Raw genomic sequence first — 144,179 nt, 5'->3', positions numbered from 1 at the left:
TTATTTTATGCAAAGAATATGGGCATTCTTGTAAATTCAACCTACTGAGATCTTACATTATCTTTATCATCTTGTCTTACATTATCTATGTCATCTTGTGTGTATGTCGAGGGTGCAGCTTCCATCTATTCACAATGAACTACATATTAGTATATGAAAAATCACAATGAAATAACGAGTTCGATACGATCACTAAATACATACTATGTCTATAATTGAAGTGTTTTTTGACAATATTATATCATGCATGAACCACATGACATAATACCCGCATTCAACAATATTGAACTGCTTTGGGCATTATATACACAACAAAGAAGAATATAACTTATGTTTAGAATTATCCAAATGAATTTACTATAAACCCTGAACCCTAAATAAGCTTGAGACTTTTAAAGAGCTTGGAAGGTTAGATTTTGAGTGAAGTTAAGATGGGGAAATTAAAACTCAAGTAGTGTCATTTTAAGTATGTCATGGTAGGTGGGAAGAATGAAAACTAAGGAAAGATGGAGAAGTTGAGGTTGAAGTTATGATGGGATGATGGAAGAAAAGTTGAGGAAAAGATTGTTGTTAGCCAAGTGACAAATTTTGAGTGTCATGGTAGCCAAAGTAAGTGCCTTGGAAAGGGAATCCCGGGGCAACCTTGTGAGATCTCGATCAAGATTTGAGACAGAAAGTCGATTCTAGGACAAAACTATAAACCCCAAACCTTTGAAGAAAACTTAAGTTTTTTAAGTGGCTGGAAAGTTTAGGTGGTAAAGGGAGTTAAGGATAAAAAGTGTCATAAAAAGTGTCATGGTTATTGTAAAAGATAAAAATTTGGTCAAGTCTTGAGATTTAAGAGCAAGGTGTTTAGAGGTTATCTTGGTGTAGTATAAGCGGTCAAAAGTAAGAAAATAACCTCTAAGTGAGTGTCATTAGACATCTTAGAGGTTAGTTGCTTGTGTATTGGGTGGCCAAAAGAAGGAAGAAAACCTCTAAAGAGGTTAGTAAGCGTCTAGGCTTGGCAAAGAGACTAAAGCATGAATGAAAGACATTAGGCGAGAAGAGAACTTCTAAAGGAGTGTCATTCGACGAGGAAGGCTATTGTATAGAGGTTATTTTGTCTCTTGAAAGGTTAGGCGAGAAAGCTTGGCAACTTGGAGTTGAGCGAGAAGCATGTCCCGCGAGAATAGCTTGGAGGTTAGCATTGCAATGACTCTAGGCGTTTGAGCTTGTTAAGGGACATTGGACATTTTGGTTAGGCGAGATGATGAAGAGGTGGAGTCGGTGAAGTGATTTGCAGGTGTGCTTACATGCTTAACCTAGATTTCAGCTAGTAGGAGGTGTCAATAAAGACTCATACAAAGTGCAATATAAATAGGTCACTTTGGATGATAATTTCTCCCATTTCAATCGTGTGTTTTGGCTAAAATTACTTTCAAAAGATCATAAATTGAGCCTAATTTATAGCTTGGGCTGTCGGACGAATTTGAGCAAGGGAAGATCGAGTTTGAGTTGAAGAAAGGAAAAAAGGTCAGATTTCGGGTGAATCTGTGCAAGGTAGATTTCCAAAAGGCTGTAGAGTTCATTCTTTGGAATTTGAAGCTGTAAAATTTGAGGTAAGAAAGTTAAGACATTTTCGAGCAACTTTATTGAAGGAAATATTTATATTTGAGTTCTGGATTTTAAAATATTAAACTCTAAAGTGAAGTTAAGGTTCTGGCAGAAAAATGAGGTTCTGGGCAAGTTGGGGGCTGGCCAAGTGATGGACTATGCTAGGTGAGATGGGTGTGTGGTTTGCTATTCTTAGAGATTAGTGTGTTGAAGGTTGGTGTTGAATGCACGACCTACGTGCGCCCAATGCAGCACGCGAGGAGGGCTGTACGGGACGCCAGGCACGCGGCTAGGGTGAGGCACGGGGAAAACCTCTTGTGAGGTTAGCATGTGAGCAGCTCAGCACGCGTGGCCAAAGCCTGCCGCCCACCTATGTGTGTCAGACAGTGCATGAGGCGTTTTGGGTAATTTTTAGTGGTTTTTGGAGTTTTTAAGTACACTTTTGGTACTTCATCGTTTTAGTGGTTAAAGAAAGTTAAATGGATTATTTTACCTTATTTTCAAGTCAAGAAGAGATCAGAAAAATTTATAAACCAAGGATTTAAGATTGTATCTGAGAGTGATAAATGAATTTATTAAAGTGATTTCTAACATGTTCTTAAAGTTATTTCATGAATGATTTATCTTAAATGTTTGAGCTATTTTATGAACGATTTTCAAGCATATTATTGTTTAAAGTATTTATTCAAGATTATTGTTTACTGAGAAATGAGTTTAAAGGTTATGTAAAAGGATTCTAGAAGGAATTTAAAGTTTAAGGTTATGACTTTATAAATGTTTTATCGGAACCAAGTTGTCTAAAAAATTACTCGTAATGGGGCATACTTAAAATTACCTGTAATGGAACAGGATTAAAATTATCCATTATGGGTTAGGATTATAAAATACCCATTACAGGGCATGATTATAAATTACCCGTTACAGGGCAGGATTGGAGTTGGTATCGAGTAATCTCTACCACCTCCCAGGAATAAATGGAGTTGGTGTCAAGTAATCTTCACCACCTCCCAAGAGTAGATACTTGGATTTTGAGTAGGAAAACAACGATTTATGTTACTGTTTCTAAATGCCTTGAGGTTTAAGCTTTCATGTTATGATTTAACGTTTACTGTTTCAAGGTTTTATGAGTTATTGTTTCTAAAGGTTTATGAAAAGTTATTTAGAAAAGGGTAATTATAATGGGTAGCAATGTTTAGAATAATTATTAAGTATGCAACAATATTTTAAAAAAATTGCAAATATAGCAAAATCTATCAGTGATAGCTTCTATCGTTGATAGACTCTTATGGTTTATCAGTGATAGACCAACATTTGCTACATGGTCTATCAGTGATAGACTCCTATCATTGATAGATTTTGACAGATTTTGCTATATTTGCAATTTTTTTAAAATGTTGTCATGTACTTAATTATTTCAAATATAATTGCTACATTTGCAACTATCCCTTTAGAAAACTGTCACTCACTGGGCTTGTTTAGCTCACACTCTTCAAAATATTTTTTTCACTTTTCAGGTAGAGACCACTTAGAGCCTGAATCGCTGTTACTTGTCTGCTGAAGGGTTTCATTTCGTTATCGTACATGTCTTGTTATCTTGTATTTATGTTCAATGGGTCTTTGTTGTATCAGACTTAAGTCTTAGAAATATCGGTTTTGAGTATGTAAATAATGTTGCGTTCTGTCTGTAAAACTTATATAAAGTTTGTTTTAATGAAAAAGGTTCTACCCAAATGTTGTTAAAAAGTTATGTGTTAAGCTTCCACTGTCATTCACAGTTTAAAGGTTTAAGTTAAGGGTCAGTTGGTGTTGTTCTTGAAGTGGACGTCGGGCCAAGCAAGCAGGTGCTCGAGATGGGGTGTGACAAAAACTCGATCTTGCTTAACTGAGAGGAAAGACATAATGCTTTTTATTTAAGGATCTCGGACGGTCATGTGGAATCCCGATCAAGATTGAACACAAAAGTGTAATCTCGAGGCCATCTCGGTGCTTGTTCGACCGAGATGAAGGATAAAAACTTAAGAAGTTGAGAACTCGGGCAATCTTGGAGTTGTGTCTAGGCAAGATTGAAGCACAGAGTGAAAGTTAAAGAGCATGGGGCCATTTCGGGGTTGTGCTTGGCTGAGACTGAAGACAAGCAGGATTTATTTGAGTTTTTGGGCAGAACTCGAATATTTTTTTAGCCGAGAATTCAAGTTTCTTAATTATGTTTCATGCATTTTACGGCCTTAGCAGGAGGTGGATTATGAATTAGAAGGTGGATTATGAATTAAAAGGTGGATTAAGGAAATTAAGAGGCAAATTAAGGAAGCTAGAGGTTTCATTTTAGTTTCATGCAAGGGTTCAACATAAATAGGCAACTCCAGATAAGGGTTTCTCACAATCACTTGTACCATTTACCTTAATTACTTTCAAAAGATCAAAAGTTAAGTCTAATTTTTGGATAAGGGCTACTGGAGAAAGAGGTAAAGAAGAAGGCCTTTAACCATTGAGGAAAAGACGTGGAGGTCAAATCTTGAGTGACTTTAGGCTGTTTTGGTGATTTTTGTTAATTCTAAGTAAATTTTTTGGGTGTTTTCATGGTGAAAGAAAATTAAATGGATTATTTTACCATTATTTCAGGTCAAGAAGAGATCGAGCAAACGTATAAACCAAGAATCTAAAGCTTGTATCTGTGGGTGAAAAATGAACTTATTAAGTGATTTCAAAACATATTCTTAAGTTATTGTTTTATGTATGATTTAAATTAAATGTTTGAGCTATCTATTAAATGAACGATTTTCAAGCATGAGATTTTGTCACACCCTTTCTCGGATCGTCTACTCTCTATTGGAATTTATGTCCTTAAACTCGTAGTTTATAGTTTAAATTATATTATATTCAATAAAGTAGTTATTAAGACTTATTAGTGAAAATTGAATACTATAATCTTGAATCCAATAAACTAAGGTCCCGAGACTATGTAGTGTAGACTTGAACTCTGTGTAAAACATAAACATGGATCAAGTTCGAGTATACAACCTAAACGGTCTATAGTGTATGAATAAGTTTGGGATCCTTATTTTGGGAACACTATGGATGCGATTTGCTTTGTAGTTACTGAAGGGATAAAAAAACCTTTTACAGCTGAAGACATAAAATAAACCATAACTCAATTTAATTGGAACCTAAAAAATACCAGTACCTTTGCAAATTAAATTACAAAATTCTTTGGCTAAGCATGCTTTCAAGAAAAAATGGAGCAGAAGAACTTACGCTCATTGACGACTCTGAATTTACCAATCGCCAATTTGGGCACCACCACTTGGAAACTTTCCTATTCTATGATTGAGATAGTTTGTGGGAACCAAAATTAGATTGAGGGAATTTTAAAAGAGAGAAAAAAAATTTCTAGAGAGAATGCGATGATGTTTCAAAAATCAAAGAACTTTTTATGTTTTGTTACGCAAAGAATTCCCTCTTCTTCAGACGGAAGAAGTGGGAAGTTAGAGAGAATAAATGGAAACGTGGGAAAACCACCTACGTTCCTTATTAACTTAATAATTATTAAATTAATATATATTAAACTAATTAATTAATTTAATTAAATAATTAATTAGTTTATTAATTAATTAAATCATATTTAATTAATATTTTTATTTAAATCATATTTAAATGAATATCTCTCGCATAACCTATAGTTTTAATTTAATTAATTTAATTTAATCAAATTAAACCAAACTATGAATTAATTCTTCAATTAATTAATTTATAAATTAAATATCTTATATTTAATTTAATCCAAAATTTTAATCATATTCGAATATAAATTTCTCTCATAACCTATAGTTTTAATATGTATCACATACAAATTAAATTTTAACCTATAGTTTTAATATGAATCTAATTCACATTAAATTAATATTTGAACTTATTCAAATATTTTATTCTCTCATAATATAATTTTGAATCATATCCAAAATTAAATTTATATAATAAAGTCTAATTAAAATATACATTATATTAATTTCCGAAGAAAATTTAAACATTTCAAATTACAACCAATATAAATAAATCTCATTACTCTTTATGAGCTAGGAAGGGGACCTAATGGACCTACAGATCAAAAGCTACAAAGATATGAGATTAATTGGCTAAACTCATTAATCAGATTAATCAATATTCGTTAACTGTGTATATAGTCCACTAAAGACTCACAGCTGAACTCTTCTCACTGTAGATATATTTCTGTGTCCACGGATATAGACCAATACCAGTAAGTTAGTCCTTCACAAGTGTTCGTAAAACTAGTTGGGTCAAATTACCATTTTACCCCTGGGTTACTTCTAGTCCTTAAATACCAGTGCTCCTCTAATGAACAACCGATTTATGGTCCAACCACTAAACAGAAATCCCTCTCGTGCCATAGAGAGGGTAGGGCCCTTTGTTCAAGTCCCGGAGATACCATTTAAAGGAACATTTATCTACCTACCCTAAAGGTAGGAATGAGTGAATTCCATCTTGTGTGATTATGTTCCCAGCTTCCCATACAGTCTTGTCCCCAAAATGATAAGCATATTGAGTCAGCAATCTGGCCACTCTCACCCGTACAAATCAAAGGACAATCCCTCGCAAACAGGAGTTCATAATACACTCAAGATTAAGACTAAGTTACCTAGGTCATCCTAATGAATAGAAACCCAACTAGTTAACGGAGCTACATCTAGTGATTACTATTTCGTGGTCTAGTCTTATGCAAACTCATTGAATAGGATACCTTCACTCGCATGTCACATACATGAACGAATTGGATCAATGTGTTTGTATCAAATACAAAGTGAGCCGTATCCATAGTGTTAACAGAATAAGGTACCCAACCTTAACCCTATACTGTAGATCCTTTAAGCTGATATTGAACATTGATCCCCGTATGTCTCTACATATTGTTCAAGACTCATCAAACAACTTAGGATGTTAGTTTATTGGATTTAAGTTATTAAGACAAAACTAATAATATAATCAATAACACTTATTGAAATAATAATAATAAAATACTTTATTAATAACAGTCAATGGATTATATTTACTATCTACGAGTTTTAGAACATAAAACCCAACAGTTACTACAGACGATATGATCCTAAATCGTTCATGTAGAGACATAAAAGGGGTATTCTATGTAAAGAGTTTGTATAAGATTGGAACTATGAAGGATCCTTTACCCAATGGTAAAAAAACGTAAGCGTCACCACCCGTTTACTCTGCTGAAAACCAAGATAGAATGAAATAGGGGAATGACCATAAATACCTCAAGGCAGAACACTAACTCTCGAGTTAGGCAAGAAAATAACCAGTCTTCATTCACTAGAATACGATTAAGACGGTGTAACAAACTAGACCCATGCACCTTACTAGTCCAAGTGAACTAGTTCCCCTTAATCGACAACTCAATTAAATATCAGCCTCACAAATAGCAATATCAAACTTCATATCTCTCGAAATTGGAGTCTTACCAAAAGCTTCAGAATACACTCTAATAACATTAAAATCACCCATAATAACTCTCAAACCTAACCAACTAGAAGTAATCTCAAATAAGTGACACCAAAGCAGACGTCCAACAACATTACTATTGGAGGCATAAACAAAAAAAAACCTCCAGACTGAAACCAGAAAGTAGATCCATTAAAGAACTAGAAATAAACTGCTCATCCATCACACAAGGTTATGAGGCTATCTAGTGTAGACTTAAACTTTATGTAGAGACATAAACGTGGATCAAGTTTGAGTTCATAGCCAAAATGATCTATAGTGTATGAATAAGGTTGGGTGCCTTATTCCGGAAATATTATGCATGTAGCCCACTCTATAGTTAGTATAAACAATGTGATCTTGAATCATTCATGTAGAGATATAGGAGTGGGGTCATCCTATGTACAGAATATGGATAAGATTAGAACCTTGAAATACTCACTTTTAAGTTATAATATCGTTGACTATATAAACTGACTATTTCAATTATGATGACCTAGGTAACTTAATCTCAATCTTGAGCTAACTATGAACTTCTGTTCAAAAGGTATTATCCTTAGATCTGCGTAGGTGAAGGCAGCTCAACGGCGCTGACCCAATAAGCCTTCCATTTCTGGGATAAGATCGGGTGCATGGCTAAGGACATAGGGTGCAAGACAGAATTCGCTCCTACCCGTTTTAAGGTTAGTAGATAGGTTGTTCCCTTAAAGACTGAATCCAAGTCTTGAACAAGGGATCCTGCCCTCTCGTTGGCTTGAGAGGAATTCGATTTATAGGTTGTACCTTAAACCAATTGTTCAATAGTGGATCAAAGGGACTTAAGGAATAAGATGTAGTCTCGGGGGTAAAATAATATGTTGACCCAACTAAGGTTACGAACAACCTATGAAAGATTAACTTACTAATCATGGTTATATCAGGTGGATACAAATATATCTATAGTGACGAGAGTGCAACTACGGAACTTTAATGGAATGACATGTTAGTTAACTAATGTTAATTAGCTCGATCTAAAAGAGTTTAGTAAGTTAATCTTGGCTTGTTGGAGTCCATGATCTATAGGTCCATTAGGTTCCCTTGCTAGCTCATATGGAATTCACTTAGTACGATATGATGGAATAATTCAAATTGTTCGAATTAGATAAAGAGAGAGAAACCGACGAATATATGTGATATAGACGTCAGTTATCAGTTTGCTATAGAGCTTTATGTTTAAATATGATTTAAATATTAAAAATACGAGTACGTATTCATATTTGGAAGCTTGAAATTGATGAAAATGGTCAAAGTTGTGAAAAGTCAAAATGTTGACTTTTGACATTGAAAAGTTAAATTTTGATCAGCTTTATATTCAAATGTGATTTGAATTTCATGCTCGGAAGGTCGGAATTAATCAAGATGGACAAAATGATAAAAAGTCAAAACGTTTGACATTGACTTAATTGGTCAAATGACCATATTGCCCTTGGACTAGTTAGTGGAAAAATCCAACATTTTGTTGGATAATTCCACTAACAATTAGTGAGATAGATGGCTGCATGAGATGTAAACACTTAGCCCACTAAGTTTTACTAATTGTTAGTGGATTATTAGATGTTGAGATTTAATAAACTAATTTACATGTAATTTTACATGTAATTAGTTTATAAAAAGGGTTTTTTCATCTTTAAAATTTTATTTGCCATTTTTTTTAATTTTGAATTACAAGATAAATCTAATTTTCCACTCCTCCAATTTTCCATAATTCTCTCATTATTTTCTTCATTTAACGGGTCCTACAACCCGGTTCTAAGTCCAGAGAATAGTAGGTCAACACTAGTAGTGGTCCCAGTTTGTGTTGGTGAGGAGATATTGAAGATCAGGAAGTCTTCAAATGTATCATTTTCATTAACCCTAATTTAGTGTAATTAGGGTACTTATTGTTTCATGTTAATCTCTAAGTAGTTAGATGCCTTTAGGGTAAATTCTTAATCCTTTTATTCGCTGCGCATGTCTCGTTTTTCCATCATGTGATATCAGAGCATGCTTAATTTTACTCATTTGCATATGGTGGATACAATTTCTTTGATAAATTGTTGTGGTTCGAACTAAATTAGATATATTATGGTTTTGGACCTAAATTAGTTTTAAGTTGTAAATAATTATTGTAATTGGCCCGTTTTGTGGCTTAATTAATTTGATAAAGGTCTATAATTTTTTCTAAGAGTTATTAGAGTTGAGAATAAGGCTGTAATTGTTACACTGGGAGATAGAGAGAAGCTAAAAAGTTGAAGACAGACCTTGAAAAGCTTTACAGACCCACGACCTGATTCGCGACCTGGCACCCATCGTGTACCACCCTTAAGCGATCACGTATGGTCTACACAGTTGCCTCTTCAGCATCCTTCCGACCCGCGTGCCCACGTACCCGACCTGGTTATCGACCTGAGTCCTTCTCCACACTCGTGCACCTACCACATGTCTTGATTTGTTGCTGCTACGGGTCCACTTCTCCTAGCCCGCGCTCCAGTCTGAACCAACCTGGTGACCTGCGAGTCTGGTGAGGATTATTAAGTGGATTTGGGCTGGTTCACTTGTTTCTTAGGTCGGTTTAAGAAGTTTATGGGCCAGTTCAGTGTTACTTTAGTGGTTTTCAAGCCAGTTCGAGTTGTTCGAGAGTATATGTGTACTCTAAATTATTATTGTAATAATTTAGGTCTTAGCTTAATTTAGGAGCTAAAACCAGTCAATTTTAGGGTGTTATTAATTAATTATACATATAATGTATATTTAATTGTATGTGCATATAGTATGCCATATAGATTTAAAATCTCATCATAGGTTAATATGTTAATGCATTGAAAGTATGTTATAATGGTTATAATGTATAGTATGCATGTTAATTAATTAATATGAAAATTAATTAATATGATTAAATAATTGTTTAATTAATTAAATTAATTTTGATTAAATATGATTTAATTAAAAGTTAAATAAATTAAAATTCACATTAATTGATTTGTTTATATAATGGTTATATATTGTTGAATGAATGTTATAGTATAACCTAGTTCTTTTATAAGTGTTATAAAATGAAATAGACTTTTAAAATCTATAGCAAAGATAACTTGCATGCTCACCTAGGTTAAAAACACATCTTCCAAATTTCATATAATTAAGTCGATATCTTGTAAAACTAGTTACAAGAGGCTCACTTGATTCGATCTTGTCAATAAGTCATATAAGATGACTAAGGTTGGAGGTTCTTAAGTTAACGTTTTACGGAACACCTACTACTTGGAGATCGTAATCAGTTCTTGGGCCCAGTTAACCTAGTTTTATGAGCATGCGGTATAATGGTTATGTCGAATGTTTCACCTAGACTTAGGATATGTTTAAGTTAGCCTAAATATAATCCTATTTTTCTGAGTGCCCTTTAAAACCGTCTTAGAACACTTCAGGTCCATGCAGGCCTTTGTGTCGTGCATAGGAGCGAACTCCCTTTAGAGAGTGTTTACATGGTTCAATATCAAGGTGAATAGGGGAAGTAGTTCATAGTAAGTGGGTGAGGGATATGTGACAACACATCTCATGGTCTCTTCCATTGGGTCGCACTGTGAGATTCTTATAAGGCGCCTGCTTGTCTACCCTAGAGCGACGTTCCTTTCGGAGGGCTATATTATAGGATTCAAAACACTGCGAACTCCATACATGCATAGGGTGTCTTAGATCAATTTTCATATTGTCTTTCCACTTTTAGAAGCATAATGATTCTTATCTCTAAGATCTGAAAATAAAGGGTTACACTTACAAGCATTATTAAGTTGTTAGTATATTCTTGACCGAAATAGCGGTAACTAAGTGCTAAGTGAATATGAGATATTAAGGAGTTAGCATTCGGTCAAGATTGTCTTGGTTCAAAGGAGGAGTAATCGACTACCCTTTGGTAGAGGTTATTCTAATCCTTTGAAATATCGTTGTAAAACATAATAATGATAGGTGCAGTATTAATATTTGCTGAATTAATTGGTTCTTAAAGGATTATAGTTTTTCACTAAATAGAATATTTTTTATTTTTCTGCATGAATAGCTCAATAGTACAAATCTTAGCTTCTGGATTCTTAACGGCGATAATTATACGACTTGGAACTCAAACCTAAATACAATACTAGTTGTAGATGATTTAAGATTTATCTTAGTTGAGGAACGTCCTCAAACTCCTGTCTCAATTGCTAACCGAAATGTTCAAAAACCATATGATTGATGGGTTAAGGCCAATGGAAAGACCAGTGTCTATATTCTTGCCAACATATATGATGTTTTGGCAAAAGAAACATGAATCCATAGCCACGACTGAAGAGTTTATGGATATATTTTGGGAAATGTTTGATCAATCTTCATGGTCCCTCAAACCCGAAGCTATTAAGCACATTTACACTAAGCGAATGGAGGAAGGGACTTTTGTTAGAGAACATGTCCTTGACATGATGATGCACTTCAATATCACTGAAGTAAATCTGAAGTTGTTTAGATAGATATTTCATACTTAAAATTGTTTTGTATGCTTCTAAAAAAGTTAAGAAATTTAATTAATATCTATCTCTTGTGTTTCAGAACAAATGTCGTTTTGAGTCAAGTTATTACCAAATTCTTTGATCCTTCTAATTGGAAGAATACAGAATTCACTTTCAAATTCTTCTCAAATTCTTTGATTGTTATCGTTTGGAGTCGAGTTATTTCTAGATATAAGGGCTCCTTTTGAGAACCTTTTCAATTGCTTTGCCCCTCTCCTCTCCTTATCAGTCGAGTTTCTTCGAACCGCCCCGTGGGAGTTGAGTTCTTCCCTATGGATAGACCGTTATTTATTCTTAGTTCTAGGTTGTGGCAGGGAGTTTAGTCAGTGATTTTCTTCTTACTTATTATGATAAATAAAACAATACTGGTCGAGCAATTCCTTTCTCTTCAACTTAGAAACCTTTAGAATATTTTTTGAAATCAATGAAAGGTCCATTATTCTAGAAAAAGTATTTAGTTTTGTTCTGCCATACTTATAAACAACTTATATAATTTAAGACCAATTGGAACAAATACATCTTTAATACTGAAATGTTTAGCATAAAAGACGAAAAGGTTTCTTCTAATACATATAGATGGTACTTACGATTTCATTAAATAAATCTCGATGCGATTGAGAGATTGGTTAAGAGTAGACTTCTAAATTAGTTAGAAGATAACTCTTTACCTTCATGTGAGTCTTATCTTAAAAGGAATCATAACCAAGAGATCTTTTACTGGGAAAGGTCAACACCAAAATACGATTAGAGCTCGTACATTTGAGCTTCTATGGACCAATGAATGTCAACATTCAAGGACAATATGAATATTTCATCAATTTTGTTGATGATTATTTAAGTTTGGTCATATTTACCTATTGCATCACAAGTTTGATTCTCTTAAAAAGGTTAGAGAATATAAGACTAAAGTTTAGATTCAATTAGGTAAAAACTGGAAAAATACACTTTTATTAGATCGAGGTGGAGAGTATGTAGACTTAAGATTCAAAGACTATTTAATAGAGCACGAAATTCAGTCACAACTCTCTGCATCTAGTAAGTCTAAGCAGAACGGTGTATCAAAAGAAGAAACTGAGCCTTGTTGGACATGGTTTGCTCTATGATGAGCTTTGCTCTTTGATCCTCAAGGAATAAGAAATTTGTATAGACAAATACCACATTTTTAGAGGAAAACCTCACCATAAATTAACAAACCAAGTAGTAAATTTGTATTAGGATTTCCAAAGACGTTATAGATGAACCTAGTTCATCCACTAAAATAGTTGATAAAACTAGGAAATCTAGTTAGTCTCATCCTTCTCAAGAGTTGAGAGTGCCTCGAAGTAGTGGGAGGTTGTTCATCAGCCTGACCATTACTTGGTTTTATTGAAAATCAAATCGTCATACTTGATGATGGTTTAAGAGAATCCATTGACTTATGAAAAGACAATGAATGATGTAAATTATCTATCTGACGTCTAGAAATGACTAGCTATGCACTTTCAAATAAGATATTTGGAGATGCACAATGTGCTCTAAGGATCCAAATTGTTCGAAACGACAAGAATAGAATACTAGCCATTCTCAAGCATCTTAATAGACAAAATGTTGTCTAGATATATAATTCTAAAAGAGTTGGATTGTCGTTAAGTATATTCTAAAATAGTTTAGAAATTTAAAAGACTATGTGCTCGTATATAATGTTAATGATCTTATCTTTATTGGATACACTGACTCTAATTTCTAAAAATACTAGAAAGTCTACATTGAAATCAATATTCACTCTAAATAGAGGAGCAGTAGTGTGAAGAAGCGTAAAGTTAAAGTGTACTACATTATCTGGGTAATTGCACATCGTATTGACGCTGTAGTAACCCCGATACTTCTTGAGAAATTCATGGCTATTTGGTTTACAAAGGCCTTCATGGCTAAAGTGTTTGAAGGTTACCTAAATAGTTTAGATCTACAAAGTTTGTGCACTAGGACTTGTGGGATAATGTTTAGGTATATGCCCTAGTTTGTTGTACTCATATGAGTAATTCTTTCACAATTAAATTCAACATTGTTTTCTCTCACTAGAAGTTTTAGTCCAAGTGGGAGTTTGTCAGAATTTATGTCCTACAACTCGTAGTTTGTAGTTAAAACTATATTCTATCCAATAAAGTGGTTATCAAGGACTTATTAGTGAAAATAGCATACTATAATCTTGAATCTAATAAACTAAGGTCCCGAGGCTATCTAGTGTAGACTTCTTCATGTAAAGACATAAATGTGGATCAAGTTTGAATTTGTAGCCCAAACAGTCTATAGCGTATGAATAAGATTGGGTGTCTTATTCTGGAAGCACTATAGATGCAACCCGGTCTTTAGTTAGTACAAACAATGTGATCCTAAATTATTCGTGAAGAGACATGGGAGTGGGGGCATCCTATGTAAAGAGTTTGCATAATACTGGAACCATGAAATAGTCACTTTTAGGTTATAACACCGTTAACTATATAAACTAACTATTTCAATTATGATGACCTAGGTAACTTAATCTTAATCCTGAGCTAATTATGAACTTCTATTCAAACAATATTATCCTTAGATCTGCATAGGTGTAGGCATCTCAGCGGTGCTGGCCCAATAAGCCTCCCATTTTAGGGGTAAGACCAGATGGATGACTTGAGACATTGGGTGTAAGACGAAATTCACTCCTACCCACTTTAGGATTAGTAGATCGGTTGTTCCCTTAAGGACTGAATCCAAGTCTTGAACGAGGGATCCCACCCTCTCATTGGCCTGAGAAGAATTCGGTTTATAGGTTGGACCTTAACCCAATTGTTCAATAGTGGATCAGTGAGACTTAAGGAACAAGATGTAGTCTAGGGGGTAAAACGATATTTTGACCTAACAGAGGTTACGAACAACCTGTGAAGGATTAACTTACTGATCATGGTTATATCAGATGGACACAAATATATCTATAATGAGAGGAGTGCAACTACGAGACTTTAGTGGAATGACCCGTTAGTTAACAAATGTTGATTAGCTCGGTCTAAAAAAGTTTCACTAGTTAATCTCGGATTGTTGGAGCCCATGATCTATAGGGCCATTAGGTTCCCCTTCTAGCTCATATGGAATTAACTTATAATAATATGATGGAATAATTTGAATTGTTCGAATTAGGTAAAAAGATAAAACTGACTAATATATGTGATATAAACATTAGTTATCAGTTTGTTATATAGCTTTATGTTTAAATGTGATTCAAATATTAAAAATATGAATATGGATTCATATTCGGAAGCTCGAAATTAATGAAAATGGTCAAAGTTGTGAATAGTCAAAATGTTGACTTTTGACTTTGAAAAGTCAAACTTTGACCGACTTTATATTCAAATTTGATTTTGAATTTCAGAAAAAGGAATGAAAATTCATGCTTGGTACGTTGAAATTAGTCAAGATGGACGAAATGATAAAAAGTCAAAATGTTGCCTTTTGACTTGAAAAGTCAAAGTTTGACTTTGACTTAATTGGTCAAATGACCATATTGCCCTTGGACTAGTTAGTGGGAAAAACCAATATTTTGTTGGATAATTTCAATAACAGTTTGTGTGATAGGTGGCTACATAAGATGTAAACACCTAACTCACTAAGTTCTACTAATTGTTGGTGGATTATTAGGTGTTAAGATTTAATAAACTAATTACATGCAATTTAGTCTATAAAAAAGGTTTTTTTTTTTCATTTTGAAATTTTTGTTTGCCATTTCTTTTATAATTTTAATTTACAAAATAAACCTAATTTTCTCTTAAATCTCAACCTAATTCCCCTCCTTCAATTTTCCATCATTCTCTCATTATTTTCCTTCACTTAATAGGTCCTACAATTCGGTTCTAAGTCTGGAGAATAGCGGGTCAACACTAGTGGTGGTTCTTGTTCGTGTTCGTGAAGAGATATTGAAGATCAGGAAGTCTTCAAAGGTATGATTTTCATTAACCCTAATTTAGTATAATTAGGGTACTTATTGTTCCATGTTAATCTCTAAGTAGTTAGATGCATTTAGGGTAAATTCTCGATTCTTTTATCAACTGTGCATGTCTCGTTTTTCCATCAGGAATAATCTTGCTCATAACCTCCTTCTGTTGCAACTTTCTTTCCACAGTCGTAGGACACTTTTCAACAGAATGCCCAAGAGCATGACAAGAATTACATTTACGAGGTTTCCACTCGTTAGTAACAAGTGCAATAAAGTCCACTCCCCTCAAACTAACCATAACCTCAGCAGGCATATCGAAATTCACAGCTAATTCAACACACACGCATACGATAGTCTATGTCTTTCCTTTGTGGCCAAGTCTAATGTTAGAGGCTTATCGACAGATTAGCAATTGTAGCCAAAGTCGATTTTGTCCACAACTCCAGAAGAATCCTACTCAATTTAATCCAGACATGAACAAAATGAAAACAAAAGATTCTGTTATAATACCTAGAGTCCATTTCTTGAGAAGCATAGATTGCCACCTAGAAGATACCACAGACCATGGGAGAGAATCCAATTAACAGATTTTGGACGTCTGAATTGAAAACAAATGAGATAATTTTCAAGAATAGTAATAGTGGACATTTCAATTTTTCCCCAGAGTTTCTCTATAATCCGATAAATGACAGTATAAGGCATTTTTTGCCTCAACAAGTTGCGCTACTATGGAATTTTCCCATACTCCAACTTCTTGAGCAATAACCTCATCTGGAGGAACTACAACAATTTTATCCCCTATGGATATTGGGGCAGGGGGTAAAGGAAGGGGATTTCTCGACGACAAGCCAAATATAGAAGTCCATGAAGAATTCGAACCACTAGTAGCACCATTAGAAGCACCATTGGACATTTTCTTATCAGAAGTATCATTGGAAAAGGAAGCTGGAATTGTTTCCATTAAACCAGAGGAAATTGAAAGCCCAGACCCATAACCTCCAATTGTGCCTAGCCCATAATTACTTTTCACCTCCCCAATCGGTCCATCACTAATAGGTCCATCAGCTTTAGAAGTGAAAGGCCTACCCATCAACGACCCATTATTTTTTTAACGCACGAACTTCACTTCTCGGATGGGGCCATGTTGGTTTTCTCGACCCGATCAGTTTTAAGGAATGGATTGAACCGGCATTAGGTCACCACCTTCTACTGCTTTCCTATTCCTCACTACAGTTTCTTGCGCTTTTTACAAACTGGCCAATGCAAGCTTTCTCACCATCGAAGCTTCTCCAACCAGATTAACTCTACCTTCAAACATCAGACCGGGTATCCGAAAAGCTATTCAGTCATCGTCAGAGAAGTCAAGATGAAATCAGAAAAAACTCACAAAAACAGAAACAACTTTGTACCACAGAACCACAGATTTTTAGAACACCCCAAATTGGACAAAGAACATATGATGGGAAGACCCCACGATCACTTGCTCCAAAAAGCCTCAACTATAGCAACCAGAAAACCTCCAAACAACTCACCCGCAAACTTGAAGAAGAATGATGAATGGAACAAATTGAGAGCCACTGGTGTAAAGCACGTGCCCAAGAAATTTAATTTGCCACAAATTGTATTTTTTGGTGTATTAATTACATGCATTTTTTCATGTAATTAGGTTAAATAGGCTCGTTTTCAATTAAATAAAGGCTTTTGGTAGATTTTGACTTACAAAATTATGTAAAATTTAATTTTCTCTTGAAAATCTTAAACCTAAATCTCACCTCCAATTTCCATCTTTCTCTCAAATTCCTTCACTTAATGGATCTCACAACCTAGTTCTAAGTCGAGAGAATAGCGAGTCAACACTAGTGGTGGTCCCTAGTTCGGGTTTGTAAGGAGATTAAGAGGATTGGAAAGCTATGAAGGTACGTTTTCTATTAACCCTAATTTCGTATAATTAGGGTAGTTTTGTAGCTTGTCAATTACTAAATTGTTTAGTTGTAATTAGAGTAGAATAGATCCTTTTTTTTGGTGTCGTGTCTCGTGTTCCATCATAAATCGTGTCGTCTTGGTAAAACGGTCCATAATTACCCGAATTCCATTAAAGCCATTAGCCGTTCTGGAATAACCAAACAAGTCCATAGTGATATGCTCCCAATTCCATTCTGGACTTGGCAAAGGACACAGTAATCCTCTAGCTCTTTGGCATTGCGGGTTGACTTGTTGACAAATCAAACACTTAGCTACAAACTCAGCTATCTCTTGCCGCATACTTGGCCATCAATAATAGGCTTTTAAAGTTCTATACATCTTGGGGCTTTCAGGGTGCATCACGTAAGCTCTACTGTGCGCTTCTTCCAAAATACTTTCCTTTAACACCTTATTATTTGGGAAGCATAGTCTTCTTTGTTTTAACAACACGCCATCACTTCTAAATGTGTAGTATGATCACCTTTCACATCTTACTTCCCCAACTAACTTCGTTAATACAGGGTCCTATTTTAACAATTTATTCTTTGAGTGTGGACTGAACTTGAAACTAAGCTATCAAATTCCTAAGTCATCTTGCGTTCAAGATTGCTTTATAACCTTTTAACTCTCTTAATAAGGTTATCTCTTTACTTTCTTCACTTGAGCTATTTAGGTCCCGAGAGACAAGCAAGTAGGACGAAAGCACCGAGAGGTTGCTCGTCTTAATTCTAAAGTTAATAGATGCTTCGTATCGCCTCAAAATTTTAGAATCTCATGTTTTACACATAATTAATTAAATTTTCCTTCGCTTCCATGCCAAAGCACTAAGTTTATGTTTCATCACATTTCACCGCCACATCCACCTTGCTACTTTTATTCACACCTTAGTGTAAATAATTAGAAAAAACATACTACGCATATTTTATAATGTATACTCACCACATAAGATTGTGACGCGAGATAAGTTCGTTTAGGAAACTAATTCTCTGTGTTCAACCTCGAACTTAATAGAAAACCTCTTTCGTTGCTTGCACTTGGGCGAGAAAGAGGAAAACTTTTACTAACGTTCACAATCATATATTTAGCAACACATAGGTAGGACATGCACCGTTTGCGCATTACTGTAATCTTTTACGAATGAACTTTGCCCATAGTAAAAGAATAGCAAACCAAGTATCAAGTTTTCGGTGTTGTTGCCGGAAAATTAGTAATTCTTCCTTTTTGAATTTAATCGTTGCACTAAATCTTTTGCAGAAGTTTTGTTTCAGTTGAATTGCACGTTTTGGCTGAAAAATGTATAAACAAGTTTATGAGTGACGATGACCAACCGACAATCGTATTTGACCCTGAAATTGATCAAACATTTTAAAGGAATAGAAGAAGACGACGAAGGAGACGACAAGTAGATAGATTGAAGAACTTAAACAACCAAGGTGTCCCAATGAATCAAGCTACCCAAGAGCCTAACAATGCGTACTTGGCCTGTGATATGGACAAACCAATAAGGTCTTATGCTTTACATAATTTATATGACTTTAATCTTGGGATTGCATATGCTGAGTTTGGCAAAAATTCATGGTTTGAAATCAAACCGATTATGCTGCAAAAGATTCATAATGCTAGACAATTTGGTGGAAATCTTGGTGAAGATCCACACGAACATATACACAGCTTCTACTTTATCTGCGTGAAATTCCATATGTGATGAGAATCATGGTGTTCCACTCATTTTAGAAGGACTAATTAAAATATCTAAGATATTAAAGATTAAGAAATCATTCATTCTTCTTGTACAACAATGGATAGGGTCAGTTCATCCTCAATTTCATGTGCCATGTACTAATACAAGAGACGAAGAACCATTTGGAGTATTGAATGTCAATGCTTTCTTGGTTGAAGCGTACTATGTGGTATACATTAAGCTTCCATAAATCCAACACTTTAAAGACCTCATGATTTAGTTAATATCACATTTTTATTGTATTCACTTGTTTTAATTTGACAAGTTAGGGTAACTACCATTAATAGGTTAGTATTAAAAATGGTGGTTGGAAGATAGTTGCTGGAAGATAGAAAGCTTAGTTAATGTTTTATTTTGACTTTTTGTTATTCTCATTAATTGGGATAGAATCTCTATAAGGCTATATAATGCCTTTATCCTTCTATTTTATTTAAAAAAAAAAACTTTTGATGAATGCAATTTCATTAATTGGAGTCGCAAATGGTCAAGAGAATGCTTTGACAAATAAAGTTATTTTATGATATCGAATTTAGAGGGAGCATACCCTAGTGTACATGTGGTAGGTTTATTGTAGAACACTCCAAGGATATAGTATCAATAAACTTGGAACGACTACGTACAACATTATACTATTTTAAGTTGATGTGTATACAGTTGGCAATTATCATGTACTCAAACTATTTCATAAGGCAATAAATGATATCTTTCTATGGGTCTAAGACCCCCATATGTAGATGCTATGTCATCGAATTAGATCATCAATCTTTTGTCTTCCGATTATTATTTTTGATGTCTGTTACTTATATTGTTTCTTCAGTTATTAACCTAATCGTTATCTTAAGCCACCAAGTCAATTGTGCTCTTTTCTTTTCACCATCCTTAATGTTTGAAATCAAATTGATTAAAAAGTTCATACATTCAAAGAGTTTTTAATATCAATTAACTGGATTTTCATATCAGAATCAAATAAATCTAAGAACTTCCCAATAATTTTATAAAACACAAGATAATAGGTCATAAACCATTGACCATTTATGGATATAAATGAATCACTTACGTTGGACAATTCAAAAGAAGAAAATAACTCATTATTTGATATGACTATTACAAAATAATAATAATAATAAATAAATAAATAAATAAAACCTAACTTTGTACTCATGAAATGTCCTTTACAATCTTGGAAGTATATCTCCTAAATATCTCCACTAAACTTAGTGCTCAAAAACCACTACCAATATATCTGATCTTTATTTTGAAGTAATGGAGGATTTATTTTAATAAACAGCATGTTGAAATAGTTCCAATAATTAAAATTTTTAATTTAATTTTGGCCATTTTGGGACCTAATATATGTTATATCTCTTGCAATTATTTATAGACTTCATGTCCTTGCCTTCTGAATTTTTCTACTCATGGTTTGGATTTTATTGATTGGAACATTCTTAGTGATGCTTTATTGCAATGACCTTTCACCAACTTTTCACTTCAAATTCTTAGTTGCAACAATTCAATGATGGGACATATAGAATTGAAAGCCAAAATTACCCAAAATGTTTAATCATAGAATAGAGCAGAAGAAATATCAACAAAAATTAAATAGTATATTGAATTTGTGTACCTCAAATTATCCAACTCAAGATTGTAGATAATATCATAAGCCATTCTAGTTTCTTTGTACAATTACGTGTCTTCATCTCCACTATATTGTTGATTATTTCGTAATCCTAATTATGAATATAATCATACGACCCAATCTAATTTTTCATAAATCTAAATATTCGAGTCCTCCTCAATTTTAATTTGAATGTATTCTTACAATTATATAATTTATAATTATATAAACGAAAGTCATTATACTTGTCAAATTGTCTTTATCTGGCAAAGTGGTAGGATGCTCTAAAATCTAATCCTCCCACTACCCAATTTTGAATTTTTTTTCGCACACAATTCTTTTAAATTTCTTTTGACTAATACTATATTGATGATGACAACACATTTAAATGTGGAGTAAATTAAAAGAACAAAATTTTATGAACTATAATTTAATGGTACATTAAATTAAAATATATTGAAAAAATTTACTTTTAGAATTAAATTACAAGATAAATCTTTGAATTTTTAAATTGGATTTATTTGGTCCATCACATTGTAGATTAATTTTAAACTTTAAATTTTTTGTGTTTTAAGTAAACTTTCAATTTAGTTTTTTCAATTGTGCGTTGAATGAAAATAAAAATTACAGAAAAAAAAAAATAACATTAGCTATTCAAAACTTTTCGAACTTTATAGAAATAGAGAAAAAAAAGTTAAAAAATTAAATTTCGAGAAACTTACATAAATATAACAAAACACCAAACTATTTACGGTCCGTGTAATAAAGTCCAGTAAATTAGCCATTTTTTAAATATTTCAGGTTTGCCCTTCTCTTCCTCGCGATTTCTCTACGATTTCTTTCATCGTCTTCCTCTTTGATTTCTTTCATCGTCTTTCTTTTCTGCGATTTTTTTCCATCATCTTTCTTATTTTTCAATTACTTTTTACGTCGTTAAATCTTTCCATCGTATTTCTTTTTTTTTTTTCACTACGATTTCTTTCCATCGTATTTCTTCTTTTCTGATTTTGTGATTTCTTTCAACCGTCTTTCTTCTTTTTTGATTCATTTTTACATCGTTTAATATTTACATCTTCTTCTTTTCTGATTTTTTTTACGTCGTTTAATCTTTCCATCGTTTTTTTACGCGTTTACATTTGGGTAACCAAATCTAAACGACTATGTATAAGATAAAGAATCTTTAAAAAAAAATCATTTACATTGGAGTAGCCAAATGTAAATGATCGTGTAAAAAAATAAAAGATTGTGTATAAAGAATCTTAAAAAAAAATCATTTAGATTGGAGTAGCCAAATATAAACGATCATTTAAAAAAGTAAACAACCGTGTAAAAAAAATAAAAGATCGTGTATAAAAAATCTTAAAAAAAATCATTTTGATTGGAGTAGCCAAATGTAAACGATCGTGTAAAAAAGTAAACGATCGTGTAAAGAAATCTAAACGATCGTCTACAAAAGAATTAATTTTTTTTTAAAAAAAATCATTTAGATTTGGGAACGATCGTGTAACAAAATTAAACGATCGAATTAAAAAGATAAATTGTAGTCATATCTAAACGATCGCGTTGTAGCCATATCTAAACGATTGCGTATAAATTGTAGTCATATCTAAACGATCGCGTTATAGTCATATCTAAATGATCGCGTATAAATTATAACTATATCTAAACGATTGCCTTGTAGCCATATCTAAACAATCACGTATAAATTATAGTCATATCTAAACTCACATATATATTGAACCATATATAAATTATAACCATATATAAACGATCGCCTTGTAGCCATATCTAAACGATCGCGTATAAATTATAGTCACATCTAAACGATGACGTATATATTGAACCATATCTAAACGATCGCGTATATATTGAACCATATCTCACTATAAGAAATTCCATTTTCAGTGGCGCACAGAAAGCGTCACTGAAGATTGATAACGCGTCGCTAATAGTTTTAGCGACGAAAAGGCCTTCGTCACTAGGACTGTCGCAGATTCCGTGTCGGTTAAAGTTTTAGCGATGCAAGCGTTCGCGCCGCAAAATATGAACTTTTAGTGACGTTTTAGTAACATAATTTGTGTCACTATTTATTTTCTATAATGACATTTTGAACATGTCACTAAAGTCGATGTTTTAGTGACAAATTATATTGTTCCTGAAGGTTACTTTGGGACCGTTACAAATAGCTTTTGCGATGTATTGAAGTGTGCCACTAAAAACTCGTACAATTTTTTTTTATAAAAATCAATGCTTTTGCGACGTTATTGAAAGCGCCAGTAAAAGAATTTTATTACATAAAAAAATAATATTTGATTGATTAATTCGTTCTGGCCGTCGCGTTCTGGTGCAAATTCGTGGCCGTGGCGTGGCTGTAGAAGCGTCGTCGTCGTCGGCCGACCGTTGTCGTGTAGATTCATCGTCGGCCGCTTAGTTCGATTGTGGAGAAGATGAGTGGAGATGGAGCTTTTCGGGTTTAGAATGGGTGGGGGAAGGGTTTTTTTAATTAAAATTGTTTAATAAAAAAAAAGGAGGGAGATGAAGGGGGAAATTTTTTTAGACTTTTAGCAACATCTATTTTTGTTGCTAAAGGTATCACACTTTTAGTGACATTATTATTGTGTTGCTAATTCTTTTAGTGACGCAAATTTAAAATATGTCGCTAATAATAATCTTTTGTGACATATTTTTTTGGTGTCGCTATAAATGACTTTTACTGACAAAAATTTGTTACGTCACTAAAAAATTGTCACTAAATAGCAATTTTCTTGTAGTGTCTAGACGACCCCGTATAGATTGTAGTCATATCTAAACGATCGCAAATATATTACGCGCGCGTTATTGACGGAGCGGTTAACAGGACATTTTCAGTATTTTATATAATGGACCTCTAGACTTTTTTCGTTTTTTGAATTATTCTACATAGTGTAAATATTTTGCGTTTTTTTATATTTTTTAAAAGACTCCTTAAATTTCATTGCAAATAAATTCAATTTTATATTTAGATGAATTGAATTTTAAAAAAGAATCGTATATGTCCAAAAACATTTAGACATGTAATTAAAATTTTAGATATTATTAGATAGTTCTAAAATCAAATAATCTAGAGGCGCAAAATTAAAACTTCCACGACAAAATTGGTAATTTAATTTTTTTTACTTATGTTAAAATAAACTTTAAACTAAGCCACTTGTGAAAAAAATTTCAAATCTACGAGGAACTATTTATCTCACTGTTACAAAACTTGGAATATAGACGTCTTTTAATTTTGAATATGCTCAGGCTAAATTATACTTTCTCAACCTCGTATTGTTGAACTTCCAAAAATCGATATGGTTCAAAGAACCTGATCATATGATCGTAATTTAATATAGTTTTTGGTAGATTAAAAAAAATTATCTTGGCTTATGATCATGGATCATGATAATAGTTGACATTTAAGAATAAGAAAAAGTGTTCATTTACTATGATGATGAAATAAATGGAAACTAAAGCAAAACACTATTGAAGGGAGGAAAATTTTCATAAATATAATAAATTATTAAAATATTTACGACATCCGTAATAAAGCACATGAAATTAGTTATTTTTTAAATATTTCATGTTTGTCTTTTCATTTTCTTTCTATCGTCTTTCTTCTTTTCCTCTTATATTTTGTACGTTGTTTATATTTGGGTAACTAAATCTAATTTTTTCTATCGTCTTTTTTCTTTTTTTTTTTTTTGTTGCGATTTTTTTTCATCGTCTTTCTTATTTTCCTCCTCTTTTTTTATGTCATTTAGATTAAGGTAACCAAATCCAAAAGATCGTGTATAAAGAATCTTGAGAAAAAAATGTTTAGATTGGAGTAGCCAAATCTAAACGATCATATAAAAAAAATAAACGATTGTGTACCAAAAGAATTAAACAAAATTCATTTAGCCAAATCTAAACGATCGTGTACCAAAGAATTTTGAAAAAATAAACAATCGTGCAAACAAATATAAATGATCGTGTACCAAACGAATCTTGAAAAAAGATCCTTTAACCAAATATAAACAATCGTAATCTAAACGATCGAGTAGCTAAATCTAAACGACCAAATCTAAACAATCGTGTAACCAAATTAAACGATAGAATTGAAAAAAATCACTAGAAGAAATATGGAAACCGACATTAAAGGCTTTTAATGCCTGTTGGCAGCCGACATCTTTGCTAGTGTTGTTAAAAGCCTATAATGTCGATTTTCAACCGACATCTTTGATAGTGTTATTGAAGCCCTTTAATGTCGGTTGGGCTTTGATGTCGGTTTAAAACCGACATTAAATAGACTAACAATGTCGGTTTATAACCAACATTATAAATCCCCAATACTGTCACTTGAAAACCGATATTATAGCCTTGTTTTTTTTGTCCATTTTTACAAATTTATTCTTATTTAATTCTTGCATTATTGTCCAACTTTTATAAATCGATATTGGGTTCGTATGGATAAATATTCTTTTCTCATGCCAAAAAATCAATAAAATTAAGGGGTCTTTTCAATAATATAACAAAGCGGCAAGTTATTTACATTCTACAGAGCAATTTCAGAAACGGAAAAAGCTCATAGGCCCACAATGAAAAATACCAAAAATACCCCAATAAATGCGCGATTAATCGTCCGCACGTGTCCGACTAATGTTAATAAACGATTATTAGATGGCATAGTGTAGAATAATATACAATTGATACACGATCTTGTAAATTACCAAATACATAAACAATCAACAATAAATCCTAAACGATAACAAAATACTTTAACGATTATCTTTAACGATCTTGTAAATTATCTTTAACGATTATCTCATATGTGCGTCTGATCACGTTTGAAAATATAAACGATAATCATACATGATTCTGTATATTATATAAACGATAATCATATGTATAAACGATAAGGTAATAAACAGTAAAAGATGATGAAAAAGTTTAAGTATACATGATCATGTAGGGAAATTTCAACGATCGTTTATATAAGTATAAACGAAAATTTACAGAAACTCCAATAACTCGTAATTACAAAAATGCCATCAAAATGAAGGGGCTATAAAAAGTTGAAGGAACTTGCTCAGACTTTTTCATTCATCGTCTTCCTCGTCAATCGTTTATATCTTGGTAACTACTTCAACAAAACTGTCATGATCGACGATCTGACCTGTATATAAAAAGGTCTGAATCTATGTTCATTTCGATCTATCTCCATCATCTACATATATCTACCACAATCTATATCGCATACAAAAAGGTCTAAGTCTATATTCATTTCGATCTATCTCTATCATCTACATATATCTACCACGATCTATATCGCATACAAAGAGGTCTTAATCTATACTCATTTTGATCAATATATATTTATCCTGATCTATCCCCCATACAAAGACGTCTGTTTCTATAATGATTGTATATATTTTTATATTAGTCTTTTTTCCACAAATAGATGGTGAGCAAAAATCAACAAGCATCGTGTAGCAAATTAATAAAGTGTAAAGAAAATATAGAGAAAGAAAAATGAAGAAAGAATGTGAATATCTGCCTGTATAGCGTTGTATATTTGTGTATCTTTTTCTTTATAGCGCTCTGTATTTTGTAAATTTGTTAAAACTTACACTTGTTTGAAACATACTATTTATTATGTCATTCAACAAGTGAAACACTATCCAAAGAACATTATTATGGAAGATGAACAAAAAAAAAAACCTTAGAATTACTGTATACTACAGTTTAGAAACATTGAATCAGATGAAGTCAAAAATAGACAAAAGAATTCTTTCTCGAGTTTTGACAAACAATCCTTTTGGGCAGTTCCTTAACATTAAAATGGCCAAAATAACCAACACAATTCCTGAATTTTCTATTAAGAAAACAATGTCATACGAAAAAAACTAATGTCCTTGCTTTTAACTTCAATGAACATATAGCAGAATTTGGGCTGGAAGACTTTTGTTTTGTGACTAAACTAAAAGGTCACAAATTCCCTGAGTTAAATCTAGGAGAAAGAAAAGAAAATGGTCTGAAAAATGTCATTTTCTGTCATGATAACTTTATAATAAGAAGAGATATAGAAAGAACTTTCAAAGCGTTTTGCAACAAGGAGGACTCATTAAAAGAAAAGCTAGTTAACCTCTATATCTTAGAAGCATTTTTAATTCCCAAGCAACAACACAACCACATAAATCTCCTACATCTAGACATATTGGATAATGAAGAACATGACACTTCTAGACTTATCAGAAGAAGTGTCTTAAACAATCTTGAGATATTTCAAAAACATTGAGAAGCAGGGAAGAAAAGAAAAGGCAGGACAACAGGAAAAAAAGAAGAGAAAAAAAACAATGAAACAAATAAAATCTTAAATGAAATAAGATAAATCAGAAAAAAAATTAAGAAAAAATAGAAACAGAACAAATATTATTAAGACAAGGAATAAAAGAAATAAAAAGCATGTTGACAATGGTTATGACAAGCTTCAATGTTCCACCACCATCAACCAAACTTCAACAACAACAAAATGAGAAAGAAATTGTATATACAAAAGTCGTGGAGAAAAATAGGTCACCTACTTGTAGCCTTGATCTTCTTGATGATGATGAACAAGTTAATACAATGGTGAAGTATGCAACAAAACATTGCCCTACGGTTAGTGCCTTATTCATTTTGTACTCTTTTGTTTGTTTAATGTTCCTCAATTTCCAAATAAAACACAATTATGTTGTTTCTTTTTCTTTATAGGAAACTGTCATTTTGGAAATACAAAGTAGTTTGGAAACAATAGCAACTATAGATTTAGAAACACTCAAAACACAAATATTGTCGTAGGTTTAATTCTTTTCCAAACAATAAATATAACTCGTATAGACAGATATAATTTATCTATTTGGATGTGTTTTCTTCATGATGTCTCTAAACATTCTTACTTTATGTGCTTGCAGATAGATGAAGAAGACGAAAAGAACAACTAGTTTATTCATTTAGGAACACAAAAAAAAACACGTATTTACACAGGTTTTAATTTGTTTAATATACAACTGGTTTCACAATCATTTAATATAACTAAACGATCGTTTATATATTTCACACGACTGTTCGTTTAGTTTGTAATTCTTTAATTTATATATCTTTTAATTCTTTGCTACTCAATTGGTTTTATGATAGTATATACATATTTAAACGATCTTTATTTTGCACGACTGTCTACATTTTCTTACACAATCATTTTGATAGCACATTCTCTTTTTACATTGAGATAATTGAATTTAAAGATGGAGAAAAAGAAGAAGAAGTTGAAAATAGGAGCCAAGAAGACAAAACAAAACGAAGCCAGATTCAATTGGAAAATATTGTAATCGTTGAAGAAAAAATTAGAAAAACATGGGGAAGAAAATACAAAAGATACAACAAAAGGAAAACAAAAGTTGATTGAAGAGAATGAGTTTGATAATAATGAAACTGAAACTGAAACTGAAACTGACACTGATAGCAGTCAAGAGCATGCACCACAAGAAGTTGAAACAAAAGGAAACAAGAGAGAAATTAAAGAAATGCAAAAGGAAAATAATGTTTGTTAGCAAAAAAAGACAAAAGTCTCAATACAAGAAGAAAGCAGCAAGAAAAACGAAAGAAGAATGTCAACTCAAGAATACATTAATACTGCTTCATTCTTCTACCTACAAATTTCTCAATACTTTAGAGATGATTTATAGTGTTTGTAAAGCTTTAAATCTTTAAATTTAACTTTCGAAACTTTTATTTTATACTTGACAAATCTGTAATCCATTTCACTATTTATATCATACACTATCTTGCAAAACGTATAAGGGATCAATTACATTTATTACCCCGATCGTTTATATTCAATAATACCATCGTTTAATCGTATAAATACATAGTTGTTTAAATAATATACTTCTCGATCGTGTAAATTATACAACATCATCGTTTAACAACATCTTATAAATGATATCCTATATGATCGTTTAGTTGTATAACAACATCATCATTTAACATCATATGTTTTTCCCATCATTTAACAATGCGATCAATTACATCTTTTAAAAGATCATTTTGACTTAATTACACGATCGTTTATATATATTAAACAGTATGCAATGGGATTCAACATTTTAAAAAAGATACACGAATTTACAATATTACCCCTTTGATAAAAACAACCAATATATACGTACCACCTTCTTCATTTTCCGTCACTTCGCAATACACAAACGCACTGATCATTCAGCTTTTCATCTCAAATATTTCCTATTCCATTTTTCTCTTTAACTTCAAAAGGTATTTTGCTGAACTTTTCATACTATAATGTTACACTCGTCTTCTTTATATTTCAAACGTTTCAACTTCTGTCTTGAAAACTATCGTTCTATTCTTAAATTCTTATTCTAAAGCATTTAGGTTTTTAAATACGTTTAAACATCTATTCTAGATATTGTTAAATGTTTCGATTTATCATTACTTGCCGATTAATTATATTACGAATGTCTTTCGGTTTGGATTAAACGATCTGTTACATCAAGTAAACGATAATTTAATTTTAGGGTTTAGAGTTTAGGGTTTTATAAACGATCGTGTACATAACGAAAGTATATTATGATCATTATTTTCAGGATGGTTGTACCTAGCGACAAGTACTTCCTTGCCACTGTCTCATGCCAAGTGCACAAGATTGGCAGTCTTATTAAGGATAAACTGACCAAGAAACAATTGTAGATGTTTGATAAAACAATTTTTGGTCCATTGCTGAATGTCAACATGGTCTTCAACACTTAGTTGATCCATCATTTCTTGCTGAGGCAGATACCTGAAGAAGGCAAGGCAAATGGAATATGTTTTTCAGTTTTAGGGAAAAACGTATGTTTCACCCAAAAGGAATTCAATGTTTCACCCAAAAGGAATTCAACATCATAACTGGATTGTGGCCAGCCAATGTAACATTGGAGAAAGATTATGATAATAAGCACCTACAAAGCCTTCTATTCGGATCAGAAAACAAAAAAATAATAACATGCTTGGAAGTTGAGGAAATTTTCAAGAATTTTTAGTTTACAAATGATCATGATGCTGTGAAGGTCGCTTTGGCCGTCTTTATTGAAACTATGATGGTCGGAAAGGATAAGAAAACATAGTTTGATATGGATATTTTGGGAAGAGTTGATGATGAAGAATTTTTTAAGAACTTTGATTGGTCAACTTTCTTCTACATTTGTCTGCTCAATAGTTTGGAGACAAGTCTACAAGGGAAAAAAGAAGCATACGAGTTAAAGAAGACAAAAAGTTCCAAAGCAGGGATACTACAACATCAAAGGCTACGTGCTTGCTTTTCAGGTGATTTTTATTTGTTTACACACTTTAATTAAATACAAACTAAACATCGAAGTTTAACATATTTGTTTAAATATTTTAGATGTGGGCTTATGAAGTACTCTCAACTGCAAGTGAGCATCTAGCCACAAAAAATAGTAAGGGATCAATCCCTAGGATATTAAGATGGAATTGTACACAAGCTCCATCTTAAAAAATGTTGCAGAAGAACATATTCGACAACAAAAATGTAAGTAAAACTTGTTAGCGATTGTTTAATACAATTACACGATCGTTTAATTCAATTACACGATTATTTAATACAATTACACGATTGTTTAATACAACTACACAATTGTTTAATAAAATTACATGATTGTTTAATAAAATTACACGATCGTTTAATAAAATTACACGATCGTTTAATACAATTACACGATCGTTTACATTTTAACATATACGATCGTTTAGCTTAATGCAATATCGATTATATTGAATACCATATGTGGTATCATATTATTTTATAAACAATCGTTTATATTAACAATTCTTTGATTGTAACATTGCAGACTGTTGTTAAATCTAAATTGAAGCTATCAACCCCAGAGGAAGCTTCCATGGAGAGTCGAATTTGAGGGGATGATAACATGCAAATGGAGGACGATGAATCATCCATTCCAGATATTAACAACAATGATACCAATACTCCAAATGAAGAAAAAAAATCAATCATTGGAGCAATCAAACTCATCTCCACAACTATCACCATAAAAGAAACAACAAATGTTGCAGACCAAAGAAGTCCAATGACAAATAACAACAAAGTCATTCGAAATCATACAAAAAATTGAAGAATGAAATAAAATACGTTCATAAGGATTTATCCACACTGACTTCTATAGTCTCTAGGATGGATGACATAATTAGAAGTAGTCATTGGAGCTGTGTGAAATGAAGCAGATGCTGGGAGATTAGTCCAGGTAAACTTACAAGATCGTTTACATAGGATACATCATCATTTATCAAAGTTACAAGATCGTTTACATAGGATACATCATCATTTATCAAAGTTACAAGATCGTTTACATAGGATACATCATCGTTTACTTTTATATACACGATCATTTAACTATCCGTTTTTTTTAATTTTATTTTCGTTTTTATTTGTTTATTAGAATCAAAATAAAAATCAAGAGAATGATCATACTCATCAGAATGACAATGATGATCATCAGAATAAAGAAGATATGATCACCAATGACCAACCATATGTTGAAGAACAATATACTGAAGAACAATACACTGAACATCAAGAGGAAACCCAAAGGTTAACATTGCATTCATTGTTTACTGCTTTATATTATTGAAAATTGCTTACATTCTAAATAAGTAACTGTATTTTTTCTTATTCTTATTCTTTTCTCATTTTGTTTAGGGAACATCAAGAGGAATCAGGTAGTGATATTAGCATAGACGATAGGGATACAGACTTGCTATTGACTATAAGACATTTATCGGATAATATAAATGGTCAAAGTCAGAAAGAAAAAGACCTTCCTGAAATGATTACTACCCTTCCACTTATGAGCCAACCTCTTCCACTTTGTGAGATACTACCATCATCAAACAACTTGCAATGGCTCCATTGGATCAAACTATACAAATTCATGAAGTGTGACCATCAATTTCAATTGTAAATGAAGAATCTCAACTAGTATGTATACACAACAACATGTGTAGTCCTTTGAATTAAGAGTTTGTTTCTTATCTAATATTATGCATTGTAGGAAATACAAAAAAAAAATGATCAAGCTATTACATTGGTTGAGATAGAAAAAGAAAATAAACAAGTAACTGAGGATCAAACAATTGAAAATGTGCAGCAATCTACCTCAACTGAAAAAAGAGAATCTCAATTGGTATGTATACACAACAAAATGTGTAGTCCTTTAAATTAATAGTTTGTTACTTATCTAATTAATATCATATATTACAGGAAAGACTAAAACAATAGGTTGACATTCAAGACTAAAACAATAGGTTGACATTCAAAAAAATGATGAAGCAGTTACTTTGGTTAAAAATGAACCAGTAACGGAGAAAGAAAGTTCTACAATTGATTTAGAATCTATATTGGTATGTATATAAAAGAACTCTGAAGTACTTTGCATCAGTTATTATTGTTTTTTATTTTTCCTTAGTTAACAACATTGTACATTATAGAAAATAAATGAACAACAAAAGCCAATGAAGAGAAGGAAGCTATGTAAAATAGCAAATAAAAAGGTGCCTAATCAAGATCAACAAGTTAATCCACCCACAACATCTACTGAGGTCATATCAGAACCTACAATACCTGTCCCAGATGTCGAAATCAGAAATGTAGATAGATATGATCCCATGTGGCAAGTGGATCCAAAATTATGGAAGGCATACTTCTCTTGGAAAAGATAAAAAAAAATAACTCATGAAGAAAGGAAAGTAGTCTCCACAACCAGAAAGAAAGACTTTTTCAAAAAGCTTGAAGAAAACACATGGATACTAGGAGACGTAAGTACTCTTTTCAAATTTCATTTTATATATAAAACTACATGATAGAGTACAATATACTTTATCTAACCAAACGATCGTTTATATATATTACACGATCTCTTAGTAAGGAAAAGAATGTCGTGAACGATCACTTGTATTTGCTAAACGATCGCTTAAACTATCACTTCTATTCACTAAACGATCGTTTATATATATTACACGATCGCTTACTAAGAAAAAGAATGTTGTAAACGATCTCTAGTATTTGCTAAATGATCACTTAAACTATAGTTTCTATTCACTAAACGATCGTTTAATTTTTTTTGGAGACCATGGATTTGCTATTGTCCCACTTGAGAGAAAAATGTTGCATATCAAGCAACTTTGCAAGTATATTTTTAGAGTAATAGATTCGGCGTTTATAGTAAGTTGTCTTTCTTTAATTTTTTTTCTATAGAAGTTAAATTGCATAATTATATTTTGACTAAATTTCTTTACTTGTTCTTCAAGACTATAATCAACAACAACACTGCATAGTTTGGCAACAACTTTTTGATACTCATGTGCTGACAGCTGACAATAAGAAAGCTGAATGGACAGACACAACAACATACTTAAGTCTATGCACAAAATCATATTTGAAATACTATTTTAATACAACTCTTAGTGATTTCCAAGACAATAAAGAGTGGGGAGATGTCAACTACGTGATTGGCTGCATCAAGATAAGAGAACATTGGTTGGCTATTGCAACTAATATGAGAAAATGCAAGATCTACGTGTTGGACTCAATGCCAAAATATGTTGAGAAAAAACTTGCTGATAAAGCTCTTGAAATGCATGCACGATGCATCCCCTCACTCGCAATTGCAATTGGAATGAATCTCCATTCAAAACACTTCAAATATAGCCCTTGACCAGTAGTCAAATCGAATACCACATTACAAAAAGGGTGTTCAATAGTTTGTAACATTTTTTGTTCAAAATTTATTGAATGCCTTGTAACAAATGCTGATCATGATTGTCTAACTGTGGAAAACATGAAATTGTTTAGACAACAGTATGTACTGAAACTTTGGGCAAATAAATACTTTTGGTAAATAAATGTATATTTCGTTCTTGCACTTTTGACTGAATGTTTGTATTCATTTACATAGATATCACAAAACAATTGTATAAAGATATAATAACATTTGTGTAGAGAATGTTCATCGTGCATATATCTTTAAGTGATTGTTTAGTAAAGTTTAAACGATCTTCTTAATACACATTAGCTATATTAAGCGATTGCTTATATATACCACACTAATATCTAAAGAATATTAAGCGATTTCCTAAACGTACATGTAAAGAATATTAAGCAATCAGTTATATGTATCACACTAATGTAAAAGATTGTACATATATCTTTAAGTAATCGTTTAGTAAAGTCTAAACGATCTTCTTAATACACATAAACTATATTAAGCGATCGTTTATACATACCACACTAATATCTAAAGAATATTAAGTGATTTCCTAAACGTACATGTGAAGAATATTAAGCGATCGTTTATATGTATCACACTAATGTAAAAGATCGTGCATATATCTTTAAGCAATCATTTAGTAAAGTCTAAACGGTCTTCTTAATAAACATAAACAATATTAAGCGATTGTTTATATATCTAATGTCTAAACGATATCAACTCTCCATCAAATTTAATATCAAACGTGTATACATAATAATGAAAGAGAGAGAGTATGCATTTTCATTAATTGTTCAAATCTTTCCTTGCTTACAAGTCCTACTATTATGTCCTTTACAATTACAATTGGAACATCTGATTAAACTATTAAATTCACCAACAGATGGAATTCTTTGTTTTCTTGGTCTTCCAACCTGCCGTTGAAAGACTGGAGGTAATATTTTCATGATAGAATCTACAACTCTCCAATCAAAATGAGATCCAACAGATTGAATACAACCATTGTATGTTGCTGATAATGTTTCTCTATAATAAAACTCATATACATAAGATTAGGTATCTAAATTAAGAATTCGTAGAACAGCAAGAGCACGTGCACAAGGAATTTCTTCAACATCCCATACTCGACAACTACAACATCACACGTTTAACTTCACAATAAACTGTTGATTTTCATCCATTACTTGGTATTTGGTCGTACTTATTGGATCAACTTAATACATAACACCAATAAGGACAATTAATAAAATAAGAAGAAATAGATTTCAATCTTTGTATACATCAAATATATATAGATATCAATCTATCACTGCCTATCTGAGATAGGAACAGATAAATTGCTATATTTATCTATTGGATAGACAAAGATAGCAATCTATCTCTAACTATCCAAGATAAAAAAAAATGCTTACCAATAATCTTCTCGACTTTTTATGTTCTAAACGCAGAACGTTCTTAGCCTAATAAGTCAAATGACTCTTCATTGTAGAAGCAGCTTTACTTCGTTCATAAAACCACTTTTGCAATACAACCCTAATTGAACAAAGCATCGTAGGCACAGGTAGTTTTCTAAGATCTTTAAACACTTAATTTACACTTTTTGCACAACTTGATGTCATCATTCTATACCTTCGTCTACGTTAATATGTCCGAGACCACTTCTCAAAACCAACACTACTAAGATAATCTGTAATATTTGAACAAACAGACTCCATGCATCTCATGTGGTACTTAAATTCTCCAATAATGTAGGCATAAGCACAGCTAAATAAATACTTATCAAGTAGTGGGTCCTTAAAATGGAGTTTCAAGTTACTTAAAAGATGTTTTGTGCACACACAATACTCAACATCAGGAAACACTCTTAAAACTCCTTTGGGGATGCTAAGATGCCTATCAGAAACAATGACTAAATTAGCCTGCTCTGAATAACTACCTCGTATATTCTAAAAAAACCATGTCCATGATACATCATTTTCAGAATCTACAATGGCAAAAGCAAGAGGGAAGATTTGAGTGTTACCATCTTGTGATGAGACTGTTAATAGGATGCCACCAAACTTACACTTCAAAAATGTCCCACCAAAAGAAATAATAGCTCTACAATATTTCCACCCCTCTATTTATGCACCAAAAGCCATAAAGTAAAACTTGAAATGACCACTATCATCCATTTCTAAAGCAGTACATGTACCTATAATAATTAAAAACACATTTCTATCAGCACAATCAAAAAAGAACGAAAAGAATATGAAAGATGCCAATATTGGTTTATCTAGATAGATTGTGATATTAGTCTATCCACATCTATCTGAAAATCAATTTAAATTTGATATACAAAACTGATCATACCTGGGTTAGATTTAACCAATTTATCAAAGAATCTTGGAATCAATGCATACGATTCAACTGTGTCACCATGTAATATCTTTACCATATGTTTTTTCGCCCTCCAAGCTTTTTAGTAACTTATATTAACTCCAAGATTTGTACGAGTCTTATGCATAATCTCTTTAGGAATGAAACGATCAGTAGACATGAATCTAAAATCATCTATCAAACAATTGCCAATTACTGTTAAAGAAGCTTGCATGTGAGAACTTTGGGCAGTACTCAATGAACAATCATGGTCAGAAGTATATTTTCGTAGCATCCACAAATCACTCTTCTTATAATAAGATGTCCTTACATACCATTTACAGCCTTCTTGCAGACATCTAAATTCAAGAGACCTCAAATTTGATACTGTAATTCTAAATTGAAAGTTGTTTTTCACTGCTATTATGCAAAAACACTTTGAAAACACTTCTTTACTTTCAAATAAACTTTTTTCCTTTAAATCAGAATAAGAGATATCTCTTATAACTTCATCATTTGAAACAGAAGAAGAAAAACTTATATTTAATGACATATCAACATTCTCCCATACACTATTAGATGAAGAAGACATTCCCAAACAATTAACACTTACATGGGCAACTAATGGATGTCTACTAGTTGCATCTTTACCAAAAGCTAAATACCAAGCAATATCATTGTCCTTCTTTATTGGCACCACAGTTTGAACATTACTTTTACCAAAATTAAGTAAAATAGATAATTCTACTGATTCATCCAATTCAAGTTGTTCACATGTCAAAGCAACCAAAGAATTAAAGCTGACTCGCATATCTACCAAAATTCAGGACACTGAGTAATTCTCATAAACATTATTGTCATTCCATTGACCTCCATAAAAAACAACAATAGGAATAGACATTCTAATCTAGAAAAGAAGAAAATATAATTAAGTATTTAGATGTAATAAGAGAATACTAAATGATCGTGCAAAGAAGTTAATAAATACTAAACGATCGTTTAATACCAATAGACGATCGTATATAATAAATTAAATCATCGTATAGAATAAGCTTTAGACTATCGTTTAAAGACACTAATCGTTTAAATCATCGTATTGAATTTGATACACTATCGTTTAAAGATACTGATCGTTTAAACCATCGTGTTGAATTTGATACATGATCGTTTAAAGACGTTAATCGTTTAAATAATCGTATTGATTTTGATACACGATCATTTAAAGATGCTAATTATATAAAATATTGAAAATATTTGTGTTCATAAAGATGAAAGATCGTGTTCATATAGCAAATCGATTGTCTGTATATTGTTAAACGATGATGTTGATAGAGGTAAACGATCAAGTAATTCAATGACAATTATCCTGAAAAAATTTAATCTATCGATCTTCATAATGAAATACACAATTCTTATAGTGATTCTTAAAAGTTCAAAACGGAAAAAAAAAACTTTAAATTTTTACAAACAACAAAAAAGAAAAACGACATTCATACTAAAATATAAGTTCTTAAATCGACGTAAACAGTAATCAAAATCTTCAACGATCTTCATAACCAAATACAGGATGTCTTACAGTAATACCTACATATTCTAAACATTTTATCTTCACGCCGAAATATATAATTCTGAACGAAATTTTATAATCAACTAAATAGTTCAAAGAAATAACAATATTTAGAATACTCACCGAAACCAAAATCACTGAGACGATATTAACAAAGTAATATACACGATCTTGATTGTCCAAGATGACAAGAAGAGAAACGATGTTATCGAAGATGATGGATATGAGAGCAAATGTTGTCGAAAATTACGAAAAAGAAAAAGAATGATCAAGATGAAAGATATATAAAAGATGAGATGAATAACTCGAAAACGACAATCGTGAAAAAATAGGGAAGAAGAAGAAAGTCATATTTGAAAGATCGTTATAAAAGATTAAGGGCAAATAAGGAATTCTGAAAAAATAATTTGTCTTAATGGCCTTGTTATACGGGCCGTAAATAGTTTATAGTTTTGTTACACTTATGTAAGTTTTCCTAAAATTAATATTATTTTCGAAATTATAATATTTGTCTTTTACATTTGTATACATAATTATATTATTTTAGTAAAGACGTGTATTCTCACCTAGTCCAAAACGGCTAGCACACTTCTTAAAGGTTTTTCCCATTCTTCTCGGCCACACTCACACGCTTACCGCCTAGCTCATTTCTTCTTTCCCAAATAACCTCTTTAAAGGTCTCATTCTTTGGCTGCCCACGAAGTCCAAAATGCCTAGCTTGTAGTCTTAGCCAAATTTCCCTCATTTTCAACTTAACTTCCTTTAACTTTCTATAAGATGTTTCGCAGCTCTCCTCCTTTGTGCAAACAGAATTCTATTGCCTCATTGTCCCTAGGATAAAACAACCTCGTTCTTCGATCAGAATTTTACTGAGACTGATTGGAATATCAACACTTAAATAGACACTTTTTTTTTACTCGGTAATCTTACAGAAAGATAATTTAAAATAATGTTTTTCTTGTTTTCTCTTATATTCCAAAAATGAAGAAGTAAAAGTGCTTATATAGTGCAGGAAAGGAAAAGAAATGTTGGTAATTAGTAAAGAGATTTAATTATGATAACATTTGTAATTAAGGGAAGTTTGATTCTTAACCATCTTAGTATTTTGTTGGAAATTAATTATAAAACAGTATTAAAACGTTTGATTGTTTTATAACGTGAAACAGTCATAAAGATTTTGTATTAAAGAACAAATATAATATCATTATTACATCTCATCTCGCCTTGCCATCTTGCCTATGATGGCGGAGATCCTAACAAATTGCCTGTCATCTCGCCTAGGATGGCAGTTTGTGTGTGAAGATTAGCAAATCTAATCTTCTAGCCATCTCGCATTAGATGGCAGCACACAACTTATTTACTTATCTTCTCTCCTTTCCAAATTCGCAATTGAATGAGTATTTTGAAATAATGACGTTTTCAAAATTTTTCATCAACAATCCCCCACTTAAAAAACTTTTACGGCCAATCCCCTACTTGAAACTTTTTAAAAACATTTTTGTCGAGCAATGTCTATCTGTATAATATTGTGCTTAAAGTAAAGGTGACGATTGACTTAAAACATCACTACAAGAAAATAAGTATTTTCCAACGCACAACTCGGACGTTGAGATAAGTGATGTCGGATGAAAAAGTTTCTCCCGACACTGCGTAGAAGCTCCATCGAAAAAGGTTGACAATTCCGACGTGACATAAGGCAACATTGGTATCAGGTAATTTAATAAAAAATTACAAACTTTTCCCAACACCATTATGCATGGCGTCAGGAGAAGTTTATAAGTTTTTTAATATATTTAACTTCTCTCGACGCCGTTATGCATAGCGTCGAAAGAAGTTTATAATTTTTTTTAATATATTTAACTTCGTCTGACGCCATTATGCATGGCGTCGGGAGAAGTTTATAATTTTTTAATATATTTAACTTCTCTCGACATCGTTATGCATGGTGTCGAAAGAAGTTTATAACTTTTTTAATATATTTAACTTCTTCCGACACTGTTATGCATGGCGTAGAGAGAAGTTTATAATTTTTAATATATTTAACTTCTCTTGATGCTCTTAGTCATGCATCGGGCGTTCCCCTTCAAATACCATTTTCAGATCTGTAAAATAAATATGTGTTAGTCGAAAATAAGGTAACGGAAAATCAAAAACGAGGGAGATGAATAAATGGTTTGAAGGCCGAAAGAGTAAGAAGAAGGTTCACCATTTGTTGCTTGCCATCGTCGTCAACACTTGTGAGCCTCCGTTCGCTCCTTGTCGGTAAGTGTTTTCTTTTTATTTTTTTTTTCTTTTTTTGGTTTGAGTTAGAGAAAAAATACTAAATAGGTATGTTTTTGTGATTGTAAAGGCCTTCTCTTATGTGTTTTTCCCCTTGTCATCGTCGTTCGCCTCTGCCTTTTCACCGTCGTCACCATCTGCCCCTTGCCAGTAAGTCTTTGTTTTTAATTTTTTTTTTATTTTGGTTTAAGGTTGAGAAAAATATTAAATGTGTGTGTTAGTCTTGGTTTCTTCTGGGTTGCAATTCGTTTTCTTCTAATTTTCAATTCGTTTTCCATTATAGGTTTCTTATGGGTTGCAATATTGTTTTTTAAAAAATAGAGGATTCCCCGACACTAAAGATCATTAACATCTCTCGATGTTAAAATAAGGCATTGGGAGATGTCAAGGATCTGTCGATGGTACATTTGTGCTTCGAGAGATCCTCTCCCGACTTATTTTTTCCGACTTCAATCCCAACGCGAATTTATATGTCCGAAAATCCTTTTCTGACACTTTTTCATATATCTCCCGATGCTTTTGTGCATTAGGACATCTCTATTTTCTTGTAGTGCTTTACGTAGTAATAATAATTTATAGTATTGTAAAGTAACTCATGGTTTTGAACTTTACTTATAACAAGATTTCACACATAGCATTATTCGAGAAAGGTTCTGAAATTTTTCCATGCTTTAAGGCCTTGCAAGTATATCAGTTTAGTTGTAATGGTCTGATCGTGTACCACCAACGTGATAAAGACCTTGTCATAAGGATGCAGAATGAAAAGATTTCTAATAGTAGAACACGTTCCATGAAAGGATTATGTGTGAGGCTTTGATCCGAAGAAAGGAAGTCTTATCGAAGAGGGTCCTTGCTGAGAAGTAATGTCGGATAAGAATAAGTATGGGACATCCTGCGAAAAATGATGCGAAAAGAGAAAATACAACGTGAAGGGAAATGCTTGAGTTTAAGTTCTATGGTGTGAAGGTAAGCGACGCGATAAAAATGGTTGGCAAGGAAGAAGCCTACTTTGGATGCCAAGAGTTAGGCGTTTAACATGGCAAAGCAGGAAGAAGTACCTATGTCCAAGAGAATGAGGCAAGGAAGTAGGTGCCCAATCAAGCTGACTTGACAACTCGTGGGGAAAGTAAATGTCTGTTGTTTCCCAAAAAGGTAAGGGAAGGTCATAAGAGTAAAGAGTTTGGCTTCCCAAAGAGATAAGGTGTGCGTCTCGACGAAATGTCTAATCGCCATTAATGTTTATCCTATGTGTTGAGTTTGAGTTGGCTGCATGACGCAGCGAATCAGGAACACGACACATGTAAAGCGTGGAAGTAACCCTTTGATGTGAAAGGTCATGATAATATCATTATTACATCTCATCTTGCCTAAGATGGCGGAGATTCTAGCAAATTGCCTAGTCATCTCGCCTAGGATGGCAGCTTGCATGTGAAGATTAGCAAATCTAACCTTTTAGCCATCTCGTCTCGGATGGCAGCACGCCAACTTATTTTCTTATAATCTTCTCTCCTCTCCAAATTCACAACTGGATGAGTATTTTGTAATAATGATGTTTTCAAAGAATTTCATCAACACAATCAAACAGTAATCGGACAACAATCAAATAGCAATCAATATCATTGGTAATTAGTGGTAATCAGATGACAATTCGATAACAATTAGATGGTAATATAATACAGTTCCACTTTTTTAACTATGAAGGCATTTGGGTCATTCAATAGTTTCAATTGGGTAGGGTTCGTTAATTTGTCATTCCTGCAAATTTTAAAATGTTAGGTCATTAACTTATTTTTTATTTTATATTTTTCCATGAGGGCAAGTGCTCATAAAATTATGTATTTACTGTTTATAATAAATTTCTAATTGTAAAGAAACATTTAACCTTTTAATTTCTATTAAACTTATTATTGATAACCAATACCTAACAAATTATGTATCAGTGTCATAACTGATCATTTATAATTATCGTGGTCTATCATTTCCCTAGTAGATTGAATTTTCTTTCTACATTATAAATATATTTAATAGTTTTCTTATATTTAAAACAAAATTTCTTAAAATTGTTATTTATAATTAAGGGATTTTTTCAAAACTATAACAAACCGGTAAAACAATTACACTGTATAGAACAATCCTAAAAACAAAAAAACCTACAGACCTATAATGGAAATTATTACAAAAAATACCCCAGTCAACACACGATTAATTGGCCACACGCACGTGCGAGTAATCTTCTTCTAAACAATCGTGTAGTCCAATCTAAACGAATTATCTACAATCGTTCAGATCATGATACACGGTCGTGTAGTTCTTTTTTAACGATGGAAAAAATGATTCAAATTTAAATGATCTTGTTGACCATGCTAAATGATCGTGTTTACCATGGTAAACAATCGTGTTGATCATGAAAACAATTGTATTGATTAGGTAAGAGATTGTATAGTCCAATGTAAATTATCATTTAAAACTTCAAATCTAACAATCATGTTGACCATGCTAAACAATCGTGTTAACTATGGTAAGTGATCGTTTAGATCATGCCAACACGATCATTTCGATCATTTTAAATGATGAAAAAAATATTTCAAATTTAAAAGATCGTGTTGACAATGGTGAACGATCATTTAGATCATATCAAAATTATATTTAGACGATCTTGATATTCTCGAGTATGAGAAAGATGAAGTATGAATTGTTTAAAAATAGAAGAAGGAAATTCTGGAAGGGAAAATGAATAAATCGCAAAGAAGAAAAAGAAAGAGAAGTAATGAATCGTCCGCAATATTCAAGAGCAAATCTAAAATTTATGAAAATATTGTACTGACTTCGTGGATTTTTTTTATTTTTGTTATATTGGAATTATTGTCCTAAAACTCGTAGTTTGTAGTCATATTTTTCAATAAAGTTGTTATAGAGAAATTGAATACTATATTTTTAAATCCAATAAACATAGATTTCAAGGCTATTTGGAGTAAACTTGAACTTTATGTAGAGACATAAACATGGATTAAGTTCGAGTAAATAGTCTAAATAGTCTATAGTATATGATTAAAGTGGGCGCTTTATTAGAGATACTATGGATGCGGTCCACTTTGTAAATAATACAAGCGATGTAATCCTGAATCGTTCATATAGAGACATGAAAGAGGTGGCATCCTATGTAAAAGGTTTACATAAGACAGAACCATGAAATAGTCATTTTTACGTAATAACGTCCTTTACTGTTTAAAACTGACTATCTCGATTATTGATGACCTAGGTAACTTAATCTTAATCCTGAGCTAACTATAAACTCTTGTTCACACGAGATTATTCTTAGATCTGCATAGGTGAAGGCAACTCATTAGCATTGGCCCAATAAGCCTCCCATTTCAGGGATAAGATCAGGTGAATAGTTGGAAACATAGGGTGTAAGGCAGAATTCACTCCTACTCGCTTTAGGGTTAGTAGATAGGATGTCCCCTTAAGAACTGAATCCAAATCTTGAACATAGGGGCCCCAACCTCTCATTGGCTTGAGAGGGATTCGGTTTATAGGTTGGACCTTAAACCAAATGTTCAATATTGGATCAGTGGGACTTAAGGAACAAGATGTAGTCTCAGGGATAAAAACGGTATTTTGACCCAACCGAGGTTACGAAAAACCTGTAAAGGATTAACTTACTAATCATGGTTATATCAAATGGACAGAAATATATCTATAGTGAGGGGAGTGCAGCTACAAGACTTTAGTGGAATGACTCGTTAGTTAACGAATGTTGATTAATGTGGTCTAAAAGGGTTTAGCCAGTTAATCTTGGATTGTTGTAGCCCATGATCTATAGGTCCATTAGGTTCCCTTGCTAGCTCATATGGAATTAACTTAGAACAACATGTTGGAATAATTCGAATTGTTCGAATTATGTAATAGAGAGAAACCGACAACTACATGGAATGTAATAGTCGGTTATAGCTTTGAGCAAGAGGTTTATGTTTAAATATGATTTAAATATTAAAAATATGGAGGTTCATATACGAAAGCTCAAAATAATGGAGATGGTCAAAGTTGTAAAAAGTCAAAATGATGTTTTAAAAAAAAAAACAAATCAAACTTTGACCGACTTTAATATTCAAATGTGATTTGAATTTAGGAAAAATGAACGCAGATTCATGCTCAAAATATTGGAATTAGTCAAGACGGACAAAATGGTAAAAAGTCAAAAAAGTTTACTTTTGACTTTGACTAAAATGATCAAATGACCATTTTGCCCCTTGACAAAATTAATGGGAATATCCAAAGAGAAAATGGAATAGTGAGTAATTCCACTAAATGTTAGTGGAATACAAGGTGTTGAGATCTTGGCTATGTAATTACATGCAATTATGTAATAGTGAGTAATTTCACTAAATGTTAGGCATGTAATTAGGTTATAAATAGTTCTCTTTTTCAAACTAAAATGAGACTTTTTTTTTTTTGGCTAATTTCATTATCAAAACTTAATTTCATATCTCTCTCTAATTCCTTCATTTGACGGGTACCACAACCCGATACTTAGTTCGGAATATAGCGGGTCTTCGCTAATGGTGGTTCCGAGTTTTGTGTTCGTGAAAAGGTTTGGAGCATCAAGGAGCTTCAAAGCTAAATGTTTCTTTTAACCCTAATTTTGTAATTAGAGTCGTGCTTAATGCATGTTAATCACTAAATTTAAGTTTAGTTGCAATTAGAGTAAAATTATCAATCTTGTTTTTCGCGGCGTATGTATAGTATCCAACATGTTACACGGACTATAAATATTTTTGTGTTTATTACATTTACGAAAATTAATCGATAATTAATCTATAATGACGTTTTTTAAAATTAGTAAATTTAGGCAGGGACATGAGTGTCCAAAAAAATGTTTTCCTACATCTCACTTTTTAATATAAAATAAATAAATTATAGTACAATATAAGGTAGATGGTTGAAAGTTAACTATGATAACTTCTCACTATTCTCGCCTACTCAAGTTTTACTCTTTTTTTTCACAATTTTTTTAAAATATGCTTTTAATTCTTCAATGTTAATTTATTATTTGATTTTACACTTTTTTTTTCTACCTTCAATTTCTATGTTTAAAAAACATGTCTCATGGAAAGAAAACAAATAATTTTAATATTATAATTAAAATATTTCTGAAATGTGACCTCACAAATCTGAAATTTACTTATTTTCAATTGAAATTTTTTTATTGTTTTTTCCTTTCACATATTTGACTGTTTTAATTAAAATAAATGTAGGTTTTTTTCCTATATCAATAGTACGATAAATATGATTACTACGTGTGAGTTTTTTCTTTTCTTTTTTTTTTTTTTATAAATAATTGTTACAACCATACTTGATAGTAGCTCTATCTCCTATTTATTTAAGCTACTACTTTCAAGCATGGTTGGGAGATTAAAATATCAAAAACTAATAATAAATGAATGAAAAGAAATAACACCGTAAGTTATTTTATTTTTAACTTGAACTATTAAGAGAAGGGGCAAGCTTATTTTATTTTTAACTTGAAGTATTAAGAGAAGGGGCCAGCTTAAGCCAATACATAGAAGCTAATTAGTCTATTTTTCATTATCGACTTTCATACCACCCAGACACCCATATAAGGGGGATTTAGATCGCTTTTTAAATGCTTAAAAACATCCTCAAGTCCTTGAAAATTCTTTTCATACAAATTCTAAGCTTTATGTTGACCTCTAATAATTAGATGGTTCACCAAATCTTCGTTGAAGATAAGCAACAATATCGGCGTCCAACTGGAAAGCTTTCTCCAGAACATCAACAGGGATAAGAGGTTTGGATCCAAACACAGCATTAGCGATTGTTATAACACCTGGGTTTTGGCTACCAAGTCCAGCAAAAGCAAGCGCTGGAGTACGTCCAACGTTGAACTGGAAGTGAATTAGGCCAACAGGAAACACAAACACATCTCCTTTATACAAAACTTTAGAGAAAAATTTGTTATCAGGATTAGAGGTGACGAAGCCAACGAGGAGGCTACCTTCCACAACCACAAGAATTTCAGTGGCTCGTGGGTGGGTGTGAGGTGGGTTAAGGCCATAAGGAGCATAATCAATGCGAGCCAAGGAGACACCTAGAGTGTTAAGTCCAGGTAGTTTGTCTACGTTAACCAAAGTCACATTTGAGCCATTTGGATTATCAGTATTTCCAGCAATGTTGAGTCCTTGGAATAAGAAATCATTGGCAACTGCATATTTGGGGTCTTTGCAGAACTTGCCATTAAGAAACACTAGAAAGAGAAAGAAGAATGAATATACATACACACATAAATATAAAAAGCATGGGAAACATAACGTATAAGCTGTTTAAAATAATATAGAAACTTTACTTTCAATGTCAAGATCATGTTAAGCAAGTGTTGTTTGATTTTAATCATGAAATTTTAAAAATGTTACAATTTTGATCTTGTATACGTAATAGGTTTTGCTCTAAATATCATTAAAAAAACTCCAATGCATTTCATGAATTAGAAACTTAAGTACTTTGTGAAGTTGATAAAATTGTAGAGAAAAACAACTTATATCTAAATGCTTAGGTTGAAATTTTTTACTGCAAAGTTATTCAAATTGCTAATTAAGTACTTATTATAAGAAACTTTATTGGACACGAATACTGTTTTCTGTCCATTATTGAAACTTAAAATGCCGGTAAAGATTAGATCACTTGATTAAGTTTAGGGTCAAATTTTTTATAAATTGAAATGTTATAGGATGGTTACAAATAAACTTCTATTATTTCATAAGTCATACATAATGAAGGATGAAAACAATTTTTGATATATCAGTTAGTCGAATGGTTCGACATCGATATTAAATATCCATACATATCTCTCATATCTTTTATAAATGCTTGTAAAACATTCTAATATGAACATGGAAAACGTCATCTAGTTAATTAAATATGAATATGAATACTCATAGCAATATTCATAACTTTGATTTTGGAAGTAAAATAAACTAAATTATTAATTTAAATAAATTTTATCAATTTTGTGACTTACATAAATATTCGTCATATTGATATTTTATTGACATATCCATATAAAATTTGTATTTTAAATTTTTGCATGGAGCAAACATGTATACATGCTTAAAAAAAATAATGGTAGTTATTCTTGTTAGCATGCATTTTAATAATATCTAGAAAAAGAAATATCAAGTTCAAAACATAAAGTAGAAAGTTGATAAGATTAGACATCAAAATGGGTTTAACTCAATGACATTTGCATGACTTTCGGATCTAGAAACCGAAGGTTCAATCTTCTACCCACTTTTTTTATCGTTTCTTGCACTGAAAAATAATAATAATAAGAATGGAAGAAATAAACATAAGTATCTAAAAGTTAAAACATATACCAGGAGATCTAGCATCATTAATTGCCACACAAAAATCTTGCAGAGGACTTGGGTCAAAGGAAAAAGCAAGAAAAGATTGCAAAACAAGACCAATAAACACAATTCCAAAACCTTTCATTCTCTTAAATTACTCTTAAAATGTGTTTTATATAGTGATGTGCAAAATATCTTGATTTGCATCTTCTATTTATAGGGAGGAGAGTAACTTGAAATACAAAGAAAAATTCCCATATGTCTAATTTCATTAAATATTAAATTATATATATACATACATATATATATATATATGGATGGATATCTACCCAATATATTCCCACTCCCACAGTGTTTCTCCCACTAATTATGTAATCACTACAAATATCTTTACATAATTTATTCATTTATTAGCTAATTACTTTTTCTTTTCTTTTTTTCTTTTGGACCAACGATTTTCAAAATTATTTATCATTACAAATACTAATAATAACAAGAGAAATTTTGATAAATATAACAAACAGGTAAAATATTTACGGCATGGTGTAATAAAGTCTATGAAATTAGTCATTTTTTAAATATTCCAAATTTGTTCTTCTGTTTTTCTACCCCTCTTCGTTCATCTATTCCATTGTCTTTCTTTTTTTTTCTTTTTTTTCTAAACTGTTATTTGATTTAAGATCGTGTTTCAAATATAAAAGATCTATTTTTTTTCAAACTTTTTTATTTGGTTTTTCAAGATCGTGTACTAAATATAAAAGAGTGGAAAAAAACTTCGTGTACAAAAAAAAAGTCAAATCTAAATGATCGTGTACAAAGAATCTTTAAAAAAATCGTTTAAATTGAGATAGGCAAATCTAAACGATCGTGTACAAAAAAAATAAACGATCGTGTAAACAAATCTAAATGATTATTTACCAAAAGAATCTTAATATAAACGATCGTGTATCAAATCTAAATGATCGTGTAACTAAATCTAAACAATAATTTAAAAATGACCATATTGCCCCTCACTTCAAAATAAACTTACCTTTTTGCCCTTAGTTTCCTTCTTTCAACATTCAAATTTTCAAGTCTTATTCCATACTAAATTTGTTTAAGTTTTCTTACTAAAACAAATCGACCTTAAAGAATTGACAATTAGATTTAAACTTGTTTTTCATAACTTAGGAAATATTGATATAAAAGGAGAATGGAAAGAGTGCTTACAGGTTGGTTTAATATACAAAGAGATTCAATTGGATGGGTTGGTAGAATTATCTGTTTTACTGGATTTTGGTAACGTTCAAACTATGGTATCAATAAAAAAAAGGCAATGATATTTCTTGGTATCTAGCTTTGCTAAAAATGCAACTAATAGACATCCATTAGTTGCTCATGTAAGTGTTAATTTTTTGGAAGGGTCTTCCTCTAGTAGTGTACGGGATAATGTTGAGATATCGTTCATTATAGTTTCTTTTTTTTTGTTTCAAATGATGAAGTTATAAGAGAGATTTCTTATCATGGTGATTTAAAGGAAAAAAATTTATTTGGAAGTAAAGAAGTGCTTTCAAGGTGTTTTTACATAAGAGCAATGAAGAACGACTTTCAATTTAGAACTACAATATCAAATTTGAGGCCTCTTAGATTCAGATGTTTGCAAGAAGGATGCATATGGTATGTTAGGACATCTCGTTATAAGAAGAGTGAGTTGTGGATGCTACAGAAATACATTTTTTTTTACCATGATTGTCCATTGAATACTACCCTAAGTTGTCACATGCAAGTTTCTTCATTAGTAATTGATAGTTACTTGATAGATGATTTAGGCTCATGCCAACTGACTGTTCCACTCCAAAAGCAATTATCCATAAGGCTCATACAAATCTTTGAGTTGATATAAGTTATCAAAAAGCTTGGAGGGTAAAAGAACACATAGTAAAAGTATTAAAAGGTGACACAGTTGAATCGTACACATTAATTCCAAGTTTCTTTGATAAATTAGTTGAATCTAACCCAGGTATGATCAACTTTCTATACTGATTTTACATTCATTTCCAGATAGATGAGGATGAAAAAATATCACAGTCTATCTTAGATAGACAAATATTAACATCTATCACAGTCTATCAATTCACTTTTTCTAGTGTTGATAGAAATGTTTTGTATTTTTTATAGGTACATGCACTGCTTTATAGATTGATGATAGTGGTCATTTCAAGTTTTTCATTATGTCTTTTGATTCATCAATTGAGGGGTGGAAATATTTTAGAGCTATATTTTTTGTTCATTGAGCAACTTTCCCTTAAAGCATCTCGAATCATATCTTCTGCATATATTGAAAGTTCCGTACATTGGAAATTCCATTTGATACGACGTTCGTAAAACTATTTTTTAACCAAACTACGAATTGATTCTAGAATTCCAATTACAAGCAATTCTCGTGATTCTTTCATAGTAGAATTCATACTTTCAGAGATGTGGTGTAACGACCCAACTTTCCGGACTAAGCTGAGGTCACTACCAAATACCAAAACTCGACCATTCGACATAAAATTTAAAACGGACCGGTTACGATTCATTAAAAGCATTAGAACCATTACAAAAAGACAGTTTCGGGCCCTAATTTTAAATCAATCATAAAAGTCTCAAATAAAGACTCAAGTCATCAGTTCAAAATCACAAACCAAAAATCCTAACAAAATACATAGCGGAAGCGATAAGAAAACCAGACGCGTCCATATGGCCTTCACGTGTTCTTCCTGCCTCTCGTCGGTCTGCCCCTCGCTGTGCCCTTACCTGAAAAGTTAAAGAAGAGAAAAGGGTGAGTATAAACATACCCAGTAAGGGACCCACTATTGGGCCCGTTAGGGGACAACAGTTAACTTCCTATTCGGGGGTACCCTACATAACAGTCTAGTGGTTCCGTAGAACGCACATATCAGTCTAGTGCTCCCGAAGGATGCACATATCAGTCTAGTGCTCCCGAAGGATGCACACATCAGTCTAGTGCTCCCGAAGGATGCACACATCAGTCTAGTGCTCCCGAAGGATGCACACATCAGTCTAGTGCTCCCGAAGGATGCACATATCAGTCTAGTGCTCCCGAAGCATGCACATATCCGTAAGGCACACTACCCCATAGATGAAGCTAACCGTTACCCCTCAGTCCATACTAAACCGTCTACATCAGTCACACCCCAACGGCATTCATAATACAGTTCCGCCATAGGCTTTGTCAGTCAAATAGTATAGGTTTAAACAACTACACCCTCAGTTGCTAAACGCATCACCAATTCGCACACCATTAGGGAAGACCCTAGACCCAATCAACTAACCAACCAAAACCGGACTCACTGTCCTTCCCCGTCCAAACTCCATGATCAACATCCAGACCAATGATTACTACATACTGAACCGTGACTTCAAGGTCCATCACATAAAATCCCAATCTACAATTAGCAGTCACAGTACCTTTACATCAGACAAAATATAATAACAGTGCTTAACAGTCAACACACATACAGTTATTCAGTACAGTCACTAACGTGTAATCCCCTGTGGATTACTACGTTTTCAGCCTCGATCCGAGGTCCAGTAGTAGGAAAACCCTTACCTGATACTCGGTTATGCCCCTCGATCGAATCCACGCTCAACGGACCAACCTAAACGAAAACACAAAGGTTTTAGTTGATGACTCTAGTAGAAGTCGTTTTAAAAGGTCCGAAACGACACCCGTTGACTTACCCAAGGAAAGGAAAGCTATCTCCAAACAAGCCTGCCGCGGGACCCGAGAACTTAACCGTCAACTCCTTACTACCTTCAAGGGAGAAAAGTAGGGCCATATCTTATTCCAATATTCAAACTCGAATCGGATGTAGCAACATTAGGGAATTCATCGAAAACAATCCTTACCGAAAACTCACCGTGACCCGGAGTGGAGGAAGGAAGGCTTAGGTGGCTCGGTGAACAGGGAGCTCAGCTCGGCTCGGCTCGGCTCACCCTCGGCTCGGCTCGGCCTGGCCTCGGCTCGACTCACTCTCGGCTCGGCTCAACTCGGCTCGGCTCAACTCGGCTCGGCTCGGCTTGGCCTCGGCTCGGCTCAACTCGGCTCGCGGCTCGGCTCAACTCGGCTCGCGGCTCGGCTCAACTCAACTCGGCTCGGCTTGGTCTTCGGCTTAATTCGGCTCGTGGCTCAACTCGTGGCGCGGCTTGTGGCGCGGCTCGTGGCGCAGCTCAGCTCGGTCTCTGGTTCGGGTCGGCTTGGATTCGCGATTCGGGTCGGGTCCGATTGAAACCGGAGCAACCACGAGCGACGGATTTCGGCGTTCGACGATCGGGATGATTCGCAGCTTGTCCGACGACTGGCCCAACTTCCACGCGGCGGAGGGCGACGGCGGATATGGTCGGACGAAGGACGCACGGCGGCGTTCGGTTGTTTGAACTCGAGAGGAGACCCGAAATGGTAGGAAGCCGCGGCGGTGAGATTCCGACGACGGAGACGAAGGCGGACGACTACCACACGGACGGAGACGGAGAGGAAGAGAGATGGTGGTGGAAACGGTCGGAAGGAGAAGAGAATGAAGAGGAAGAGATGGCGGCGGCGCTTCGTGAAGGCGGTGGAGAAGAAAGCGGAAATGAAGGGGGGGTCTGTGTCGCGCGCGCCCTCTTAGGGTTTTTAAAAAAAAAAATTATTATATATATATATATATATATATATATATATATACTTTTAATAATTATAAAATAATAATAATAATATAAGGTAACAATAATAATATATAGTAATATTAATATTAAATAATAAAAATAAATTTAACATTAGATAATAATATTGTTATTGTTTTAAAATAATAATATTACTATAATATTAAATAATAATAATAATTACAATATTAATATTATAATAAATAAAATAAATAATAATAATAATATAATTAATATTATATTATTATTATATCAATTTACACCAACATTTTAGATTTCCGAAAAATTTACATAAAACGAGAAAATTTTACCTCGAATTTTCGGGGCGTTACATGTGGGTTGTAATAAGTTGGTACCTTTTTCTCCTAAAAACTTCCCTAGCCCACCTATGTCTTTCAACAACTTCCAACTCATGCCTAATTCATGGAGAGAGATAATCAAGTTGTCTCATGTAGTACTCAAACTCCAATGGGGTATAAGCTCTAGCACAACTAATGGAAGGAGTCCTCAATGAGAAGCAATTTATGGTTCTTTTTCAAGTTCTTGTACAAATGGAATGCACATAATCCATATTCAGTTGTTTTGTAAACAACATTAAACCCATTTTCTATACTTTTGTGAGCATGAGACACAATTCCATTTCATTTTGTTCTCCAAAAATAACTTTAAGATTACGAAAAACCATGCAAATGACAAGTTGTTCTCTAAATCAACAACAAAAGCTAATGGCACAATTTGAGAATTGTCATCAATAGTGCAGGCAGAAATGAACATCCCAAGGTATTTGTTCTTCAAGGTTGAACCATCCACTAAAATAACTGGTACACAATAATTACAAGCATTAACTAAAGCAACTAGTGATATGAAATAAAACTTAAACTGACCTTTGTCGTTTGCTTCTTCAGTCGTATACATTCCTAAAAAAACTGTGAAATAAAAAAAATGAGAATTACAGTATATTTTCATATTGACCAAGTGTTATGTTTTAAAACACAATGTTTTTGTAGTTTAGTATGCCTGAGTTGTTTCAGATCAATGCATCAGAAAATGATGACAACATGGCATATGAGGCCTTTAGAGTACTCCTAATGGAATTCAATGCAATTTCACATCCTCTCCAAGCCTTGTCATAGTTTACATTCACTCCATGATGAATCTTCATATAATTAATAACATCAAAAGAATGATATGAAGTCTTGTCATTCATTTTAAAAATGACTTTGTATACTCAGAAACAATTCAAGATGTTGCTTGTCTGTGATCATTTTTAACAATGTCAATAGCACACTGGTGGGTATTCATGAATTTACGAACTATCCATATATCACTTTTTTTAATATAGAAGCGCGTAAATACCAAGGGCAAGACGAATCTATACAACGAATATCAAACGGTGTACGATTAGACATAATGGTAACTAGTTCAAAGCTATTGTTCACAGCAAGCATATAAATAGATTTCTTCAATACTGATTTACTTCTAAAAATTAATCTCACACTAACAGGTATTCCAGCATACGGCAATTCAAATGCATCAATGTCAATAATCCCCGTTTCATGATGTGAATCTTGAGATATAGGTACTTCACTGTTCAAATATGAGGTATTTCCAACAGTATCAGCAGAGAGTCAACAACAACCAGTAAATCATTGTCAAAAAATTTCGACAAGCCAATACACATCCTTATCGTCAACAATCCGAATGAGAAAAGTCTACCTTGAATGCTGTTTACAAATCTTTATAACAACGATGAAAATGGAACATATACATCAACAACACGATAATCAATATATCAAGAAAATTCAATCCATCTACCATCCAACGCAGTCTTTACTCATTGTAAAGCCATCACTAAAAATTGATACTTTCCTACTATGGTCTTCGACAAATAATATTAAAAGTTTGAAATTAATCGACGAGAACCGTTGAACAAATAACGTGAATATTAACGTTAAAAAAACATAATATATAATTTGCGTTTATTTTTTAAAAAATCTATACAACTAGCACAAGAATAAAAGTTTTTTTAAAAAAAAATCAACAAAAATATGTGGATAATCGTAATTGGTATTATTTTAGGGGGAGGATGTAAAATTTAAATTCAAATATGTATTAAGAATATATATTACGCATTATTCAATAAATTATTGATAAATTGTTTGAAATATGAAGAATCCGTATGAAGAATCCAAAAATCTTATAATTATCTTTGGCGTTATTTGAGGGAAAGTACCTACAATTTAAATTCAAATTGTTATTAAACATATATATTATGAATTATCCAAATAAATTGTTTGAATTATAAAGGATCAAAAAACCTGGTAGAAAATATTGGCATTATTTTAAGGGGACGTTGGTGCAATATTATTCAGCAACAAAATAGCCGATTTTGTTAAGGTTTACCAAATTTGAATGTTGTTTACGAAATACACTATATTCGTGAATCCTAAATATTCCACCTCATTTTTTGAGCTATCCAAATACCCTGTATCTGAAATAATGGATTATCATATATCATGGGGTATAATTGGGTTAAAAATAATTAATAAAATGAGAAAGTTGGCGGTTTTGCTATAAATCTTAATAATTTCGTTTTTTTCCATTTTTCAATTTGCAATCTAATAATTTGCCATTTCCACGGTTATCTCTTCTAAATAAAATAGTTAAGGCCCATCGTTTTGTAGATGAAGTGGGTGGTGAGTTCTAAAAATGGGAGAGAAGAATTGAGTTGATTTGTGGACTGAAGGAAGATTATTTTGCGCTATGGCCTGAAGTCAATGGGCCTTATTGGAGCCAAGAGTTTTTTGAAGCTAAGGGGAACATATTTGGTAAACCCAAGATTCTTTTTTGGATTCTTTGTTATTGTCATATAATATAGAAAGTTGAATTTAAGATGTTGAAGAAAATGATAATGTTTTTTTGTTAATCATTTTGTATGTTTTTTTTTTAAAAGAAAAGGAGAAAAAGAGAAAGAAGAAGAAGAGAAAGGAAAAAGAGAAATGGAAATAAGTTTTATATATATTATTTTTATACTTTTTTGTTTTTTTTTTAAAAAAGAATTAAGAAAAGGAAAGAGGAAAAGAAGGAAATGAATAAAGGTCATTCGGTGCAACTATTTTTTCACTCTTCTTCTCCACCGCTAAATATTTCTTCTCCCATTTCTCATCTCTTTTGGATTTTTCAACTTCAGAGTTGTGTTGAGGGAGAATTTGAGAAGATTGGAAGCAAAATTTTATAGTTTGGAGGTTGAATAAGATAGGAAACAACAAGCTCAAGTCATTTTCTAGATAGATTGAATTCATACAGGCATCCTCTGGTTTTTTAGTTGGTTTGCACTGCTCAAGAGGATTTAAAAGGTGAAGTTTGTTTTGTTGGAATGTTTATTCAATTTATAACAAGTTTTGTGAAGAAAGCATGAGCAAATTCTGGTGTTAGATTGGTGTTTTGTGAAAAGGCATTCAGGTTACAAGTTTGGTGTGCAAATTCGTGAAGCTGTGGTTTTTAAAGTTTTCCAGATCGTACAAATGGAGTTAGAAGCTCTATTAGGTATGGTTGAAAAGCTTATGAAATTTCTTACAACTATTATGAAGAAATCGTGAGCCAAAAATGACCGGAATAAGCTTAATTTCAGGAGCAGTTCAGGGGTTAGCAGAAGACTCGATTTTGGACTACCTCAGTTTCGGGCCATTTTTGTAGCAATTTGTTGGAAATCTTATTTTCTTTCCTTCAAGTATTGAGTAATTTGTAGACGATTTCAAAATGAAGAGTTGGATATAAAGTACATTAATTTTGGTGAAGTATTCAAAAAGTTATGAATTTTTGAAATTAAGTTGTTGAATTTGGAAAATTATGGGGAAATAGGTGAAATATTCTTTTATGTCTGAGTTTGGAATTGTTGAATGTCATCTTTTGTGCGTCATCTTAAATAAATATGAATATACAAGACTATATAAGATTTTGACTCCCGGTTTTAGTTTGGTTGACAGGCCAAGAGGAAATAAGCAGAGTCTACACACCAAGGAACTAGCCTAAGGCTATGAGTGACAAACGAATTTCAAAACTGATTTCTAAATTGTTATTTATTATTGTGTTTCTATGTTTGAATCTGATTTTGTGAATACCACATGATTTCTATGAATGGTTTCAAGCATAAGTTTCAAACTTAAGTTTTATGATGAAATTTATATATGAGCACATTATTATTGTTTTTCTGAACAGTAGTTGAAACAATATCATTTTAAGCAAGTATTGTTTTTAGATTTTAAGTTCTCAACGAGCAATCTGAGTAAGCTTGAGTTTTACAAAAGATAAAGATAGCAGACATGTTTTAATGTTTTCATATGACTTCTTGAGATTTCTGTTAACTACATGACTGAAATATTGAGTCTGAGGCTATATGGTACCGTGTGCACATAGATTAGATTTTGTTGTCGACGTTGAGTGTACTCCATAACAATGATATTGTCGTGAGTGTTGGGCAGGCCTCATTACATTGTAGAGCTAGTAAACGTTGGTTGTACTGGTCGTGTCCTACACAATGTCGATTTGTCTTGTTAGTTAAAATGTTTTGATATACTTGATATGTCTTGCTAGATTTCAATGACATACATGCTAAGTATTTGAGAAAGCTGTTATTATTATTATACGTTTATATTTACGACTTGATTAAATAGATTTATATGTGTAAAGTTTTCACGTGCTCTAATCTCTAAATTTACAGTTTTAAACTGAGTCACTCACTGAGCTTTATAGTTTACCCTTAAAAACTGTTTTTCCCACTTTCCAGGTAGAGATCGAGCTCCCAGTGCCTGATAGACTGCCTTAGTTTGCCGAAAGCTCCCATATCGATTGTCAGTATGTGGTTGGAGTTGTACATAGAGCCTGTTTTGTTATATTGTATATGTCTTTGTACGATATAGATACTTTATAGTTTGTGTAAGCTTTAGATGTTGCGGTTGTGTAAACCTTTGTTGGTTATGTTTTTTGTTATAGTGCCTCTATCAGGTTTACTTGCTAAATCGGTTATTTTAGAGCTTCACTTCATGTATGTCTATGATTGGTCTAGGTTCTGCTGTGTTGTGTTACATGTAAAATAGTTTATATACAAGATTAGCAGGTTTATCAGGTTCAAGAGTTCAGTAGAGTTGACAGATATCGTTAGAGAAAAGTGATGTCCATCGGCTTCACAACGTCTTTCGGACTAAGCTAGTAGGTAGTTCAAGAGAGGGTGTGACATTTTTTTCTTAAACTTGAAGGCAGATCATAAGGAATGGTTGATAATTAATAAAAAAAAAAATCAATTTTGTGATCATATTTGTAAGCACATATTGAGGATAATGTGTTTTTGAATGGTCGGATAATGTTAGATACCTAGATTAGTATAGGTAGGGGTATAAAAATAATTAAATATATAAACAATTAGATAGTTATAAATAGGGAAGTTGGTGAAAGAAGAAAGGGGACATCAATTTTGTGTGTAGTTTTTCTGCATTTTTTCTTGAGAGAGAGGATAGGCAGAAATGGTAGCATTTTACTTGTTCTTGGTTAATTTCTACATTTTCATCTCAGAATTGATATTCATCAATTCTTCTCTATAATAGTGAGAGATCTATATTAATTGAATAAGAACACATCTTATTGGTGTTCTATCAGTTTTCTATATCAATTGTCAATATGCTCAGTCATCATCTTTTCAAAGTTACACCATCTTATTCTCCATCTCCATTACAAAGTAACTAACAGCTGTCCTTTTAAAAGTATTGTCGTGCAATTTGCTTCACTTAGTTAACTTGATCTCTACTCTACCACCTCACATTTGAGGGGGGTGTGTGCATATATGCATTAAGCAGCAAATTGGCAAAATCTGAATCTTCAACTTAGGCTAACTAGTCAATAACACATGCAATATATTTAAAGGAGTGTGTTACTATATATTATACACTAATGAAAAAGGTTTAAAAGTTTATAAACAATGAAATACTATCATTTATATTGTTTGATCTAACTAGTTGTGACGATTTAAAGAAAAAAACAAAAATAATGAAATTTTAATAGGTTAGAGATATGATTGTCTCTCCAAACATATCTCTATCTCTAGATTGTGAGGTTGCTAAAGTCACACCAACAAATAAAAGTATACATACCTCGGTCATGTAACCCACTATCAGTTGTAGTGGGGCAAAGGGATCATCTCCACTATTACATAAGGGTGTGATGTTTTATATATATTGTGTAGACTATGCTTGCATACAAGAAAGTATTATAACACATGATCATTTACTCAAATATATCTCCATTGTTAGATCATGACATCAAATTTCTAGTCTTGGTCACACCTATACAAAAAAGAACATCTATGAGGATCTAGATCACACTCGTACAAGAAATAATACATCCTTCACGTGTAACCACTTTTGACCCTCATAGTAATAAAAAAATGATAAAATTATAAAATATAAAAAATGTAAGACTAAGTTGGGGATATATATTAAGAATTATCTTCTTGCATGGGAATGCTTAGAATGGAAGAACTAATTGTAGGGGGAAAAAACACACAAAACAATGTTAGTCATCTTTATTTTCAATAATAGTTTTAAAAAAATGTAAAAAAATATTAATGATAATATTGTACTAAACATTAATTTTTGCGTATTTTTTAATACATCAATCGGGAGGTCGTCTATAGAAATGAAAGTCGTGCCAATACCACTCAGACAAGTTCCGAGCAATAATTATAATTATAATTATAAAAGGTTGATTGAAAAGTACATACGTATATAAACAAATTTAAAAATAAATAAAAAGTAAGAAAGTTGGGATAAAATTGTAAAAGCATTGTATGGAAAGGGTTTGAATTGAAGAGAGTGATTCGGGAAGTGCGGTGTGTTCGATTCGACCTTCATTCCTTTATAACTGTTAAAGAAAAGGGATAAAACAGAAGGAAAAAAAAAACAGAAATGAAAATGCCGCGTTTTTCTGTGGTACCATTGGAAAGAAGAAAAATGGGTAAAGAATTCCATTGAAATCTCCCTAAATTTCTCCATCCTAAAAAACTTCTAAAAAAAATTAAAAAAATTACGATTTCTCTTTCCCCCAAAAAGAATGATAGTATTGTATGTTCCAAAATCCCATGGCCTCCTCTTCATTAATCGCACATAGTTTGTTGTTGGTGTTTCATTCCTCAAATTCATTCCCCATCTCCTCTCGCCGGGTCCTTCAATAACCTTGGAGGACCCAGCGTCCTCTAATTATTGCTCTTCTTTTCCCCCATTTTTTTTTCCCTTTCTATATGAAATTCTTCGTCTTCTTCCATAAATTATCTGCTTCTTGATTTTATTTTATTCTTCTTTTTTTATGGTTGTTGTTTGTTGTATTTTTTAAATTGTTTTTTTTTTCCAGATTGTGGGATCGGATTGAAGGAAAAAGAAAAGAGAGTGGGTGTATGTAAAAAAAGAGAATGATGAGTTGCTTTCCGTGTTTCTCGTCTCAGAAGAGCAAGAAAGGGATCGACAAGAATAATAATAACAATAACAATAACGACAATTCAGGCTCTTCTTCCTCCGGCCACCGTACTCCTCCTCCGCCCCCTAAGTCCCCTGGTTTGTTCTTCTCACTCTACTCCCTTTCCAAATCTTTTTATGCTCTCAATTTTATTTTTTCTTTCATCATCTCAATTTTTTATGATATATTATGTTTCTGCCTATGGTAAGGTTTGTGATGTTGATGCATATTTCTTTATAAAAAAAATTATAAAAACAAAAACCTAAACAAGTAAATACACATTTTAGGGTAAATAAACAAGCTATCGTGATTATTGTTGATATTATTATTTAAATTAATGTTATTTTGTTGTTAATTTTTTTATTTGTAAAAAAAATTACAATATAATGGAAATATTCAACTTTCGTGTTCACAATAAAACCATAGAAGTGAAAAAAAAAATTGATACAAAATTTGTCATTTTTACGAACAAACAAATATAATGTTGCTTTTAGAATGTGACTTGGATATTGAAAAAAAGGATTAGAAAACAAAAAGACAAAGCAAATAGCTTGTATACATAAGTTAAGGCGATCTATTAGCAATTTTTTTAAACCTTTTAAATTAATGATTATCCATATAACCATAAGTGCATTTGTATTTTATGTGATAGTATCTGGTTAATCTAAACAAATATTCAACTTATATAAGGATTAATAAACAAATATTCAACTTATATAAGGATTAATGGTTATGATTTATCTGCCTATATTTAATTTTCTATATTTTCAATTATTGCTTGCCTTGCAAGATTGATCTAAATTACTATTCTCTTTGCTAACTATTTTGTCTTTTATTTTTTCTTTTTTTAAATTAAGTCTATTTCATACTGTCTTATAATGATTTGCAACTTTGTTAGATACAATAGTTGGATTTTAACTAATTTCCAAAAACAAAATACAATATTTTGGAAAAACGTACATAACAAAAGAAATATGTTAGAACAAGCAGTGATTATAATCTTAATTTTCAAACACAAAAGTCAAAAACTAAAGAAACAGTTGTAAACATAGCAATTCGATGCAAGGTACTAGTATCTATATCAACATTTTAAAAAATTACCAATATAACAAAATGTGTCATGATCTATCAATGATAGATCATATTAGATCATATTGCAAATTGGTCTATCCTCATAGACCATAAGTGTTAAACTTTGTTATACTAGCAATTATCTTAATTATAGTTAAACACTTTATTATTATTCATAAAATTGTTATTTATTATAATTATACAAAACAAAATGGTTATTAGAAACTTAAATTATCCAAAACCTACCCCTACCCTTTATTCTATCAAATTACAATATATAACATTTCCAACTCAGTTAACAAAAAAAAAATATTCAGAAAATTACATTGCATTTGGATTTGAAAATATAACCCATTGAAAAGGTAAATTTTAATATACCCAGAAATTAATAGAAATTAGATAAATTGAAACTTTCAAAGTATAAAATTTAGAATATAACCTAAAGGTATAGAATTATATATTTATCCAAATAAAAAAAAAAAAAAACTAAGAAAATGGATAAAAGTGTCATTTCATGGGGAAACCCCGAATTACAAAAATTTGGAAACTTTCAAACGATATCGAATATGAATAATGTACGATCATGAAATTAAAAAATAAATTTTAGCATGAAGGAAGTGAGCATTTATTCAGTTTCGAAGATTCAGGCTTGAGTTGAACAATCTTTTTTTATTTCATTTTAACAGAGGTTACCACCAAATCAAAGCCTGCTGAGGAAATCAAGGACAAACAAGAAGGTGAAAAAATAGATGCCCAGAACTTCACTTTCCGAGAGCTAGCCACCGCTACGAAGAATTTCCGTCAGGAATGTCTTTTGGGTGAAGGTGGGTTTGGGAAGGTCTTTAAGGCTACCCTTCAACCAAGTGGCCAGGTAACTATCCAAATTCTACCTTTTTATCTTTTTTTCTTCGATATTCGTAGCATTCAAGCCAGCTTATATGTATTTAAATTAATCTCACGAAAAAATTTATCCAATCTTTTGTTATTGAGTGTCAAAGAAAACTTCAAAGATATTATATCCTATGTTAGGAATTATCACTCTTATAACCACTAGATTAGATGGGTTATTAGGTTTCAAGGAAATACATCTAACGCCATCATGGATTGAACAAGTTGAACTAAAGTCATTTATTAAATTCATGGCCTTTTTATACTACTAAGGCAATTCATGACGATTAAATTCTGTCTAATTTGATTACTGACATGTTAATCAAACATAACTTAAAAAGGAGTATGTTTTGATAGACATTTTAACTGTTTGTGTATATAAGCAAATAAAAAAAAAAGTGTTTTATCAATTATACACAAACAGATCCTAAATATTCTGTTATTAATGATACTGAACATATTTAAAGTTCATTTCTTATATTTATAATATTCTAAGAAAGGGGGAAAATCTTCATAGAGATTGTTTCCGTTGTGTGTTTGTTAAGGTGGTGGCTGTGAAGCAGCTCGATAGAAATGGGCTACAAGGAAACAAGGAGTTCCTTGGTGAGGTTAAGGCATTGAGCCTTCTGAAGCATCCAAATCTTGTCAAGTTTAATGGATATTGTGCAGATGGAGATCAAAGAATTTTGGTGTATGAATATATGCCAGGAGGTTCTTTGGAAGATTGTCTCTTTGGTATGTACAACACTCCCACTATAAATTCAACTCTCTAAACTCATTATAGTGAATTTGAAATTTTCAAACAGTTGAACGTTATTCACCAAATGATTGAATGGTCTGGTTAAATTACAAATTTTCTTCCTACGAAAGTTAGAGTTTAATCTCCATGGTTTCAAAAATTAGAACTCAGTCCCCTAGTTTGATAGAACCTCATAAATAGTCCCTATGATTTGATAAAATCCTTCAATGCCATACCGTAGGAAATATTTACGAAGGTTTGATCAAACTATAGGGGATTCTAAAAATAAACCATAATAACTAAATTCTAACGTTCTCAGAACCATGGGGACTAAATTTTAAATTTGAAATTTAACTTAAGATAAATGTAGATGGATTGATTTAGCAGGCCGTGTATAAGAAAATATTGAGCAGTAGAGGAAAATAAAGAATTTCATGCAACATATTTTCTTTTTGAAGTAATACATCAAACCCTTTTCCATCGCTCTATCTAGTCTGCCCAAGCTCCTGTTATTTGTTTGCCACATTATTTCAAATAAGGTATGAAATACATGTTTCATTAGTACTTGTCATTAAAAGTATATGTATTTTTTTTCTAAAATTTAGGAACTGAAATATGGATTCAATAACTATTCTATTGCTTAGAGAAAATAATCTTAGGACAGTATCATTCCCATTAGAACTGTGTCTGTACGTTCATATATTCCATTCTTTTATGTGCTTTCTTGTTTCCAGCTAGTTTGAGAAACTACTGTCTAAAATTTTATATATTATTAAATGTCTCGAACTATGCTTCAATATTGACAGCCATAAAAGAGGATCGAAAGCCAATGGATTGGTTTGTTCGTATAAAGGTGGCGTCAGGAGTTGCAAAAGGATTGGAATACCTGCATGATCAGGCGGATCCTCCCATAATATTTAGAGACTTGAAGTCATCAAACATCTTGCTTGATGAAGATTTCAATCCAAAGCTTTCTGATTTCGGGCTAGCGAAGCTTGGCCCCGGTGGTGATAAGTCGCCATTGCCGTCAAGGGTCATGGGGACCTACGGCTACTCTGCTCCTGAATACACAAGAGGTGGTCAGCTCACTTCCAAGTCTGATATTTACAGCTTTGGAGTTGTTATGCTCGAACTCATTACTGGAAGAAAAGCCATTGACACTACAAAGCCAAACAACGAGCAGAATCTTGTTACTTGGGTATGTTCTTTTTTTTTTTTTTTTTTTTCCAATTCGTAATGTGTTTTAGAATTTAAAGTTTGTTTAGTTTCATGGAAATCATAGGACCAGTTTTAAAAATCTTTTACCTTTTGCTTTTTAAGATATGTTTCATAATTATTTCATGTTTACTTTCTGTTCCGAGAGATTCAGTTTATTAACACTGAATTGACTTGTGTGTTTCTATATACCAATTTAAAAATCTAAGCCAAATTTTGAAATCTATAGAACTTTCAATTTAAATTTGACAGAAATGCACTCTCAAGAACGGGCAAAGAAGCAAGCATAATTTTTGTAACTATAAAATTGAAATTTTAATCATTATCAAACAAAGAAACTTTCTAAAGAATTGCATAGTATAAATTCCTACTTTCAAATGGTGGATATGTGAGCTACTTTTAATCATTTAAAGTTATTAGTGAGATTTTGTTATCTATAAAAACAAAAAATGAACTCACAATATAGAGGTATTATCCTTATGTTTTGCCCTAGAATTGACCTATTTGAAGCCATGGCTACGTAACAGGCACAACCATTTTTCCGAGATCCAAAGAGATTTCCAGACCTGGCCGATCCACTCCTTGGGCGGTTGTTCCCGGAGAAAGATCTGAATCAGGCCGTGGCCGTCGCCGCCATGTGTCTACAAGAGGAAGCAGAAGTCCGTCCTCTGATCGGCGACGTCATGACAGCTCTCAGTTTCCTTTCCACAGTTCCAGACGAGAATCTTCGTCCACTCCCTTATCCGCCGGAACCAGAACCCGAACCTGAGGAGGAGAATCGAGACGATGATTCCTCTTCAGAATCTTCAGATTCCGATACCGAATCTCGAAAGATCGGGAAGGACAAAGAAGGCGCATCTGCAAATTTCACAAGCGCAAGAAACCACGAAACAGATACCTCCTCAGATGACGAAGACGAAGGAGAAAAAGAAAACATCAAGTCAAGCAAGAAAAAACAGAAAAACAAAGAATCTGAACAGAAACGAGTGGTATTCAAAGACGACATACAGCCACCAGCTCCAAATCATACTAGAAAAAATAGCTCTTCATCAAGCGATGGAAGCTCTTCACCTAGAAGCAGCAACGCATCCGAAAATAGAAGAATCGACAGCCTTGAAAGTATCAGAGATTCAGAAGGAGGAGGAGATTCATCGTTCAAACTGCAAAATGAACCCTCCGATGTTGTAAATAGTAACGATTCTACATTAGAGCATATCAGCAGTAGGGAATCGCATACTGGCGATGAAGAATACGAAGCACATAACGACTACAGCAGCGATTCCGAGGACGGCTCCGAACACGGTGGCGAAGATTGAGAAAAATTTAAGGGGAAATTTGGAGAACGCCAAAGAGGGATAATGTTCCAATTTTTTATTTTCTCGCGAGGGAAAATACTATTTTAACTAGTAGCTTTGGAGTGTTTAAAAAGATTTCACTCTTCATTTAATTCTTTTTTTCTTTTCTATTTATATCTTATAATTAAATGTCGATACGCATAAAATTTATACCCATTTTAAACCCAATCAAAAAACTAAAAAACGAGTTAAATTTTTATTATATAAACTTTTTTTACATTATATACAAGATATGTGTTAATTAATTTAGTTATGTTTTCATTAATTAGTTCATAATTAAATTTATGAATAACTTTTTAAATTTGTATTGTTATATACTAGTCTCTCAATACGAGTGAAGTGTCATAGTTATACTTGTATGGGGTGTGTGTCCATGGACGTATGCACATGTTGCCTCACTTTCCTCACGTGTTTCACCTTATGTATTCCACTTTTCATGTTAGTTTACTTTTCTAGTAAGTTTATGTTAGTCTGTGGCTTCTCTCCATATTCCATGTGCAAGAATGTCATACTAAAAATATATGTATCTTTTAATATAAGACCGGTTGACAATTCTTCTTATTTGGAGTTGTATATTATCTAAGTTGTTGACTCTTTCTTGCTTGCCAGCCGACCTATTTGAGGGTAAGAGCGAAGTTTTGCTCTACTACTTCATGAGTCTTGAGGAACTATGATTGTAACGATTAAGTTAGGCATAGATTTGGAAAAAAATAAATATGTCATTGATAACTTGTAGAAATACAAATTATTATAGTCTTTTAGATAGAATAATGTGACCAAAATGCATAAAAAATGTGTCAAAACGCGTAGCTTATGTTGTAAATTCATAAATATTTGAAAATACACTTTTCATAAGCTTTCATGCTTGTTTCACCATGTCCTTAGTATTTAAACGCAAGATTAAAAACAAAAAGAATAAGCTAGCGAATCGTAGAGGAACTCGCACGAAGACTAAGCGAGAAAGCCATATTAGTAGGCGAGAAGAGGTTTGTTAGAAGACAAAAGTGGTAGATGGAGTTGACTTAACATAGGAGCAGTTTTCGGTGCTGACACACTCAGAAGATTATATTTTCCCCCTAAATCTACCTATATAAAGGACTTCATCACCATGAAGAAAAGTTGGCTCAATCTGGGTTTGAATGGACCCGTGTCACAGCTTGAATGGCTAGACCATAGAGAGTGGTGGAAAGGAAGACTTTCCACCGTTTGTGAAGTCTTTCTTCATCTTTCTAGTTAGTCAACGAGTGAAAGCTTAAGATTGAGTGAAGAATATCTCATTCCCGTCTTCCTCTTAACTTGTAATGTCATTCATATTATTTTCATTTTTGTATTTCTTTACATTGTATTTGTTTATATTGTATAGTGGCCGAAGGCATATATTCCTTAATACAATGTATATTTAAACCTCGTCAATCCGTTCATCTCTTTACTGTTCATTCATCTTGTGCTATCTAAAGTTTGAGTCATATGATAAGTTCTTGATAAGAAAGTTAGATTATATTTCTTATCACGTTAGCTGAGCTATTTTCATCACTTGGCCAGTGTATATCGTTAACTATCCGGGAGGGCAAGTAGTAGGCATATGGCTAACGTGCGCAAGGAGTTTAGAGACAAACTCCACCTCGGCGAGATAATTTCCATCATTTGTATCTCGAAAAGAGAACAAGTGTGGGTATTAGGCATCGTGAGATTGTCACCTTTAAACGTGAAGCTCTATATGTCTTGTAAGTGAAGCGTTCTAGATGTAACTTGCTTAACGCATCTTGGTCATTTGGATCCCGAAAGGTGACCATGTGTGTAAGGATGAGAGCCCTTGCACAGCGAAAAACTAACAGAGACCATAAACCCAATTTAATTGGGAAATTAAAAATACCAAATGCATTGGCAAAAAATATACAGACACTAATTTCTATTATAAGGCTAAGCATGCTAAAAGTTAACATATAGAGAAGAGGAAGAATATTTACGTTCGTTGATGACTTTGGATCTACAATTCACCAAGTTTGGAGCACCACCACTTGGAGACCTCCCTATTCTCTGAGTTAAGGTTTTGTTTTGTGGGAACCAAAATTGGAAGGAAATTTTTAGAGAGAAGATTTTTTTAAGAGAAAATTGCAGTATCAAAGTTCTCACATAACTATTTTAAGATGGTATGCAATACCTCCCTCTTTTTCTGTTTAAAGAAGAGGGAAGTTGAAGAAAAATTGAAAATGTGGGAAAACCACTCACGTTCCCAATTAATTTAATAACTTATTATTAAATTAATCTTGATATTAAAAGAATTAATTAATTAGTTTAAATTAAATAATTAATTAAATCATATTTAATTAATATTTTATTTAAATCATATTTAAATGAATATCTCTCACATAAACTATGGTTTTAATCTAATTAATTTAATTAAACTATTAATTAATTCTCCAATTAATTAATTTCTAAATTAAATATCTTATATTTAATTTAATATAAATTTGAATCATATTCCAATATAAATTTCTCTCATAACCACATTAAATTTTAACCTATAGTTTTAATATGAATCTAATTCATATTAAATTAATATTTGAACTCATCCAAATATTTTATTCTCTCATAAATTAATTTTGAATCATATCCAAAATTAAATTATAGAATAAAGTTTAATTTAAATATAAACTTTATAATATAATGTATCACCATACATTATATTAATTCCAAAGTAAATTTGAACATTTCAAATTACAACCAATACAAATAAATCTCCTAACTCTTTACGAGTTAGGAAGGGGACCTAATGGACCTACAGATCAGAAGCTACATCGATATCAGATTAATTGGCTAAACTTATTAACCACATTAATCAATATTTGTTAATTGTGTGTACACTCCACAAAAGACTCACAACTAAACTCTTTTCACTGTCGATATATTTTTGTGTCCACGAATATAGACTAATACTAGTAAGTTAGTCCTTCACAAGTGTTCCTAACAGCAAATGGGTTAAATTACCGTTTTACCCCTAGGTTACTTCTAGTTCCTAAATACCAGTGCTCCTCTAATGAACAACCTGTTTATGGTCCAACCATTAAACAAAAACCCCTCTCGTGTCATAGAGAGGGTAGGGCCTTTTGTTCAAGTCCCGAAGATAGTATTTAAAGGAACACTTATCTACTTACTTTAAAGTCGAGAATGAGTGAATTTCATCTTATATGACTATGTTTCCAGCTCTCCACTCGATCTTGTCCCTAAAATGATAAGGATATTGAGTCGATAATCTGACCACTCTCACTCGTACAAATCAAAGGACAATCCCTCAAGAACAGGAGTTCATAATATACTCATGATTAAAACTAAGTTACCTAAGTCATCCTAATGAAATAAAAACCTAACTAATTAACGTTGTTACATCTAGTGGTTACTATTTCGTGATCTGGACTTATGAAAACTCATTGCATAGGATACCCTCACTCGCATGTCACCTACACGAATGCATTGGATCATTGCGTTTGTATCAAATACAAAGTGAGTCGTATCCATAGTGTTACCAGGATAAGATAACAAGCCTTATCCATGTACTATAAATCCTTTAAGATGTATCTCAAACATGGATCCCTGTATGTCTTTACATACTGTTCAAGACTTATCAAATAGCTTAGGATGTTAATTTATTGGAACTACGTTACTAAGACAAAACTAATAATATCATCAATAACACTTATTGAAATTATAATAATAACACTTTATTAATAATGGTCAATAGATTATATTTACTATCTACGAGTTTTAGGACATAAAACCTAATAAAGTCCCACTTAGACTAAAACTCTAGTCTCTATGGGATGTACATAATAAAGTAATCCTCAAACAATGAAAATGGTAAAATGTACAAGTATATTACATAAAACGTATATATACAAATGCAATAAACTAAGGTATCCTTATACCCATTGCACATCTCTCAATTTTCCTAGATTGCCTAATGTACATATCTCGCAGACCTAGACTTTTTAGATGAACCTCGAACACTTTAGCCGTGAGAGTCTACGTAAACGAATTAGCAATGTTATGCTCCAAAGCGATCTTGGTGACGATCACATCCTCTCGTTGCACAATCTCTCGTATCAGGTGATACTTCCTCTCTATGTGTTTTCCTTGTTTATTGGTTGTGGGGTTCTTTAGAATTGGCTACTGTCCCACTATTATCACAATATAGAGTGCTAAACAAGTTCATGTTTGGAACAACTTCTAAATCATGTAGAAACTGTCAAACTGCTTCTTTTGTTGCTTCATAAGCAACGAAGTATTCAACCTCCATGGTGGAGTCTACAATGCATCCTTGCTTGATGCTACATCATACCATAGCTCCCTCATTTAGGGTGAACACTGATCCTAACGTGAATTTCCTAGAATTCTTATCTGTTTGGAAATTAGAGTCGGTATATCTTGTAAGGATCAAATCCTTAGCTCCATACATAAGCATGTAGTCTTTCATTCTCCTAAGATACCTTAGAATAATTTTAACCGTCATCCAATGGTCTAACCTTGAGTTTGACTAATACCTACTAACCATTCCCACTACATAACAAATGTCTGGCCTAGTGGAGAGCATAACATATATTAAGTTGCCCACAGCTGAGTCATAGGGAATACATCTCATATCATCAACTTCTTGAGGTGTCTTAGAACACTGTTTCTTATACAAGTGAACCCTATGCCTAAAAGGTAATAAACCCTTCTTAGAGTTTTGAATCGAATATCGAACCAACATTTTATCGATATAGGTTGCCTAAGATAGTGCTAGCGTTTTATTTTTATTGATCCCTTATGATTTGGATCCCAAGAACATATTGTGCCTCTCCCAAATCTTTCATTTGGAATTGGGCTTCCAACCAAGTTTTAGCATCAGTTAGGTATCCCATATCATTCCCAATGAGGAGGATATCGTCCACATAAAGTACTAAGAAAGTTACTTTACTTTTATTGATTTGCTTGTATACACAAGGTTCATCAACGTTTTGGTCAAAACCGTAGAATTTGCTTGCAAAATCAAAGCTAATGTTCCAAGATCTGCATGCTTGTTTCAACCCATAAATGGATAGATTCAGCTTGCAAACTTTTTGCTCTTGACCATGGATTATGAATCCCTCGGGCTAAGACATAAAGATACTCTCTTCAAGATTGTCATTCAGAAAAGCAGTCTTGACGTTCATTTGTCATATTTCATAATCATAAAATGTGGCTAGGGACAAGAGAATCATTATAGGCTTTAACATAGCGACATGGAAAAAAGTTTTCTCATAATCTACCTTTTCCCTTTTAGTATACCCTTTTGCTACAAGCCTAGCTTTGATGGTCTTACCTTCTCAGCTGAATCTTTCTTTCTCTTATAGATTCATTTGCACCCTATAGGTTTTACCCCTTTAGGTAGATTTACAAGCTCCCACACTGAATTGAAGTACATAGAATCCATTTCAAGGTCCATGGCTTTGACCCATTGGTCCTTGTCTACATCATTCTTTGCCTGTTTATAAGACAATGAATCCTCAACGCCATCATCTGGTATGACAACCTGAGTTTCAGTTAAACCCAAGTAACGGTTAGGTTGTGATACAATCTTTCCACTATGTCGAGGCATTCTCAATGATTGAGAAAGATGAGATTGACCTAATGTGTTGGTTTCATCAACTCTTGATAACGGACCAGCTTCTTTAGCAACCCTTATTGATTTATCAGTAGATTCATATAATACTAATTTTCTTCGTAGTTTATGATCTCTCATATGGTCTTCTTTCAAGAAAGTAGTATTTTTTTATACCAACACTCTGTTTTCTTGTGGATTGAAGAATTGACCACCTTTCATTTTTTTAGGGTAACCAACAAATTAGCATAACTTTGAATGAGGTTCCAACTTCTTGAGATTTGTCACTAACACGTGTGTTAGACAACCCTATAATCCTAAGTGACTTAAACTAGGTTTACGTCCTCTCCACTCAAAAGGTGTTTCAGAAACACTTTTCGAGAGAACATTGTTCAAGATATGAACTACAGTCTCTATTGCATATCCCCAAAACGAGCTAGACAATTTAGCATAGCTCATCATTGAACGAACCATGTCTAACAAGGTTCTATTTCTCTTTTCTGATACACCATTTTGTTGAGGTATACTAGGTTCTAAGAGTTGGGATTGGATTCCATGTTCTATCATATAATCTTGGAATCTCAAATCCATGTACTATCCACCTCGATCAGATGGAAGTATTTTAATCTTTCTACTCAATAGATTTTGAACTTCATCCTTATACTCCTTGAACTTTTCAAGAGTTTCAAACTTATGCTCCATTAAGTATAAATAATCATACCTTGAATAATCATCTATAAAAGAGACGAAATATTCAAAACATCCTCTTTTTTTTTTACATCCATCGGACCACAAAGGTATAAATGTATAAGTTCTAGAGGCTCTTTGGCTCTATAACCTTTTCCAGTAAAATGTCTTTGAGTGATTTTTCCTTCGAGACAAGATTCATATAGAGGTAATAAATCATCTTCTAACTCATTTAAAAGTTCATTTTTTACCAATCTCTCGATCTGATCAAGATTAATGTGACATAATCTTAAATATCAAAGATAGGTATTGTTATTCGGAGAAATTCTTTGTCTTTTATTTTTTAGTGCTAACAGTTTTAAACATCTCATGATTTAAAACTCCTTTTTCTTCATTAGATCTTAATACATATAAGTTGTTTTCATGCTTAGCCGAACAAATATTTACATCATTCTTAGAAATGAACGCTTCATTCATAGAAAAATTATTATATTAATTCCAAAAGTAAATTTGAACATTTCAAATTACAACCAATATAATTAAATCTCATTACCCTTTACGAGCTAGGAAGGGGACCTAATGGACCTAAAGATCAGAAGCTACAATGATACCAGATTAATTGGCTAAACTCATTAACCACATTAATCAATATTCATTAACTGTTTGTACACTCCAATGAAGACTAATAGTTGAACTCTTCTCACTGTAAATATATTTCTGTGTCCACAGATATAGATCAATACCAGTAAGTTAGTCCATCACAAGTATTTGTAACACCAGGTTGGTCAAATTATCATTTTACCCCTAGGTCTAGTCCTTAAATACCAATACTCCTCTAATGAACAACCTGTTTTTTGTCCAACCATTAAACAGAAACTTCTCTCGTGCCATAAAGAGGGTAAGACCCTTTGTTCAATTCTCAGAGACACCATTTAAAGGAACACTTATCTAGTTACCCTAAAGTCGAGAAGAAGAGAATTCCATCTTATATGATTATGTTTCCAACTCCTTACTCTGTCTTATCCCTAAAATAATAAGCAAATTGAGTCAGTAATTTGGTCACTCTCACCTGTATAAATCAAAGGACAATCTCTCGCGAACAAGAGTTCATAATATACTCAAGATTAAGACTAAGTTACCTAAGTTATCTGAATGAAATAGAAACCTGACTAGTTAACAGAGTTACATCTAGTCGTTATTATTTCGTGGTTCGGTCTTATGCAAACGCATTACATAGGATACCCTCACTCACATGTCACCTACACGTACGAATGCGTTGGATCATTGTGCTCGTATCAAATACAAAATGAATCATATCCATAGTGTTACCAGGTACCTTATCCTAGTACTCAGTCTTATCCCCATACTATAGACCCTTTAAGATATACTCGAACATTGATCGCTGTATATCTCTACATACTATTCAAAGACTTATCAAACAACTTAGGATGTTAGTTTGGATCTAGGTTATTAAGATAAAACTAATAATATAATTAATAACACTTATTGAAATTATAATAATAACATTTTATTAATAAGGGTCAGTGAATTATATTTATTATCTATGAGTTTTAGAACATAAAATCCAACAGTATGACGTTTAACGACTCTGAGAGGAGTGCATCTTAATCACAAGCACGTTAACTAAATTATATCACATCAAGGGTCTTTGATTGCTTAATCGCCTAGCAATGCATGGATTATCCTTTACCTCTTTCTTTTATGCAAGTTAGTTCACAATTTTATCTTGCATCCATCTTAATCTCCCTTTACAGATTCTCTAGTGTAGATAAGTAGATATAGTTTAAACTTACACTTATTTACACTGTATAGTTTATTCTTTTACAATACTTAAACGCCTAGTGAACCTTAGTCTAAGCTTTGATATCAATTCCTTGTGTTCGACTCTGGATCACCTAGATAAACCTATTGTTTCACTTACACTTGGACAAGCAATAGTAAAACTTGTACACGAAAAGGGCTTAGGAGTATGTGATGAATAGAGACATTGGGAGCATTTTGCATGCAATGATAATATCTGAGCGCATAATGAAGAGATTCATAAGAAGCATTTTACACACAATAATCTTGAATCAATGACACATTATGAAGAATAAAATATAGTTTACCTAATTGAGTCCAGAGAAAACAAACAGTTATCAGCAAAACAATTGGGTGAATCCCACTTTAAAACACTAGTTGAGATTGACAAATAGAAGTTCTATCAAAAATCCTTAGAAACTCAACGCAAGAGATTTTTGGGAAGGGTGATGGAATTGGTGTGGCATTTGGTCGTTTAAGTGTCTATCAAAGATAGAGATGTCAAATTTCTTCACTGGGACTACGCCCCATAGGTATTCTCGAGGATTAACCAATTAGATAGAAAGCGTGGGATAAATCTTCATGAGATAAACTAGGACGGGGAATGCATTCTCCATCCCTGACCCCACCTCCACCCTCGTTAGCTTCTATTTATTTATTTAGTATAGTTATTCTATGCTATGTTATTATTATTATATAAATCTTACATTTTAAGTTCGCTTGTTTTTTTGTTAAGATAATGAATATGATTACATTGAATATTTAAATTTAAACCACATGTGAATAATTTTAATTAATTTCCTTTAAAAAAAAAGAATAATTTGAATTAATTTATTTCTTTTTATTAAAAAAGTTGATTATTTTAGCAATTTATTTTTAAAATCAAATGTCATGTAGAACTAACCCTAAGATAACGGCTTAATAATAGAGTTAATAATTTAATTAGAATTTGTGCACATTAATGATTTAAATTAATTGGCTAGTTCTTTGAAAGAAAAACTAATTAGGAAAAATTCCCCATGGGGAATGAAATGGGAAGCGGGAATGGGGATGGAGAATGGCATCCCCGACCCTCAGGATTAAGACCCTAGAGAGAGAGAGAGAAAAAAGCTACAATAAAGGGTAGCTTTAAGCATGGGGATATTAGATAGGCTCTATTGTCCACACGGAGGAATTTGTCGAAGAATTAAACAACTGAGACTACAAAGACTTTAGAGTTGCCTCAATATCATTAGAACAACGATTGTATACTAAGTGTGAATCTCACCATGAGAGTAATGCGAAACTAAAAACCAGCTTGGGGTGTAGTTTCATTTAACAAAGATTAAAGTGTCAAAACATAAAGCCCTTATGTGGGGCTTGTGAGACCAACAATATAGAACTTGATCATTAACTTAGAATACTTGATGTGTAAAAATAAACTTTTCGAGACCTCTAACTAAAGACATTACTACATGCATATGATTTCAAAACTATAAGTAAGGGTTAGAGACCTAAACAACATAAATTAATCCAAAAACAATTTAAGAGCATCTTATTACTCACCAAAAAGTCACTTTATGAACCTTAATCTTGTTAAATACCAGATTAGACATGTTTTATTGAATCTAACATCAAAACAATATTGAGTGGAAAATCTTGAATCTAACATCACTGTACGAATCGTAACCCAAAATTATTTTAGGCCAAATTAGTGGGCAAACAAGAACTAATCAAGAAACCCAAAGATAGCTCACCAAAATCGTTGAATATTGTTGTTGGTGAATTCAGAATCCAAAGGTGAAAAGGTCAACAAGCAACGAAGGATTAAAGTAAAAAAGGAGAATGGGTCTGATCAAACGTAAGCCAAATCAGTGGCTTCAAATCTATAGAAATAACTTATATTCCAAACAAAAATGATCCTTCAAAAATCACTTATTCAAAATTAAAAAATTTCAAAGCAATCAATCCAACTCATTGGAATCAATGAATTTTTACAGAAAAATATCTTTCAAAGCCTTTTGTTTCTCAATCTTATTCTTACAAGAATTACATCAAAGCTTGGTTTAAAGTATTCTGATTTTCAAACAGGAACCATTCATGGTTCATTTTCTTTTGCGAAAACGCTTACAAAATTAATTTTATTTTATGGATCATTCAATGGTGGAATAATTTTGCTCTCACAGATGATATTCTGCCAACCCCCATTCAAGAATCCTATTTCTACTTTTCAAGAATAATTCAAAAGAATTCATTTCATAATTCGATGAGATACTGCCTTTATTTTCAAATTCCATTGATATTTTGTTGGAGCTTCAATACAACATCATATCCCCTAATACAAAATGTTAGTTAAAAATCTCAAAATCAAATGGTGGAAAAAATACAATTTTCAGCATGCCACCATCAAACACATAAAAGATTGGTTCGCAGAGAATAAGACCTTGATTAAAGAAAGAACATCGAGTTTCTGAATGACAAATCAAAGCTTCTTGCAGCACTTGCTTAGACCACAACTAATACAAATTTCCAAAGGTTATTATCAACAGTAATAAATGCATCCTCATCATAAAAACAGTATCTTCCTCTATACAGGAAGACGAAGAGCAAGTGGATCCAGAATACGATCTGGACGATCCATTTCTCGACTCACAACCTATGTGAGTTCCAAAGGCATATACCTGTTTAAAAAAGAAAAGTAGGTTTAATATAGAGTCTTCCAAAAGAAGATTTCCATTCAAATTATTATAGTAGTTATAAAAAATATTAAAAATATTAAAAAAAAGTAAAAAAAAAAATATAATGTATATTCACATCTCTATTATAATCGATGAGTAAACTTTGTAAATATTCTAGTTTACTCTGTAAATATTGTTTTGTCATCTAGAAATCCAAGAAAAATTGAAGACAACAATTGCAATTCAAGATCAAATCCAATAACCAAAATGAAATTGTTTATATTTCATGGAGTGCTCAACTATGTTTAATGGTCCCGGTCGTAAGTTGCAATGTTGGAGCGCGGTGAGTCCATTGGTCAGTCTATAATTTTCCATAAGGAATACGATTAATGGTACACACAATTACTACGTGCAAAAAAGGACATCAACTATTCTTTAAATAAATCTACTTTATTAAAGAATGAAGGAGGTTGCTTCCATTTTCCCCGTTGGACGATAATTCTATGTTGAAAAGAAAATATTTGTAATATTATTTTGTAATAGCATTATTAATTGTAATAGTATGTAGGTATAAATACTATGTGACATAAAGTAGACCTTACATTATGTGATATAATGAAAAGAGAGGTAGTGGAATTTTCCACCAATTTTTACTTTGATATGTTTAGGTATATAGTTGAACTTAGGATAAATATCCACCACTTTATGTTATGTATAAATAACTTTTGATTTAGGTTTTACATGAATGAGAATCTTATTAGATAAGGGATTTGTCCAGTCTGATTTGATCTTATCTTCTTTTCCAAAATCTATTCAGATAAGGGGTCATATCCTATCTGATTTGATCTTATCCGTTAATTTTTTTTATATCAACCGTTTTTGAAATTCGAGGTTTATAAATAGACTTCCAAGTTGTAATCCAAGACACATCGTGAAATATTATCGAGTTATCAAATGATAAGATCCTAATATTCCGACTGCTTTTTTTGTAAACTATCAATCATAATTCTCTTTATGGCTAGCATCGAGCAATATGTCTGGCATTGCAATCCTTGTAGATATAAATCCTTAATGAGAACATATCTTTGTACCATCTAAAGTTTTCCATAGAGAAACATTTTAGATTTTTTATTATTTTCCTCTAATTGTATATATCAATGTCACTTCCTAGGCTAAAGTGTCTGTTAATTGTGCAGAGAAGAACGTCTACAGCGTCCTCTACTTCTTCTTCTACTTCTGGAGTCTCTGTAGCTCCCACTTCAACTTTAATTGTCCTTTTAACTCTTGTCCTATGATTTTTAATTGCTTCCTTTTGTTCATTGGTTAGGGAATGATCCCACCACAATTTGAGACTTACACTGAATCTATTGATTAGATGCATTACTGCTTCTCCATTTGAATGACCGTTCAATTCATAGGCTATGGAATAGATTAACATATTATTTAATATGCCATAGATTTGATATTCCGGAGTTCCACCAATATTTCATACGTAAATGGAGGTCGAGGATGGAAATTAATTTGATCCCTTTTGTTAAAAAATCTTCCAAAGTTTATTTTATTGATTTGTTTCTCCTCTTCTTTGACTAAAAGATTTTCAAAGTCTTTCATGAATTAGGATGCATCTTCTTCATTAATGACATTGATCGAACTTTCGGCTTTTAGGTTACTTAGGCGTTTATTAATTTCATCAAGAAGTTTTTGTTTCTGAGTTTTTATCTTAACATTTTCTAAGGTTTGGAAAAGATTAGGAGTTTCGTCTTGAGTAGGAGATTGATAATTTCTTTTAGCTTGAAAACTTGTCTTGCAATTGAAACACATTTTGTTAGACTAATTGTTTTGAACTTGAATACTCTTTATTTCCTTATTTGTAGGAGTCTTGTGTTCTTCAGATTCCTTGATGATTTGAAAAGGTTTTGCTATAATATTTTCATTATAAAAGCTTTTGAACTCAACATCTTCCATCGGAGGATAATCAGCTTTGATTTCTCCTCTTTTAGTTTTCCACCATTCCTTTTCTTTGATTGTACAAAGATGGTCAAACTCTTTTCTTTGGTTGAACCATCTAAAAAATGCAATATGCTCTTGAAGTATTTCAAGGATTTTGAAATACTCTTCTCTAAATAGGTTCCTTTCTGTTTCAGAGTAGTTTTTGAAAAAAGGCAATTCTTTCATTGCGACTTGCAATTGACATAAACTCCTTTTGAAGAGATTCTCTGTAAAGCTCAAACTTCGATTATGAAATAATTACATTTAATTGAGAACTTGTATCCATCTTAATTTGGGTTAGAGAATTTGGGAAGTTTTTTTCATAAGCAATATTTTGTATTCGTTGATCTAATCTAACATATTTAAATTTTAGAGAATTTGATCTGTTCAGATTAAGTATTTGCTCACTCCTAATACTAGATGTACTTGGTTTTGAACTCATGAATTCTTGAGAGCTCATGTTTTCTTTGACTATTGCAAACCTAGATGATTCATTTTCAAACTTGATCTCTACTTTCGCACCAGGATGTTCAATGATATGAGAAACCTCATTTTCTTTCTTTTGAGGGATGAAGGCATTGTTCATAATCCAGTGGGGATTTTTTGTAACTCCTTCCAAGAAAGAAGTTTTGGAATACTAATAGATGATTTATTGAGATTTGTTTCTATCAACATGGTTTTTCTCTTAGTTAACAACATTAAAGCCTTCGGGTGCATGGTAGTAGTTAAAACCTTATAAGTGACTTTGTAGACAAGTGTTAATTTTTTAACACCTTCTTCAAAGATCAAACCTTGTCCAGTGATATCTAGACTCAAGGTTTAAGAATGTGTGGATCATTAAGAGACACCATAAAATTTGAAAAACAATTAAAATAAGGGATAGTTGCAAATGTAGCAATTATATTCAAAATAATTAAGTATATAGCAACATTTTAAAAAAATTGCAAATACAGCAAAATCTATTGAAATCTATCAATGATAGGAGTCTATCACCAATAGACCATGTAGCAAATGTTGGTATATCACTGATAAACCATAAGAGTCTATCTACGATAGAAGTGTATCACTGATAAACTTTGCTATATTTGCAATTTTTTTAAAATATTGCTACATACTTAATAATAATTCTAAAAATTGCTACCTATTATAATTACCCTTAAAATAAACAGGGTCGTTGGCCAAATTTGATTTAATGATTCCTAATAATGAATTTGAAAAATCTTTGTGGCGTTTGCCAGGTAAAATTACTAAAACCGGTGTATCCAGTCTAGATCTAAACATTGGAATTAAGGCTACTTGGACAACACCTATATGAAGAAATGAAAATTCTTTTTGATGTTTTTGAATATCATTTCTTGGAAATAATTGTATAGAATCAAAATTTTTGTAAATTGGAATTCTTCTTTCAACAATTTTTACACACAAATTTCTTTAAAAGTTAAAGGTATTTTGAAAATAAATTGTTTTTTAATCAAATTTGGAAATTCTCAAATTGAGAAAATCATTTTCATTTTTGCTATTCGCATCGATTCATTTGTAACATCATTTGTATTTGAGGAAGCAGTACGTTGCTCCTCAATTTCTTTTGAGAAACCTCTTTTGAAGAAGATTTAGAAGATAAAAATTTCTTCAGAAAACTAGACATTTGAAAAAATTTTAAATTTCATACTATAAATGTTTATTTTTCAAAAATCTTATTAACTCTAGAAATAAAATTTCTTGGATCGAAAATCTATATCTGTATATGCTAAGACGGATTATTGTTGATCAATGGTCTCATCGCTCTTCATTGTGTCTTATTACCAGGACCTACAAACAAACGTACAGGCAGACGTAGAGCCTAGATCTTCGAAATTCAATCTCTTGAAATAATAAAAAGTTTGAAGGACAAAGTTTACTCAAGAGACTAAAATTATCAAACCCTTCTCCCCTAAAAATGAAATTTGAAATCAATTGAACGAAATTTGAACTTTTATTGAAAGGCTCTAATACTTTGGGAAAACCTTACTCATGCTCAATTAACTACCTAGATATCTGCAATGAGATAAAAATTCAAATCAAAGTACAAAAACATTCAAATCTTCATAAAAGAGAAATGAAGACTTTTTGTTTTCAATATGGCTTTGAAAAAGTCAAAGAACCAGGTTCTTCTTCAAGAAAATTTCGTCCAAAAAACTATAATATGAGACCTACATATTATAGGAAATCCCGAAGGTACAACAAGTCTTATACTCCTAAGAGGTATCACAAATATTCAAATTCCAAGAAACCTGCTGAAAAACAACAAAATGAAGTTAAAAAAAGAGGAAAATTAAAATAATTTTTTTTTTGCTACAAATGCAGAAAAGAAGAACATTATGCCAATAAGTGTCCACAAAGAGGAATCCATGCAATAAATGAAGAAGAATATTCTTCAAATTCATCCTAGAATATTCTTCAGATTCATCCTATATTTCTGACTTTAATTTGCAGAAAATTGTAGATGAAACAATTTAGAAATTTCAAGCCAATCTTCCTAAGATGAAGGGCGAAGAGCATGTGTATTAAAGACCCATGTAAATGTGTTTTAAACAAAATAAATATTGCAACTTCTGAACAGGATTTATTACTTCAAATAATCAACCATGCTTCAAATGAAAAGTTAAAATGAAATATTTTAAAAACACTTAGAGATTCTTTAACAAGAGAATCTTCTTCAAAACCATCTCCAAAAAAGAAAACAGTTTCCGAAAAAAGCCTTTCAAAAATTTTACAAATTCCAAAAGCAGAAACCCCAATTTCTATTGAAGATTTAAAATTTGAAATCAATTGCCTAAAAATGGAAATTTCTCAACATAAGTACGAAATTTTAGAAATAAAAAAAAAAAAAAGAGATTTTCCAAATGAAGCAAAATAACAATTCAGATGATTTAGATTTAGGAAAATGTTTTCTTAAATGATCTAAATCTTGAAATTAACTTAATTTCAAAAATAAGTTTTCATAAATTTTATCGTTTAATTACACTAAAAATAAAAGGATTTCACAACGGTCTTCCCGATGGAGGTTTAAACGTCAAGAGAGTTTTGCCCAATGCTGTTGGGTACAAAACCCGACGCCTTACAGCGTCGAGAATGCCCCTATTCCTTGTAGTGTAATATAATCCAGAAAATAAAGAAGACAACTTTTCTAATATACGTTTTTCGTTTGAGACAGTAGGTATAATATAAAAATATTATATACCATTACATTCTTTCTATTAGTCTCAATATGATAATCATTGCAACGTATATTTTTAAAACTCAATAGATTTCTCTCTGATTAATTAGAGAACAATGCATTATCAGTTGTGAATTTTGTTCTTCTAGGTAAAATATTTACTTTTTCAAACCCTTCAATCCAGTTCGCAGAACCTAACACTGACTTTTGCTTCCAACATTGTCAGTTTGGAAAAATATTATTTACTTGACAGTATTATGTGTGAAGTTGCACTATCTTCCATATATATAACTTTATTGTTCATTTTTAAGTTATTCAACATAAGAAAATTATCCATGCTTCTTCATTAAACAAAATAATTACAATCAGAAAAAAAAAACTTAGAATATATATAAAAATGAGAGTTAAAAAAACATCAATTATTGTATTAATTCGTAAATAAAGCACTTGTTATTTTATCAAATATGTCAATTTTCTCTTCAGAAGATTCAAAACTTTACCACATCTGAATTTGTCATACTGGATGTAGGGGTGTTAAAAAGAATCAATAACCCGACCATAACTCGGATTACCCAACCCAAATCGTAAGAGTTAGGTTGGGTTGGGTTAAAAAATTAAAAAAATAAAAATTTAAGCTGGGTTATCGGGTTGGGTTGACCCAACCCAACTCGATTATAATTATAATCAAATATATATATTATATATAACCCTAATACATTTGGCCTTCATGCTTCAGCAGGCTCATTCCTCTTCTTTTGTTATTCGCACTTTTTCCTTCTTTTTCCTAATACATTTGCCCTTCATGCTTAGCACTTCTCTAATCATCTCTCTCACAAAATCTCATTCCCCTCTTTCTTTCTTTTTCGTTGCTTTACATTCTTGAGGGCAGTCCATCTCTTTCTTTCCTTTCACTTTTTCATCTTTTTTCTCTCCTTTCACTTTTTCATGCTTTTTATCCTTCAATTTTGCATCTGGGTATCCTTTTTTTTTTCCGTAAAATCACATGATTCGAGCTACCAATTTTGTTGTGTTTGTTTTTGTTTTAGCAATGTGTGGGGTGAACCTTTTGTTCATGTTGCTGTTGTTTTCTTCCTTGATTAACTGCCTATTTTCTTTCTACGTTGTGGTGGGGTTTTCCTTTTCTTTCAATTTCTTTTGGTTTAACTCCATTATTGTTAGTTTGGTTTGGTATTTTGGAGAATTAGGAAAGAAAAAAAACAAAACCAACCCACCAACCCAACCCGGCCCAACCCAAAGTTTTTTGGGTTGGGTTGATGCTTGCACATTTAACCGATAGGGTTGATTTTTTGCCAACCCGAATAATTTGGGTTGGTCCATATTTTTTCCTCAACCTGGCCCAACCGGCTTATATACACTCATAACTGGATGAGCCAAATATATTATCAATTCGATATACAAATCTTCTTCCACATTTTTCTCTTTTTCTTGTGGAGCTTTTCTTTTATGACCATCATTTCATGCGGTTCTTTTGAGATTTAGATGATTATAACGACCAACTATGAAAAAATAATTAGTTCTTATTTTATTGCGGTTATAACAATTGTCAAATTCACAACATTCACTTCAGGGAATGAGATGTTCCAGTTGGTTAATATTGATTATTTTCATCCACATCTATTAAAATTTTCAACATTCATTTTAGGGAAATGTTGGTTCTTTAGTTAACTAATGTTTATGATTTTTCAATTAATAACTCGTCATCTCATTTAACCACGAGAAGAAATTAAGATAAGTAGCTCGTGTTGATAACATGTTGTAAAAACGAGGCACAACCGAAATACGAAAAACTGAGAAAATATAATATTAAAATAACAAAATATATTATATAAATAAATAAATAAGAAAATTAAGAAATTATAAACAAAACTCAAAACTTCTTCACTTTCTCAAGTAATTTGGAAAATCCTCTAATGTTGATGTGTTTTTACAAATCCACCAAATGCCACTATTTATAGAGAATTTGGCAAGCATGAGATGAATTACATCACCACTAAAAGTGAGTATCTTATATACACATGGCATGAGTGTTGGATGATTAATGGGATGACATGTGACTATAGCCACTGAGCACACTAATGGGCATCTATATATTAATAGTATTTATAATAATTTTTGTATTTTTCTATTATCTCTTCATTACACCAATAAAAGAAAATTACTAAAATAATGCACAAATAAAACAAAATACAAAACTGTAAATTATTTAAACAAGAGTCGAAGTCAGACCAAATACAGTATGTACAAAAAATATTATTGATGTTGGATTTAGTGTCTTAGATCTCATATATCTCTTAGTTTTATTTTGTTAATACAAATTATTTATCTAATAAAATAATAAGTATTTTATTTGACATTTAGACTACATTAGTTCAATCCACCAAACTAAGATCCAAGGTTATACGGTGTCACTTGTATAATATGTGGTAGATATACAAAGTCTGCTGTAAATGGATAATATTGGGTTCTTTATCCTAGTAACATTACGGATATGACCCACTTTGTAATTGTTACATGAGTTATGGTGTTACAGACAATATGATCCACGTTGTTCATGTGAAGACATGTGAGTGGGGTATCCCGTAGAAAGAGTTTATACAAGACCATACCACGAAATAATTGGTTTCTCTTTACACGTTTACTTGAAGAAAGCAATACTTCACTATCATGACCATCGTGACTTGACCTTAATTTTGAGTCAATTGTAAACTTCTTTTTATGAGAGTATTCCTTTGATCTATATGGGTGAGAATGACCATGTTAGCCGACTCAACAAGCCAATCATTTTGGAAATTTATTCAAGTAGGGAGTTGAGAACACAACTACACTAAAAGGAGTTCACTTCTTCTCAACCTAAGGGAAAGTAGATGAATTACACTATTTACATCTAATTCCATGTCTTGAACAATAAGGCCTCAACCTCTTACTAGCTTAGGAGGTGTTAGTTTATAGTTAGACTATAAATTATTTTGTTTATTAGAGAAATCAATGGTACTTAGAGCGTTAGATGTAACTACAAAAAGATAAAACAATAATTTCATCCAGTTGTAGTTATGAGCATTTCGTTGAAGGTCAACTCATTGTTGATTAGTGATAACTTGTAGAAATACAAATTATTATAGGCTTTTATGTAGAATAATGGAACATTAACGCATTATAAAGAAAGAAAGCATGTAGCAAAGTAGGTTAAAATAGAACGAATGTGCAATGCAAGTAGCAAAAGAGTAAAACGCATGTTTATCATAGTTTTTAGTGTCGTAATACAGGTTTTTAGAAGAAATGGATTGGCGAAATGAAGGAATACATCAAGCGATTCAAGCTCACGTCAACCAATTAGGCAACAAAAGAAAATGATACTAAGCGATGTACATCACTAGAAGACGAGAATGGTTAGTGAGATTGTCAGCTGAAGGACGAAAGGATGTCTACAACGTTGTGCAATAGTGTCAAAGAATTAATGATGCCTCAAACTATATTAAGTCCCATCGCTCCTTGCTTATAAATACAAGTTCATCTTCTTCATTCATAGTGTATCAGAATTCTGTAAAAAAACTCAACATCATCCCTAACTTTTCTTCTCTACTTTAGGTGAGAGCTTAGAGTAAGAGTTGAAAATAATCCAAATCCTTCTTCCCTCAGTGTAATAGGAAAAAATGGAGCCGAAGAACATTATAGACTTTGTTCGGAGGCTTAACTCATTTCATCTCCTATCCATTTGTAGTTTTTATTTGAATTGTATTTATATAATGAATTCCATGGCAGAAAGGCTTAAAGTTTTATTTTTGAATGTAATGAACATATATCCTCACTCTCCCATCTCTTTATTTGTCAAGTACGTTACCCAAAATTATGATTAGTACAAAATGGAAATAGCTCGTAGGGAATTTGAATGTGTGTATTAAATATCATGTTTAGTCGGTGTTATCTTCAACGCGTTTGGGCTTTATTACTTGAGAAAGTAAGAGCTAATTAAGACCTTACTAAATAACCAATGAAAGGATTGTAGCAATACAATCAATTCGCAGAATTCCTCCTTAACATACATATCAGAAATGCGAGCGTATGTGGCAACCAGAGTCCAAGAGGTAGCTAGCCTTAAAATAGGATGGATTATTAGTAATGAAATCAAATAGTTAGAAGTGAATGATGTGGTAATTTCAAGTACTTGCATCCTGAAAGGTGAACAATTTTAGTGAAAGGCCGGATAGAATGCTCGCCTTAAATTTGAACTTAACATATGCTTCATATCGCATTAACGAACTACTGACCCTTTGTACCACATCATATTACATTAATGATCTCATCTAATTAAATTGAGTTCAACATCATACATCATAAACCATATCCACATCATCTCTGTCACCTTACACTTAATGTACATAATATGATAGATACTGTGAATATAATATATTGTATAGATACAACATGGAGTTAGTTTACACGTTATGATCAAGAGAAATCATAAGTTTCTTGTGTTCATACCTGACTTATCTAGAAAATCTCTCTTTTCACTTACAGTTGGGCAAGAGAGAAGAAAACTTGTAGGCAATTGACATACCTTTAGAATTAATCTTTTATCGCAAGACCTTATCTTAAACACCTAGTTTAGTTGTATGTTTCGAGCTTTAACGTCATATCTACGTATGTAATCAAACAATCAATTAGTTATATCCATAAACACAAAAATACATCTACAGTGCAAATAGTGTAGCTATTAGTCTTTAGTAGAATGATCGGTAGTTAATGAATTTTAATTAATTAAATTAAAAGAGTTTAATTAACTAACCTCATATCATTGAAGCTTATAAACCGTAAGGTCACAAGGTCTCCTTGTTAACTCACTAAGGATAGCGACAATGAGTTATTTGAATTGTTCAATTTATTTAAGAGAAATTTTACATTAATCGATTAATATAAAGTATATTGCATTTTGATACATTATAAGATATAGTTAATTATAGATTTGATCTATAATCTAAACTGTTGAAAATAATTATACTAAGGGTATTTGTGTAATATTTATATCCTTGTTTATTCCTTTTTTGTCAATGCCCATTATGACCTATATATATTCCATCCTTTGTATTCTCTCGAGATAGAGAAATATAGAACTCATATCATGGTTTTTCCTTTCTAAACAAGGGTTTCCTAGGGGTGTTCAAAAAAACTGGTAACCTAACCAATTTGGATTATCCAACCGAAACCGTAAGGGTTGGATTGAGTTAGATTTTGTGTTGGGTTGAGTTGGAATAGCCACCCCAATTTTATATATATATATATATATATATATATATATATATATATATATATATATATATATATATATATATATATATATATATATATATATATATAAACCAAGTTACCTAAAAGTAAACTTACTTTTGAATGAACGTTATAGACTTGAAACTTGAATGTATAACATATACATGTCACCTTCCACCTTGCACCTTGAGTGACAGTTTGTACACCTTAGATATTGAAAACAATATGAAATTTTATCTAAATTATGAAGAGATGGTAAAAGAACCAACCCGCCAACCCAACCTGAATTTTTTGGGTTGGATTGACCCTTGCATATTGAATTGATAGGGTTTTTTTGCCAACCTGGCTACATTGGGTTGGTCCATAACTTTCCTCCAACCCGACTTGTACACCCATAGGTTTTCCACTTACATAATTGTTATTCTTTCTAATTCTTCTTTTATTATTTTTATATAGTTTTAGAGTCATGGATAACATTAACAAAATCCTAGTCGTCATTAATGAAAATCAACCAATGGAAAACCCTACCACAGAAACATTAACCACCGACGATAATCTCACCATCCCCGCCGCCACCGACCTCACCAATGTGGCTGCTATCGACTAGTATCTCTATTGCCTACATAGTCTTTATCTATACAATCCATCCAATTGTCGTTGTTTGTATAGTTCGTACAATAGTTGTTATCCGTAGAGTCCGTACCGTTGTCAAATCTAAACGATCGTGTAGCCAAATCTAAATGATCTTATAGCCAAATCTAAACGATCCTATACCAAATTTTGAATTTTTTTAGATTTGGAACCCCAAATTTAAATCATGGTGTAGCCAAATCTAAACGATCCTATACCAAATTTTGAAAATAAATGGTTTAGATTTGGAGTAGTCAAATTTAAACGATCTTGTATCCAATTAAATGGTCGTGTAACAAACCAAGTTACCAAATATATTAAGATTGTTGATGAAATATTTTTAGTAATTTAAACGGTGGGTCTATGAACTTTTTCATTTTCGAAATTGTTCAATAAATACTTTGCCTTTTTTTATATTTTTTAAAAGACCTTTTAAAAAATCTATAAAACCTTAATGGGTCGTTTGATTTCTAACTATTTCTCTCCAAAACAATTATACTCCCTTAACTCTCAACTCGGCCGAGTGCGAAACACGCTTTTCGTTGTTTATCATCTCATCGACAAATCCCGCCTTTTTAGCACTCAACACTTCACTTCCCATTTTTCCCTCCCTCTTCATTCTCGCTGTTTCTTATCCAAATTTCTGGGCAGCCATTAATGTCCAAACTCCTGCTCTCTCACGCTCACCTTCTCACACTTCCCTACAATCACCGTTCCTTTTCTCTCAACCATGGCCTCCTCCCCATTCGCTCAGTCCTCTCTGCTCCAGACAAGCGAGGTAGAAAGAAGCGGCAGTCTCGCCACCAACAACAATTGCAACTAAAGGACGATGATTCCACTTCACTTGAGAACTCCCTTCGTTTCACTTTCATGGAGGAACTCATGGACCGCGCTAGAAACCACGATCCACTTGGTGTTTCTGATGTCATTTACGATATGGTTGCTGCTGGATTGAGCCCTGGACCTCGCTCCTTCCATGGATTAGTTGTTTCTCATACTCTAAATGGCGATACTGAGGGAGCGGTGAGAACTCACAACCTCTCTCTCTCTCTCTCTAATTGTGTGTGTGTTTGTAAATTTGTTGGTAATGTTGTTCTTGTTTTTGGTGTGTTTTTAGGCAATGTAGTGGAATTGTATACGTGCAATTTAAGATCTAGTGCTTAAACTTATTCCCTATTCCTTCCTTTTTCGGTTATTGGATGTTTTGAAGTATAGGATCTTTAACCCTTGTTTTCTCTTTCCCGTTCGAAAAACTTAGCTTCTCGGTGTCTTAATTAGATGATGAAGTTTTCTCCTCTAATATGTCCTTCGCATGCTCACCTGGTTAACAGAAGGCAGGGATATGTATAACGTTGACTGTATGGAAGTCTCTGGTCTATTTGTATATATGCGTGTGGGTGTCTATTCTTTTATTGAATCAGGTGTATCTGCACTCTTGCTCCATCCATTGTCATGTAGACGTGTGGGATACATTTTTGTCCTAACAAAGTAAAACTTGTTTTGGTCCCAATGTAATTTTTGTTTACAAATTCCCGGATAGATATGTATTTTTCTAAATCTTCTGGGTATGATGAATGTAGATGCAGTCTCTGAGAAGGGAATTAAGTTCTGGACTTCGTCCTCTCCATGAAACTTTTGTTGCATTAGTTCGGTTATTTGGTTCCAAGGGTCTTGCTAATAGAGGCTTAGAAATCCTTGCTGCCATGGAGAGATTGAATTATGACATCCGTCAAGCATGGCTCATTCTTACGGGTAAGCCTGAACTTCCTGTTGAGAATGCTCCTAATAGATACTTTTTAGTTATGTTTATGTTTATGTCTTAGTTGCATGAATTATTTTGACTAGAGGAACTCGTAAGGAACAAATATTTGGAAGATGCCAATAAAGTGTTCTTAAAGGGTGCCAAAGCGGGTCTCAGAGCCACAGACAAAATTTATGATCTTATGATTGAGGAAGATTGTAAAGCTGGAGATCATTCAAATGCCTTAGAGATCTCATATGAAATGGAGGCTGCTGGGCGGATGGCAACGACCTTCCATTTCAATTGCCTTCTTAGTGTCCAGGTGATGTTTCTTACTATTGGATAATTTAGTGCATGTCTTTAAAAGTACAGGTCCAGTGATTTGAGGCTTATGTTTTTAGTTAGGCAAGGTAGAAACCTTATTATAATGGTTCTGGTAGCGTGCTAATATTTCTATATGTACGTTCTTCTAGGCTTTACTAATTTAACTTCCATCGGTTAGTGTCTAGCAATAAGAATTTTTTTTATTCAAATGTGTTACTCTTAAGATTCTAAACCTGAAACTCAGAAAAATCTCAACAAGGGCCAAAACAGATACAATACTCTGCATTAATATATTGATATCAAAATAAAATATTCAACAGCCAACCATTAACACAAATACAAGAAATAAAAGCAATAAATAAAGACAACCCAACTCTTTCGAGAAGGCCGGAAACTTCTCCTAGAGCCAATTGCAGACTTTAACCAAAATCAATACCTAAAAAACCCAATCCCCAAAAACATTCCCTATTTATACTCCCTTCACAGTGGGCGCTCGGGTGCTATTCTCTCTTTGGTACAGTGCATTCCCCTTTTTACCCCTTCTTTTATATGTGTGCAGAATCGGGGGTCTAACATTACCGCTCGACTCGGATTGCACCTTGTCCTCAAGGTGGAAAGATGGGAACTGTTGTTCTGTTAGGTGTACCATCTTCTAAGTTGCCTCACTATCCGACAGTCCCTTCTATTTCACTAGCTATACGTTTGCTGCAATTTCTTTGTGTCATCTAATTCCCAACTCTAACTCTGGCCTCAACTGTAGTTCGAACTTCTCGGGCAGCGTCGGGAAATGATGTTGCACCTGCAGATTGTGCCCAACTTAAGCTTTCGCTATGATATGTGGAAAACATCATGAATGCTAGCTTCCAGTGGCAATTCCAGGCGTTAAGCAACTTCTCCATTCCTTTCTATGATTTGGTATGGCCCAAAAATTTTTGGTGAGAGTTTCTCACTTCTCTTCCTTGCTAGAGATCTTTGTCAGTAGGGCCTCAGTTTTAGATACACCTCATCCCTTGCTTGAAAGTTCAGATCTCTTTTTCTTAAATCTGCTTGCTTTTTTTTCATCTGGTTTTGAGCGATAACTAAGTTCTCCTTCAATGCATTGATGATCAAGTCTCTTTGTTGCAGCAGCTGATCAACACTATTGTTTTTTTTTGAACAAGAACATTAAGCAACAAAATTTACTTTGAATAATGCTAATGGCCAAAACCAGAAACTAAGAAACTAAGAAACAATTCCTTTCCATAAGTTTGGTAGCAAAAATTTAGAAGCATAATGAGAAAGTTGTACTATTCATGCAGTTCAAAGATCAAACAGAAATAAGACGACAAAACAGGGTAAAAGTTCAAAGAAGAGAAAATTCTGATAGCCACCCTTGAGATCATCAACCGCATGGTAAGGAATAGGTGTCACAGTCTCCATTAAAGCACCTTCGATGATGAACCTTGGTTTGGGACCTTCTGGTTGCCTCTTGGTGCAAATGACTACACCTCCGGTCTTGGCTTAGGCCTTCAGCCGGTCATTCTTCACCTTCCTCAAGTGGAATTCCTCAGTGCATCAAGAAGGCTGCATGTGCTCGACTCGAAATGAATTCTCTTAATAATTCTGTTCCCCACCTGCTTGTTGATCTCAAAACCAATGGTGCGCTTTGTATCATTTCATACGCGACCTGTGTGACCATGGTAAAAATGTTTTCACCCGCCGTCCAGGAAATATTTTGTCACTATGGATGTTACTTTCTATGAGGACCGACCCTACTTTCTTGTTAGCCATCTTTAGGGGGAGAGTGTGAGTGAAGGGTCTAACAACACCTTTGAATTTATCGAACCTCCTCCTAGTACCGTGTCTGACATTGATCCTCATCCCATAATCCTACACACAAACCAAGTTTCTTGGAAAACATATTACAGGGGGAATCTCAGAAAGGAAGTTGGGTCCCCTACTAGTCAGCGGCCGACTCTAGTCCAAGACTCCGACCCTTCTCGAGATTAAGGTATGGAAAATCCTACTGAACCTTGTACTAATAATACGATGAGTGAGAATGACAAGTTTGATGTTGCTATTGAAAATGTGGAAAAAAAGAACAGTGGTGATGAAACTGAGGTCAGAACAGAAACCAATAACAATGAAGCTGAACAGGATCATACAGGGAAACTTGACAAGTATGATCCTTCTCTTGATCTTCCTATTGTACCGAGAAAAGGTACTAGGTCCTGTACAAAACACTCCATATCTAATTATGTGTCATATAAGAATCTCTCACCACAGTTCCGAGTTTTTATTGCCAACCTTGACTCTATCACAATATTGAAAAATATTTACATTGTTTTAGAGTGTCCTGAATGGAAGAATGCTGTCATGGAAGAGATGGAAGCTCTTGAAAAGAATAACTTTTGGGAGATTTGTGCTTTACCCAAGGGACACAAGCCTGTGGGATGCAAATGGGTGTTTACTCTCAAATACAGAGTAGATGGAACACTTGACAGACACAAGGTAAGGTTAGTTGCAAAAGGGTTTACTTGGACCAATGGTGTTGATTATTCAAAAACTTTTTTTCCCGTTGCTAAGTTGAATACTGTTAGAGTTTTCTATTCTATTGCTGCAAACGAAGATTGACCTCTATATCAGCTGGACTTTAAGAATGCTTTTTTGAATGGAGATCTAGTAGAAGAGGTCTACATGAGGCCCCTGCCTGGCTTTCAAGCCTAGTTTGGTCAGTAGGTTTGTAAAATCCAAAAATCCTTATATGGTCTGAAACAGTCACCCAGAGCATGGTTTGACAGATTCACTACCTTTGTCAAGTCCCAAGGGTACTGTTAGGAACACTCTAATCATATTTTATTTACAAAAGTTTCCAAGACAGGGAAGATTGCAGTTCTGATAGTTTATGTGGATGACATCGTTTTGTTTGGAGATGATTGAGCAAAAATTAGTCAACTTAAGCAGAGAATGGGTAATGAATTTGAAATCAAGGATTTGGGAAATCTGAAATATTTTCTTGGAATGGAGGTGGCCAGATCCAAAGAAGGCATCTCTGTGTCTCAGAGAAACTATACCCTTGATTTGATCGAGATAGGTATGTTGGGATGTCATCCTGTTGACTCTCCTATTGAATTCAACTGTAAACTAGGAAACTCTGTCGATCAAGTTCCAGTTGATAAAGAACAATATCAACGCCTTGTGGGTAAATTGATTTACTTATCCCATACTCGTCCTGATATTTCCTTTGCTGTGAGTGTTGTCAGCCAGTTTATGCTGGTTCCCTATGAGAACACATGGAAATTGTCAAAAGAATTTTGAGATACTTAAAAATGACACCTGGTAAAGAGTTGATGTTTAGAAAGACAGACAGAAAGACCAATGAGACATATACTGACTCGGACCGGATAGGATCTGTTGTTGACAGAAAGTCTACCTCTGGTTATTGTACCTTTGTTTGGGGAAATCTTGTAACTTGGAGGAGTGAGAAGCAAAGCATTGCGGCTAGGAGCAGTGTCGAGGCTGAATATAGGGCTATGAATTTGGGAATATGTGAAGAAATTTGGCTCCAGAAAGTCTTGTCTGATCTTCATCAGAAATGTGAGACTCCATTGAAGCTCTTTTGTGATAATAAAGCCGCTATTAGTTTTGCTAACAACCCAGTTCAGCATGATAGAAGTAAACATGTTGAGATTGATCGACATTGATCAACATTTCATCAAAGAAAGACTTGACAGTGGGAGCATATGCATTCCGTACATTCCTTCGAGCCGATAGGTTGCTGATGTTCTCACCAAGGGGACTTCTCAGACCAAACTTCGACTTTTGTGTTAGCAAGTTGGACCTCATTGATATTTACATCCCAACTTGAGGGGGAGTGTTAGAATTAGTAGGCTTAGCCCATTGGGGAGATTTTCTCTAAATATTCGTTCTTTTTTTTTTTTTTTTTTTTTTTTTTTTTTTTATCTTTTTGTACTTTTCTATTTATTCCCCTATTGTACCTATTGTATTATTATCAGAAAAATAATAAAACTAAAAATATCGTTGTTTTTCTCTTGGTTCTCGGGTTTCCACGTAAGCTTGGTTTTGTGTTTATTGCTTTCAATAGTATCCAAAAACAAAGATAATGAAATGAAATGAAATGACATAGAGCTATGAAAGACGTTCGGATGCTCAAATCTAAAGTGGTCGAAAACATAAGACCTTGATATCAACATCCTTTCATGAACAAAAGACTGAAAAGCACATCTAAACTGGGCAAGACCAGGGCCCTTTCCTAACCCTCCTTGTCGAAGGCCTCTTGAATTTTGCCTCCTGGTTGTCCATTTATAAAGATTAAATATTTGGGGTCGCGCATGCAACCCATTATCCATTTTATCCATTTGCCATCAAAAGTTTGTTTGCGCCATTACTTTTTCTAAAAAGTCGCAATCGATCCTATCAAAGGCTTTTTCAAGGTCCAGCTTAATCAACCACCCTTTCTTCTTTTTTGCTTGGTACTCTTCCACCACTTTGTTGGCAATGAGAATGGAATCGATGATTTGCCTTCCTTCTAAAATGGCACTTTGAGGAGGGTCAATAATGCTTGGCTTGATCTTCTTAAGTCTTTCACCCAATACTTTTCCACCAGCTTGTAAGTCAAAGTAGTGAGGCTTATTGGCCTGCAATCTTTCACCTCTAAATCATCCTCTTTTTTCTTGATTAAACAGATGAAGTTTTCCGTTATACAAGCATTGAGCTTCCCATTGGCGTAAAATTCTTTAAAAAGGGAATGAAAATCACTCTTCAATTTATCCCAAACTTTGATTAAGAATGCTGGTGTGAATCCATCCAGCCCCGGCACTTTACTTCTTCCCAACATTTTCAGTGCAGATTTTATTTCTTCTACTGATAATTCTGAGGTCAAGCTTTTATTCTGATCATTGGAAAGTACTGCCCAGTTTAGTGGTGAAGGAAAGTGGCCAGCTTGTGGAGCTTTTGTGTATAATAGTCTGTAGAAGTCAAGAATTAACCTCCACATATGAGGAAGTTGGAACCTCTTGGTCGTTGACTAATTCGGAAATCAGATTTCTTCTTTTTTTTTTTGGCAGCTGGAAACCGATGGAAGAACTTGGTGTTCTCATCCCCTAATTTCATCCAAGGCCCCTTTCCTCCCTTCTATATAGCTCCAGAAGGTCAGGGTTCAGTGTCCACTTTAGGTTACTACTTTCTGATGCCAAAGTCAACTGCTCATCCTTAACTTCTTCATTAGTCAAAGCTTTCAGCAAGCTTTCTTCATTATATTTTAGATTTTTCACTGTCACTGTTCCATTTTTTCAGCTGTGTCACTGTTCCATTTTTTCAGCTGAAATTTTAAGGATCGAAGTTTGGAAGATATAACAAAGCCTGACCAACCTTGGTTACTTCCAGAATCCAAGGAGTTCTCAATGAGTCTGCAACGCTGTTTGTCGAACAACCAACTATTGTAGAATCGAAAAGGGGAAGGCCCCCAACTAAAAACCCATGCCTCCAATTAATATGGGGAAGTGATCCGAGCTTAATCGAGCTTGTTGTGTGACTCTAGTATCTGCAAACAAAATTCCCATCGGAATTAATTAAAAATTTGTCTAGCAAGGATTTGGAAATTGTGTTGCCTTCTCTGGACAAGTGAATTTCCCATTTGAGAATGGAATTTCAAACAAGTTTGAATCTTCTATAAACGTATTGAATTTTCTCATACCCTTGGTTTGTCATCCAATGGGAAATCTCTCCTGAATTAATCTTGTAACATTAAAGTCCCCTCCCACACACCATGCACCTAAGCAAAGAGTTGCAGGGGAATTAAGTTCCGGCCATATGAGCTTCCTTTCTTGATGAAGTGTAGGGCCATACACGTTTGAAATCCAGCAAGGCTTCTTGCAAACAGTTGTGCATTTAACTGAGAGAGAAAATCTTCCTTTAATAACTTCAGACACCGAGATTTACTTTCGTCCCACATAGTCAAAGTTCCTCCAGATCTACCAATTGATTCAATAAAATCCCAGCCAATGTCTTTCGAACTCCACAGAGCCTTAATTAGAGAGCTGTCAATAGTCTCTTGCTTTGTCTCCTGAATTAGAACAACATCTGGATTGGTCAACTTTAATACTCTTCTCAAGGCCAATTGTTTTGATTTATTTAGGACGCCTTTAGTGTTCCACGATATGATTTTCATGTTTTCGCTTATTCAGATTTTCCTTAGATAAGATCAATTTTGCAAGCAGCAATGAATGAGACTAATTCTAATGGTAAGATTTCTGCCGATTCTTTACGGCATACCTTGGGTTCAGGGGTGAGAAAAAGCTTAGGAAGATCTAGATCCAATGCATCATTTAACACTATTTTTAAAATAATAAAAAAGCCCAAAGGCCGGCTTTGAACCTTGGGACGTCACAAAAGGCTCGCTCCTGAGGCCTTATTTTGTGAGCCTCGCTTCAAAAAAGGTGAGGCATTAGATCCATGCCTGGAGCCTAAGTGGGCGCTCTGGAGAGCTTTTTAAAGCTCCGTAAATTCCATGTGCACCGCATGTGTTATGCTTGTTATTCTTAAAATATGTTAATCTTTTTCTTCAATCGCTTATAAACACTTTAATTTCTTAAACATTTCATCATTTTATGATTCATAATATTATATTTCTTTGTATATACAAAATATATTAATATAGTCCTATTATGCATCTCACAATGTGCTCGTGCGTAAGCCTTAGAGGACTATTATGATTTAGAACGCCACTAGAAGATTTTTAAACCTATATTCTTGTGCAATGACTATGTAATGGATGATATTTATTTCCTTGATGCTATTAAATTATGAAGTCTATAATTATTCTCCATTTTTGTGTGAAGACTTGCAATCTGTTAGAGAGATTAAACTGATATGATTTATATACTTGTTTAGGCTACTTGTGGAATACCTGAAATTGCTTTCTCAACATTTGAGAACATGGAATATGGAGAAGGTTAACATTTTATTTTCCTTTTCTCGTGCACTTTGTTTGATATTCTCGATAATGCTTGGACAATCTATATTTCATAGTAGATAATTGTCTTTGGTAGTGCGTGTATGTGCTTGTTCTCGTTTTATTTCTTTTCATATGCTTCAAAGTAATTATGTTTTTTCAAAAATGAATTTTGTGTTTTTTTAAATGAAAAATTCAGCTTTCATTAAAAATAAACGAAAGCTTACACGTGGAGTACCAAAATAAAATAAAATAAAAAATAAAGAAAAAAGAACTCCGAGAAGAGCCAACTAGAAGGGACTAGGCCCAATCACCTTAGGCACAAACCTTTGAACATGATCCATCTACCATACAAAAGATTTAACCTTCTTTGAATATTTGATCTTCTAGAAGACTAGAACATGTAAGGCAGTCCCAGATTCACGACCTCCACATGTTACCAAGGCCTTTTTCTTGTTCAACACCCTATCCACGAAATCCCTGTCCACATGATTGTAAGCTTTTTGAGATTTAATTCGTGTTAGGGTACCTGTGTAACAAGTTGGGCATGATCAATAAGCTTTTTGAAATAAATTATATCAGCTTGTTACATAGTTACAATAACAAGTCCAAACATAGCTTATTTGGTAAGCATTGTGAGTCAATTTATGATCTCACCCATAGTAGAACATTGGGATGCAGTCCAACAAATTCTATGTTACCTTAAGGCTGTACTTGGACGTGGGATCTTATATAAAGATCATGGTCATGTGAACATTCAATGTTTTTCAGATATTTGGGCAGGACCAAAAGAAGACAGAAGATTTACTTCTGGGTATTGTGTTTTTGTTGGAGGCAATTAGACAAGCTTCTTTATTAATAATAAGGACTCAATGTACAAGAGAATTATACAAAGAGTGTAATAAAGAAGTCTACACAAGCGAAAGAAAAACTAGGGGATCAGAAGGTGCACTCGGACATCTCAACTAGGTTGACACCCTTTAGCACCAAAATATCATATCCCAAATAAGACTAGCCTATTAAAGCAATGAGAACAAAATCCAGCCTTTTACAATGAGATCGAGATCTAGCCTATTACAGCAAAACTGAAAGATCACCAAAAACCAGAGAAGAAATAGGGCAGAAGTAAAATGTAAGACAGTGCAAAGGCTGAGCCTTCTTAATACAACAAAATACTACAGTGAAAATCAAGAGGAAAGCATAGAAATAAGCTCCATGGAAGTCCAGACCAAGTGAACCTCTCATTTTGTGGTGTGCCCTGTCTGGAATTCCAGATCATTGCTCCATGAAACCCTCATGCACCTTTTGATCCTTAGGATTTATTATTCTTTATATTATCTCAGTGTACTCCGAGACTTTGTATCTTTTCATTAATTCAATGAAAATCACATTCTGCCCCTTTGGGGACATTTGATAAAATTGGAACGATACAGAGAAGATTAGTATGGGCCTTGTGCAAGGATGACACGTACAATTCAACAAAAATCACTTTCCTTTTTGAACAAATGTTAGATGTAATCTTGATAGTTCTAGACATGCAAGACTTTGTTGTCATCTTAGGCATGGATTGGTTGGCTGAAAATCATGCCAACATATATTGCTTTTGACAAAATTCATACCAATTTGATGTATAACCAAGTAGGAACTTTATTCATATGATCAAAGTTGTGAAAATACAAGCGAAGGGGTCCTATTTATAGGTCAAATAGAATAACTAAAAGGTATTAAAGTTTAACTAATCTAGGATTAACCAAGATTCATGAGGAGATTCTTTTTATTTGTTGGGCGAGAGCGAGTTTTAAATTTGAAGTGGCCAAGATCGAGGTCTTACCTAAAGTAGGTTTGCTACAAAAGAAAGTCGATCAACCAAGGCACATGGGGAATGTTCACAGTGTGGTTGATGTTAAATCTATTAAGGTTACTTTGAAGTGAGTGCCAATTGTTAGAGAGTATGCAGATGTTTTCCTAGAGGATCTTTTGGGGTTGCTACTATTCTAGGACATAGATTATTGGTATTGAGCCAGAGCTCGACACAATCCCTATATTCAAAGCCCCATACAGAATGTGTCTAGCTGAGTTAAAGGAGGTTTAGACCTAGATTCAAGAGTTGCTCGATGAGGGTTTCATACGTTCAAGTGTGTCACCTTTGGGTTCACCATGTTTGTTTGAAAAGAAAAAGAATGGTTCTCTGCATCTTTGTGTTGACTATGGAGAGTTCAACAAAGAACAAGTACCTTCTCCCTAGGATTGATTATCTCTTTGATAAGTTATAGGGAGCCATCGTTTTCTCTAAGATCGACCTCTGTTTGGGTTACCGTCAATTAAGATTAAAAGATAGTGATATCCCCATGACAAAGTTCAAGTTTAGATATGGGTATTATGAATTCACTCTAATCTCTTTTCGATTGACCAAAGATCTTGCAGGTCCATCAATGAGGTATTCGAGAAGTTTCTTGACACTTTTTTGATAATATTTCTGGATGATTTCTTGGTATATTTCAAGACAAAGGCGGAACATGAGTGGTGTACTTGACTTTCTTAGATCTCTAATTGGAGTCATAATAAAGAGACAAAATAAATTAAAAACCTCAGTACAAATAATAAGCCAAACCAAACCAAACCAAACAAAATATCATCACACATTTGCTAGAGGAATCCACAGCCAAAGCCAAAGGAAAGGAGGTATTGCTAGAATTTGAGATTGACCAACTCTAACAAGATAAATTCAGCAGCGAAGGAACACACCAGCTCACCACCAGATCAAGTGAAGGGAGACTAAAAAGGGGAAGGTAGGAGTAAAAGTGTAAAGCTCATTAGGGTAAGAGAGAGAATCCTAGAGAGAAAATGTGAACGGTGAATGTTGGGTTGCTGGTGAGCCCGAGATGAAGATCAGTATCCATTGAATGGTTTTGGTACCCGGAAAAGTTGTTGTGAAATAGACTGGGGATAGATTAAAAATCAACCACAAAAGAGCTAGTGTTGGATTTTAAGCTGGTTTTCATCCATTCAGAATGTCTTTTATGCTCGAGACCCAAAAGAAGGGAAAAAATTCGAATCAATATTACAAAACCTTCTTAAGGGTTTCAATAATTACCGTCTGTTTTGGTTTATTTATTGTTTCGGTATATCTACTGGAAGAATGAGAAATTCAATAAATGTGATCTGGTTTTAGCTGGTTTTGCTTTTATATGCAGTTTGTAACTGAGCTCTGCTTATATTCTCCATGATTGAAGTTTTGATGTTTTACAACTAAATCATATGACAGATTACATGAAGCCCGATACTGAGACATATAATTGGGTGATCCAAGCATATACAAGGGCTGAATCTTATGATAGGTATGTTCCCTACTGCTCATAAATTTCTTTTTATGTACTATCCACTTTCAGGTGGCGTTTAATTCTTTTGGGCGGGTGTTTCCTTCCTTATTGTGGTATGATGGACAAAATGGTCTTGTTTCCTCCATTTCACGAGCAGATGTTGGGATTTGGTGCATTTTAATACCTCTGCCTAATCCATGTTCCAAAGCTTTTAGTGATATTTCTTTGTTCTGTTTCCTCAGTATTTTGGAGGGGATTTGTTTAAGAAGAAACAATTTCATTAATAGATGAAGTAATGGAGTTGAAACTCTAAACACTTATTGGTGAACTACAACGATGCTCACCACTAAGATAGGATAAAATGAACAAAAAGCTGCTGTGATCTACACCAAAAGAAAGCAGTAGATAGGTACTTTAGAGGGATTTCAAATGAATTCCTTGTTTTTTTTTTCTCTCGAAATAGAATGAATTCCTAGTTGAGTTTCCTGGGTGCACCTCATGATCCCCTTTTGGTTTTGTTTTGTTTGCTCATTGTATAATCCTCTTGTACCATGAGCTTTTGTCATTGTTTATTAATAGTTGAGGCTGTCTCCTTTTCAAAAGAAAAACAAAAATGAAAAAAGAAAAAGAATGGTTATAATAGAACTTTTTAAAGAAAATTCTTGATTTGATGTTTTCATATTATATATTTCTTTGATGGGTTGTTCTTAAATATAGCAAAATGAACCAAAATATTTGCCATTTAAAACAAATACCCTTTTATTTATTTTCTCTATAAATTAGGACTGGGAGGCTATGTTTTGTTTTCCTTTCCTTTTTGGAGAACATCCACACATAATATTTTAAATCCGTTCATTCCTAATCCTTCTCGTCCCAGAAAAAATATATATTTTTTGAAACAGATACAAAACTCTTCATTGATGAAATGAAAACAGGCTAATGCTCAAATTACAATAAAACAAAAGGTCAAAATATAAAAACATAGAAACTTGGGATCGAGTGCACCCATATATCTCAATTAGGTTGACACTTCTATGGTACCTTCATCATTTCCCACAAAACATTTTTACTTACATTAGTTTCAAATTTCATTCTAAACAAGATAAAAGACCATTGTTTCAAAGTATGACATACAAATTCATATCTTCAACCTTTTTGATTTCTAATGCAGGGTAACACTTTAGAAGAGAAGTTTCACATATGCTTGAAAATGTCTTTTTTTGCCTTGTTTACTATTTATCGTGACATATATATTTTCTATTTTGTGAAAGTGTATTTTTTTGTTTCTGAACAAGAAAAAAATTTCTTAATTGAGAAAAAATAAATACTTCAGCGGACACAAACTTTTAAGGGGTGGGTGAATAAAAATAAAAACCTACTGTAAACAATGCAAAACAACAGATAGACCACAATAGTAATATGAAAGCATCCCAGTTTGGGAAGGGCCAAAGGTATGGTTTAGATGTGTTGAGTAATTCATATGAGGCAAAGAATCCGTATGAGGTGCGAACACTTCTAGATATTTCTCAGATATGTTTTTGACATGCGATTTGGGCTATATGTTTTCATGTCGACATTTTTTCCACCCAAAACTAAGTAGCCTATTTAAAAAGTCCATTTTTCCAGTCAAAACTAAAAGAAAAAAAAAAAGAAAATATAAATAATAACTAAATCCTAAATACTACTTAACTAGGAATTAACTAAAATTAACAAATGTGCAGTGAAGGCAAGTTCTCTCTCGCCTCTCTCCTCTTTCCTCTTTCCTTCTGGCTGCCAATAATTTCATCCAAATATGGAGGTAGTCAGCTACAAAGTCCTTGAGTCTCGTTACTGTACTTGGAAAGAGGGAAGTCAGATTCACGTTGAAGATGTGGAGGCTTGCATGATCTTGTTAGTCTCTGAATTTAATCTAGAATAGTTGTTGAAGGCGGTCTCAAAATTATTAAGAGGGCCAGAGGACAAGTTCTTTCAAAAACTGGGTGAAGTGGATAGAGGTAGATTGAAAGTTTCAAAATTATTTGGGCTATATGTACTCAGGGGAAAACAAACAGGGATGGAGATTCTTTCTAAATATGCTGGACAATTTCTATTATAGGGAGGAATATGTAAAATGGTTTTCTAGAAATCACTTGAAGCACATTCCCACTAAATAAGTAAAGCAACCCGAGTTATGCAGAAAAAGTCAAACAAAAAAAGTGCAATGCTTTTGTCACAAAGAAAGTTTTAGGAGAATGGAGTAGTCTTGTAGTGTTGGTTGATACAAAAGTAGTAGAGGTTTCCCCTTGTCCTTCCTAAGGTTTGTATACCAGAAAGTAGAAGCAATGGGTAATTAGGAATTTTGAAGTTATCCCAACCAATTTTGAAAACCCCTGGATTGTTACTAAGCTCTTTGCCTTCGACGATTGGAGAAAGATTCGAAAAATGTTAGATAACTATTTTAAAACAAAGATAGTTATTAATCCTTTATTGGATGAGAATGCTCTCACTAGTGTTGACCAAGGCTCGATAAAGGATCTCATCAGTAATGAAGGCAAATGGCAGGCAATGGGTTCTTTTCACCTAAAATTCGAAAGATGGGATAAACGCGAACATGTCGGTCGCTCACCATGAAAGGCTATGGAGGAAGGCTCAAAATCAAGAACTTCCCTTTGGATTACTGGAGCAGGAGAACCTTCGAGGTTATAGGGGGCCATTTTGGGGACTTGAAAGCATTCCCATGGACACTTTAAATCTTACCAACTGCGGAGAAGCTAGGATTGAAGTTAAGCAGAATCTTTGGGATTTGTTCCCTCCACTATTGAGATTAATGATTCTAAAGGGGAAACATTTTTTTGAACTTTGGTGATTTTGAATGTTTTAAACCCTCCCTTTCCTACCGGCGGTACACTTATGGTTAATGATTTTAAAAATTCCATTGACTTGTTAAGAATTAGGGAGGCTTTGCAAGATGAAGGTTCGTACCTCTCTTTTTTTCCCTCGGTTTTAAATGTCCCAAAATCCACTTTTGCACGTCTACACATAGCAAGAAATCATTTGCAGTTCTGGAACACTTTCAGAACCCTCATCGGCGCCAGAGAAGATGAAAGAAGCAAGAAGTCAGGCCAAAACTGCCTTAATTGCACCGAAAACTGAAAAGTCATCTTTATTGGGTTTTGTAAATCTTGTTAAGGACAACTGTTTGGTTGGGGCCACGTAAAGTCAAATTCCCCTTTTAAAAAATCGGTATTTGAAGGGTCAGAAAAAGAAAAGGAAAATAGAAAGACACCTTTAATTAATGTCATGGGTAATTATAAGTTTAGTTCTAGAATTAATGCTGCCAACCCATTGAATTCTCTATAGAAGCACAATAATCTCTCTCTCAAAGAACCTCAGTCAGATGCTGCAGTCCAAAGTTCTTCAAAAACCAACATTTTAAACAGTTTTAGTCAGAGTAAAGAAAAAAAACTCAACTCCCTGAAATTTTGTCTGAAACATTTCATTTGAAAGTAGGCGCCATTTAACAACGCATTGACTGCTCTCCTAAAGTCTGAATCGATTGGGCTTGTTCTCTTGAGGCCCCTATTTTGGATCCCTACCAAAAACATAAACTTACGCCCTCCCTTTCTGAAGATAATCGGACCTCTTGGAGGTGTGTAGTTTCAAAATCCAGGCCTCTGATTCTCTCAATAGGTCAGTAACTGATTTTCCTGCTCCAAAAATTTTCAATTACTCGAGTTTCATGGACCCTAACACAAAAGTAATGTTATTACGAGGTTCTCCTTGTCATTCTGTTGTCTCCATCAAGAAGCAGATAGATTTGGAGATAGACTCACCCTTCAGTGTTAGTAGTGAAGAGTCAATGGGCTTGAGATGTCCTTCTGATCATAAGGCTGATGTGGAGATTGAAGGGATGGATTTAAACGTTCTATTTGAAGCTGATTGTGCCCCGCTAGACAATGCCCCTTGGTCCTCCTCGCTAAAATCCGCAAATTATCCGAAGGAGTTGGTGTCCTTAGTCAAAGATTGTGGTATTATTCTAGTCTGAGCAATTTAGGAAGTATTTCTATCACTACAATTTTGTTACCGCTGGTTTTGGAAAACCAGTCTTTTCTGTGTTTGGTTCATTGCTTGTATTGTTTTTTCTTCAGTTTTATTTTTTACTATTTTGGCTGTTTTGCAATGCTGTAATTGTTGTACTTGGACCATTTTTGGTCTTTGGATTTTCTTTGGGTTAAGATGTCGGTACTAGTATGAATATGCCTCCCGTTCCTCTCTTCTCTTTCCTCCCCTCTTTTTAGGCTTCTCTATTATTCTCACTGTATAATTATCTTGTACTTTGAGTTTTACATTAATAAAGAAGCTTGTCTTCATTTAAAAAAAAAAAATACTTAATCCTAGTACCATCAAATTCTCATCTTCATGTTTGAATCCTCGCAACGTAAATTTTCAGTGTTCGATTTGTATTTTGTACTGTTGTAATTAACTTGACATTTGATGATTTTTCATGGATTAGGTGAAATACATTTAGTATCTCTATGTTAAATTTACATGTATCTTAGTCTTCTTATAGTTGTAAAGAAAAAAAGTCTTTTCAATGTATCAATATCCTAGTCTTTTTAGAAATCAACGTATCGTTGTATCATATCATATTCATATTCCGTTTCTGTATCTATGTTAGTGCTTCATAGATTGAGACAATGACACCACAGGACGATAGTTATCTCAAAACAATTCTCTGGTTTCTTTCCTTCCAGATTTTCAATTGACCACACTGATCCAAAATAAATTTTTTGTTCAAGGGATACAAACTTTCTAGGGGAGTGAATTAGAAATACAGATAACCCAATGAAACAAGCTTTGGTAGAGTTAACTTCAGTAAATAAATAAAAATCTACTTATGGGAATCTACCAAACATCGAAGAGAAGTCAAAACAAAACTTTGCAGAACTAAACCAAAATGAGGCTCACATCAGAGCAGAAGGATGTAATTCACGAAAACTTAAAACCACAGTCATGTATCAAGGCTGAAAAGACTGATCCACTGGTCCAAAGTAATTGAGAACGAACTGGCAAAGGAAAGCTAGTTAATAACTGAATGACGTTCTCTTAGATCTGAATAAAACACCGAATGATATGCTGGTGGACTCCCTTTCCTCCCCCCCCCCCCCCCCCCAAAAAAAAAAAAAAAAAAGGAAAAAAGAAAAGAAAAAGGTCATATATCCTCCTTTTCTCTTATTATCAAAAGACTAGGGGATGAAACATATATATAGGGCATAATGGACATAGACAAACAAGGAAATAAACAAGGGTACAGAGATTACACAAGTACCTTTAGTATAATTATTTTCAACACTCCCCCTCAAGTTGGGTCATAGATGTCAATTAGACCCAACTTGCTAATACATGAGAAGAAATTTTGTCTGAGTAATCCTCAATTTCTTGAGAAGAAATTAGACCCAAACTCATAGTAAGAAAATCAACAATTTCTTGATTTGATGGAATGTATGGAATACAGATACTGAAAATTGTCAGGTTTCTCCTTAATGAAGTGTTTGTCAATCTCAACATGTTTAGTTCTGTCATGTTGAACACCATTAGCTATGCTGATAGCGGCTTTGTTATCACAAAATACCTTCATGGGTAAGTTAATGCCCTGATGAAGGTCGAACAGGACCTTCTGTAACCAAATCTCTTCATAAATTCCCAAACTCATAGCTCGGTATTTAGCTTCCACACTACTCCTAGCAACAACCCCCTGCTTCTTGCTCCTCCAATTTACAAGGTTGCCCCACACAAAGGTATAATATCCTAAAGTAGACTTTTTGTAAGTCACTGATTCTTCCCAATCTGAGTCGGTACAAGCCTCCATGCACCTTTTGCCGGTCTTTCTGAACATCAAACCTTTTCTTGGAGTAGTTTTCAAGTATCTTAGAATATGGTTCACAGCTTCAATGTGTTCTTCGTATGATGCCTGTGTAAACTGACTCACTATGCTAACTGCACAAGAGATATTTGGTCTAGCTTGTCGTAGATCAATCAACTTTCCCACAAACTGCTGATACTTCTTTATCAACAGGAACTTTGTCAACAAAACTTCCCATGTCACACCCCGCCTTGCATGCAACCCAACTTGCCATGTGAGGCACGGTATGACTTAGAGTATCTTTGATGCGCTAAATGCTAAAGAAACTCTGCTTGAGGTCCTTAAGCTTTGCTTAATTGCCTAGTAGCTTTTCCTTGACTTAACTTGTAACTTAAAAACGAACTTTAGGCGATATACAAACTTAACATGATTAGCAGTAACTAAACTCAAACTTTTATTACTTACGTTAGGTGATTACAACACTTTACAAGAATACATAGAACAACATTTAAACTTTAAAGCTAAACGCTTGGCAGCTCTTCTCGCCTTGTAAGCTTTTCACCCTTTCCTTACTTTAGCCTTAACGCTTAACACGTAGAAGGTAAAATTTTAAAACGTAAGTCAAGAGACTTAGTGAGGTTTTAAGAAATCCTTTTCGTGAAATACCTTTCATAAACATCATTATTCACATCAAATCGCTTAAACATATCTTTTCACATAACAAAATCAAAACGTACATACATTTCACATAACCACACATTAGTCAACAATCATTCCTTTCGTCAAGAATCTGAATCATTCTCTACGCAAAAACTCATCATCTCACGTTTAGACTACTGAGATGGCCTTCTCATCACCAGCATTTGAGAATATCCTGATTTGTTTTTTGTTGCTCAGGCCGAAGTGCAATACACATCTTTTATGCATTGTACTTGCCTCATTTCAACTCACACGCCTTTTATATATGGTTGCCTTTACTTTTTATGTGCACATAACAATTAGCTCATTGATAGGAAGAAGACTAATGGTTGGAGCACCATTTCACAATCATTGAAATCACTTAAAACATGCTTTTGATTTGAAATACCTTTTGAAATATTTGTATATCAAACATCATTTCAAATCAATAAGAACTTAAAAGAAAACCTTTAAACATAAACAAATCATTTTAAGAACACGCACAAACTTGAAAACTCAAGACTCCCAAATGCTTCTCTTCTTCTTCTTCTCGTGTAATCACTTCAGCAGCACTTCAACGCTTTAATTTTCTCTTCAGAATTTCAGAGTAACAATACTCAATAATCTGGCTGAAGATTCCTATTTAAACTAATCCTAAATTAGCTTAGTCACCTTTAAACTCTTGTCAGTTTGCCAGCTCCTACTCTTAGTGCTACACGTATCTTATGTTTAACTTAAACATGCTTAGCTTAAACTCCTACACATGACCCATTAAGTAAACTTAGAAATTTTCTAGGAAATTTCCTTACTCCATCTCGCCTAGTCTGTCAACTCGCCAAGAACCTTAATTGCATACTAACACTTATCCTTCAAAAGTCTTGCAACATAACCTTTCTCACGAACAACTCGATTGCCAACTTCTTATTGCATAGCCTTGCTTATCGCCAAATATTATCTTCTCTCCAAATTCTTTCATCCAAAACGCCTACTTTTCATACTTAACGAAAATTTAACCTCTTAATTTAGGTACGAGTCTCACATCCCAGTTTTATATTGAACTCCATAGGGGTATCAGCCGGACGACATCCAATCGTACCTATTTCCTTCAATAGGTCAAGTGTATATTCCTTTGTGAAACCAAAATTTCTTCCCTTGGTCATGCAACCTCTATCCCAGGGAAGTACTTTAGATTCTCTAAGTCTTTATTCTCAAAGTTGTCACCTATCTTCCTTTTTAACCTGATAATCTCAGCAATATCATCCCCTGATAAGATAATATCATCAACGTGGACAATCAACAAAACAAATTTTTCCAGATTCAGGTCTCTTCGTAAACAGCGTATGATCAGAGTGTCCCTGAGTGTAACCTTGGGACTTAACAAATGTGGTGAATCTATCGAACCAAGTCCATAGAAGGATTTTCAAAGTTTACACACTTGATGGTTAAACTGGGCATCAGATCTTGGAGGGGAACTCTTGTACACTTCTTCTTCCAAATTACCATTTAGGAAGACAGTTTTTACATCAAGTTGGTGAAGCGGCCACTTCTTATTGACTGCAACGGAGAGAAGAACCTTGACTGTGTTTAACTTTGCCACATGTGAAAACGTCGCCGAGTAGTCTGTTCCATATGTCTGAGTGAACCTTTTTGCAACTAGCCAGACCTTTATCGGTCTAATGTTCTATCTGATTTATACTTGAGAGTAAATACTCATTTGCATCTCACTGTCTTGTCCCCTTCGGGAAGATTACACAGATCCCATGTCTTGTTTTTCTCGAGAGCTCCCATTTCTTCCATGACAATCGCCTTCCACTTAGGACTTAAGACTTGTAGTGATATCCTTGAACTTTGGTGATAAATTGTTGTAAGATATGTAGGTACAAATAGAGTGCTTCGTGCATAACCTCGTGCCCTTTCTCAAGGCAATAGGCATGTCAAGACATGGATCGTAACTCCTTGGTTTATCTGAGTCATTCGAACTAGTCTCACCCAGTTGTATATCAGCTCTATTTTCATCACTTTTGGCAGCCTTCCCTTCTTCTAGAACTTTTACATTATCCTTGTCTTCCTCAACCACATCAACAATATTATCCTCAACACACAAGTTATTGTTATTAGAACCCGTAGTACCTTAAGTATGGGTCGATTCAGAATCATGGATCGTAGCCAACGAAGCAGTAAGAGGCACCACTTCTTTTCTAAGATTCCTTATAGTACGTATCTAGGGGACTTGGTTGGTAGGAAAAACTATGTTGTAGGGAATAGGTTTCGAAGCCGCAGAAGGAGCTAAAGGAATGAAGGAGAAAGAGTTGGTCTCTTTTCACATTCTCCCCTGAAGACGACTAACGGAAAAGAAGGGATTGTTCTCCTAGAAGGTGATATCCATGGACACAAAGTACTTTTGGGAAAATGGGTGGACAAACTAATAGCCTCTCTGGTGTAAGGGATATGGGTACCCCACAAAGACACATGAGTAGGCCCGAGGGGGGAAAACTTGGTTTGGTTAGGATCGTAATTGTGGACAAAAGCAGTGCATCCAAACACTCGGAGAGAAATACTAGGCATAAGTCGAGGGACGGTGTAGAACTCCTTGAGGGAGTTTGAAGATTGAGAACACAATAGCGATGTAAATGAGTCTGGTTGGAGAAAATTATGGACCAACCCAAAGTATCCGAGTTGGCAAAAAATGAACCCTATCGGTTCAATATGCTAGGGTCAACCCAACCCTACCAAAAAAATCCGGGTTGGGTTGGCAGGTTGGTTTTTTCTTTTTTTTTTCATCTCTCCATAATTTAGACAAATTTTCATAATGTTTTTCAATATGCAAGGTGAATAAATTGTCATTGAAGGTGCAAGATGACATATGTATGATATACATTCAAATTCTATGATATCCATTCAAAAGGAGGTTTATTTTTAGGTTTTAGGTTATATATAATATATATATATATATATATTATATACATAATCAGGTTGGGCTGGGTCAATCTGGACAACATATGGGACTAAGCAACCTCAAGGAGGTGACGGTTCTTTTGTTCAACTACCCCATTTTGCTGACAGGTACAAGCGCAGGAACTTTGGTGGACAATCCCTTTAGAGGACAGAAACTCATGAAGGGAATGATTCAAGTATTCTCAACCGTTATCACTATGTAGAATACCGATCTTTGCGTTGAATAGGGTCTTGACCGTGGTGTAAAAATGTTGGAAGATCGATGAGACCTTAGATTTATCAATGAGGGGAAAGACCTAAGTGAGATGGGTATGATCATCGATGAAGGTAACAAACCGACGTTTCCCTGAGGCAGTACTGACCCGGGAGGTCCCTTGAACATTGCTATGGATAAGGGTAAAGGGTTGGGTAGGTTTGTAGGGTTGAGAGGGAAATGAGACCCGAGGTCGTTTTGCATGATTACAAACATCACAAGACAATGAAGAAACATCCACTTTAGAAAACAAGTGAGGAAAAAGATATTTCATATATTGAAAATTTGGATGGCCAAGACAAAAATGCCATGACATACAATCGTTTTAAAAAATGGAAAAATAAGACAGGAAACTAGTCCTAGAACAATCCCTAGAGAAAGCATCATCATCAAGTAAGTAGAGTCCCCTACTGTGCTGGGTAGTGCCAATCATCTTCTCAAGTTCAAGTCCTGAAACGAAACAGCATTAGGTGAGAAGATAGCTTGACAATGTAAGTCCTTGATTATCTTACTAATGGATAGTAAATTGTAAGATATTTTTGGCACATGCAAAACATTCTGTAACGTAAAACTATTAATTGGTGAAATGTGACTCTGGCCTGCAATGGGAGCAAATGATCAGCAATTCTAATTTTCTCATTTCCAGCACAAAGTAAATATGATATAAAGCTTTCAGATGAGCCAATAAGATGATTAGTAGCATTTAAATCAAGGATCCAGGGTTTCCTACTTAATAAGACTGAATGATGGAGAGTTACCTGATTGTGCAATGGGTCCAAGTGAGGACATTCCAAGAACACTATGATTAGCTGTAGTGATTGAGGTTGGTGGGGCAGCATCACTCATAAAGGCCTTACGGCCCTTTCAGAGTTGTGCTTGTCGTTCGGTAGACGTCTCTTATTGTTCGGTGGCCAACCATGTAACTTCCAACAGTTCTCCTTTGTATGCCACAATTTCTTGTAATATTCGCATATCGGGATAGGTTTCCCATTTTGCTTGTCATTGTTAGAGTTGGACTTTGCACTGAAGGCAACAGAGTCAATAGACGGAACAGTTATGATGTTCATCGAGCTTGTAAGATCTTTCTCTAAACGAACTTTTGAGCATATCTCCATTAAGGATAAGATAGGTCTTTGACCCAGTATTCGACCACGAAGCAAGTCAAACTTGGAATTTAGACCAACAAGGAAATCATATACGGGGTCAACTCTCTATTTTGGAGTATTGAACACCTCCGCAAGGATAGTCCCATACAATTTCTCTGCATAGATCCATTTGCTATCAGATTAGAGATAATTTGCTAAAGTAGGATGTAACATCCATGGTCCTTTGCTTGCACTCATGAACCTGTTTCCATAAAGTATAGAGGTGGGAAGCATATTGACGCTTCAAGTATAATTTCTGAACAGTACCCCCAATGTCTCGGGCTGTAGTAGCATACAACAATGGTTTTCCAATCTGAGGTTCAATACTGTTAATTAACACGGCGAAAGAAGAGAGTCCTCCCCTTTCAAATTCGTTCTTAAGGATCTTTCGGCCTAGGTTTCTATAGTAGGGTTTTTCATTGGTTGATTTTCATTAATGATGGCTAGGGTTTTGTTATCCATGGCTCTAATAACATATAAAAATTAATAAAAGGAGAAAAAGAAAGAATAACACTGGGTGTACGTGGAAAACCATAGTTTAGGGAGAAAAAACCACGATATAAATCTGTTGTATATTTCTCTTATTATTCAAAGAATACAAGGTATGAAATATATATAGGCCATAATGGGCCTTGACAAGAAAGATTACACAAATACTCCTAGTACAATTATTTTGAACAATTCTCGACACCATAAACAAAACTTTCGGGAGGGGAGAAGATATATTCAACTTTCTTGTAAGAGACTCTACGGGAAGGAATAAAACTTGTATTGTGGTTATAAGAAATCTGTTTGATGATTTAATATTTTTTCTGATAAGAAGATATAATATTAAATTTGGCTTCATTGAAAGCTAAAACTTTCGAATTGATCGATGATTTAAGATGGTACTAGAGTAGGTGGGTTACGAGGTCTTGTGTTCAAATCCTTACGATGTTATTTCCTTCCTAATTCTAATTGGTTTTCACTCGTTAGGCCATCTACATATTTCTAGCCCAGAAGTAAGGGAGAGTGTTAGATGATACAATATTAAATTTGCCTTCACCTAGTAGCTTTAGCTTTTGAGTCAATTGGTGATTTAAGAAAATATATTTGTTCAGAGGTTTGGTTATTTTTTCGATCTCTTGTTTATGTAAATGCTTATACTCCTTACCATTTTACTTCTTATCATCTCATTGTTTTGTGTAGGGTGCAAGATGTTGCAGAGTTACTTGGCATGATGGTTGAAGACCACAAGCGTCTACAACCCAACATGAGAACCTATGCGTAAGTTAAACCTTAGTCGATCAGGAAAATAAAGAAATTATTCTCTCATTGTTTTGTTTGAAGTCAAAGATATATTCTTCACACTACATACAAAGCTACAAGATACAAAATAAAAGTCTAACTACAAAGCTAGCTAGAGAAAATACAACACAAATAAAGCATTAAGTAGGAAAAATAAATGCACTCTAATTGAAGCATAGATCTTGAATGGTAAAATTTACAAAAGACTTAGAAAGAGTGCACTAAGAAGAAGCGTTAATCTGAGCAGTCAAAGATGTATTCTTGAGACTACAATGGTTCACTTTTTGTACTATTAAATCAAGGACTTAGAGACTTGGATACCGTTCCTGGGCTCAGGGCTGTGATTTTATTTTATTCATTTTTTTTGGGGATGGGGGTGGGGGGAATTGGAATTTACAACCCCAGTTTAGGTTGTATGAATTTAAACCCCAAATTAATACTTGTACCCATTCAAATCCTAGACTTTCATAAGTATATCAATTTAAACTTTAAAATTTCATAAATTTATCAATTTACATCTTGATTTAGTTTGAAAAATATTGTGAGACATTTAATTTTTTCATTAAACTTATAAATTATTATAAAAAAATCAATTTAGAACCTTTATTACGATTATATTTAATAATAATAAATTCATCGATTTTTATATGTGTGTAGACTTCTTCAAATGTCAATTTAACAGAATAGACGATTATAATTTGAATATACAATTTTCAAAGAAATCTTAAATGAGAGGTTAATTGTTTTGCTTATGTAAGTTTAGAAATGAGAAGTTTAATCGATAAAATTACAAGTCTCACCGGATGTTTATCTAGATAAAACATAATAGATGGTTTAAATTTATACAATTATTAGTTTAAAATTTAAATTGATACAGTCCCCAACGTTTAGGGTTATAGTTTGATATTTGCCCTTGACTATTTTTTAAGGGCTTGAGAAGTTATGGGGGGAGGTGTGGTCCATTGCCTTTACCATAGTTACCAATTTGTTTTTAGATTATGTACCAAGATGTTTAGGCCTTGTCCTTCCTGATTGGAATTTGTTTGAATATGGTTACCTCAGTTTCTTTGTTATTCTTTCATGAAAATAAAAGCTGGTGTCCAAATTATGAATTAATCAAGAAAAACGAAAAAGACAAAATTTGGAAACCCCAATGGATATATCATGTAAAAGTAGAAGGAAGTACATTGTTTGCAACATTTGTAAACTAAGGTGTAAAATTCTCAAGTCTGTCGTGTTAAATTTCTTAGTAATTAAATTAATTCTAACATTATAATTTCGACGGCATCACAGGAAGCAAACCGAAAATAAAATAAAATAATAAAAAAGTTACCTAGCTGTGTACATCCTCTTTTAGATCTTTTCATTTTTTAATGAGAAGTTGGTTTCTTATCGTTAAGAAAAGAAAAAAATCAACAAAAATGGAAACCATAGAATTGCCTTCCAGATAATTGTGCTTATGATGAAAAACTGGATGACATTTTGTCTTGGTCTTGACTTTCTTCTTTCTCAGTGAGCGAATAAGGTCTCTTCTCCTAGAATTGGCTTAGGAGAGGCTATCACTAGAATCCATGAGTTAGAAAGAAAAGGGGGCGACTAAGATGGACGAATCTCATGCTCTGATGTCTAACACTCTAACTTTTCTTTGAAGAATTATGTATTAAAAGTTTGTAACTTGGATAGCAGCTGCTGGGAGAGTTTCGTTGTTTCTTTTTAGCGGTTTTCCTTATTTTCTACTTCTTGACTTATTTGATTATGTTTTTTTAGTTTTTTATCATTTCAGAGCTCATAATCATTTTCTAAAAATAAGTTCATGTTTTTTTTCCAGGCTCTTGGTAGAGTGTTTTACTAAGTATTGTGTTATACGAGAAGCTATTAGGCATTTTCGTGCACTAAAAACCTTTCAAGGTGGAACAAAAGCTTTGCATAATGAAGGAAATTTTGGTGATCCACTTTCCTTATATCTTCGAGCTTTATGTAGAGAAGGTATTTATCAATCTTTCATTGTTAGTGACAATAAAAATTTCTTTGTTTCCTTTCAAATTATTATGGAGCAGGAACAAAAACTTTGATGGACTTTATTGTCAGACACTTATTCATGGTTTATTAAGGTCAATCCATTGTCTTGTGAGTTTAGCTACGGTGCATCAAAGCTGGTCCAAACACAAAACCAAAAGCTAATACAATCCGTGAAAGGAAATCGTGAACCAAACTTTAACCTCTAACAAGAAAAGACCAGATAGCTTTTATTACCATGAATAAGGTTCTTTTTGACCTCTAAAACTCCATCAAGACACCGTAAAATCCAGATCAGAATTCAAATGTAAAAGTGTAAATATTATCCAATTATCAACAATTGGCAAGATCAGAATAAAGAAAATTTCTTTGTAGTTCTTTTGACGACAATCTTGCATATCAAGACTAAATAATAACAACCACGGTCCTCTGATACCTTCCATTGACCTAAAAGACAACTGAGCCAAACCTTAAATAAAAGTCCATGACCTCTAGGATTCTGAGTCATTATTAAATGCTGCAATGAGAATCCCTTCTTGTGTATTTCTCATAGCCGTCAGAAAATCTCTGAACTGATCCCTTGTTATGCAGGTAGGGTGTTAGATCTCTTAGAAGCATTAGAGGCTATGGCTAGAGATAACCAACAGATTCCTCCAAGAGCCATGATTTTGAGCAGAAAGTATCGATCACTGGTGAGCTCATGGATTGAACCTTTACAAGAAGAAGCCGAACATGGATTTGAGATAGACTACATTGCAAGGTGGTATATTATTTGTAATCTGCTGCAACATCTTTTCTCTCTCTAGCTCTTTCTCTCAAGTTCTTTCCAGTGACATCTTAATGAACTTATTTGTTGTTGAGTTTATTTATTTTCTTTACTTTGGAAACGGGTAAAAATCATGGGTAGTACTTAGTAGTCATTGTTCTAAACGCAATATACAAAAAAAATCAGCACAAGCCTGTTTTTGGTAATGTTCTTTGGTGTTGCAGGAAGAAATTTTACACGAGCATGCACTTTGGTCTGTTGGACGATGATCCACTATTTACTTTATTTGTTCAAACACCTTTTTCTTCATTGTTTTACATGACTTTTCTTTCTATTTTGGCTCTTCCCCCCTGCCATTTTTTCCATCTACTAACATGTCTTCAGTTCCTATTTCAGTCTGTACGTTAAACATAGAGTTCTTTGGTGGTTTGTGGTAGTACTAGTTTTATTTATTCTAAGCAAAGTCATACACGACCAAGAGGGAATTTGAAGGTGCCCTTTCTCTTCTGAATTCCTAGTTACCTCACCCAATAAAGTGCCCACTCGATAACCCAAACTCCTTAAATACTTTATTCCGATCCTCTCCCCACCTTATCCTTTCTGCTAATAGTTATAATGGGGTTCATTGTTCACAATCACACAAAACTACTCGGTAGACTTAAAGCTCATGTGCTTCTTATTATCCCACTTCAATAATAGGTTATATCATTACTCATCCTAAAGAGCCAGCTTGATGAAAATCTGGAAATTGAATGAGATAAAGAATTGTTTCTCAATTAGCAAGTAGTCACTAGATCTATCTATCAAGTTTATTGTTTTGTTTCTACTTCTGTTTTTCTATGTTATGTTGTTTTGGCTATGTTTTTGGAGCTTTTAACTCTAAGGTTTGTGTTGGAAATTAAGGGCTAGTGGAGTGTTTATAGCCCCAAGGATATTTGTGTAATTTATTGTACCCTAGTTTTATTTCCAATTTATGTTAGTGCTTATTATAGACTATATATATTCTCCCTTCTTGTACGCTTTTGATTGTTAGAAAATAATAAGAGCGGTTTCCATTGTGATTTTTTCTTTCTGTACTAGGATTTTCCATGGTATCAGAGAGTGGTGATGAAACCTTAGCTGCCATTAACAAAAACCAACCGCTGTAAGACTACCTTAGTTTTGCACCAGCCTCGCCTTAGCCACAACTTCTGCTGCCAACTTCTGTCGCCAACTTCTACTGCCACCGGAACAGACTCCATCACCGCCAGAACCACTGTAGTCATTGGAGAAGTTGTTGAAGCCACCATTTTTTCCATTGTCGATTCTGTTGCTGCTGTCCAAGCTGCCGTTGATTGTTATCTTCGGTCCTTGCATGTCCATTCAACTCTAGTGCTGCCACACCCCTTTGATGGAAACCCTAACCAAAACATATATCATGAAAACGAGATTAGTGTCGTTCGCCTACCACAGAGGTAAATTCCCCACTGTGGCAACAAGCTTCTCGCAACAACCGGGTTTTCCACATCATGCATTGCCTAGTTATGAACATCATGGTTAATTGGTTTATCTTCGGTAATGGTTCAACAACAATTGGCTAATCTTCAGACAAGTTTTCAACAACAAATTGCTGCTCTTGGGGCAACTCTAGGAGCTACCACAAACCCCACAAATTCTGCCACTCTTTCTGTCTTATCGATGTATTCGGAGAACCCGATTAAACTTTTTCCCTACCTTAATTGCTACATATTATTTATTTGGCTCCATAGGAAATTCCATAGGAGTACTTGGAGGGGAGAAATTAAATGACCACAATTATTTCTCGTGGTCTCAATTAAGATGGCCTTGAAGGGCATCACAAATTTGGGTACCCAACAGGTGAGGTATCGAGACCTACATCAGATGACCCTCAAGAGCAATTATGGAAAGGAGAGGACTCTCTTCTTCGGTCTACATTGATTAAGAGTATCGAACCTCAAAGTGGGCAATCTGTCCTAGTGTGTGAACATCGTGAGAAACCTTGGCGTATGAAAGACAGTTGTTGGAAGTTACATGGTCGACCATCAAATGGTAACATTCGCTAAATGACAAGCATAATTTTGGTAGGGCTTTTATGAGTGAACTAGCTGGAAATTCACAACTTCCAACCCCTGTTGGGAATTGAGGTTATCTTGGTACTCCTCTTGAAGCCATTGCACAATTAGGTACATCTCAATCCTTTAGGGGTGTTTGGGCCTAGGACTATGGGGGAGTGGAGTGGGTTATGTTAACCCACTCCATGTTTGGGGGAAGGATTAGGTTTTCCATAATCCTTCATTTCTCTCTTTTTCACTATTCCACTCCTTTCCCAATCCTTCACACTCCTTTCCCAATCCTCCTCCAAACACATACTATCATAACACTACTATCATAATCCTTTCTCCAAACGCATACTATCATAACACTACGTATCATCAGTGTTTTGAAAGGCGCGTTGAGGCGCGCGCCTAGGCGCGCCTAGGCGCAAGGCGCGCGCCTAGGCGCAAGGCGCACCCCCAGCACTTCTCTGTGGGTAGGCGAGGCGCCGATGGAAAGGCGCGGCTGAGGCGCGCGCCTTCCTCAAGGCGCCGTAGGCGCAAAAAGCCCACAGGCGCGGGCTTTATAACGTGGGCTGGGCTTAATTAAAAAAAACAAATATTTACCTATTTTAAACCTATTTAACTTTTACTTAATATATTTACCTAATATATTTACCTAGTACGTGTAACGTGGCTGTGAAGAAACGAAACGACGGCTCGGCTCGACTTGAAGATGAAGACAACGAAACGATCGACTGCTGCTTTGTTTTCTTCTTCTTCTTAAAGATCGACTGCCATTAAAAATCTTAATAAAAAAAATCCTAAGGTGTGCTGCTCTGTTTTCTTCTTTTTCTTTTTCTTCTTTTTCTTTTTCCTTTGGTGCTGACTGCTGTCATTAAAAAAAATCCATTATTCTTCTTCTTCTTTTTCTTTTTCCTTTGGTGCTGACTGCTGCCATTAAAAAAAATCCATTCTTCTTCTTCTTCTTTTTCTTTTTCCTTTGGTTCTTTTCCTTTGGTTCTTTTCCTTTGGTTCTTTTCCTTTGGTGCTGACTGCTGCCATTAAAAAAAATCCATTCTTCTTTTTCTTCTTTTTCTTTTTCCTTTGGTTCTTTTCCTTTGGTGCTGACTGCTGCCATTAAAAAAAATCCATTCTTCTTCTTCTTCTTTTTCTTTTTCCTTTGGTGCTGACTGCTGCCATTACTGTTGTGCTGCCAGCCTCCCATTACTCTGTTTTTTGCCATCCAATCTTCTTTTTTGGTGCTTCTTTTGCTGCCATTAGATTACTATTAAAAAACATGGCTGATGAAAGTTCTAAAAAAGATCCAGCATGGAAATATGGTCGATTGCAAAATGAACAAGATATAAATACGTTTGTCTGTGGATTTTGTTCGAAAGTAACAAAAGGAGGGGTGTATCGATTGAAACAACACCTCGTTGGTGGTTATAGAAATGCCATAGCTTGTAAAAAATGTCCGGATCATGTAAAGGAAGAAATTAGAGATTACATGTCCAAGAAAAAGGAGATCAAAGAACAAAGAAATTTGATTGTGGACATTGATGTACAAGATTACGGTATGGAGGATGAAGATGAAGGGAGTATTAGTGTAAATAACAGAGCAACATCAAGTGGCTCGAGCTTGAAGAAGCCAAGACAAAAGGGTCCAATGGATGCATTTTTTACTCCCAATCCAGAAAGTGTGGTTCAAAATAGAAAGAACGACAAAGGAAAACAAACTTCGTTGAATGCGGCGTACAAGAAGGAAATGAGGGAGCACACCATCCAAAGAATTGCTCGATGGTTTTATGATGCAGGAGTGCCTTTGAATGCTTGCACATATGATAGTTTTGCCCCTATGATTGAGTCAATTGGGCAATTTGGTCCTGGATTGAAACCACCGACATATCATGAGTTGAGAGTCCCATGTTTGAAGAAGGAATTAGAAGCAACAAATGAGTTGATGAGCAGCCATAAAGCAGAGTGGGCTAAGGTTGGATGCACTATTATGGCTGATGGGTGGACCGACAGAAGAAATAGGACATTGATTAACTTTTTAGTTAATAGTCCTAAGGGCACCATGTTTATTGAGTCCATCGATGCTTCATCTTATGTGAAGGATGGAAAGAAGATGTTCGAGCTACTTGACAATTTTGTAGAGCGCATTGGAGAAGCAAATGTTGTACAAGTAGTTACTGATAGTGCCTCAGCAAATGTGATGGCAGGTAAGAATGTAAACTATTATGCTATTAGGGAGATTGTTAGATTTAGTGAGTTCTATGCTAAATGTATACTTATTTTCTTTGTTAATAGGGAGATTGTTAGAAGCAAAGCGACCACAATTGATATGGTCTCCATGTGCTGCTCATTGCTTAGATTTAATGTTGGAGGATATATACAAGATCTCCAATATTCGCAAAGCATTGAAAAGAGGCATGGAGATTAGCAACTTCATCTATGTTCGTCTTGGATTATTAAACATGATGCGACGATTTACTAACCAAAAGGAGTTAGTTAGACCAGCTAAGACTCGCTTTGCTACTGCTTGCATTACATTATCGAGTATACATCATCAAAAGAACAACTTAAGGAAGATGTTTACTTCAGATGAATGGAAGGATAGCAAATGGAGCAAGGAGCAACAAGGAAGGCGAGTAGTTCAAACTATTTTGTTGGCTAGTTTTTGGACTACAATTGTGTTTGCTCTTAAAGTGTCTGGCCTACTAGTTCGAGTTCTTAGATTGGTTGATGGCGAAAAGAAGCCACCTATGGGATATATTTATGAGGCCATGGATAGAGCTAAAGAAGCTATTGCTAAGTCGTTCAATAATAATGAAGAAAAATACAAGGACATTTTCACCATAATTGATAGAAGATGGGAGCTTCAGTTGCATCGTCCTCTGCATGCAGCGGGGTATTATTTAAACCCGTCATTCTATTATTCGAATCCTAGCATCCAAGAGGATGATGAAATAGTTAACGGGCTCTACTCATGCATAACAAAAATGGTTGCTTCATTAGACATCCAAGACAAAATACTTGCAGAACTAAGCAAGTATAAGAGAGCTGAAGCATTGTTTGGACAACCTTTAGCAATCAGACAAAGGGACAAAATATCTCCAGGTAAATTTCAACTAACCGATTAGTCGATTACTCAACAATAATTATTTTATTAATATATATTTTTTGCCTATAGTGGAATGGTGGGATAATTTTGGACAATCAACTCCAAACTTGCAAAAGTTTGCTATTCGCATTTTAGGTCTTACTTGTAGTGCTTCTGGATGCGAACGTAATTGGAGTGTGTTTGAGCAGGTTAGCTTTCCTCTCCTTTACATGCGAATGTAATTTTGTTGATTCACTGGCAGTGACAATGACTTTTCTAATTTTGTAGCTTCATAGCAAGAAACGAAATAGGCTTGCTCAAAGTCGTTTGAATGATTTAGTGTTCATCAAATACAATAGAGCATTAAAACGTCGATACAACCTTCGAGATATCGTCGATCCCATCTCTTTAAGAGATATTGATGATAGTAACGAATGGTTGATTGGAAGATTGGATGATGATTCTGAGGAGGAGGATGAGCTGGTATTTGACGATGATATTTTAACGTGGGGTGATGTTTCAAGAGCTGCCGGAGCATAAGAACCAACCTTCTATTCTAGAGCTAGGGCCTCAGGAGCGACTAATGTTTCATGTTCATCCTCGTCTACCACACAACCCACACCCAAACAAATAAATTTGGATGACTCTGATCAGGAAGAAGAAGATACCGATGGCTATAAGTCCAACGAAGGAGTGAATGAAGATGAGGATCAATTTAGTGATGATGAGTTTGATCTTTAGGAATGAACTTCTATTGTGTTTTGTTTTTTGGGTAGAAAACTAATATTATAATATTTTATACATTAGAGTTAAATCTCATTTCTATATTGGTTATTTACTTATATTTTATACATTGTTGTTCCTTTCAATTTTGTATGTGTATATATATATATATATTTTTTTTTTATATAGTGCGCCTCATGAAAAAAAGCCCGCGCCTTTTTGTGCGCCTTGCGCCTAGGCCCCAGAGGACCATTGCGCCTTAGTGCGCCTTGAGCCTTTAAAAACACTGCGTATCATAACCCTTCCCCCAAACACGTACTATCATAACCATACCTATCATAATCCTTCCTCTAAACGCATACTATCATAACCCTACCTATCATAATCCTTCCCCCAAATGCATACCATCATAACATTAGGACTATTATAATACTAGAATTATCTTAACACTAACCCTTCCATAAATCAACCCTTCCCCTAAACGCCTCCTTAGTCTTATTAGCATCAATGTGAAGAAACCCTAGATACTTGATTCAAGTGCTACAGACCATTTAACTAGATTCTTTGAACATTTTATATCATCTCTCTTTTGCTGGCAACGAAAGAATTAGGATTGTAGACCTGTACTTTGCCTCTATTGTGGGCAAGGGTCATATTTCCCTTGTTGATGGTCTCATTTTACAGAATGTGTTACATGTGCCTAAGATATCTTACAATTTACTATCTATCAGTAATATAACTAGGGATCTAAATTGTGAAGTTGTCTTCTCACATGATACTGTTTCTTTTTAGGACTTGAGCTCAAGGAAAATGATTGTCATTGTTCGGCATAGTAGGGAACTCTATTTCCTTGATGATGATGCTTCTTCTAGGGATTGTTGTAGAACTAGTTTGTTGTCATCTTATTTTTCTACTTCTAAAAAAGATTGTATATTGTGGCACTTTCGTCTTGGCCACCAAAACTTTCAATATATGAAATATTTATTTCCTTACTTATTTTCTGAAGTAGATATCTTCTCTTTGTCTTGTGATGTGCGTATTCGTGCAAAACAACACAAAATCTCGTTTCTGTCTCAACCGTACAAACCTACCCAGCCATTTACCCTCATTCATAGTAATGTTTGGGGGCCCTTGCTGGGCACTACTGCTTCGGGGAAATGTTGGTTTGTAACCTTTATTGATGATCATACTTGTCACACTTGGGTTTTTCTCCTCACTGATAAATTCGAGGTTTCATCAATATTTCAATAATTTTACACAACTATTGAGACACAGTTCAACGTTAAAATTGCGATCTTGCATACCGATAGGCTTCTCTCAGAGACATTCTGATCACACACTGTTTACAAAAAGGTCTGAATCTGGGAAAATTGCTGTGTTAATTCTGTATGCCAATGATATTGTCTTGTTAGGAGATGATATTGTTGAGATTACTAGGCTGAAAAAGAAAATGGACTTGAAATCTAAAACCTAGGGAATCTGAAGTACTTCCTTGGGATGGAGGTGGCGTGATCGAGGGAAAGGATCTTTGTTTCACAAAGGAAGTATGTTGTTGACTTGTTAAAGGAAACAGGTATGACTGGATGCACACTTGCTGATACCTTTATGGAATTCAATGCATAATTGGGAAATAGTAGTGACAAAGTTCCTGTTGACATATAGAAGTATTAGTGTTTAGTGGGAAAGTTGAATTATCTCTCACACAAGATCAGATATCTCCTTTGAGTTAGCATTGTTAGTGGTTTATGCAAGCACTCTACGAAGAACACATGGAAGTTATTAATCACATTTTGAGATACTTGAAAACTACTCCAGGTAAAATGTGTTGAAAATCTGATAGAAAATGTATTGAGGCTTGTACTGATTCTGATTAGGCAAGATCAGTTATTGACAGAAAGTCCACTTCAGGATACTGTAGCTTTGTGTAGGGTAATTGTACCTTTGTGTGGGATAATCTTGTTACTTGGAGGAGTAAGAAGCAGGGTGTTGTCGCTAGGAGTAGTGTTGAAGCTGAATACAAAGCTGAGTTTGGGAATCTGTGAAGAGATTTGGCTGCAAATAGTTTTGTCTAATCTTCACTTGGACTTTGAGTTAGCTATGAAGCTCTTCTGTGACAATAAAGCTGCTATAAGCATAGCCAATAACCCAGTTCGACATGACAGAATGAAACATGTGGAGATAGACATACATTTTATAAAGGAGAAACTTGACAATGACTGTATCTGTATCCCGTACATTTCTTTTAGTCAACAAATTGCTGATGTCTTCATCAAAGGGTAACTCAGGCATAGCTTTGATTGTTGTGTTAGCAAGTTGGGCTTCATTGACATCTACGCTCTGAGTTGAGGGAGAGTATTGGAAATTAGGGGCTAGTGGAGTGTTTACAGCCCCAAAGGTGTTTGTGTAATTTATTGTAGCCTAGTTTTATTTCTTTTTTTTTTGTTAAGGCTTATTATAGCCTATATATTTTCTTCCCTCTTGTACTATTTTGATTATTAGAAAATAGTAAGAGCGGCTTCTACTGTGGTTTTTTCTCCCTGTATTAGGGTTTTCCACGTATATCTTGTATTCTTCTTTTCAATAGTTTGATATATCTTTTTTCTTTGAATTTTTTGTATCTTTGAGCATTAGTCTTTTTTCATTTACATGAATAGTCTAGGTTTCTTTTTTGTTTTTTAGAGGAAGAAAGATCTATATGTTGATTCTATTTCTTTTCTTTTTAAGTTTTTCTTTTGTATTTATTGTGTTATATATGCTGTATTTATATTTTCCTTATTTGTAAGGTGTATTTCTTCTAGTTAAGAAACCCTTTCTTTAAGAAAGAAATAAGATAGAAAATACATTTTTCAGCACTATGTTTTAGAATTTCCAATAATATTAAGACTAGACTGTGATACGTGTGAACCTGAGACGCGAGACCTCATAGTTGGACACAAACAACCACACCAGAATTATGCTCTGGTCTGGGTAATGGCCTTCTTTGAAACAGGATAATAGGGTGAATTGATGCAAGATGAAGTAAAAAGGTATATCAGCGATGAATCCAATTTGATCATTCACATAACATGGATCAACAAGTCAGTTCAGAATTAACATGCCTAGCCAAGGATCCTTGACAATTAGGATGTAGCTTGAGGTAGTCCCGACCTCATAATGGTTTTGGAAGGACTTTAAATAGTACTTCTTTTAACCAAATCGAATTTTCCATCAGCACCTTTGAAAAAATTAATAATATAACTTCTTGAATGAAGTTAGATGATCAAATGTGTTAGTTTAAAAAATCTTACAAATAAAAAGCACTTATGGTATTTTGAAGAAATTTTTGTGAGATAATTATCCAAAAACGACTCTTAGATCAATTCAAATTTTTTATGTGCTTTTTATTTATTAAAATTTGTAAGACATTTTTTTATCATCTAGAATCATTCGGGAGCTACACTTTTGATTTTTAATTTCTCTAAAGGTACTTGTATTGATTTTTTTTTTCTTTTAAGCATTTCTTTCACTTGTTATTCCAAACATCTTTTTTTCGTCAAATTCCATTCAGGAAGAGTTGTATCTCAATCATTCCTTTAGAACCACATTGATTTTTCATTCATTCGGTAGAACTTGTTTTATTTGTTGATGACTGTTACTGAGCTGCTAATATTTTGAAATCACTGTGCCGTCTCATGTGAATTTTACATTGCCTAACTTTATTTATCAGAAAGAAAATGTTCTGGGACTTAATATTTGACTTGAGTTAAAACGTTGAGTTACATTATTTTGGATGAATAACTCAAGTTCACCAGGAACTACAATGAAGTTTTACTGTGCTTTCTACTTGTGGATTATTTTTTTGGGCTACGAGCTTTTGTTGTTGTATTGGTATGAAATTCCCAATCCAAAAGACAAAAATGTATGGGCATAAAATGATATAATGCTCCAGTTTGTTCGAATCCTATTTGCTTTAAAGTGGTATGAACTTGCTTTGCATGTGAATCAGATACATTGAAGAGGGCGGACTCACTGGAGAACGCAAGAGGTGGGTTCCTCGAAAAGGAAAAACTCCTCTAGATCCTGATGCAGATGGATTCATTTATTCAAATCCTATGGAGACATCCTTTAAGCAACGATGTCTAGAAGATTGGAAGATGTACCACCGAAAGATTTTGAAAACCTTGCAAAATGAAGGACTTGTGGCTCTGAGGGATGCATCTGAAGCTGATTATCATAGAGTCGTGGAGAAATTGAAGAAAATAATAAAGGGTCCTGACCAAAATGTTTTAAAGCCAAAGGCTGCAAGTAAGATGATTGTATCAGAATTAAAAGAAGAGTTAGAAGCACAAGGTTTACCAATTGACGGAACTAGAAATGTTCTTTACCAGCGTGTTCAAAAAGCAAGGAGAATAAACCGGTCTCGTGGTCGGCCCCTTTGGGTTCCCCCAGTGGAAGAGGAGGAAGAAGAGGTTTACAAGTCATTTGATATTTGTTTTTAAGGGAACATCTTGTCTCCGTCTCAAAAAGAAAAAAAAAAGAAAACAGCCATTGGAGTTTTTTATTAACAAATAAGTACTTTATATCTTCAGGTTGATGAAGAGCTGGATGAACTAATTTCACGAATAAAGCTACATGAAGGAAATACGGAGTTTTGGAAACGCCGTTTTCTCGGAGAAGGCTTGGACAGTAATAATGTTAAACCTTCTGAAGATGATAAATCAGATTCTCTTGATTCTTTGGATGATGTTGACACTATAGAAGACGTTGCAAAGGAGATTGAAGAAGAAGAAGCTGAGGAGGAAGAGGAGGTAGAACAAACTGAGAATCAAGATGGTGAAAGGGTTATTAAGAAGGAAGTTGAAGCTAAGAAGCCTCTTCAAATGATTGGTGTCCAATTGTTAAAAGATGTTGACCAACCTACAGCAACCTCCAAAAAGTCAAGGAGGAGAAGTTCCCGAGCATCACTCGAGGTATGACTCCTAACTTTTGTTTTTCTCCTCGTCTATCCTTGTACTGGTTAACTGAGCAGCTGTCTAAACATACGCGAAAGGTATTTAGAATTGTTGGGGAAGATAGTGTGAAAATGAAATTTTTGGAAGGGGATAATGTGCAACTCCATTAAATTTTCAGACTGAAAAAATGAAATCGAGACTGGAAAGGAGAAAAAATGAAGAGAAGCTGTTAGATTGTGTGTTAATACTAATTTTGGGAACTAAAATCTTCAAATTAGCTTCTCAGTGATGAAAACATATGTCTGCTTTACATCTTTTACCCTTAAATAAAAACATTTCTGTGTGCTTATGTCTTCTTATGTTAATGTGTGGATGCAGGACGATCGTGATGAAGATTGGTTTCCTGAAGATATATTTGAAGCATTTAAAGAGTTGCAAAAGAGGAAAGTCTTTGATGTATCTGACATGTACACAATAGCTGATGTTTGGGGTTGGACTTGGGAGAGAGAACTTAAGAACAGACCTCCCAGGAGGTGGTCACAGGAATGGGAAGTGGAGCTGGCTATTAAAATTATGCACAAGGCAATTTCTCTTTACCCTTAGCTTTTTTAGCTTACATTAGGATTGTCCCTTTATTGTCTTATTCTTTCTTTTAGCTTACCATCGACATTTGAGTGAACTGTGAACAAATCATAGACTTGGGATTATTTTTTAGGATTAGTTGGTGCTTTGCATCTTGTCTCTTTTATTCTTCCTACACTTTTTATTTATTTATTTATACAAAATATAAAATAAAGGATGTTAATTGATGCATGAAGTTTATAAGGGGAAGTAGTCCAAAATAATTACAATAAACATTTCCACTTGGACAAAACGAGAGGAATTCCTGTAAGAGCTAAAAAGAGAATCTGTTTACAACAAGGTAAAGTAGGAAAAGGGATACAATAGAAAAAAATCCAGATAAGTTTTTTCCTTTGGTTAATAACTTCTTCGATATTTTTCTGTCCATGTCGACCATAGAAAAGTTCGAACAAAATTCATCCAAATCTTCCTCAAAAGGGGTGATCCAGAAAGAGGAGATGCATAGTGATCAAATTATTTGGGAAGACCATCTCCCACCTAAAGGTAGCCATCAGGTCATTCCAAAAGAGTTGAGCAAAAGGACAGAAACCAAAATGTGCCGCTGTGTTTACTCATCGTGAATTTCTTGTGTTAGAGATATAGCAATGCCTGGCACCAAAATCTGTGATAAAGCCCGTCAGAAGAGAGAGCTTTGTTATCCTTCTGCATGAATGACCATAAAATCCATGCATAGGAGGATAATTGGTTGCTGAATGTAGGAGAATTTTCTACATCCAAAGTTTCATTTGGGAAATCATTTTCATTAATATTGTTTGTCTTGACCTCTTGCTTCAACGGTGTTCAAATTTGCTTTGTTTAATCTTCATTTGATGTGTCACTTACTATTGCAGGTGATAGAATTGGGTGGAACGCCAACAATTGGCGACTGTGCCATGATCTTGCGAGCTGCCATCAAGGCTCCATTACCTTCTGCCTTCTTGAAAATCTTGCAGACAACTCACGGTCTTGGCTATGTATTTGGGAGGTATGTGTGTAAAAAGGGTGTTTTTCTCTTATTTCTCTTAGAAAGAAAAGAGTTTTTTTAAATAGAAGAAATGACCAATACAGATTAGCAAAAAACAAATAAGGAAAAAATAAATACACAAATATATCTTAAATACAATGAAAATATTAACAAAAAGGAAATAATCAACACTCCCTCTCAAGCTGGTTTGAAGATATCATTCAATAGCCAAATTGTATATTAAGTTATTGAACTGCCACTTTGGAAAACCTTTAGTTAGCACATCTGCAATTTGTTCTCTTGTCGGAAGATAAAGGATGCATGTTATTCCTTGAACAATCGTCTCCTTTATGAAGTGTTATCAACTTTGATATGTTTTTTCCTATCATGAAGGACGTTATTGTGGGCAATGGAAATTGCGGCCTTGTTATCACAAAGAATGCGCATATGCATTGTTTGAGAGAATCTCAATTCTTCCAATAATTTTTCCTGGAGTACTTTCAAATATCTTAGGATTCTATGAACACCAAAGTGAGTTGGTCTAGGCATGAATTGACTTACCATACCGACTGTAAAAGCAGTGTCAAGACGTGCATGAGATATATATATATATGTCTCTCCGAAAGGCTCTGGTTCTTTTCTTTTTCTTTTATTTATTTTTCAGTAGCAGCTTGCAATTTCAGGTTCTACTTAATGAGTGTTTCAGCTACCTTGCAACCAAGTAAATACGTTCTTTTGGTAGATCAATAATATACTTCATTTAGTTGATGAGAATGCCACTTTTGGATCAGGCAAACTCCATGCCTAGGAAATATTTTTAAGTTCCCCGGTCTTTAATCTGGAAATCATCGGTTAACTTTTTCTTCACGAAAATCAGTCCTATCTCATCATTGCTTGTAAGAACGATATAATCAATATATACTCTCAAAACCATAACCTTGTCATTTTTTGTATGTTTATAGAACATAGTATGATTCACTTGACTTTAACTAAATCCATAGCTCGTGTCTGCTTTTTTAAAACGTTCAAACTAGACTCTAGGAGACTATTTATGACTGTATAGTAATTTCTTTAACTTGCACACTTTGTTAATCCTTAGATCTACCTCAAAACTAGGTCGCAAGTCCATGAATGCCTTCTCTTCAAGATCCCCATTGAGAAAGATATTTTTAACATCCAATTGATAAAGAGGCCAGTCAAAATTAACTACAACAGATAGCAAAATTCTGATGGAATTAATTTTAGCAATTGGAGCAAATGTTTCTTGATAATCAACTCCATAGGTGATAAAGGGAACTACCTCAATCACGTTTGAGAACTCTCCTTATTTAGGTGAACCCCCACAACAGTAATAAGAATAACCTTAATTAAACAAGCTTGTAAAAAATCCCAAGAAGTCTAAATAGACTTTACTTGGAAGGTTGATCAAAGATCAAGAAGAAAGGAGAACTTGTTCCTAATTTCAAGATTTTGAATTCTCTACAATTTGACGATCAAACTAGATTGAAAGTCCTAAACATGCATTATAACACAAAAATACAAGGAAAAACATAAATCTTGAGATATGAAACTCTGAGAAATTTCATTCAAATTCAAGTCCTATGGTGTGGAATTACTAACTCCATTTAAACTAATTGGATAGACACTGTGAAAGGATAATCATGTGGAAGAACAAGAGGTGGAAGAAAACCTCAACCTCCCTCCAAGAACATCAATCCGACACTTGTTGTCCGTTGAACCTTCATTGGAGGGAATTTATGTGACACCTATCGGTCTTCAACAGAGCGTTGATGCGCTCACAAGAAAGATGGAAGTGGTGGTGGCAGCTCATCAAAACCAAGAGAATGGCCGACCATACAAGAAAGAATAGGCTGGAAGTGGAAGAAGAGGTGGCGATGCAATGATAAATGGAAGAATTCAGCAAGAAGTACTTCAAGAAACGCTTCCAAGAATTCAAAGACAACCATGAGGGGACCAATTAGAAGTAAACTGTGAAAGAGACTCCTTCCAATTATGAACAAACTTTGTACAACCAATATCAAAATTGTCGACAAGGAACAAGAAATATAGTTGATTATGTTGAAGAATTGTATCAATTAGAGCAAGAACGAACTTGACGGAAAATGAGCATCTTCTAATTGAGAGATTCACTGGTGGGCTTCAAATATGCATTAAGAAAAGGTAAAACTCCAAACTTTTCATTTTTTGGCTGATGCTATTGGCTTTGCCGAGACAGTGGAGGAGTTGAACGAGATTCATTTCAAGAATGCGTCAAGAAAAGCAACACTGGAAGCATCCACAAGTAGATAAAACCAACTTTAGTAAAAAGAATAAGGAGATTTTCCACCAAACAACCACAAATAAAGGCAAAGAAGTAGAGAAAGACAACCAAGAAGCTGCAGTAGAGAAGAAAACAGAAGCAAATGTCAAGAAGAAAGACCAAAATCTTTATGCTCAACCATTCAAAGGTGCTTGTATAGGTGTAGCCAAATTGGGATCCCTTCCGGTGCTTGTCCTCAATGCAAAACAGTGACATTTATTGATGAGGTAGGTGAAGACTCATTCAAAGAGTCTTGGTCACACCAAAGGGATAGTCATGCTCTCAACGACCGTTGAGCCTCATCCAAGTGCTCAACGACTTATTGATGACAAAATTTGTAATGTCATCTTAGATAGTGGAAGTAGTGAGAACTTCATTACCAAGAAGTTTGTGGCAGCCTTGAATTTGAAAGTTGAGCCTCATCCAAGTGCTCACAAGATTGGGTGGGTGAAGAAAGGAGGAGAAGTCCATGTTAATGAGATATGCATTGTTCCATTGACAATTGGAAATAGGTACAAAGATCAAATAATTTGTGGTGTTTTGGAGATGGATGTGTCACATTCTTTTGGGGAGACCGTGAATGCTCGAGCCTTGCACAAGGGGAGAGAGAATACTTATGAATTCCAATGTATGGACAAGAAGATAGTGTTGTTACCTTTGGCCAAGAAGGATGATGAAAGTGTCAATTCAACAAAGAAAAGGAGCAATCATTTGTTTACTACAATCAACGGAAAGAAGTTGTTAAAGGAGAGGAGACATTAGGATTTTTGTTGAAAAGTCCATTGAAGATGAAGACCGTGAAGTCCCTACAGAAGATCAACCATTGCTTGATGAATTTCTGCCAATTAAGCAAGAACCGGAGGGATTACCACCTTTGAGAGATATTCAACATCACGTTGACTTAATTCTAGGGGCTTCGCTTCCTAACCTATCTCATAGTCGAATGGGACCTAAAGAGTACGAGATTCTACACCAACACATTGAGGAGCTTCTAAAGAAAGGTTATATTCAACCAAGCTTGAGTCCTTGCATGGTGCCGACTCTCCTCACTCCAAATAAAGATGGTAGTTGGAGAGTGTGTACAGATAGTAGAGCCATCGACTGCATTAAGGTGAAATACCGTTTCCCTATCCCAAGAATTGACGATTTACTTGACCAACTTGGTGGCATATTGTTTTTTTCAAATGTTAACTTGAAGAATGGATATCATCAAGTTCGAATAAGGTTTGGTGATGAATGGAAGACAACTTTCAAGACTAATGGACTTTTCGAATGGCTTGTTGTGCCATTTAGCCTCTCAAATGAGCGAAACACCTTCATGTGACTTATGAATCATATGTTACATCCATTTCTCAACAAGTTCGTCGTGGTTTATTTTGATGATATCCTAGTATACAACAGAAGTAAAGAAGAGCATTTACAGCAGGTACATAGCTTATTTCAAGCCTAAAAGAAGCTCAATAGTACATAAAGTTCAAGAAGTGCCTATTCTTGGTGAAGGAGATTTCATTCCTTGGCTTTCTTATTGGCCAAGATCATATTAAGGTGGATCTGAAGAAGGTAGAAGTTGTAATGCAGTGGCCTATTTCTTCAATAGTGAGAGACATAAAAGCTTTCCTAGGCTTGGCATCTTTGTATCGGGAAGTTCATCAAGGATTTTAGCTCAATTACAACTCCTGTGACTGACTGTTTGAAGAAAGGAAGCTTCCTTTGAGGGCAGAAACAACAAGGCAATTTTGATACCATTGAAGAGAAGCTTAGCAATAATCTCGTTTTGAAGCTGCCTGATTTTTCAGCTCCCTCTGAAGTGGCAGTAGATGCTTGTGGGCTTGGCTTTGGTGGAGTTTTGTCCCAACAACGACAGCCTATCAAAATTTTCAGTAAGAAGCTAAGTAGTTCAAGGCAAGCATGGAGCACTTATGAGCAAGAGTTGTATGCTTCTGTGAGAGCTTTGAAACAATGGGAACATTACGTACTTTTCAAGGAATTTTTGCTGTTAACGACCATTTTTTGTTGAAATATCTCCAATCATAGAAGAATATGAGTCGGATGCATGCTAGATGAATATCGTCTATCGAATGATTTGATTTTGTTATGAAAAATGAAACCGGCAAGGAGAACAAGGTAGCTGATGCCTTAAGCAGAAAAACTACCGTACTCACAACTCTATCCACCAAAGTTGCTTTTAATCCCCTTCCAAAATCATATGAAGTTGATGTAGACTTTGAAATCATTTTGTATACATGCACTAATCATGTTAATCCGAAAGATTTCCATATTGTTGATGATTTTCTTTTCAAAGATCTCTTATGCATCCCACATACTTCTCTTCGAGAAACATTGATTAAAGATGCTCATTTGGGAGGTTTGGCAAGTCATTTTGGCCAAGATATGACGTTTGAGTTGATTGCTACAAGATTTTATTGGCCACAAATTCGAAGAGACACCTACAACTTTGTTAAAAGATGTGCTACTTGCCAAAGAGCCAAGGGACCTTCCACAAATGCTGGCCTATGCACTCCTTTGCCTATCTTAAGAACCGTTTGGGATGATTTATCAACTGATTTTATGCTTGGTCTACCTAAAGCTCAATTAATTCATGGAAGAGTAGTTTTTAGAAGCATCCAACCTCTAACCTCATCAAACTCAATATTGAGGCTGATGAGGAATTTGTAAACACAACCATCTTCTACAGTTCTCCTATCATGCTCTTGGTCTTCTATAGACTTCCACTCATATGTATCAAAGAGATCAAGGTTTAATCCTTTTTAGGGAGTGAAAGTATTGTGTAATGGAGTTGCCTCGTCGCCATATATCACCTAGTTTAAGATTCAAATAAAATATTTGTGATTGGTTGCCCAAATCAGAATACATCGGAGTGACTATCGCATAATTCCTTGGCTGTAGAGTAGCACATGAAGTTACAACTGATGTCTACACCCATGGAAGTTATTAGCCAGGTCATAATCTTGGAGTTTTCAACGTTTCACCGAGCAAATGAAGGATCGGCTGGGTTAGGGGTGGTTTTTTCTCCAGTAATGTAATCAATCTTGCCTTGTCCACGAATAAACATCCGAACACTTTGGGCCCAACGAAGAAAATTATCCCCATTAAGCCGAATGGTAGTGATTTGGACAGTGGGGCTGTTGGTTATGGTGCGATTGTTTAAGACTTTAGTGGTAGTGGGCTTAGTGTCTGCCACATTGTTTAACAAAACAGTCTCAAGAGAAAAAAACAGAAGTTCTGGAAAGAAAAAAACCAGAAATGATTAATGAAGAGAAATCCGGCGGTAGCGATGGAACGCGGCTGGACATGATGGAACACTGTGGCGGTAGCTCAAACTTGACCGGCCGGCAGAACCGTCTAAATATGACATTTAAAAGTTAAACTTTGTATCTTTAAGTTCGTTTATTTTAGTTAGGTCTATTTATTTGAACTCTTATAGTTACAAAACATGCAGTTGGAAGATTTAAGTCTGACTTTTTGGTCGATGATATATGGCTGAACTAGTTGAATTGTACCTAGGTCGACACTTTTTAGCGAGTTTTAAGGTAATAAAATCTCTTAATGGATTTGTATTCTATCACAACAACTCCTGTTCATATAATGAATATGCATAGGTGTATATGTCCAAGTCATTGAATTAAATCATAGGTCATAAATTTATAGATAATTGTAAATTAATCCACCAATAAATACGCCGTTATAAAATGTATTTGAATGTTAGTTTTAACATGTAATGATGACAAGGATTTTTTAAACCCTCAAACTTCTAACCGCTGTAATAATTTTGAATCGTCTGATAATTTTGGCCACACAAGTATGTATCTATGTTTGAATCATTGGGATGTCTTTGTATTGCAGCCCTTTATATGATGAGGTTATCACCCTTTGCCTTGATCTTGGGGAACTAGATGCAGCCATTGCAATTGTAGCAGATCTTGAAACAACAGGAATCTTGGTTCCTGATGAAACACTGGATCGGGTAATTTCCACTAGACAGACAAACGATGCTATGCCCAAGCCTGACTCAGCCATTGATACCACAGTGAATGATCACAGTTTAGCCAATGATGAAGCATCATAATGGATCGGTGTTCTTATTTTTGTTTTGTACAGTTCAGTCTTAGATTTGCTAGCAAAATGGTTGTAAATTTTATCTGTAGTTGTTTTAGTGGTTTAGTATTTTGAATTTTTGTGTTGAAGCATTTAATTTTAGAAACAAGATTTTGAGCAAAATTGTTTATCAAGTCATAATAATTATGGTTGTCGCACAAATCTTGTCAAATTGCGCTAAGACTTAACGATCGATTATCTTGTGAGGTGGTAGAACAACATTATTTGTTATTTGTAGGACTTGTTATTTGTCATTTGCTTGGGTGTGCGGAATGTTGGTAGAGTTAACATGGTGGAATTGTCAAGGTTGTCGTGTTCAACCAGTGAGTTCAACTCTAATGGGTGGCATGCTTGATTGAACTGACCTAGGGATTGAGGTTTTGTCTTCCCACTTTTGGATTAGAGATGTCCATTTAACCTATGGGGACCTGCCCCGAACAAGGCGGGAAATCTTCGAATACGTAGAGAATGGGGAGTGGGGAGTTTTTTTTCCATTGAAATTTGGGGTTGAGGATGAGGAATATATTCTCTGACCTCGACCCCTCCCTGAAAGAGATATATATATGTGTGTGTGTAACAAAGGTGGGGAATATTTTCCCATGAGGAATTCTTGACCGTTTCTTGTGGGAAATTTGGTGGGGATGAAGGAATGAAATAAGGGGCTGGGACAGGGATGGGAAGTGGCATCGTCGACCCCGCCCCTTTGACATCTCTATTTGGGATGTGAGCTCCTTAGGGCCTGTTTGGTAACGTTCTTGTTTCCTGTTTCTTGTTTCTGTTTCCATTTTTTAAGAAACAGAAGTGTTTGATAACGTTTCTTGTTTCTCGTTCTCAAAAAAAGTAGAAACGTTTCTCATTTTATAAAGAATTATTAGGAACAAAAAAAAGTAGTTTCTTCTGTTCCGTTTCTCAATTGCTTTTATTGGTTTCCTTTTTCTCAATTTATTTCTGTTTGTTTCCTTTTCCTTTTTCTCAATTATTTTTTTTCCTTTCATTTTTCTCAATTATTTTTATTGGCTTTTTTCTTTTTCTCAATTATTTTTATTGGTTTCCTTTTCATTTTTCTCAATTATTTTTATTTCTTTTATTTTCCTTTTTCTCAATTATTTTTATTGGTTCATTTTCCTTTTTTCAATTATTTTTATTGGTTTCTTTTTCCTTTTATCTCCATCGTCTTCTCCAAATAATCATCCTCTTCCTCTTTTACTCATCGTTTTTCTTTGCACACTGTCTTCCTCTTCACCTCTCACCGTCTTTCTCGACAACCCGAACTCTTCCTCTTTGTCGGATCCATAGTTTTTGCCTGATTGTTCCTCTTCGTCGGATCCATAGTTTTCATCTTTCTCTTTGTGCAAATCTGGATTTTCGTTGTGGGTTTTTCTCTAAAGCATCATAGGTTAAGAGTTAAAGGTTAAATTTTGTTTTGTTTCTTTCAATTCTGAATATTGAAGACATAATAACTTACTTTAAAATTAATATTAAATTCTAGATATCACGAAATAACGATGAGATTGTAGAAATTGATGGATTAAAAAGAGAAATTGCCTGAGTAAGAGATGATATTGCCAATCAAATTTGGTAACATTTGAAGGATAAATATAATTTTATGTTTATGTTATTATTTTTATTCGTGCATTGATACTTCTTCGTATTAAATGAATAAACTTTTGATAATTTTATTTGTTATGTTTGATGGATAGACCTATATTTTTTGTTTAATGTTTAATTGAAGTAGATGTGAAAAATAAAAAATAAATCTAGAAGAAAATTAATAAACAAGAAACAGTTATCGAACACTTTTTTTGTTTATGTTTCTTTTTTTTTTTCAAGAAACAAAAAATAGAAACAGTTATCAAACGCATTACTGTTTCTTGTTCTAAAAAAAGAAGAAACAAGAAACAGGAAACAAGAAACAAGAAACAAGAAACAGAGAATAGAAACGTTACCAAACGGGCCCTTAGAGTTCTCTTACGTCTGGGCTTATGTTGTGAGCTTGGGCCTTGCTTGAGATAACTGATTACTACAAGAGACCCATTTTCTCAAGCCCTTTTGGCAAGGTTGATATTGCTGCCACATTTTATATCTGTTTTACAATTATATTATTTTATAGAGGCACTCTTTTATGCAACTGAGTAGCACGTTATGTGGATTTTTTAATATTTATTTTTACTGTGGTTATCTTGTTTATGGGTTGAGCTGTTTTTTTTACAAGCCAGCTTATTCGTAATTCTTTTCTTGATGGGAAAGTTGATGGTTGGTTTATCCATACGTTTTGTGGGTGAAAATATTGAAAGACTTCGTCCTCTCAATGCTTTTGTTCATTTCTACATTTCTATATGGCCATATTTACAATTTCTTTCTTTTTTATTCTAGTGGAAGGAGATCGTTGAATTGATTTTTCATAATGGAAAGTTTTGTCTGTAATAAAATCGTAATTAATATATCATTAGGTTTATTTTTAATTAATTTTTCAATTCAATTATTTTTTAAAATAGCCGTTATAATAGACATTTTAAGTGCTTGATAATTTACGGTTATAAATATTTTCTTAAGCACTTGAAAACTTATTCCAAACAAATTTTTAGAGACCATTGATTTAATGTTTCACTGTATGCATATAGAATTGTTGGGTTTTATGTTCTGAAACTCGAAGATAATAAATGTAGTCTGTTGACCGTTATTAATAAAATATTATTATTATAATTTCAATAAAGCGTTATTAATTATATTATTAGTTGTCTTAATAACCTAAATCCAATAAACTAACATCTTAAGTTGTTTGATGAGTCCCTTACAATATGTATAGACATACATGGATCGGTGTTTAAGATATAACTTAAAAGGTCTATAATATAGGAATAAGGATGGGTATTTTATCCTGTCAACACTATGGATACGACTCATTCTGTATTTGATATAAACACAATGATTCAATGCTGATCCAATGCGTTTGTGTAGGTGACATGTGAGTGGGGATATCCTATGCAATGAGTTTCCATAAGATCGAATCACGAAATAGTAACCACTAGATGTAATTCTGTTAACTAGTTAGGTACTATTTCATTAAGATGACCTAGGGTAACTTAGTCTTAATCTTGAGTGTATTATGAACTCTTGTTCGCGAGGGATTGCCCTTTGATTTGTATTGGTGAGAGTGACCAAATTGACTTAATATGCTTATCATTTTGGAGACAAGATCGAGTGTGAAGTTGGATACATAATTATACAAGATCGGATTGTCTTCTTCTTGACTTTAAAGTAGATATATGAATATTCCCTTAAATGACGTCTTTGGGTCTTGAACAAAGGGCCCTACCCTCTTTGTGGTATGGAGGGATTTCTATTGTTGGTTGAACCATAAAAAAGTTGTTGATTAGAGACACACAAGTATTTAAACACTAGAAGTAATATAGGAGTAAAATGATAATTTGACCAAGCTAGTGTTACGAACACTTGTGAAAGACTAATTTAATTTTATTGTTTTATATCCATTGACATGGAAATATATCTATAGTAAGAATTGTTTTAGTTGTAAGTTTTTAGTGGAGTGTATACACAGTTAACGAATATTCATTTAATGTGGTTAACGAGTTTAACCAATTAATCTCATATCATTGTAGTTTCTGATCCATAGGTCTATTATGTCCCATTCCTAGCTCATAAAGGGTAATGACATTAATATGTATTGGTCATAAATTTAAATGTTCAAATTTACTTTGAGAATTAATATAATGTATAATGATATATTATATAAATTTAATTTTGGATATGATTTAAAATTAGTTTATGAGAGAATAAAATATTTGAATGAGTTTAAATATTAATCAGTGCGAATTAGATACATATTAAAATTAAGGTTTTTTTTTTAAAATATAACAAAACGGCAAAATATTTATATTGTATAGAACAATTTCAAAAACGAAAAAAGGCCACATGCCCATAATGGAAAATATAAAAAATGTCTTGTCAATCACGTCGTTAATAACGCATGTAATATATTTGGTACACGATTTTTAGATTTAGTCGTTTAGATTTGGATAGCCAAATCTAAGCGATTTGTTTTTCAATTCTTTGTACATGATCGTTTAATTTGGTTACACGATCATTTAGATTTGACTAAACGATTTTTTTGCTACGCGATCATATATTTTTTCAAAATTCATTGGTACACGATCATTTTTTTTTGTACACGATCATTTAGATTTGGCTACCCCAATTTACACGATTTTTTTAGGATTTTTTGTATACGATCTTGAACAACCAAATAAAAGTTTGAAAAAAAATAGATCTTTTATATTTAATAAACGATCTTGAACCAAATGACAGTTTGAAAATAAAAAGAAGAAAAGAAGGAAGACGATGAAAAGAAAGATGATAAAATCCACATACGAAGCGGTGGAGAAAGAGAGAGAAGAAACACGACAAAAGGGAAGGCAAAACCTGGAATGTTTAAAAAATGACTAACTTTATGGACTTTGTCACTATGGACTTTGTTACACGAGCCAGAAATATTTTACCTGTTTGTTATATTTAAGAAAATTTCCCCTAAAATTATAGGTTAAAATTTAACGTGTATATAATACACATAAAAACAATAAGTTATGAGAGAAATTTATATTTGAATATGATTCAAATTTGAATTAAATTAAATATAAGATATTTAATTTAGTAGTTAATTAATTAGAGAAATAATTAATAGTTTAGCTTAATTTTATTTAATTAAATTTGATTTAATTAAATTAATGTGAAACATTCGTAAATATGATAAACTACTAAAATATTTACGACCCGTGTAACAAAGCCCATAAAGTTAGAAAATTTTTCAATATTCTAGGTTTGTCCTTCCATCTTTCTTCTCATCTCTGCGATTTTTTTATTGTCTTTCTCCTTTACTTTTTTTTTTGCTGCGATTTCTTTCCATCTTTTTTCTTTTTCTTTTCGTTTTTAAGTCGTTTAAATTTGGGTAATCAAATTTGATTTCTTTCTATCGTCTTTCTTGTTTTTCTCTTTTTTTTTTTCACTGTGTGCATCTCTTTCTTCTTTTTCCCTTTTTTTCGTTCACTGCGTGCATCATCTTTCATCTCTCTTTTTTTTTTTTTTTTTTTTTTTTTTTTTTTTACGTTGTTTAGATTAGGGTAACCAAATCTAAAAGATCGTATATAAAGAATCTTGAAAAAATCGTTTGGCCATTTAGATTTGGGGTAGCCAAATCTAAAGAACCGTGTAGCCAAATCTAAACGATCGTGTAACTAATCTAATTAATCGTGTAACCAAATCTAAATGATTGTGTAATCCAATTAATTAAATGATCGTGTAATGAAATTAAACGACAGAATTGAAAAAAACAAATCTAAACAATCGTGTAACCTAATTAAATGATAGAATTGAAAAAAAAATCTAAACGATTATGTATCAAACAATAGCCAAATCTAAACGATCTTGTACCATATATATTATGTGCGTTATCAAGTATATTACGTGCATTGTTGATGGAGTATTTTTGGTATTTTACGTGGTGGGCTTGTGGTCTTTTTCCGTTTTTAGAACTGTTTTATATAGTGTAAATATTTTGCCTCTTTGTCATATTTTTGGAAAGACCCCTAAATTAAAATTATAGGTTATCTGAGATATATTCATTTAAATATGATTTAAATGAACTATTAATTTAATATGATTTAATTAATTATTGATTAGTTTTCATAAATGTAACAAAGCACAAAAATATTTACGGTTCATGTAACAAAAAGCAAAAGCATATTAAGTTGGTACAATATTTCCATAAATTTTATATTTGCCCTTGAATATTGCGAACACTCTTTTTCTTCTTCTTTGCAATTTATTCATCTTCTCTTCCTAGACTTCTTTATCTCCTCTTCCATATTTTATTTCTTCTATTTTTAAACTATTTCTTCTTCTCTTTAAATCTCATATTTCATCTTCATAGTCTTCGACAAGATTCTTTGAAGCTACTTCATCTTCCTCATATTTGAGAATATCAAGATCGTTTAAGTATCATTTTGACATCATTTAAATGATCGTTTTTCATTGTCAACACGATCGTTTTCAATAGTTAACACGATCATTTAAATTTGAAGTTTTTTCCATCGTTTAAAAATATCTAAACGATTGTGTTATCATGATCTAAATGATCGCTTACCATAGTCAACACGATCGTTTAACATGGTCAACACGATCATTTAGATTTGAAGCCCTTTTCCCATATTTTAAAAGAACTATATGATCACGTGGATATGATCTAAACGATTACTTATCATAGTCAACACGATCGTTTAGCATGGTTAACACAATCGTTTAAAATTGAAACATTTTTTCATCTTAAAAGAGAGCTACACGGTCGTGTATCATAATATAAATGATCGTAGACCGTTCGTTTAGACTGTTTTACATGATTGTTTAGAAGATGATTACTCATGCGCGTATGGTCGATTAATTGCGTGTTGACTGAGGTTTTTTTCGTATTTTCAATTATGGGAACATGTGATGTTTTCCCACGAATCTCATATTCTGTCATTAACTTCTTCTTAAGGATGAAGAAAAGGGAAGTAGGTAACCTTACATAGAAAGTGTTTTTTTTCTCTTTCTAAATAGAAAATTTGTTATGTATTCTCTTAGTTTCGTAAACAAAATTCTCATTCCAATTTTTGTTCTCACAAACCAAAAGCTTATTCTCAAAGAATAGAGAGGCTTCTAAGTGGTAGTGCCTCATTCTAGATGTTTTAGTAGATACAGAGTCATCAATGATCGATGTAAATGTCAATTTTCTCTTCTCCATAATTTCTATATTATTTGTAAAAGCATGCTTAGCCTTTAGGTTGCAGTAAATTAGTTTTTGTAACTCTTTTTCTAATGTAATGATATTTTTAATTTTCCAATTAAATTAAGTTCAGGGTTATGTTAAATTATTTTGTTGCTTAGGGCTTTTATCCCTTAAGGAATAACATGTCTAAAAGTACGTTAATTTTTTCTATTACATCACTTCCACGAGATGTTATAGAGAAGTATATCCATTCACTACAAGAAGAAGGGGGTTTGCCGGTGCAGAGATGCATCGACAGATGCCAGATCTACGTTGGGAGTGACTAGGTCGATGCAGAAATAGACGTCGGCAAGAGCATCGTTAGAGACATGTCATCAGAGGCACTCTCGACACGCAAACGGGACGATGTCGACAAAGGGTTACTGTCGATGCACTGTTCGTCGATGGTCAACACATTGGCAATAGGGAACTACCGATGTTTGTTAACATCGTCGCAAATACCTTACTGCCGATGTCGTCAAGTATGTTGGCATTGTCTAGTATGCAGTGTCGGTAGTGTTATCTGATTTAAATTCATTCTAAAATTACAATTAACGTAAAATTAATAAAAAATAATTAAAATTCCAAATTGAATTTTAATTAACGTAAAATTAAAAAGAAATTATTAAAATACAAAATTTAATTTATATTAATATTAATTCAAATATTAAAAAAGCACACGTTTTTAAGTTCAAAAATCATATGAATAATAAAAAGTAAAAATGGAAATTTAAAACATAGTTCTAAGTGCTGATGTTGGTTTCTCAACTTCTGTACATTGTCTCAGCATGACTGTAGCTAGTATGATCTTAGGGATATTGACAGAATTTGCACAGAGGGAAGTGGAAGATTATTACGAGGTAGGTCGAGAGAAATACGAGGTTGCTTCAAACAAAAACACCCCTTACTCTGGTGGTTCCAGAAAGTTGATTGGAAAGAGAGGAGCAGTAAATGACAAGATTGATAATAGAAGAGTAAGCCATAGATAGTTTTCCAATTGCATATTAAGTAAATGTGATTGATAGCTCTTTTAACTTTCAATCATATTTATGTAATATGCAAGTGAAGAACTTTCTATGGCTAACCTGTTCGGTTCTCGATCTTGTCATTTTCTGCTCCTCTCTTCTGAATCAATTTTCTAAACCAGTAGAGTAATGATTATTTTTGTTTGAAGCAAGCTTGTATTTTTCTCGACGCAGCTCATAATAATGTTTAACTTCCCTCTTTGCACATTCTGCCCATATCTCTATGATCATACTAGCTACAACCCATGTTGAACTCTTGACTGCTACTATTTGACTTTCTTTGAGCTCCTCCATTGCACATAAACTCATCTATAGACTTCTCATACTATTCCTTTTCTTTCTTTGCTGCTTCAATATAGCATATTGTAATTTTGAAATACAAACAAATTTGATATCAAACATACATACAATATACATTCATCCATCAACAAAGGTACATCCCACTGCAAAGGTAATTTTTTCTTCTTTACAATCATTAACTTTACCATTATTCACCAAAGCATGCAATCATATTAGTATTATGTATGTGGCTATCACTTTTTTACTATTAGATGTAAGACTAAATCAAAATCTAAATACATGGATAACAGAATGTGGTATTGACAACTTCAATCTCAACTTCAATCTTACATCCTAACAATACTAAATTCGAAGGAAATACTAAAACCTACAACTAAATCAAAATCTAAAACTTAAAACTAATTTAAAACCTAAAACCTAAAACTAATTTGAAATCTAAATACTAAAACAAATTAAGTAAAACAAAGTAAACCACTTATAGGAATGAAGAGTGTCGGCGGCAGATGACGACGAACGAAATGGAGAAGGCGGCTACAATTACTCTCCTTCTCGGCCTCTATCAACTCTCTCTCGGCCTTTCTCAACTCTCTCTCAACCTTCTCCTTCTTAGTTCTATGAATTATAGAACATGAAGTTGGTTTTAATAGAAGAACTACCGATGTTTCACTTATGATGTGGGCATAGGATTCCCAACTCGTGACACAGTCACTTATAGCATCGTGAGAATTCTGTTAAAAGCAGTCAAAACATCACACATCGCACGACATTACCTAACCCACGTCGGTAGATGTTTGACCTCTCACGATGCCATGCAATCTGCCATTGTGATATAGTTGTTAGAATTTTTTAAATGTTCAAACTTTGCTGATGCAGTTAAAGCAACTTCAACAAAAGGTTGACCTCACACGACGCCATGCATGCAACATCGATAGTTATGGGGGCAACGACGATATGCATACATGCATGGCATCATGAAAAGTCAATATTATTATTTAAATTAAACTTTTTTACGAACGTCTCTTCGCACAACGTCGTGGAAACCTCACCCTCTGTCGACATTATTTGTGCGATGTCACTAGAGCTCCATACTGTCGACGCTTTCTTAACAACGTCGCGAAAAGGTTCTTCCTACGACGTCCTTTTTTCGATGCCTTTTTTAGCGTCGACAGACCTCTGATTTTTTGTAGTGATTGAAGAAGAGTCAATCAAATTCTTGTAAAGAGAGCTAATGGAAAACATTCCTGAAGACTCCAATCTCCAGCTACATGAAACAGAGGGATCAACCACTCTTTTTCCTTCTAGTGAACTTAATAAAATGCTGGAAATCTTATTTTGGACATATCATCAATCTTATGTGGAACTCAACCACTCAACTTTCTTTTAGTTTAACATTATGAACATATTTTCCAACTTTTGGGAAATGTGTATGTTTATTTATATTTTTGTTATAGTGCTCAATATTTCTAAGACCCATACCTAAGTTAGAAGGTTAAAATTTTGGTAAGTGTAGAAATAGGCGTTTTGAATGAAAGGTTATGAAGAGAAGTTAAGGCTTGGCAATGAAGCAAGACTACACATTAAGAGTTGGCAATTAATTTAGTTCATGAGAAAGGTAAAGCGACAAGACTTGAAGATTAAATGTTATCATGCGATTAAGGTGTTTGACGAGATGAAAGACTAGGCGAGAAGAGTAAGGAAACTTCCCATATATTTCCTAAATTACTTAATGAGCCATGTGTAGGAGTTTAAGCTAAGCAAGCTTAAATTAAACCTTAAGACTACACGTGCACCACTAAGAGTAGAAGATGGCGATCAATTGACAAAAGTTTAAAGGTAGTACGCTTGTTTAAGGAATAGTTTAAATAGAGGTGTTAAGCCAGATTATTGAGGAAGATTATTCTGAAATTTTAAAGGGAAAATTTAAGTGTTGAACTGCTGTCAAAGTGTTTACGCGAGAAGAAGAAGAAGAGAAGTGAAGTAGTTCAAGTTTAAGTAACCAAGTAGAGTAATGTTTTCTTCAAAACTTTTTAATGTTAAAAGCTTTAATTTCTTATAAAGTCTTTACTGATTTCAAACCATGATTTATGTGTTCAATGTTTATGAAATGGTGTTTAGTATTTCTTATAAATGAGTTGACTGTTATAGCAACCATGTAGAAAAGGAATGCATGGTAGAGTGAAGCTGGCAAATGTAGAAAAGGACTGCGTTGTGTTTAGTGGCCTCAATAACAAGATAGAATCAGAATATTCTCGGATGTTGTTGTTACAGTAGTCTAAATGCAAAGTAATGAGACTTATCAAAGAGACCGATTCGGGTTCTTGGTGAGTGGAATGATTGTAAACTAATGTGTCTTTATGTGAAATGTTGAACGTATATAATTTGTTATGTGAAATGATATGTTTATATGAAAAAGTGAATTTATGCGATTTGGTGTTTGATGAAGTGATATTTACAAAAGGTATTTTGTGAAAAGAATTTCTTAAAACCCCACTAAGTTTGTTAACTTACGTTTTAAAGTTTTATCTTCCTGGAATCAAGCATTTAGGTCAAGTAAGGAAAGGTTAAGAAGCTGAATAGGCGAGAAGGCTGGTGGGGGTTTTGATGTTAGGTTTAAATGTTGTTCTGGTATTTTTTGTGTAAAGTTTGTTTATCGCTTAAAGTCAATTTATAAGTTTTAAGTTAAATCAAAGAAGCTACTAGACACGCGACTAAGCAAAGCTTATGGAACTCAAGCTGAGTGTTTTAGCGTTTAACATGTCAAGATACTAAAAATCACACCGCGTCTTGCATGGCAAGTTTGGATGCATTCAGGGCGAGGTGTGATAACTTTGTATCAAAGCATAATTTTAGGGAACCTAATGGTTTGAAGTGTTTTTTGGATGAACTAAGTATTTAAGTTTTTTTTTGTAGGAAATAGTAGAAGTATGCCGCCAAGAAGTGCTCGATCAAGGACCACCACTAAACCCATAATGGGCTTAGAGAAGTATACAGTTAACTTGGATGCGAGAAGCGAGCAAGAAGAGGTAGTATATGATAGAGTTTCCCAGAGGTTGATTGACGTTATGGTGCAAAAATTCGATAAGAAATTTGGAAAAGAAGGTTAAAAGCATTAGGAGCCACTGAGTTTAGGGGGACAACTAAACTAGAAGAAGTAGAAAAGTGGTTAAGGACTTTAGAAAAATGCTTTCGCATAATGCAATATCCAGAAAAGAAGAAGGTAATTTTAGCTATGTTTTTGTTGCAAGAAGGAGCTGAAGACTGGTGGATTTTAGAAGAAAATAGGGATAAGA

General features: G+C 33.6%; 4 protein-coding genes, 1 long non-coding RNA gene and 1 other non-coding gene across 9 annotated transcripts; 4 read left to right on the top strand and 2 right to left on the bottom strand.

The window, feature by feature from the left end:
• Window positions 1-45,398: 45,398 nt before the first annotated feature.
• On the bottom strand, window positions 45,399-47,508 carry LOC103487264 (germin-like protein subfamily 1 member 7). Its single transcript, XM_008445529.2, has 2 exons — window positions 47,348-47,508; window positions 45,399-46,221 (listed from the first exon to the last, which is right to left on the bottom strand). Exons 1-2 carry the CDS (start codon window positions 47,463-47,465, stop codon window positions 45,668-45,670), a joined length of 672 nt encoding a protein of 223 aa, XP_008443751.1. The 5' UTR covers window positions 47,466-47,508; the 3' UTR covers window positions 45,399-45,667.
• An 11,388-nt stretch (window positions 47,509-58,896) lies between these two features.
• LOC103487262 (probable serine/threonine-protein kinase PBL26) lies at window positions 58,897-64,903 on the top strand. 2 transcript variants are annotated; one of them, XM_008445527.3, is made up of 6 exons: window positions 58,897-59,011; window positions 59,405-59,604; window positions 61,264-61,448; window positions 62,011-62,200; window positions 63,011-63,402; window positions 63,947-64,903. In XM_008445527.3, exons 2-6 carry the CDS (start codon window positions 59,463-59,465, stop codon window positions 64,733-64,735), a joined length of 1,698 nt encoding a protein of 565 aa, XP_008443749.2. In that variant the 5' UTR covers window positions 58,897-59,011; window positions 59,405-59,462; the 3' UTR covers window positions 64,736-64,903. The 2 variants fall into 2 exon arrangements, with proteins under 2 accessions (XP_008443749.2, XP_008443748.2); XM_008445526.3 differs by lacking the exon at window positions 58,897-59,011 and adding an exon at window positions 59,102-59,118.
• Window positions 62,821-64,573, bottom strand: LOC127144502 (uncharacterized). Its single transcript, XR_007816239.1, has 3 exons — window positions 64,428-64,573; window positions 63,879-64,277; window positions 62,821-63,364 (listed from the first exon to the last, which is right to left on the bottom strand). It is a non-coding gene; the product is annotated as an uncharacterized LOC127144502 (long non-coding RNA).
• Window positions 64,904-87,145: 22,242 nt separating the features above from the next.
• Window positions 87,146-132,909, top strand: LOC103487261 (uncharacterized). 3 transcript variants are annotated; one of them, XM_008445524.3, is made up of 13 exons: window positions 87,146-87,677; window positions 88,235-88,406; window positions 88,500-88,717; window positions 95,611-95,671; window positions 98,937-99,009; window positions 111,053-111,130; window positions 112,980-113,137; window positions 113,759-113,927; window positions 123,781-124,243; window positions 124,364-124,744; window positions 125,105-125,308; window positions 126,199-126,332; window positions 132,496-132,909. In XM_008445524.3, exons 1-13 carry the CDS (start codon window positions 87,312-87,314, stop codon window positions 132,716-132,718), a joined length of 2,700 nt encoding a protein of 899 aa, XP_008443746.1. In that variant the 5' UTR covers window positions 87,146-87,311; the 3' UTR covers window positions 132,719-132,909. The 3 variants fall into 3 exon arrangements, with proteins under 3 accessions (XP_008443746.1, XP_008443747.1, XP_050937419.1); XM_008445525.3 differs by lacking the exon at window positions 132,496-132,909 and adding an exon at window positions 126,705-127,085 and having other exon boundaries at window positions 87,157-87,677; XM_051081462.1 differs by having other exon boundaries at window positions 87,159-87,677; window positions 88,241-88,406.
• On the top strand, window positions 97,066-97,168 carry LOC127148327 (U6 spliceosomal RNA). Its single transcript, XR_007819206.1, has one exon. It is a non-coding gene; the product is annotated as a U6 spliceosomal RNA (small nuclear RNA).
• Window positions 116,827-119,897, top strand: LOC127148210 (uncharacterized). Its single transcript, XM_051081463.1, has 4 exons — window positions 116,827-118,191; window positions 118,280-119,089; window positions 119,163-119,281; window positions 119,361-119,897. Exons 1-4 carry the CDS (start codon window positions 117,267-117,269, stop codon window positions 119,610-119,612), a joined length of 2,106 nt encoding a protein of 701 aa, XP_050937420.1. The 5' UTR covers window positions 116,827-117,266; the 3' UTR covers window positions 119,613-119,897.
• Window positions 132,910-144,179: the final 11,270 nt, after the last annotated feature.

Source organism: Cucumis melo, chromosome 2 (genome assembly GCF_025177605.1).
Source record: "Cucumis melo cultivar AY chromosome 2, USDA_Cmelo_AY_1.0, whole genome shotgun sequence".
In the NCBI taxonomy this organism is placed as follows: Eukaryota; Viridiplantae; Streptophyta; class Magnoliopsida; order Cucurbitales; family Cucurbitaceae; genus Cucumis; species Cucumis melo.
Note: the sequence above shows the minus strand (reverse complement) of the source record. Positions and strands in the feature narration are given on the sequence as shown.

Excerpts from the sequence above, each read along its gene's own strand:
- LOC103487264 (XM_008445529.2), bottom strand. The coding sequence starts at position 47,465 with ATGAAAGGTTTTGGAATTGTGTTTATTGGTCTTGTTTTGCAATCTTTT. Across the intron at positions 46,222-47,347 it reads TAATGATGCTAGATCTCCTG|TGTTTCTTAATGGCAAGTTC; the intron begins GTATATGTTTTA and ends TTCTCTTTCTAG.
- LOC127148210 (XM_051081463.1), top strand. The coding sequence starts at position 117,267 with ATGGCTGATGAAAGTTCTAAAAAAGATCCAGCATGGAAATATGGTCGA. Across the intron at positions 118,192-118,279 it reads CTCAGCAAATGTGATGGCAG|GGAGATTGTTAGAAGCAAAG; the intron begins GTAAGAATGTAA and ends CTTTGTTAATAG. Across the intron at positions 119,090-119,162 it reads AAGGGACAAAATATCTCCAG|TGGAATGGTGGGATAATTTT; the intron begins GTAAATTTCAAC and ends TTTTGCCTATAG.
- LOC103487261 (XM_008445524.3), top strand. The coding sequence starts at position 87,312 with ATGTCCAAACTCCTGCTCTCTCACGCTCACCTTCTCACACTTCCCTAC. Across the intron at positions 111,131-112,979 it reads CCCAACATGAGAACCTATGC|GCTCTTGGTAGAGTGTTTTA; the intron begins GTAAGTTAAACC and ends TTTTTTTTCCAG. Across the intron at positions 125,309-126,198 it reads CTATTAAAATTATGCACAAG|GTGATAGAATTGGGTGGAAC; the intron begins GCAATTTCTCTT and ends TTACTATTGCAG.
- LOC103487262 (XM_008445527.3), top strand. The coding sequence starts at position 59,463 with ATGATGAGTTGCTTTCCGTGTTTCTCGTCTCAGAAGAGCAAGAAAGGG. Across the intron at positions 61,449-62,010 it reads CCCTTCAACCAAGTGGCCAG|GTGGTGGCTGTGAAGCAGCT; the intron begins GTAACTATCCAA and ends GTGTTTGTTAAG. Across the intron at positions 63,403-63,946 it reads AGCAGAATCTTGTTACTTGG|GCACAACCATTTTTCCGAGA; the intron begins GTATGTTCTTTT and ends GCTACGTAACAG.